Below are 141323 nucleotides of genomic sequence, written 5' to 3'. Positions count from 1 at the left end.
TTTATTTATATAGCCCTTCGTACATCAGCTGATATCTCAAAGTGCTGTACAGAAACCCAGCCTAAAACCCCAAACAGCAAGCAATACAGGTGTAGAAGCACGGTGGCTAGGAAAAACTCCCTAGAAAGGCCAAAACCTAGGAAGAAACCTAGAGAGGAACCAGGCTATGTGGGGTGGCCAGTCCTCTTCTGGCTGTGCCGGGTGGAGATTATAACAGAACATGGCCAAGATTTTCAAATGTTCATAAATGACCAGTATGGTCGAATAATAATAAGGCAGAACAGTTGAAACTGGAGCAGCAGCACGGCCAGGTGGACTGGGGACAGCAAGGAGTCATCATGTCAGGTAGTCCTGGGGCATGGTCCTAGGGCTCAGGTCCTCCGAGAGAGAGAAAGAAAGAGAGAAAGAGAGAATTAGAGAGAGCATACTTAAATTCACACAGGACACCGGATAAGACAGGAGAAGTACTCCAGATATAACAGACTGACCCTAGCCCCCGACACATAAACTACTGCAGCATAAATACTGGAGGCTGAGACAGGAGGGATCAGGAGACACTGTGGCCCCATCTGAAGATAACCCCGGACAGGGCCAAACAGGCAGGATATAACCCCACCCACTTTGCCAAAGCACAGCCCCCACACCACGAGAGGGATATCTTAAACCACCAACTTACCATCCTGAGACAAGGCCGAATATAGCCCACAAAGATCTCCGCCACGGCACAACCCAAGGGGGAGGGGTGCCAACCCAGACAGGAAGATCACGTCAGTGACTCAACCCACTCAAGTGAATCCAAATCAAAATCCCCAAAATAGAAGTTATATAAACAATTAAATTCAGAATAGTAAGCTAACGTTTGTGGTTGAGAATAGTTCACCTAAATTCACCACAAATGACCGCTATAATGCAGCTAGCTCGCCAACGGACAGAAAGATTGATTACACATTTGAACCATCAAGCCATAACGGACATAAGGAAAATACATCTAGGGAGGGCACAGCTAACTATTAGATTACTTACAATTTTTGGGGGGGAAAACAGAACATGGAATAGGCTATTAATTATAACAGTTTTAGATTGAAGGCTCACAGAGTCACTTGACTCCGAACTGATTCACGGGCTCCCGATGCAACATTTTCTCTCAAAATTCAACAAATTTCATGTATCCTACTGACCGCAATTGCAGATGTTCGCTTCCACCACGAGACTGCCTGGGCATGTGGAATGCTTGATGTACCCAAGTTGCCAATTTGTTACAATAGGCTGTGTGATTCTGTAGGCTATTTTACCCTGGGAGCCTTAAATTAGTGAGAAATCGTCTTCTCATTGTATGGCTGACGAATGTAAAATATGATTTAACCCGCATGATTGCTGCTTCAGTGTAGAGGAATTCACCCGAAAAGTCAGCACAATCCCATAATACAATGGGTCTAGGACTAACCGTAATTAGCTGTAAATCACCATGTCTATATTTTTGCCTTCTCTAGAAGGGCATCCAGTATCTGTGGTTTGCATCTACTTGGACTGTAGGAGAGCTGGGGCAAGGGCGTCACGTTCTTCGCTCATTGGGACATGTCTCATTAAACTGGGTCTGGACGGGCCCTCTCCTACAGACTTTACCTCTTGGGTACTGTTTTTGGGACATGTCTCATTAAACTGGGCCTGGTGTCTCTACGCCTTGATGGTGCATACCTCTGAGGCTGATGTTGACCCTGTTCTGCCCTGCCCTGGTCTGCCAGGATGCCCTGTCCTGGCCTGGCCTGCCCTGGCTTCAGAGATCATGTTTCCTGCGATACAGGAGTCAGCCATATCCCCACACGTGATACATTGAAGTAAGTATTGGAAAGAGAACTTCAGGTTACTTGCGTAACCCCGGTTCTCTGATATTATGAGTGAGATGTATCACCGCATTCCCCTACTCACGAGAGTGTGAGAATAACCAGAAGGGAGGAGAGTGGATCCATTTATGGAAGTGAGGTCCTCACCTCATTTGCTACTCTACTTATCTGTCTCCAACAGATGCTTTTGATTGGTTCTTATGAGAGTAGGCGGTCCTAGCTGTTCGCACATGTGATATATCTCACTCATATTACCAGAGAACTGGGGTTAGGGCTCCCGAGTGGCGCAGCATTCTAAGGCACTGCATTTCAGTGGAAGAGGCATCACTACATTCCCTGGTTCAAATCCAGGCTGTATCACATCTGGCCATGATTGGGAGTCCCATGGCGCACAATTGGCCCAGCGTAGTCCGGGGTTGGCCGTCCTTGTAAATATCAATTTGTTCTTAACTGAATTTCCAAGTTAAATAAAGGTTCAATTAAATAAAAATAAATGCAAGCAACCTTAAGTTTTGTAATTAAGAAATATTGAGTCATTACCCTAGCAAAAGTCCCCCTACTGCCCTTCGACTGCCGCTCCCACCCTGACCTGTATTCTACCCGCCCCAGGCCACCAGCACAACAACAGCACCGGGGAGACAGAGTAGCCTGTGCTCCATAACTATTGACAGGTTTGGTTTGATGAGCCCAGCCAGTGGAAAGTATGGGAAAATTGGAGTTTCTGGGCAGTCCACCCCTCAGGGCCTGGGTCTGTAATGGAAAGATTCAAACTCTCCCTCCTCCCTCTCACTCTCTCACAGCGATGCTAAAAAGCTTACAGAGGATTCACTGGTTTAAAGACACGGGGTGAAAGCTGTGTGGTTAATTTTTGTCTTAGCTGAGAATACCGAACTACACTGACGAGGGTTAGAGGACTGTTGGGATGGAAGTTGAGTAACTTTACCTCTGGTTTCTGGGACAATGTGTTGGGAGGTCTGAGGTCTCATCAGTGTGGTAGTCGATAGACGGGCAGTTTGGGAGCACATCGCACGGCGCAGTACAGTCTGAACTGAGAGACAGCCCAGATCAGTAGACTTTCAGTTTGGGACCACATCGCATGGCGCAGTACAGTCTGAACTAAGAGACAGCCCAGATCAGTAGACTTTCAGCTTGGGAGCACAAAGCACACAGCAGAGAGCAGCCTCAACCAGGAGCCTGACACAGCCCAGAGGCCAACACCGTCCAACCAGACCAGGAGCCTGACACGGCCCAGAGCACACCACCGTCCGACCAGACCAGGAGCCTGACACAGCCCAGAGCCCAGCACCGTCCGACCAGACCAGGAGCCTGACACAGCCCAGAGCCCAGAGCCCTGCACCGTCCAACCAGACCAGGAGCCTGACACAGCCCAGAGCCCAGAGCCCAGCACCATCCGACCAGACCAAGAGCTTGACACGGCCAAGAGCCCAGCACCGTCCGACCAGACCAGGAGCCTGACACAGCCCAGAGCCCAGAGCCCAGCACTGTCCAACCAGACCAGGAGCCTGACACGGCCCAGAGCACACCAACGTCCGACCAGACCAGGAGCCTGACACAGCCCAGAGCCCAGAGCCCAGCACCGTCTGACCAGACCAGGAGCCTGACACAGCCCAGCCCAGAGCCCAGAGCCCAGAGCCCAGAGCCCAGCACCATCCAACCAGACCAGGAGCCTGACACGGCCCAGAGCACACCACCGTCCGACCAGACCAGGAGCCTGACACAGCCCAGAGCCCAGCACCGTCTGACCAGACCAGGAGCCTTAGACAGCCCAGAGCCCAGAACCGTCCAACCAGACCAGGAGCCTGACACGGCCCAGAGCCCAGCACCATCCGACCAGACCAGGAGCTTGACACAGTCCAGAGCCCAGCACCGTCCGACCAGACCAGGAGCCTGACACAGCCCAGAGCCCAGAGCCCAGCACCGTCCAACCAGACCAGGAGCCTGACACAGCCCAGAGCCCAGAGCCCAGCACCGTCCAACCAGACCAGGAGCCTGACACGGCCCAGAGCCCAGAGCCCAGAGCCCAGAACTCAGAACCATCCGGCCAGACCAGGAACCTGTCACGGCCCAGAGCCCAGCACCGTCCGACCAGACCAGGAGCCTGACACAGCACAGAGCCCAGAGCCCAGAACCATCCGGCCAGACCAGGAGCAACTAAAAGAAGGATAACCTCTCTCTCTTTTCTTATTTTGCTCACCACCTGCCCGCTGCCTGCCACCATGGCTCTGAGGCTGCTCCCGGCCTTCTCCAACGAAGACGAGGATGATGATGGGAACTTCACCAACTGGATGAGCAGCTACTGGGGCCATGGAGCTAGAGAGGGAGGAAATAGAACTTCAGAGAGAAAACGCAGCTTCAGGAGACCAGCACGGCCGCAGACTGACCGCCGAGCCTCGCTCCCCTGTATGGTAAGGACCTGGGTCGGCACTATTTGGCTGCCTGTGGAGGGAGGGCTGGGGGTGAATAGCTGACTGTAGGTGGGAACTGTGTGGAGGGTTGGGGGTGACTAGCTGACTGTAGGTGGGAACTGTGTGGAGGGTTGGGGGTGACTAGCTGACAGTAGGTGGGAACTGTGTGGAGGGTTGGGGGTGACTAGCTGACTGTAGGTGGGAACTGTGTGGAGGGTTGGGGGTGACTAGCTGACTGTAGGTGGGAACTGTGTGGAGGGCTGGGGGTGACTAGCTAGCTGACTGTAGGTTGGAACTGTGTGGACTGCTGGGGGTGACTAGCTGACTGTAGGTTGGAACTGTGTGGACTGCTGGGGGTGACTAGCTGACTGTAGGTGGGAACTGTGTGGAGGGCTGGGGGTGACTAGCTGACTGTAGGTGAGAACTGTGTGGAGGGTTGGGGGTGACTAGCTGACTGTAGGTGGGAACTGTGTGGAGGGTTGGGGGTGACTAGCTGACTGTAGGTGGGAACTGTGTGGAGGGTTGGGGGTAACGAGCTGACTATAGGTGGGAACTGTGTGGAGGGCTGGGGGTGACTAGCTGGCTGTAGGTGGGAACTGTGTGGAGGGTTGGGGGTGACTAGCTGACTGTAGGTGGGAACTGTGTGGAGGGTTGGGGGTGACTAGCTGGCTGTAGGTGGGAACTGTGTGGAGGGCTGGGGGTGACTAGCTGACTGTAGGTGGGAACTGTGTGGAGGGTTGGGGGTGACTAGCTGACTGTAGGTGGGAACTGTGTGGAGGGTTGGGGGTAACGAGCTGACTATAGGTGGGAACTGTGTGGAGGGCTGGGGGTGACTAGCTGGCTGTAGGTGGGAACTGTGTGGAGGGTTGGGGGTGACTAGCTGACTGTAGGTGGGAACTGTGTGGAGGGTTGGGGGTGACTAGCTGGCTGTAGGTGGGAACTGTGTGGAGGGCTGGGGGTGACTAGCTGACTGTAGGTGGGAACTGTGTGGAGGGTTGGGGGTGACTAGCTGGCTGTAGGTGGGAACTGTGTGGAGGGTTGGGGGTGACTAGCTGACTGTAGGTGGGAACTACACCTACAGTGTAGGTGGGAACTGTGTGGAGGGCTGGGGTGACTAGCTGACTGTAGGTGGGAACTGTGTGGAGGGTTGGGGGTGACTAGCTGACAGTAGGTGGGAACTGTGTGGAGGGTTGGGGGTGACTAGCTGACTGTAGGTGGGAACTGTGTGGAGGGTTGGGGGTGACTAGCTGACTGTAGGTGGGAACTGTGTGGAGGGCTGGGGGTGACTAGCTAGCTGACTGTAGGTTGGAACTGTGTGGACTGCTGGGGGTGACTAGCTGACTGTAGGTTGGAACTGTGTGGACTGCTGGGGGTGACTAGCTGACTGTAGGTGGGAACTGTGTGGAGGGCTGGGGGTGACTAGCTGACTGTAGGTGAGAACTGTGTGGAGGGTTGGGGGTGACTAGCTGACTGTAGGTGGGAACTGTGTGGAGGGTTGGGGGTGACTAGCTGACTGTAGGTGGGAACTGTGTGGAGGGTTGGGGGTAACGAGCTGACTATAGGTGGGAACTGTGTGGAGGGCTGGGGGTGACTAGCTGGCTGTAGGTGGGAACTGTGTGGAGGGTTGGGGGTGACTAGCTGACTGTAGGTGGGAACTGTGTGGAGGGTTGGGGGTGACTAGCTGGCTGTAGGTGGGAACTGTGTGGAGGGCTGGGGGTGACTAGCTGACTGTAGGTGGGAACTGTGTGGAGGGTTGGGGGTGACTAGCTGACTGTAGGTGGGAACTGTGTGGAGGGTTGGGGGTAACGAGCTGACTATAGGTGGGAACTGTGTGGAGGGCTGGGGGTGACTAGCTGGCTGTAGGTGGGAACTGTGTGGAGGATTGGGGGTGACTAGCTGACTGTAGGTGGGAACTGTGTGGAGGGTTGGGGGTGACTAGCTGGCTGTAGGTGGGAACTGTGTGGAGGGCTGGGGGTGACTAGCTGACTGTAGGTGGGAACTGTGTGGAGGGTTGGGGGTGACTAGCTGGCTGTAGGTGGGAACTGTGTGGAGGGTTGGGGGTGACTAGCTGACTGTAGGTGGGAACTACACCTACAGTGTAGGTGGGAACTGTGTGGAGGGCTGGGGTGACTAGCTGACTGTAGGTGGGAACTGTGTGGAGGGCTGGGGGTGACTAGCTGGCTGTAGGTGGGAACTATGTGGAGGGTTGGGGGTGACTAGCTGACTGTAGGTGGGAACTGTGTGGAGAGCTGGGGGTGACTAGCTGACTGTAGGTGGGAACTGTGTGGAGGGCTGGGGGTGACTAGCTGACTGTAGGTGGGAACTGTGTGGAGGGCTGGGGGTGACTAGCTGACTGTAGGTGGGAACTGTGTGGAGGGCTGGGGGTGACTAGCTGACAGTAGGTGGGAACTGTGTGGAGGGCTGGGGGTAACGAGCTGACTGTAGGTGGGAACTGTGTGGAGGGCTGGGGGTGACTAGCTGACTGTAGGTGGGAACTGTGTGGAGGGTTGGGGGTGACTAGCTGACTGTAGGTGGGAACTGTGTGGAGGGCTGGGGGTGACTAGCTGACAGTAGGTGGGAACTGTGTGGAGGGCTGGGGGTAACGAGCTGACTGTAGGTGGGAACTGTGTGGAGGGCTGGGAGTGACTAGCTGACTGTAGGTTGGAACTATGTGGACTGATGAGGTTGACTAGGAGAGAGACACTGTTTGAAGGGATTGAAAGGAGACAGTGTTTCCCTGATGTTTTTCCGGGCTCCATTTCTAAATGGTACAGGATTGGTGCAACTATAATGTTCTGAGGATGAAGTGATTATTGGGTTGATTGTACTGTAGGTTTCATCTAATGGATAAAAGCCCCTGCTATGGACGATGACTGAAAAATGGAAGATGTACAGTAAATCTTTATCTTTACACCATAACCCCAGGCTTAATGGAAGTAGTGTATCTACCACATTATGAATATGTGTCAGTTTGTGCTCCAGAAAATGGTTACTGGATAGTGTGTATGTGTCCTAAAATCTATGCAGTGTGTAAACTGAAGGGGAAAGTAGATCACGTGACAAGCAGAATGACTGACATTAGAATGCTGTTATAGAGTGTTTGATTAGAGGTTATGACCGTTTATCAATTAGTGCCCTACTTCAACTCTGCATCACAAAAACACATACACACACGCAAACATGCACGCTTGATATCACCCATGCACGGCACACATATGTAACGGATGTGATCGTTACTCTCTCGTGTTGTTTATTAAAGAAAGTCAGCCAATGGTCCCAGTTGATTTGTAGTTTATTCTGACAAAGAATAGGACATTAGATGTGCAAGGCTCTATGATGTTGATGGCTGCCCGTTCAAACTCTTTTCTACATTGTAGAATAATAGTGAAGACATCAAACACAAACACATCAAACACAAAACTATCAAATAACACATGAAATCAGTTAGTAACCAAAAAATTGTTAAACAAATCAAAATATAGTTAATATTTGAGATTAGCCACCCTTTCCCTTGATGACAGCTTTGCACACTATTTGCATTCTCTCAACCAGCTTCATCAGGTATGCATTTCAATTAACAGGTGTGCCTTGTTAAAAGTTCATTTGTGGAATTTCTTTCCTTCTTAATTTGTTTGAGCCAATCAGTTGTGTTGTGACAAGGCAGGGGTGGTATACAGAAGACAGCCCTATTTGGTAAAAGACCAAGTCCATATTATGGTAAGAACAGCTCAAATAAGCAAAGGGAAACGATAGTCCATTGTTACTTTAAGACATGAAGGTCAGTCAATTTGGGAAATTTCAAGAACTTTGAAAGTTTCTTCAAGTGCAGTCGCAAAAACCATTAAGCGCTATGATGAAACTGGCTCTCATAACGACGGCCACAAGAAAGGAAGACCCAGAGTTACCTCTGCTGGAGAGGATAATTTCATTCGAGTTACCAGCCTCAGAAATTGCAGCTCAAATAAATGCTTCACAGAGTTCAAGTAACAGACACATCTCAACATCAACTGTTCAGAGGAGACTGTGTGAATCAGGCCTTCATGGTCGAATTGCTGCAAAGAAACCACTACCAAAGGACACCAATAATAAGAAGAGACATTCAAGGCACACAACCAGCATGGCTACCACAGCATTCTGCAGTGATACGCCATCCTATCTGGTTTGCACTTATTTAAAAAAATATATATATATTTCACCTTTATTTAACCAGGTAGGCCAGTTGAGATCAAGTTTCCATTTACAACTGCGATCTGGCCAAGATAAAGCAAAGTAGTGCGACACAAACAACAACACAGAGTTAAACATGGAATAAACAAACATACAGTCAATAACACAATAGAGAAAAAAGAAAGTGTGTGCAAATGGCCTGAAGAGGTAAGGCAATAAATAGGCCATAGTAGCAAAGTCATTACAATTTAGCAGATTAACACTGGAGGGATAGATGAGCAGATGGTGATGTGCAAGTAGTAATACTTGTGTGAAAAAGAGCAGAAAAGTAAATAAAAACAATATGGGGATGAGGTAGGTAGATTGGATGGGCTATTTACAGATGGACTATGTACAGCTGCAGCGATCGGTTAGCTGCTTAGATAGCTGATGTTTAAAGTTAGTGAGGGAAATATAAGTCTCCAGCTTCAGCGATTTTTGCGATTTGTTCCAGTCATTGGCAGCAGAGAACTGGAAGGAAAGGCGAGGTGTTGGCTTTGGGGATGACCAGTGAGATATACCTGCTGGAGCGCGTGCTACAGGTGGGTGTCGTTATCGTGACCAGGGAGCTGAGATAGCATAGATTTATAGATGACCTGGAGCCAGTGGGTCTGGCAACGAATATGTAGCGAGTGCCAGCCGACTAGAGCATACAGGTCGCAGTGGTGGGTGGTATAAGGGGCTTTGGTAACAAAACGGACGGGCACTGTGATAGACTGCATCCAGTTTGCTGAGTAGAATATTGGAAGCTATTTTGTAGATGACATTGCCGAAGTCAAGGATCGGTAGGATAGTCAGTTTTACTAGGGTAAGTTTGGTGGCGTGAGTGAAGGAGGCTTTGTGTCACGGCCGTTGTAAGAAAAGGACCAAGGTGCAGCGTTGTGAGCGTACATATTCCTTTATTTAAGTGAATACGCCGACAAAACAATAAACACTACAAAACAAACCGTGAAGCTAAAGACTATGTGCCCTAAACAAAGTAAACTTCCCCCAAAGACAGGTGAAAAAAAGGGCTACCTAAGTATGGTTCTCAGAGACAACGATAGAGAGCTGTCCCTGATTGAGAACCCTACCCGGCGAAGACATAGAAATACAAATAATAGAATATAGAATACCCACCCCAACTCACACCCTGACCAAACCTAAAAAGAGACATAAACAGGATCTCTAAGGTCAGGGCGTGACACTTTGTTGCAAAATAGGAAGCCGATTCTAGATTTGATTTTGGATTGGCGATGTTTAATGTGAGTCTGGAAGGAGAGTTTACTGTCGAGCCAGACACCTAGGTATTTGTAGTTGTCCACATATTCTAGGTCAGAACCGTCCAGGGTAGTGATGCTAGTTGGGCTGGCAGCGAACAGTTGAAGAGCATGCATTTGGTTTTACTAGCTATTAATAGCAGTTGGAGGCCACGGAAGGAGTGTTGTATGGCATTGAAGCTCGTTTGGAGGTTAGTTAACACAGTGTCCAAAGATGGGCCAGATGTATACAGAATGGTGTTGTCTGCGTAGAAGTGGATCAGGGAATCACCCGTAGCAAGAGCGACATCATTGATATATACAGAAAAAAGAGTCGGCCCAAGAATTGAACTCTGTGTTACCCCCTTAGAGACTGCCAGAGGTCCAGACAACAGGCCCTCCAATTTGACACACTGAACTCTGTCTGAGAAGTAGTTGGTGAACCAGGCGAGGCAGTCATTAGAGAAACCAAGGCTATGGAGTCTGCCGATAAGAATACGGTGATTGACAGAGTCAAAAGACTTGGCCAGGTCTATGAAGACAACTGTACAGTACTGTCTTTTATTGATGGCGGTTATGATATCATTTAGTACCTTGAGCTTGGCTGAGGTGCACCCGTGACCTGCTCGGAAACCGGATTGCACAGCGGAGAAGGTACGGTGGGATTCAAAATGGTCGGTGATCTGTTTATTAACTTGGCTTTCAAGGACTTTAGAAAGGCAGGGCAGGATGGATATAGGTCTATAACAGTTTGGGTCTAGAGTGTCACCCCCTTTGAAGAGGGGGATGACCGTGGCAGCTTTCCAATCTTAAGGGATCTTGGATGATACGAAAGAGAGGTTGAACAGACTGGTAATAGTTGCAACAATGGCGGCGGATAGTTTTAGAAAGAGAGGTCCAGATTGTCTAGCCCGGCTGATTTGTAGGTGTCCAGATTTTGCAGCTCTTTCAGAACATCAGCTATCTGGATATGGGTGAAGGAGAAATGGTGGGGGCTTGAGCGGGTAGCTGTGGAGGGTGCCGGGCAGTTGACCAGGGTAGGGGTAGCCAGGTGGAAAGCATGGCCAGCCGTAGAGAAATGCTTATTGAAATTCTCAATTATAGTGGATTTGTCGGTTGTAACAGTGTTTCCTAGCCTCAGAGCAGTGGGTAGCTGGGATGAGGTGCTCTTAATCTCCATGGACTTTACAGTGTCCCAGAACTTTTTTGAGTTTGTACTGCAGGATGCAAATTTCTGTTTAAAAAAGCTAGCCTTAGCTTTCCTAACTGTGTATATGTGTATATTGGTTCCGAACTTCCCTGAAAAGTTGCATATCACGGGGGTATTCGATGCTAATGCAGAACGCCACAGGATGTTTTTGTGCTGGTCATGGGCAGACAGGTCTGGAGTGAACCAAGGGCTATATCTATTCCTGGTTCTACATTTTTTGAACGGGGCATGCCTATTTAAGATGGTGAGGAAGGCACTTTTAAAGAATAACCTGGCATCCTCTATTGTCGGGATGAGGTCAATGTCGTTCCAGGATACCCCGGCCAGGTCGATTAGAAAGGCCTGCTCGCAGAAGTGTTTTAGGGAGCGTTTGACAGTGATGAGGGGTGGTCGTTTGCTCGCAGACCCATTACGGATGCAGGCAATGAGGCATTGATCGCTGAGATCTTAGTTGAAAACAGCAGAGGTGTATTTGGAGGGTGAGTTAGTTAGGATGATATCTATGAGGGTGCCAGTGTTTACGGATTTGGGGTTATATCTGGTAGGTTCATTGATAAATTGTGTGAGATTGAGGGCATCAAGCTTAGATTGTAGGATGACCGGGGTGTTAAGCATGTCCCAGTTTAGGTCACCTAGCAGCACGAGCTCAGAAGATAGATGGGGGGCAATCAAACCACATATGGTGTTGAGGGCACAGCTGGGAGCAGAGGGTGGTCTATAGCAAGCGGCAACGGTTGCTATAGAGAGAAACTTGTTTCTGGAAAAGTTAATTTAGTAGAAGCTCAAATTGTTTGGGTACAGACCTGGATAGTAAGACAGAACTCTGCAGGTTATCTTTGCAGTAAATTGCAACACCGCCCCCTTTGGCAGTTCTATCTTGTCGGAAAATGTTATAGCTAGGAATGGAAATTTCAAGGTTTTTGGTGGTCTTCCTAAGCCAGGATTCAGACACGGCTAGGGCATCCGGATTGGTGGAGTGTGCTAGGGCAGTGAATAAAACAAACTTAGGGAGGAGGCTTCTAATGTTAACATGCATGAAACCAAGGCTTTTACGGTTGCAGAAGTCAACAAATGAGAGAGCCTGGGGAATAGGAGTGGAGGTAGACACTGCAGGGCCTGGATTAACCTCTACATCACCAGAGGAACAGAGGAGGAGTAGGATAAGGGTACGGCTAAAGGCTAACAGAACTGGACGCCTAGTACGTTCAGAACAGAGAGTAAAAGGAGCAGATTTCTGGGCACGGTAGAATATATTCAAGGCATAATGTACAGACAAAGGTATAGTAGAATGTGAATACAGTGGGGGTAAACCTGTGCATAGAGTGATAATGGAAGAGATATTGTCTCTAGAAATAGTATTTAAACCAGGTGATTTCACCGCGTGTGTGGGGGGTGGAAATAAACTGTTAGCCGAGGCGTGATGAGCAGTGCTAGAGGCTCTACAGTGAAATAAAACAATAGTTACAAACCAGAACAGCAATCGACACGGCATGGTGACGTTAGGGAAAGGCATGCGTAGCCATGTGATCATACAAGTCCAGTGTGTGGCTTCAGGCAGCTAGCGGCATGGGGCTAGCAGGCTAACAGAAAGTCTTTAGAGGGATGACGCAACGGAGGGAAGTCTGTTGTGGCCCCCTCGTGCAGTTACATCAGGGGACGGATCAGCAGGGCTCCGTGTGGTAAACCAGGCCAATTGGCAAAATATGTATAGTGGCCGAAGAAATATTTCCGAAGGGCCTCTCTCTCTGCTAGCAGGCCGCAGATTAGCGGCTGTGCATTCAGGGGTCGTTAGCTGCTATAATTCCAGGTGGAAAAAAATACATAAAAATAATCATAATAAAAATGTTCATAAAAAAAAAAAATAGGTTCAGAGCTTATGGTAAGAATAAGTCCGACTAGCTCTGGTTTGAGTCACGCTGTACAGACTGGCGAGAGTTGTCCGGGATAAAGGTAGCTGATGACCGCTAGCAAAGGATAGCTGACTGCTAGCTAGTGGCTTCGGTATGTATTCGATGGGCCTCGTAAGCCAACAGTCCGTTGTGCTCTAGACAGCTAGCATTCAGGGGACGTTAGCTGCGAAGGTCGGAAGGTGATAAGGTTCAGAGCTTGCGATAGGAATCCGGGGATATGGAGAGAAAAATAGGTATGCTCTGGTTGAATCGTGTTGTACAAACTGGCGAGAGCTTTCCGAGCTAGAGGTTAGCTGATGATCGTTAGCTGGCTGGTTAGCTGGCTAGTTTATGTTGGAGAGATTCCAGTAAGAGGCAAAGAAAAATACGTTAGAGAAAAAGCAGTTCCACACCACATTGGGTGAGGCGGGTTGCAGGAGAGTATTTTGAAGTTGAGGTTTAGAAAAATATAAAAAGATATGCAAAGAAAAATATACAGTATAAAAATATATATATATACGTGGGACACGACAAGACAAAGGACAAATACGTCTGACTGCTACGCCATCTTGGATTTCCGCCAATAACAGTGTCCCTAAACCTTTTGGAGTTAGAGCTACAGGATGAACATTTCTGTTTGAAAAATCTAGCCTTTGCTTTCCTGACTGACTGCGTGTGTTGGTTCCTGACTTCCCTGAACAGTTGCATTTCGCAGGGACTATTCGATGCTATTGCAGTCCGCCAAGGATGTTTTTGTGCTGGTCAAGGGCAGTCAGGTCTGGGATGAACGACGGGCTCTATCTGTTCTTAGGTCTACATTTTTTGAAAGGGGAATGCTTATTTAAGATGGTGAGGAAATTACTTTTAAATTAAGACCAGGCATCCTCGACTGACGGGATGAGGTCGATATCCTTCCAGGATACCTGGGCCAGGTCGATTCGAAAGGCCTGCACACAGAAGTGTTTCAGGGAGCGTTTGAAAGTGATGAGGGGTGGTCGTTTGACCGCGGTCCCATAGCGGATGCAGGCAATGAGGCAGTGATTGCAGAGGTGTATTTGGAGGGCAAGTTGGTCAGGATAATATCTATAAGGGTGCCCACGTTTACAGATGTAGGGTTGTACCTGGAGGGTTCCTTGGTGATTTGTGTGAGATTGGGGGCATCTAGCTTAGATTTTAGGATTGTAGGACTGCCGGGGTGTTAAGCATATTCCAGTTTAGGTCGCCTAACAGAACAAACTCTGAAGATAGATGAGGGGCAATCAATTCACATATAGTGTCCAGGGCACAACTGGGAGCTGAGGGGGGTCTATAACAGGCTGCAACAGTGAGAGACTTACAGTGGGGCAAAAAAGTATTTAGTCAGCCACCAATTGTGCAAGTTCTCCAATTTAAAAAGATGAGAGAGGCCTGTAATTTTCATCATAGGTACACTTCAACTATGACAGACAAAATGAGAAAATAAAATCCAGAAAATCACATTGTAGGATTTTTAATGAATTTATTTGCAAATTTTGGTGGAAAATAAGTATTTGGTCAATAACAAAAGTTTATCTCAATGGCCTCCCGGGTGGTGCAGTGGTTAAGGGTGCTGTACTGCAGCGCCAGCTGTGCCACCAGAGACTCTGGGTTTAACTGGCCGTGACCGGGAGGTCCGTGGGGCGACGCACAATTGGCCTAGTGTCGTCCGGGTTAGGGAGGGGTTGGCCGGTAGGGATATCCTTGTCTCATCGCGCACCAGCGACTCCTGTGGCGAGCCGGGCGCAGTGCGCACTAACCAAGGTTGCCAGGTGCACGGTGTTTCCTCCGACACATTGGTGCGGCTGGCTTCCGGGTTGGATGCGCGCTGTGTTAAGAAGCAGTGCGGCTTGGTTGGGTTGTGTATCGGAGGACGCATGACTTTCAACCTTCGTCTCCCCCAAGCCCGTACGGGAGTTGTATCGATGAGACAAGATAGTAGCTACTAAACAATTGGATACCACGAAATTGGGGAGAAAACAGGGTAAAAAAAATAAAGTTTATCTCAATACTTTGTTATTTACCCTTTGTTGGCAATGACAGAGGTTAAACGTTTTCTGTAAGTCTTCACAAGGTTTTCACACACTGTTGCTGGTATTTTGGCCCATTCCTCCATGCAGATCTCCTCTAGAGCAGTGATGTTTTGGGGCTGTTGCTGGGCAACACAGACTTTCAACTCCCTCCAAAGATTTTCTATGGGGTTGAGATCTGGAGACTGGCTAAGCTACTCCAGGACCTTGAAATGCTTCTTACGAAGCCACTCCTTCGTTGCCCGGGCGGTGTGTTTGGGATCATTGTCATGCTGAAAGACCCAGCCACGTTTCATCTTCAATGCCCTTGCTGATGGAAGGAGGTTTTCACTCAAAAGCTCACGATACATGGCCCCATTCATTCTTTCCTTTACACGGATCAGTCATCCTGGTCCCTTTGCAGAAAAACAGCCCCAAAGCGTGATGTTTCCACGCCCATGCTTCACAGTAGGTATGGTGTACTTTGGATGCAACTCAGCATTCTTTGTCCTCCAAACACGACGAGTTGAGTTTTTACCAAAAAGTTATATTTTGGTTTCATCTGACCATATGACATTCTCCCAATCTTCTTCTGGATCATCCAAATGCTCTCTAGCAAACTTCAGACAGGCCTGGACATGTACTGGCTTAAGCAGGGGGACATGTCTGGCACTGCAGAATTTGAGTCCCTGGCGGCGTAGTGTTACTGATGGTAGGCTTTGTTACTTTGGTCCCAGCTCTCTGCAGGTCATTCACTATGTCCCCCCGTGTGGTTCTGGGATTTTTGCTCACCGTTCTTGTGATCATTTTGACCCCACGGGGTGAGATCTTGCGTGGAGCCCCAGATCGAGGGAGATTATCAGTGGTCTTGTATGTCTTCCATTTCCTAATAATTGCTCCCACAGTTGATTTATTCAAACCAAGCTGCTTACCTATTGCAGATTATGTCTTCCCAATCTGGTGCAGGTCTACAATTTTGTTTCTGGTGTCCTTTGACAGCTCTTTGGTCTTGGCCATAGTGGAGTTTGGAGTGTGACTGTTTGAGGTTGTGGACAGGTGTCTTTTTTCCACTGATAACAAGTTCATACAGGTGCCATTAATACAGGTAACAAGTGGAGGACAGAGGAGCCTCTTAAAGAAGAAGTTACAGTTCTGTGAGAGCCAGAAATCTTGCTTGTTTGTAGGTGACCAAATACTTATTTTCCACCATAATTTGCAAATAAATTCATTAAAAATCCTACAATGTGATTTTCTGGATGTTATTTTCTAATTTTGTCTTTCATAGTTTTCAGTGTACCTATGATGAAAATTAAAGGCCTCTCTCATCTTTTTAAGTGGGAGAACTTGCACAATTGGTGGCTGACTAAATACTTTTTTGCCCCACTGTATTTCTGGAGAGATTCATTTTTAAAAGCACTGGGGCAAAGCTGCCTGCCATCCAGGACCTCTACCCAGGCGGTGTCAGAGGTCCAGAGGTCCACCCTTCGTCTCTCCCAAGCCCGTACGGAAGTTGCAGCGATGAGACAAGATAGTAATTACTAACAATTGGATACCACAAAATTGGGGAGAAAAGGGGGCCCTCTAGCCACCCCAGTCATAGACTGTTCTCTCAACTACCGCATGGCAAGCGGTACCGGAGTGCCAAGTCTAGGACAAAAACGCTTCTCAACAGTTTTTACCCCCAAGCCATAAGACTCCTGAACAGGTAACCAAATGGCTACCCGGACTATTTGCATTGTGTTCCCCCCCCCAACCCCTATTTTACGCTGCTGCTACTCTCTTTTCATCATATATGCATAGTCACTTTAACGATATCTACATGTACATACTACCTCAATAAGACTGACTAACAGGTGTCTGTATATAGCCTTGCTACTATTTTTTCAAATGTATTTTTACTGTTGTTTTATTTCTCTACTTACCTACACACACACACATACCTTTCTGTAAGTAAGCATTTCACTGTAAGGTTTACACCTGTTGTATTCGGCTCACGTGACAAATAAACTTGGATTTGATTTGATTTGTTTGGACATACTGTAGACCTGGAAAGTATGACTGAACTCGATCACAGAGAAGGAGAGGTGGGCGCAGTCCTTGTTAGTGGACCGCGATGGTCTATGATGGCGCCGAAGAGGTTGGCTGACGTTTTTACATGCTCCTAACCAACTCTGCAATTTTTTATTTTTTTTTGCATTGTTTGTAACTTATTTTGTACATAATGTTGATGCTACCATCTCTTATGACCAAAAATAACTTCTGGACATCAGAACAACAATTACTCACCTCGATCTGGAAGAAGCTTTTTCCTTTAAGGAGTCCGACGAGAAGGATATGCTGCTTTCCCGGGAACAGGCCCAAATCCATGTCATTTGCATGAAGAAAAGACAGAGAAAAAGGGGAAGGAGGACGGGCTGAGTGAGTGAGTAAACTCCCATTGTCATCCGTTCTATTGGTTAACCTGCAAACATTGGAAAATAAAATTGATGACCTATGATTAAGATTGTCCTAACAACGGGACATTAAAAACGAATATCTTATGTTTCACAAAGTCGTGGCTGAACGACAACACGGATAATATAGAGCTGGCTGGATTTTCCAATGCACCGGCAGAACAGAGAAGCTATGTCTGGTAAGGCGAGGGGTGGTGGTGTGTCTATTTGTCAATAACAGCTGGTGCACGTCGTCTAATATTAATGTTGCGACTCTAGGGGCAGTATTTTCATTTTTGGAAAAAAAACTTTCCCGTTTTAAACAGGATATTTTTTCAGGACAAGATGCTAGAATATGCATATAATTGACAGCTTAGGATAGAAAACACTCTAACGTTTCCAAAACTGTAAAGATATTGTCTGTGAGTATAACAGAACTGATGTTGCAGGCGAAAGCCTGAGAAAAATCCAATCCGGAAGTGCCCCAGGTTTTGAAAGCGCTGCGTTCCAATGAGTCCCTATTGGGCTGTGAATGTGCTATCAACTAGCTTACGCTTCTACGTATTCCCCAAGGTGTCTACAGCATTGTGACGTAGTTTTACACATTTATGTTGAAGAATAGCCGTATGCGGCTACATTGCGTAAGTGGTCACCTGATGGCTCTCAGGGTGACTCTCGCGTAAAATACAGAGGTAGCCATTACTCCAATCGGTCCTACTGAAAAGCGAATTGTCCCGACGGATATATTATTGAATAGATATTTGAAAAACACCTTGAGGATTGATTATAAACAACGTTTGCCATGTTTCTGTCGATATTATGGAGCTAATTTGGAATATTTTTCGCAGTTTTCGTGACTGCAATTTCCGGGCGATTTCTCAGCCAAAGGTGAAGAACAAACGGAGCTATTTCGCCTACGAAAATAATATTTTGGGGAAAAAATGAACTTTGGCTATTTACCTGGGAGTCTCGTGAGTGAAAACATCCGAAGTTCATCAAAGGTAAACGATTTAATTTGATTGCTTTTCTGATTTTTGTGACAAGGTTGCCTGCTGCAAGCAAGGCATAATGCTATGCTAGGCTATCGATAAACTTACACAAATGCTTGTCTAGCTTTGGCTGTAAAGCATATTTTGAAAATCTGAGATGACAGGGTGATTAAAAAAAGGCTAAGCTGTGTCTCAATATATTTCATTTGTGATTTTCATGAATAGGAATATTTTCTAGGGATATTTATGTCCGTTGCGTTATGCTAATTAGTGTCAGGCGATGATTACGCTCCTGCATGCGGGATGGGGAGTCACTGGAGGATTTATTAAAGAAGTCTCGAGGTATTGCTCGCCTAAGGTAGAGTACCTTATGATAAGCTGCAGACTACACTATCTACCAAAAGAGTTCTCATCTATATTATTCGTAGCCGTCTATTTACCACCACAGACTGATGCTGGCACTGACACCGCACTCAACCAACTCTATAAGGCCAAACGCAAACAAGAAAATGCTCATCCGGAAGTGGCGCTCCTAGTGGCCAGGGACTTTAAAAATCCCGCTATACCCTCAGACAAACCATCAAACAAGCAAAGCATAAATAAAGGATTAAGATTGAATCCTACTACACCGGCTCTGATGCTCGTCGGAGGTGGCAGGGCTTGACAACTATTACGGACCTACTAGACGAGCTAAGTACCTTTTATAATTGCTTCAAGGCAAGCAACACTGAAGCATACATCAGAGCACCAGCTTTTCTGGATGACTGTGTGATAACGCTCTTGGTAGCCAATGTGAGCAAGACCTTTGAACAGGTCAACATTCACAAAGCCACGGGGCCAGACGGATTACCAGGACGTGTACTCAAAGCATGCGCAGACCAACTGGCAAGTGTTTTCACTGACATTTTTACCTAGTCTATAGTACTTACATGTTTAAAGCAGACCACCATAGTCCCTGTGCCCAAGGAAACAAAGGTAACCTGCCTAAATTATTACCGCCCCATAGCACTTACGTCGGTAGCCATGAAGTGCTTTGAAAGGCTGGTCATGGCTCACAACAGCATCCTCCCAAATACCCTAGACCCACTCCATTTCACATACCGCCCCAACAGATCCACAGATGACGCAATCTCAAGCGCACTCCACACTTCCCTTTCACACCTGGACAAAAGGAACACATACAGTATGTGAGAACGCTGTTCATTGACTACAGCTCAGTGTTCAACACCATAGCGCCCACGAAGCTCATCACTAAGCTAAGGACTCTGGGACTAAACACCTCCCTCTGCAACTGGATCCTGGACTTCCTGACGGGCCGCCCCCAGGTGGTAAGGGTAGGCAACAACATGGCTGCCACGCTGATCCTCAACACTGCGACCCCTCAGGGTGGTGTACTTAGTAGTCCCCTCCTGTACTCCGTGTTCACCCATGACTGCGTGGCCAAACACGACTCCAACATCTTCATTAAGTTTGCTGATGACACAAAAGTGGTAGGCCTGATCACCGACAACAATGATACAGCCTATAGGAAGGAGGTCAGAGCACTGGCAGTGTGGTGCCAGGCCAACAACCTCTCCCTTTAATGTGAGCAAGACCAAGGAGCTGATTGTGGACCACCTGAAAAGGCGGGCCAAACAGGCCCCCATTAACATCGACGGGGCTGTAGTGAAGCGGGTTGAGAGCTTCAAGTTCCTTGGTGTCCACATCACCAACAAACTAACATGGTCAAAGCACACCAAGACAGCCGTGAAGAGGGCACGACAACACCGTTTCCCCCTCGGGAGACTGAAAAGATTTTGCATGGGTCCTCAGATCCTCAAAAAGTTCTACAGCTGTTCCATCGAGAGCACTCTGACCTGTTGCATCACCGCCTGGTATGGCAACTGCTCGGCATCTGACAGTAAGGCGCTACAGAGGGTAGTGCGAACGGCCCAGTACATCTCCAAATTTCCTTCCATCCAGGACCTATATAATAGGCGGTGTCACGAACCGGCTCAGAGTTCGTAACAAAAAGGGAGACAACGTGGAGATAAGGAATAACAAAATATATTTATTAACTTAAGTAAACTAATTACAATTAACAATGATGTGTGTAGTCAGTAATCAGTAGTGTAAGTGAGTGTTTGCGTGCATAAATGTGATAATGAGGAATGTTGAAAGGTGCCAAAGTAAACAAACGGCCACAACCAAAATCTGTGTCTGCATGGAGAGTCTCCTCAATGAATGGGGAAGTGGTGCCTTTATCCTGGGACAGACCCGGGCCCAGGTGTGTCCCATGTCGCTGACGACCCTCCCGGCTCCGCCCACTGACATCCTATTAAGGAAAACAAGAGCAAAGAGAAAGAATACGGCAGACAGAGTGGGAGGGTCGTCACAGAGGAAAGCCCATAAAATTGTTAGGGACTCCGTCACCCAAATCATAGACTGTTTTGCATGGCAAGCGATACCGGAGCACCAAGTCTAGGACCAAAAGGCTCCTTAATAGATTCTACCTTCAAGCCATAGGACTGCTGAACAATTAATCAAATGGCTACCGGACTATTACATTGACCCCCCCCTCCATTTGTTTTGTACACTGCAGCTACTCTCTGTATATTATCTATGCATAGTCACTTCACCCCTACCTGTACAAATGACCTCTAACCTGTACCCTCGCACACTGACTTGGTACCGGTGCCCCCTGAATGTAGCCTCGTTATTGCTATGTTACTTTTATAATTTTTTATTTTCGTTTATTTGGTAAATATTTTCTTAACTCTTTTTGAACTGCACTGTTGGTTAAGGGATTGTCAGTCAGCATTTCACTGTAAGGTCTACACTTGTATTCGGCGCATGTGACAAATAAAGTTTGATTTGGAAGCGTTTTGCCCTGGTTACCACAGTTTCCCTGTGAGTTTGAGCCTCGGGTTGCTGTGGTTCATAACTCTGGTCGATGCTATGCAGTGCACGTGTGCGCTTCATCAAGTCACCTTGGTGTTTTGTTGTTTTGGACTTACAGTTCCAGTTCCCGTACGAGTTCTGACATTTCAGGCTAGCAAGGCAAGTATTATTCTTGGAACCGTGGGGTCTAAGGACTTGGGCAGTCAGTGCGCATAGCCAAGTTGCAGCAGGTTCTGGATATCTATATGGGTCTCTGACAGTTTGGAGCCGGTGGAACCTGTGTGTGCTTGGGTGCTGTGGGCCTCCTAGGAGTGTAATTGTATGTCCCCAAGGTATGTTATACTGAGTGACCGAGTGAAAGGGAACGTACAGTTATGAATATAACTACTGTTTCCCGAAGGAGGGAATGAGGTATAACTTATTTTGCCGCCACCACGCCCTCAGGTGGTTTAGCCTGAAGGGTGGTACTGAATTGAGGAAATATTAAATATTATATTATAACCAGTTGAATAGGATTGGTTGTTGACTCCCCATAGTATGTGATACCACGTTCCCTCCTTCAGGGAACAGTATATATATTCCTAACTGTACTTTACTCACACATGTTGTCAACACCCTGAGGTAATCAACTGGTTGACGGGAAATCAATATTACTTAACATGAATCCATTGTGAAATGCAATGGGAGGTCGTTTTATTGGAAGATCTTTTTTTAGACAGTGGACTAGATTAACAACAGTATTAGAGAATGAAGAGTCAATATTAATATTGACACGCGTTTTATATTCACCATGGGTATAAACAAACTGTGTACAAGAACTAACCCTAACCGTATCCCTGTGCACAATGACTGACCCAGGAAGCAAAGTGACATTGAACCAACTCTCTGACATAAGCAGCCAACCATGACCCTTCTCTGCTCTCCTCAGTCCCAACTAAACGTCATGCAGCTGAGTTGTCTCCATGCAGCAGCCGCCGACACTATGGCGCCTACGCCCGTCCACATGAAACCCCTGGAGGAAAAGGGGTCAGAGGTAAGGAACCACCCCCGAGCTCGCCGTGCGTCCTCCGACGGAAACAACAGGGTCAAATCGGCCCTCCAAGAGAAGCGCATCACCACCATCCCAGAGCTGGCCGAGTCCTTCAAAAGGAGACTGAGGCTCCACAACAAGAAGGTCATGTCCACGGTAGGTACAGAGACAGTAGAGGGATATAACTATAATGTATATGGATTAATATAGATGGACGGGTAGCAAATGGCCTGTTCCATCAATGACTGGGCACTGTTCCATCATTGACTTGGCACAGTTCCATCATTGACTGGGCACAGTTCCATCATTGACTGGGCACTGTTTCATCAATGATGCTGCTGCTGTTGTTTTATCAGTGATGATCAATAAAAAACACGTGAGATTGTTTGATAACTCATATCAAGCCCAGTGATACTTTCATACTAATTTGCAATAAGATGCAGTATTGAACGTTTTCAATAAGGAAAATTGCATTACTAATGTAACTGTAATCCATTCCAGAGGGAAGCGGACAGCCATGAAGACATAGGAAATGGAGGAGGAGGAGTCCAGGAGTTGCAATGCTCACACCGCTTCCACAAAGAGGTGAGGTCACAACACACTCCTACAGTGCCTTGCGAAAGTATTCGGCCCCCTTGAACTTTGCGACCTTTTGCCACATTTCAGGCTTCAAACATAAAGATATAAAACTGTATTTTTTTGTGAAGAATCAACAACAAGTGGGACACAATCATGAAGTGGAACGACATTTATTGGATATTTCAAACTTTTTTAACAAATCAAAAACTGAAAAATTGGGCGTGCAAAATGATTCAGCCCCTATACTTTCAGTGCAGCAAACTCTCTCCAGAAGTTCAGTGAGGATCTCTGAATGATCCAATGTTGACCTAAATGACTAATGATGATAAATACAATCCACCTGTGTGTAATCAAGTCTCCGTATAAATGCACCTGCACTGTGATAGTCTCAGAGGTCCGTTAAAAGCGCAGAGAGCATCATGAAGAACAAGGAACACACCAGGCAGGTCCGAGATACTGTTGTGAAGAAGTTTAAAGCCGGATTTGGATACAAAAAGATTTCCCAAGCTTTAAACATCCCAAGGAGCACTGTGCAAGTGATAATATTGAAATGGAAGGAGTATCAGACCACTGCAAATCTACCAAGACCTGGCCGTCCCTCTAAACTTTCAGCTCATACAAGGAGAAGACTGATCAGAGATGCAGCCAAGAGGCCCATGATCACTCTAAGTGAACTGCAGAGATCTACAGCTGAGGTGGGAGACTCTGTCCATAGGACAACAATCAGTCGTATATTGCACAAATCTGGCCTTTATGGAAGAGTGGCAAGAAGAAAGCCATCTCTTAAAGATATCCATAAAAAGTGTTGTTTAAAGTTTGCCACAAGCCACCTGGGAGACACACCAAACATGTGGAAGAAGGTGCTCTGGTCAGATGAAACCAAAATTGAACTTTTTGGCAACAATGCAAAACGTTATGTTTGGCGTAAAAGCAACACAGCTGAACACACCATCCCCAATGTCAAACATGGTGGTGGCAGCATCATGGTTTGGGCCTACTTTTCTTCAGCAGGGACATGGAAGATAGTTGAAATTGATGGGAAGATGGATAGAGCCAAATACAGGACCATTCTGGAAGAAAACCTGATGGAGTCTGCAAAAGACCTGATACTGGGACGGAGATTTGTCTTCCAACAAGACAATGATCCAAAACATAAAGCAACATCTACAATGGAATGGTTCAAAAATAAACATATCCAGGTGTTAGAATGGCCAGACCTGAATCCAATCGAGAATCTGTGGAAAGAACTGAAAACTGCTGTTCACAAATGCTCTCCATCCAACCTCACTGAGCTCGAGCTGTTTTGCAAGGAGGAATGGGAAAAAATCTCTCGTCTCTCGATGTGCAAAACTGATAGAGACATACCCCAAGCGACTTACAGCTGTAATCGCAGCAAAAGGTGGCGCTACAAAGTATTAACTTAAGGGGGCTGAATAATTTTGCACGCCCAATTTTTCAGTTTTTGATTTGTTAAAAAAGTTTGAAATATCCAATAAATGTTGTTCCACTTCATGATTGTGTCCCACTTGTTGTTGATTCTTCACAAAAAAATACAGTTTTATATCTTTATGTTTGAAGCCTGAAATGTGGCAAAAGGTTGCAAAGTTCAAGGGGGGCGAATACTTTCGCAAGGCACTGTATAACCCTGACCCTAACACTAACCTGCATGTCCCCTATATACCCTCTGTACTGGAGTTATTTGTTAGTTAACCTGTTTACAGTGTACCCCAGCAACCTGCATGTCCCCTATATACCCTCTGTACTATACAACACTGGAGGCTCCTCAGAGAAGGAGGTGGAGATCCATCCTCCTCAGTGAATTTAAAAAAACAAACATTTAAGAAGTAAAAAAAAAAAAAAACACCACACTGATGATGCTAATTCCCCACCACCTGATGATGCTAATACCACTCTGATGATGCTAATCCCCACCACTCACTCCCCACCACTCTGATGATGCTAATCCCCACCACTCTGGTGATGCTAATCCCCACCACTCTGATGATGCTAATCCCCACCACTCTGATGATGCTAATCCCCACCACTCTGATGATGCTAATTCCCACTACCACTCTGATGATGCTAATCCCCACCAACACTCTGATGATGCTAATCCCCACCACTCTGATGATGCTAATTCCCACTACCACTCTGATGATGCTAATTCCCACTACCACTCTGATGATGCTAATCCCCACCAACACTCTGATGATGCTAATCCCCACCACTCTGATGATGCTAATCCCCACCAACACTCTGATGATGCTAATCCCCACCACTCTGATGATGCTAATCCCCACTACCACTCTGATGATGCTAATCCCCACCACCACTCTGATGATGCTAATCACCACCAACACACTGATGACGCTAATTCCCACCACTCTGATGATGCTAATCCCCACCACTCTGATGATGCTAATCCCCACCACCACTCTGATGATGCTAATCCCCACTACCACTCTGATGATGCTAATCCCCACTACCACACTGATGACGCTAATTCCCACCACTCTGATGATGCTAATCCCCACCACTCTGATGATGCTAATCCCCACCACTCTGATGATGCTAATCCCCACCACTCTGATGATGCTAATCCCCACTACCACTCTGATGATGCTAATCCCCACCACTCTGATGATGCTAATCCCCACCACTCTGATGATGCTAATCCCCACCACTCTGATGATGCTAATCCCCACCACTCTGATGATGCTAATCCCCACCACTCTGATGATGCTAATCCCCACCACACTGATGATGCTAATCACCACCAACACTCTGATGATGCTAATCCCCACCACTCTGATGATGCTAATCACCACCAACACTCTGATGATGCTAATCCCCACCACTCTGATGATGCTAATCCCCACCACTCTGATGATGCTAATCCCCACCACTCTGATGATGCTAATCCCCACCACTCTGATGATGCTAATTCCCACTACCACTCTGATGATGCTAATCCCCACCACTCTGATGATGCTAATCCCCACCACTCTGATGATGCTAATTCCCACTACCACTCTGATGATGCTAATCCCCACCACTCTGATGATGCTAATCCCCACCACTCTGATGATGCTAATCACCACCAACACTCTGATGATGCTAATCCCCACCACTCTGATGATGCTAATCCCCACTACCACTCTGATGATGCTAATCCCCACCACTCTGATGATGCTAATTCCCACTACCACTCTGATGATGCTAATCCCCACCACTCCTAATCCCTACCACTCTGATGATGCTAATCCCCACTACCACTCTGGTGATGCTAATCCCCACCACTCTGGTGATGCTAATCCCTACCACTCTGATGATGCTAATCCCCACCACTCTGATGATGCTAATCCCCACCACTCTGATGATGCTAATCCCCACCACTCTGATGATGCTAATCCCCACCACTCTGATGATGCTAATTCCCACTACCACTCTGGTGATGCTAATCCCCACCACTCTGGTGATGCTAATCCCTACCACTCTGATGATGCTAATCCCCACCACTCTGATGATGCTAATCCCCACCACCCTAATCCCTACCACTCTGATGATGCTAATCCCTACCACCCACTACCACTCTGATGATGCTAATCCCCACCACTCTGATGATGCTAATCCCCACCACTCTGATGATGCTAATCACCACCACCACTCTGATGATGCTAATCCCCACCACTCTGATGATGCTAATTCCCACTACCACTCTGATGATGCTAATCCCCACTACCACTCTGGTGATGCTAATCCCCACCACTCTGATGATGCTAATTCCCACTACCACTCTGATGATGCTAATCCCCACCACTCTGATGATGCTAATCCCCACCACTCTGATGATGCTAATTCCCACTACCACTCTGATGATGCTAATCCCCACTACCACTCTGATGATGCTAATCCCCACCACTCTGATGATGCTAATCCCACTACCACTCTGATGATGCTAATCCCCACCACTCTGATGATGCTAATCCCCACCACTCTGATGATGCTAATCCCCACCACTCTGATGATGCTAATCCCCACCACTCTGATGATGCTAATCCCCACCACTCTGATGATGCTAATCCCCACCACTCTGATGATGCTAATCCCCACCACTCTGATGATGCTAATTCCCACTACCACTCTGATGATGCTAATCCCCACCACTCTGATGATGCTAATCCCCACCACTCTGATGATGCTAATCACCACTACCACTCTGATGATGCTAATCCCCACTACCACTCTGATGATGCTAATCACCACCAACACACTGATGGTGCTAATCACCATCAACACACTGATGACGCTAATTCCCACCACCACTCTGATGATGCTAATCCCCACTACCACTCTGATGATGCTAATCCCCACCACTCTGATGATGCTAATCCCCACTACCACTCTGATGATGCTAATCCCCACTACCACTCTGATGATGCTAATTCCCACTACCACTCTGATGATGCTAATCCCCACCACTCTGATGATGCTAATCCCCACCACTCTGATGATGCTAATCCCCACCACTCTGATGATGCTAATCCCCACCACTCTGATGATGCTAATCCCCACCACTCTGATGATGCTAATCCCCACCACTCTGATGATGCTAATCCCCACCACTCTGATGATGCTAATCCCCACTACCACTCTGATGATGCTAATTCCCACTACCACTCTGATGATGCTAATCCCCACCACTCTGATGATGCTAATCCCCACCACTCTGATGATGCTAATCCCCACCACTCTGGTGATGCTAATCCCCACTACCACTCTGATGATGCTAATCCCCACCACTCTGATGATGCTAATCCCCACTACCACTCTGATGATGCTAATCCCCACTACCACTCTGATGATGCTAATCCCCACTACCACTCTGATGATGCTAATCCCCACCACTCTGATGATGCTAATTCCCACTACCACTCTGATGATGCTAATCCCCACTACCACTCTGATGATGCTAATTCCCACTACCACTCTGATGATGCTAATTCCCACTACCACTCTGATGATGCTAATTCCCACTACCACTCTGGTGATGCTAATCCCCACCACTCTGATGATGCTAATTCCCACTACCACTCTGATGATGCTAATCCCCACCACTCTGATGATGCTAATCCCCACCACTCTGATGATGCTAATCCCCACTACCACTCTGATGATGCTAATCCCCACCACTCTGATGATGCTAATCCCCACCACTCTGATGATGCTAATCCCCACCACTCTGGTGATGCTAATCCCCACCACTCTGGTGATGCTAATCCCCACTACCACTCTGATGATGCTAATCCCCACCACTCTGGTGATGCTAATCCCCACCACTCTGGTGATGCTAATCCCCACTACCACTCTGATGATGCTAATCCCCACTACCACTCTGATGATGCTAATCACCACCAACACACTGATGACGCTAATTCCCACTACCACTCTGATGATGCTAATCCCCACTACCACTCTGATGATGCTAATCCCCACCACTCTGATGATGCTAATCCCCACCACTCTGATGATGCTAATCCCCACCACTCTGATGATGCTAATCCCCACCACTCTGGTGATGCTAATCCCCACCACTCTGGTGATGCTAATCCCCACCACTCTGATGATGCTAATCCCCACCACTCTGGTGATGCTAATCCCCACCACTCTGGTGATGCTAATCCCCACCACTCTGATGATGCTAATCCCACCACTCTGATGATGCTAATCCCCACTACCACTCTGGTGATGCTAATCCCCACCACTCTGATGATGCTAATCCCCACCACTCTGGTGATGCTAATCCCCACCACTCTGATGATGCTAATCACCACCAACACACTGATGACGCTAATTCCCACTACCACTCTGATGATGCTAATCCCCACTACCACTCTGATGATGCTAATCCCCACCACTCTGATGATGCTAATCCCCACCACTCTGATGATGCTAATCCCCACCACTCTGATGATGCTAATCCCCACCACTCTGGTGATGCTAATCCCCACCACTCTGGTGATGCTAATCCCCACCACTCTGATGATGCTAATCCCACCACTCTGATGATGCTAATCCCCACTACCACTCTGGTGATGCTAATCCCCACCACTCTGATGATGCTAATCCCCACCACTCTGGTGATGCTAATCCCCACCACTCTGATGATGCTAATCCCCACCACTCTGATGATGCTAATCCCCACTACCACTCTGATGATGCTAATCCCCACTACCACTCTGATGATGCTAATCCCCACTACCACTCTGATGATGCTAATCCCCACCACTCTGATGATGCTAATCCCCACCACTCTGGTGATGCTAATCCCCACCACTCTGATGATGCTAATCCCCACCACTCTGATGATGCTAATCCCCACTACTCTGATGATGCTAATCCCCACTACCACTCTGATGATGCTAATCCCCACTACCACTCTGATGATGCTAATCCCCACCACTCTGATGATGCTAATCCCCACCACTCTGATGATGCTAATCCCCACCACTCTGGTGATGCTAATCCCCACCACTCTGGTGATGCTAATCCCCACTACCACTCTGATGATGCTAATCCCCACCACTCTGGTGATGCTAATCCCCACCACTCTGGTGATGCTAATCCCCACTACCACTCTGATGATGCTAATCCCCACTACCACTCTGATGATGCTAATCACCACCAACACACTGATGACGCTAATTCCCACTACCACTCTGATGATGCTAATCCCCACTACCACTCTGATGATGCTAATCCCCACCACTCTGATGATGCTAATCCCCACCACTCTGATGATGCTAATCCCCACCACTCTGATGATGCTAATCCCCACCACTCTGGTGATGCTAATCCCCACCACTCTGGTGATGCTAATCCCCACCACTCTGATGATGCTAATCCCCACCACTCTGGTGATGCTAATCCCCACCACTCTGGTGATGCTAATCCCCACCACTCTGATGATGCTAATCCCACCACTCTGATGATGCTAATCACCACTACCACTCTGATGATGCTAATCCCCACCACTCTGATGATGCTAATCCCCACCACTCTGGTGATGCTAATCCCCACCACTCTGATGATGCTAATCACCACCAACACACTGATGACGCTAATTCCCACTACCACTCTGATGATGCTAATCCCCACTACCACTCTGATGATGCTAATCCCCACCACTCTGATGATGCTAATCCCCACCACTCTGATGATGCTAATCCCCACCACTCTGATGATGCTAATCCCCACCACTCTGGTGATGCTAATCCCCACCACTCTGGTGATGCTAATCCCCACCACTCTGATGATGCTAATCCCACCACTCTGATGATGCTAATCCCCACTACCACTCTGGTGATGCTAATCCCCACCACTCTGATGATGCTAATCCCCACCACTCTGGTGATGCTAATCCCCACCACTCTGATGATGCTAATCCCCACCACTCTGATGATGCTAATCCCCACTACCACTCTGATGATGCTAATCCCCACTACCACTCTGATGATGCTAATCCCCACTACCACTCTGATGATGCTAATCCCCACCACTCTGATGATGCTAATCCCCACCACTCTGGTGATGCTAATCCCCACCACTCTGATGATGCTAATCCCCACCACTCTGATGATGCTAATCCCCACTACCACTCTGATGATGCTAATCCCCACTACCACTCTGATGATGCTAATCCCCACTACCACTCTGATGATGCTAATCCCCACCACTCTGATGATGCTAATCCCCACCACTCTGGTGATGCTAATCCCCACTACCACTCTGATGATGCTAATCCCCACCACTCTGATGATGCTAATCCCCACCACTCTGATGATGCTAATCCCCACCACTCTGGTGATGCTAATCCCCACCACTCTGGTGATGCTAATCCCCACCACTCTGATGATGCTAATCCCACCACTCTGATGATGCTAATCCCCACTACCACTCTGGTGATGCTAATCCCCACCACTCTGATGATGCTAATCCCCACCACTCTGGTGATGCTAATCCCCACCACTCTGATGATGCTAATCCCCACCACTCTGATGATGCTAATCCCCACTACCACTCTGATGATGCTAATCCCCACTACCACTCTGATGATGCTAATCCCCACTACCACTCTGATGATGCTAATCCCCACCACTCTGATGATGCTAATCCCCACCACTCTGGTGATGCTAATCCCCACCACTCTGATGATGCTAATCCCCACCACTCTGATGATGCTAATCCCCACTACCACTCTGATGATGCTAATCCCCACTACCACTCTGATGATGCTAATCCCCACTACCACTCTGATGATGCTAATCCCCACCACTCTGATGATGCTAATCCCCACCACTCTGGTGATGCTAATCCCCACTACCACTCTGATGATGCTAATCCCCACCACTCTGGTGATGCTAATCCCCACCACTCTGATGATGCTAATCCCCACCACTCTGGTGATGCTAATCCCCACCACTCTGATGATGCTAATCCCCACCACTCTGGTGATGCTAATCCCCACCACTCTGATGATGCTAATCCCCACCACTCTGATGATGCTAATCCCCAGTACCACACTGATGATGCTAATCCCTACTACCACAGTGGTGATGCTAATCCCCACTACCACAGTGGTGATGCTAATCCCCACTACCACACTGATGATGCTAATCCCCACCACCACGCTGATGATGCTAATCCCCACTACCACAGTGGTGATGCTAATCCCCACTACCACACTGATGATGCTAATCCCCACCACCACGCTGATGATGCTAATCCCCACTACCACACTGATGATGCTAATCCCCACCACCACACTGATGATGCTAATCCCCTATACCACACTGGTGATGTTAATCCCCACTAATCACTCACTGACTTGTTCTCCTGATTTGAAACATGATCAATACGGGTCCGAAAGCATGATAACTGACCCCAACACCAGAAGCATGATACCTGACCCCAACACCAGAAGCATGATACCTGACCCCAACACCAGAAGCATGATACCTGACCCCAACACCAGAAGCATGACACCTGACCCCAACACCAGAAGCATGATACCTGACCCCAGTCTCCCAGCTGCCTTGTTGTCATCATAAAGCATTAAACTAATGCTGTTTTTTGATTGGCTGTTTGGAAGGTGGCCAGCAGACTGGATGCGGGGCGTCCCCGGAGCGGGAGCACAGCCGGAGTGTGTGATAGGAGGAAGTCTGTGACTGGAGGAGAGGAGAGGCGAAGCTCAGGCGAGGAGCCGTTCAGCAAGGTGCAGGAGGACTACTGTATCCCCCGACGCCAGCTCTCCCTCAGGAGACAACGCTGAGAAGGGACAAAAAAAGTTCTCAAAATTCCCAGGTTTTCCAGAAATCGTGGTTGCAGGTTTACGGATTTCCTTCTGTTGTTCTCCGAATTCCGGGGATCCTCTAACCAGGATTTCTGGAAAACCTGGGTATTTTGATAAAGTTACCTTCATTTTGGAAACACTAATGCCGAGACAACACTGAAATAACTAACACAGCAACGTCTAACATGCTGATCACACTGCTCGCGCACGTGCGTCCGCGTGCGTCATCGCGGGCATGTTGATTTTGTCCACCCACACCAGACGTGATCAGGACACACAGGTTGAAATATCAAAATGAACTCTAACTATATTAACTACATTAATTTGGGGACAGGTCAAAACACATGACACATTCATGGACATTTAGCTAGCTAGCTTTAAATCTTGGGATATAAACATTGGGTTGTTATTTTACCTGAAATGCACAAGATCCTCTACTCTGACAATTAATCCACAGATAAAAGGGTAAACCTAGTTAGTGTCTAGTAATCTCTCTTCCTTCGGGCTTCTTCTTCTTCTTTGGACTTTATGTGGCGGTTGGCAAACAACTTTAAGGTGCATTACCACCACCAACTGGACTGGAGTGTGGACCTCAGTTAATCTTTCAATCACCCACGTGGGTATATGCTCCTAAAAACCAATGAAGAGATGGGAGAGGCGGAACTTGCAACGCATCAAGCGCCACAAATAGAACTAGGTTCTATTTTAGCGCCTGGCTATGCAGATGCTTGCTGACGCGAGCATGCCATGTGGGTGCAATGATTGAATAACATGCATGTGTACATTTATTTTGCAATGCTTGCGCAAACGACGCACGCAGTGATGTGGTCAGCATGTAAGCCAAACACACATTCAACTCTCCTTGGACCAAATGGCAGGCTACTATTTGACCTTTCCAACCTAACAGACAGTGAACCAGAGGAACTCACTTTCCAAAAGGTATGGGCCCGTATTCACACAGTGTCTCAGATTAGGAGTGTACTCAGATCCCCTCTGTCTATATAACCTAGGCCTGGTCTGATCTTTTCAAAATGGTTGATGTGTCCCTTTCAACATAACTCTCTTCACTAGACTTACAATGGATCCCTAATGTTTAAAAAGAAGATACAGAACTGATACAACAGCACTGATACAACAGAGATGATACAACAGAGATGATACAACAGAGATGATACAACAGGACTGATACAACAGAACTGATACAACAGCACTGATACAACAGAGATGATACAACAGAGATGATACAACAGGACTGATACAACAGCACTGATACAACAGAGATGATACAACAGGACTGATACAACAGAACTGATACAACACAGATGATACAACAGAGATGATATAACAGGACTGATACAACAGCACTGATACAACAGAGATGATACAACAGAGATGATACAACAGGACTGATACAACAGCACTGATACAACAGAGATGATACAACAGAGATGATACAACAGGACTGATACAACAGCACTGATACAACAGAGATGATACAACAGGACTGATACAACAGAACTGATACAACACAGATGATACAACAGAGATGATACAACAGGACTGATACAACAGAGATGATACAACAGGACTGATACAACAGCACTGATACAACAGCACTGATACAACAGAGATGATACAACAGAACTGATACAACAGGACTGATACAACATAACTGATACAACAGAGATGATACAACAGGACTGATACAACAGAACTGATACAACAGTACTGATACAACAGTACTGATACAACAGAGATGATACAACAGAACTGATACAACAGGACTGATACAACAGAGATGATACAACAGAACTGATACAACAGGACTGATACAACAGGACTGATACAACAGGACTGATACAACAGGACTGATACAACAGAGATGATACAACAGGACTGATACAACAGAGATGATACAACAGAACTGATACAACAGGACTGATACAACAGAGATGATACAACAGGACTGATACAAGAGAGATGATACAACAGGACTGATACAACAGAGATGATACAACAGGACTGATACAACAGAGATGATACAACAGAACTGATACAACAGAGATGATACAACAGAACTGATACAACAGAGATGATACAACAGAACTGATACAACAGGACTGATACAACAGGACTGATACAACAGAGATGATACAACAGGACTGATACAAGAGAGATGATACAACAGAGATTATACAACAGGACTGATACAACAGGACTGATACAACAGGACTGATACAACAGAGATGATACAACAGGACTGATACAACAGGACTGATACAACAGGACTGATACAACAGAGATGATACAACAGGACTGATACAACAGGACTGATACAACAGGACTGATACAACAGAGATGATACAACAGGACTGATACAACAGAGATGATACAACAGAACTGATACAACAGAGATGATACAACAGAACTGATACAACAGGACTGATACAACAGGACTGATACAACAGAGATGATACAACAGGACTGTTGTATCAGTCCTGTTGTATCAGTCCTGGTGTATCAGTCCTGTTGTATCAGTACTATTGTATCAGTCCTGTTGTATCATCTCTGTTGTATCATCTCTGTTGTATCAGTCTTGTTGTATCAGTTATGTTGTATCAGTCCTGTTGTATCAGTCCTGTTGTATCAGTCCTGTTGTATCAGTCCTGTTGTATCAGTCCTGTTGTATCAGTCCTGTTGTAACAGTCCAGTTGTATCAGTCCTGTTGTATCAGTCCTGTTGTATCAGTCCTGTTGTATCAGTCCTGTTGTATCAGTCCTGTTGTAGTGTAATTCAATGTGCTTTACTATAGAATATTACTACGAGTTTGCCATTGTGTCATTTTACTTTTGACATTCTCACAGGTTGTATATAGGTTGTTTATACCATATTATAATAATAGTATATTTACTGTAGTTTAATATATGTTTAGAGATTGTTTGTTGAATACTTTGTTATTTCCCAGTAAACTCCAACCTTGTGTTTTACAGCCTATTCACTATATTGCATGCCATAGATGTTTATGATGCGGCTCTCATAAAGACCCATTGTTTTGTTGGTTAATAGTTCCCATTTCAATTTAGCCGTACGAGCCAGGAACACTTGAGTTGTGAATGCAATTTTTTATTTGTGTTTTCAGTAACGTGTTATGAATGGTTGGAAATTAATAAATAGTCTACAAGGGATGTAAAGTATCTGCTTTCATTTATCATATTTTTAGGGGTAGATCAGCTGTAATATTTAAGATAGATTTTGGCTTTACCAATGTAATTTTCTGCATTATTTCCACTCCCCCATATACCTTTTTTGGTAAATATATATTATACATATATTTGTTTCTTATATGTTCCTTTATTTTCCCCGTATCCTTACCACCCCTCCCTAATTGGAGTAAACTAATGGACAACACTTAGGCTTCTACTTCCACACTATATACATTTTATGGACACAGTATATTTTACAATTACAATAGTTATCTTTTGTTTGTTTTTAGTCCCATCCTTCATCTATCTCTGAAGCCCATATCGTTTTGATTTCCATTTGCCATATATTTTTCAACTGTGCTGTTTCACAAAAGTTTTGAACCTACATACATTTTACGGGTATATTTTACATTAGGTATCTTGTTATTTGCACGATATCTAAGGAAGCCTCAAGGCTTTGCTCGCCTGAGGTAGAGTGTCCCATGATAAGCTGTAGACCACACTATATACCTAGAGAGTTTTCGTAGCTGTCTACATACCATCACAGACTGAGGCTGGCACTAAGACCGCACTCAATGAGCTGTATTCCGTCATAAAAAAATAGGAAAACGTTCACCCTGATGCGGCGCTCCTTGTAGCCGGGAACTTTAATGCAGGGGAAGCTTAAATCCGTTTTACCAAATTTCTATCAGCATGTTAAATGTGCAACCAGAGGAGAAAAAACTCTGTAAAACCTTTACTCCACACACAGACTCATACAAAGCTCTCCCTCGCCCTCCATTTGACAAATCTGACCATAATGCTATCCTCCTGATTCCTCCTTACAAACAAAAATTAAAGAAGGAAGCACCAGTGACTCGATCAATAAAAAAGTGATCAGATGAAGAAGATGCTAAACTACATGACTGTTTTGCAGCACAGACTGGAATATGTTCCGGGAATCCTCTAATGGCATTGAGGAGTACACCACATCAGTCATTGGCTTCATCACTAAGTACATCGATGACTTCGGCCCCACAGTGACCGTACGTACATACCTCAACGAGAAAACATTTATTACAGGCAACATTCCCACTGAGCTAAAGGCTAGAGCTGCCGCTTTCAAGGAGCAGGACTCTAACTCTGAAGCTTTTAAGAAATCCTGCAATGCCCTCCGACAAAAAATCTAACAGGCAAAGCGTCAATACAGGACTAAGATCGAATCGTACTACACCGGCTCTGACGCACGTAGGATGTGGCCGGGCTTGCAAACCATTACAGATTACAAAGGGAAGCACAGCCGAGAGCTGCCCAATAACACAAGCCTATCAGACGAGCTAAACTACTTCTATGCTCGATTCGAGGCAAGTAACACTGAAACATGCAGAGAGCACCAGCTGTTCCTGAAGACTGTATGATCACGCTCTCCGCAGCCGATGGGAGTAAGACCTTTAAACAGCTCAACATTCGTAAGGCAGCAGGGCCAGACGGATTACCAGGACGTGTACTGCGAACATGCGCTGACCAACTGGCAAGTGTCTTCACTAACATTTTCAACCTCTCCCTGTCCGAGTCTGTAATACCAGCATGTTTTAAGCAGACCACCATAGTCCCTGTGCCAAAGACCACTAAGGTAATCTGCCTAAAAGACTACCGACCCGTAGCACTTACGTCTTTAGCCATGAAGTGCTTTGAAAGGCTGGTCATGGCTCACATCAAAACCATTATCCAAGAAACCCTAGACCCACTCCAATTTGCATACCGCCGTAACAGATCCACAGATGATACAATCTCTATTGCACTCCACACTGCCCTTTCCCACCTGGACAAAAGGAACACCTATGTGAGAATGCTATTCATTGACTACAGCTCAGTGTTCAACACCATATTGCCCATAAAGCTCATCATCAAGCTAAGGACACTGGGACGAAACACCTCCCTCTGCAACTGGACCCTGGACTTCCTGACGGGCCACCCTCAGGTGCTAAGGGTAGGTAACAACATATCCGTCACGCTGATCCTCAGTAAGTAAGCATTTAACGGAAAGGTCTACTACACCTGTGGTGTTCGGCGCATGTGACTAATACAATTTGATTTGATTTGACTAACTCTTGACAAAAATTGTATCTTCAATTTACAATCTCTAGAAACTGAGAATAGAAAGGTTCAGAACTTTTGTGAAACATCACAGCACAGTTGGAAAATATATGGCAAATATACATCAAACTGGATGGTGTTCAGAGAAGGGTTGAGGGGACCTGAAGGGTGGGACTAAAAATAAATCAAATCTATCTTGTTGCTAAAAGTATTATATTATTGATCGATTGACTATGACTTTTTAAATCACCCAGAAGTGCTATCTGCAGAGTTAGCTCTAGATAAATGTTGCAATTCTACAGCCATTCCTGAACCTGCGACCAAAACAAGCTACATATGAACAGTACCAAAATAAATGATCTAATAATTATGTTTCTGCAGAGGTGGGAGGTTGTTTCCCCCATATACCATTCTATTGGTTGCTGGAATTTTGTATAATAATATCAATAAAAAAAATCTATGTTTTGAATCCGGCGTCGTTTTGTGTATCAATCAATCAATCAATCAATTGTTTTTACAGTATAAAGCCCTTCTTACATCTGCCGATGTGACAAAGTGCTGTACCGAAACCCAGCTTAAAACCACAAACAGCAAGCAATGCAGATGTAGAAGCACGGTGGCTCGGAAAAACTCCCTAGAAAGGCCAAAACCCAGGAAGAAACCTAGAGAGGAACCAGGCTCTGAGGGGTGGCCAGTCCTCTTCTGGCTGTGCTGGGTTGAGATTATAATAGTACATGGCCATGATGTTCAAATGTTCATAAATGACCTGCAGGGTCAGATAATAATAATCACAGTGATTGCAGAGGGTGCAGGTCAACAACTCAGGAGTAAATGTCAGTTGACTTTTCATAGTCGATCATTCAGAGTTAAAGACAGCAGGTGTGGTTGAGAGAGGGTCCAAAACAATAGGTCCGGGACAAGGTAGCACATACAGTGAACAGGTCAGGGTAACAGTTGAAACTGGAGCAGCAGCATGACCAGGTGGACTGGGAACAGCAAGGAGTCATCATGCCAGGTAGTCCTGAGGCATGGTCCTAGGGTTCAGGTTCGAGAGAAGAGAGAGAGAAAGAGAGAGAGAGAGAAAAAAGAGAGAGAGAGAAAAAGAGAGAGAGAAAAAGAAAGGGAGAATTAGAGGGAGCATAGTTAAATTCACACAGGACACCAGATAAGACCGGAGAAGTACTCCAGATATAACAGACTGACCCTATCCCTCCGACAAAAACTATTGAAGCATAAATACTGGAGGCTGAGACAAGAGGGGTCGGGAGACACTGTGGCCCCATCCGATGATACACCTGGACAGGGCCAAACAGGCAGGATATAACCCCAACCACTTTGCCAAAGCCCCAACAACACCAGAGGGATATCTCCAACCACCAACCTACTACCCTGAGACAAGGCCGAGTATAGCCCACGAAAAGTGACTCACCCCTCCTAAGGACGGCATGGAAGAGCACCAGTAAGCCAGTGACTCGGTCCCCGTAATAGGGTTAGAGGCAGAGAATCCCAGTGGAGAGAGGGGAACCGGCCAGGCAGACACAGCAAGCTCCAGTGCCTTTCCGTTCACCTTCACACTCCTGGGCCAGACTACACTCAATCATAGGACCTACTGAAGAGATGAGTCTTCAATAAAGACTTAAAGGTCGAGACCGAGTCTGCGTCTCTCACATGGATAGGCAGACCATTCCATAAAAATGGAGCTCTATAGGAGAAAGCCCTGCCTCCAGCTGTTTGCTTAAAAATTCTAGGGACAATTAGGAGGCCTGCGTCTTGTGACCGTAGCGTACGTGTAGGTATGTACGGCAGGACCAAATCAGAGAGATAGGTAGGAGCAAGCCCATGTAATGCTTTGTAGGTTAGCAGTAAAACCAGCCCTGGCCTTAGCAGGAAGCCAGTGTAGAGAGGCTAGCACTGGAGTAATATGATACATGTTTTTGGTTCTAGTCAAGATTCTAGCAGCCGTGTTTAGCACCAACTGAAGTTTATTTAGTGTTTCATCCGGGTATCCGGAAAGTAGAGGTCAATTTTGGTCTTTAATACGACAGACAAGTTCCTTACTTTATCCCCCTTCCACTTGCCTCTTCCATTTTTACGGTAATGATGCAATTAGTTGGTTGTATTTTTGAGTAGAGCAGTCATTTCCATATAATAGTGTTAGCTGCATGTGTGACAACTTCACCAGTCCAATGTGAGATATAATTTACAAAGATTACACCATTTTTTATGTACTTTTATTTAATACATTTGTATATTTGAGTTTAACGAAAATATTTGTTGTATTGTGTGTTCTGTATTTTCTGGCAGATTAACCTGAAATTGCAAACAACTTTTTATGGCTTGTTTTCAAAATAACTATATTTTGGAGATTATTTAATTTTCAAATAATTGAAAGTGAGACGTTGTAATCTGAATAAAGGGACAAAGGCCATTCTTGAACATAGGGTGAGATGTTCTTACTAATCTGCAGAATCCAGTTTCTACATTTGAATATAAAAATTTATTTTATCAAACAAAACTATGCTACATTTTATCTCTGGGACCCTCAGGATGACAAATCAGATCAAGATTACTGAATGTAAGTACATTATTTACCTTCAGAGGTGAATGTATCAAACCAGTTGCCGTGATAAAAGTGTTTTGTTGTTGTGCACTCTCCTCAAACAATAGCATGATATTTCTTCACTGTAAATTGGACACCGCAGTTAGATTAACAAGAATTTAAGCTTTCTACCCATATAAGACATCTCCATGGAAAGTTGGCTGTTACTTACATTGTCATTCTAGTCACATTAGTGCACGTTAGCAACAACTGTCCCGGATTAGGGACACCGATCCTGTAGAGGTTTAAAAGGTATGAGGCCTTGGTTTAACCCCTTCAGAGGATATTGGAAATGTAATCAAACCCTATTGGATGACAACTTGTATTTAACCAGGCCAGAATAATTCATAACAGACTTTTTCCTTACATAACATAGGTTCAGAAGATCCCCTGATGGTATGGAACACTTTTACATGTGCACTTAGAGACCATGCAATTCACTACTCAGCTCTAAAACAAATAACATATTAAGAAAGGAAATAGAGGGACGAACAGTATAGATAGATAGCAATACAAACAATACCAAAGAGGCACAGAAAAAGTTGGAGGAAAAACAAAAATAAATGGAGGAACTTGTTCAGTGTAATATATTATAAAAAAATAAAGCAAACTGGATGGAATATGGGGAAGAATGCACCAAATTATTTTTGAATCTTCAACATATACATGAAAATGCTACCAAAAATAATTTACTGAAACTTGTTACAAATGACAGTCGCCAAACAATATTTAGAAAGAGGAAGTAAAGTACTTTAAGCATATGTTTACGTTTCAGTCTCCTCCATCTTCACTAACTGAAGTTAATTGTAAAGATTTGTTTTTTTACATTAATTATGTAAAATGAACAGCTGTACAGAAAGACTCATGTGAAGGCCAAATTACAGAGGAGGAACTTATTGATGCAATTAAGGCCCTGGGAAAACTCCAGGGCTTGATGGCATACCAGTGGAAGTATCAAATCAAATCCAAATCAAATCAAATTTTATTTGTCACATACACATGGTTAGCAGATGTTAATGCGAGTGTAGCGAAATTCTTGTGCTTCTAGTTCCGACAATGCAGTAATAACCAACGAGTAATCTAACCAACAATTCCAAAACTACTACCTTATACACACAAGTGTAAAGGGATAAAGAATATGTACATAAAGATATATGAACGAGTGATGGTACAGAGCGGCATAGGCAAGATGCAGTAGATGGAATTGAGTGCAGTATATACATATGAGATGAGTATGAAAACAAACTGGCATAGTTTAAAGTGGCTAGTGATACATGTATTACATAAAGATGCAGTAGATCATATAGAGTACAGTATATACGTATACATTTGAGATGAATCATGTAGGGTATGTAAACATTATATTAAGTAGCATTGTTTAAAGTGGCTAGTGATATATTTTACATCAATTCCCATTATTAAAGTGGCTGGAGTTGAGTCAGTGTGTTGGCAGCAGCCACTCAATGTTAGTGGTGGCTGTTTAACAGTCTGATGGTCTTGAGATAGAAGCTGTTTTTCAGTCTCTCGGTCCCAGCTTTGATGCACCTGTACTGACCTCGCCTTCTGGATGATAGCGGGGTGAACAGGCAGTGGCTCGGGTGGTTGTTGTCCTTGATGATCTTTATGGCCTTCCTGTGACATCGGGTGGTGTAGGTGTCCTGGAGGGCAGGTAGTTTGCCCCCGGTGATGCGTTGTGCGGAACTCACTACCCTCTGGAGAGCCTTACGGTTGTGGGCGGAGCAGTTGCCGTACCAGGCCGACAGGATGCTCTCGATTGTGCATCTGTAGAAGTTTGTGAGTGCTTTTGGTGACAAGCCGAATTTCTTCAGCCTCCTGAGGTTGAAGAGGCGCTGCTGCGCCTTCTTCACAATGCTGTCTGTGTGGGTGGACCAATTCAGTTTGTCTGTGATGTGTACGCCGAGGAACTTAAAACTTACTAACCTCTCCACTGCTGTTCCATCGATGTGGATAGGGGGGTGTTCCCTCTGCTGTTTCCTAAAGTCCACAATCATTCTCTTAGTTTTGTTGACGTTGAGTGTGAGGTTATTTTCCTGACACCACGCTCCGAGGGCCCTCACCTCCTCCCTGTAGGCCGTCTCGTCGTTGTTGGTAATCAAGTCTACCACTGTTGTATCGTCCGCAAACTTGATGATTGAGTTGGAGGCGTGCGTGGCCACGCAGTCGTGGGTGAACAGGGAGTACAGGAGAGGGCTCAGAACGCACCCTTGTGGGGCCCCAGTGTTGAGGATCAGCAGGGTGGAGATGTTGTTACCTACCCTCACCGCCTGGGGGCGGCCCGTCAGGAAGTCCAGTACCCAGTTGCACAGGGCGGGATCGAGACCCAGGGTCTCGAGCTTGATGATGAGTTTGGAGGGTACTATGGTGTTAAATGCTGAGCTGTAGTCGATGAACAGCATTCTCACATAGGTATTCCTCTTGTCCAGCTGGGTTAGGGCAGTGTGCAGTGTGGTTGAGATTGCATCGTCTGTGGACCTATTTGGGCGGTAAGCAAATTGGAGTGGGTCTAGGGTGTCAGGTAGGGTGGAGGTGATATGGTCCTTGACTAGTCTCTCAAAGCACTTCATGATGACGGAAGTGAGTGCTACGGGGCGGTAGTCGTTTAGCTCAGTTACCTTAGCTTTCTTGGGAACAGGAACAATGGTGGCCCTCTTGAAGCATGTGGGAACAGCAGACTGGGATAGGGATTGATTGAATATGTCTGTAAACACACCAGCCAGCTGGTCTGCGCATGCTCTGAGGGCGCGGCTGGGGATGCCGTCTGGGCCTGCAGCCTTGCGAGGGTTAACACGTTTAAATGTTTTACTCACCTCGGCTGCAGTGAAGGAGAGTCCGCATGTTTTGGTTGCGGGCCGTGTCAGTGGCACTGTATTGTCCTCAAAGCGGGCCAAAAAGTTATTTAGTCTGCCTGGGAGCAAGGCATCCTGGTCCGTGACTGGGCTGGTTTTCTTTTTGTAATCCGTGATTGACTGTAGACCCTGCCACATACCTCTTGTGTCTGAGCCGTTGCATTGCGATTCTACTTTGTCTCTATATTGACGCTTAGCTTGTTTGATTGCCTTGTGGAGAGAATAGCTACACTGTTTGTATTCGGTCATGTTTCCGGTCACTTTGCCCTGATTAAAAGCAGTGGTTTGCGCTTTCAGTTTCACGCGAATGCTGCCATCAATCCACGGTTTCTGGTTTGGGAATGTTTTAATCGTTGCTATGGGAACGACATCTTCAACGCACATTCTAATGAACTCGCTCACCGAATCAGCTTATTCGTAAATGTTGTTGTCTGACACAATACGAAACATATCCCAGTCCACGTGATGGAAGCAGTCTTGGAGTGTGGAATCAGATTGGTCGGACCAGCGTTGAACAGACCTTTTAGTTTCTGTTTGTAGGCAGGGAGCAACAAAATGGAGTCGTGGTCAGCTTTTCCGAAAGGAGAGCGGGAGAGGGCCTTATATGCGCCGCGGAAGTTAGAATAGCAATGATCCAAGGTTTTGCCTGCCCTGGTTGCGCAATCAATATGCTGATACAATTTAGGGAGTCTTGTTTTCAGATTAGCCTTGCTAAAATCCCCAGCTACAATGAATGCAGCCTCAGGATATGTGGATTCCAGTTTGCAAAGAGTCAAATAAAGTTCGTTCAGAGCCATCGATGTGTCTGCTTGGGGGGGAATATATACGGCTGTGATTATAATCGAAGAGAATTCCCTTGGTAGATAATGCGCTCGACATTTGATTGTGAGGAATTCTAAATCAGGTGAACAGAAGGACTTGAGTTCCTGTATGTTGTTGTGACCACACCACGTCTCGTTAACCATAAAGCATACGCCCCCGCCCCTCTTCTTACCAGAAAGATGTTTGTTTCTGTCGGCGCGATGCGTGGAGAAACCAGCTGGCTGCACCGACTCCGATAGCGTCTCTCCAGTGAGCCATGTTTCCGTGATGCAAAGAACGTTACAGTCTCTGATGTCCCTCTGATTTCATCAACCTTGTTGTCAAGAGACTGAACATTGGCGAGAAGTATGCTAGGGAGTGGTGCGTGATGTGCCCGTCTCCGGAGTCTGACCAGAAGACCGCTTCGTTTCCCTCTTTTACGAAGTCGTTTTTTTGGGTCGCCGGCTGGGATCCATTCCGTTGTCTTGGGTGAAAGGCAGAACACAGGATCCGCTTCGCGAAAGTCATATTCTTGGTCGTACTGATGGTGAGTTGACGCTGCTCTTATATTCAGTAGGTCTTCTCGACTGTATTTAATGAAACCTAAAATGACCTGGGGTACCAATGTAAGAAATAACACGTAAAAAAACAAAAAACTGCATAGTTTCCTAGGAACGCGAAGCGAGGCGGCCATCTCTGTCGGCCCTGGAAGTAACTCCGGCGCCGACAAACCTTTGTTGATGTACTGAGAGGACCGTTATTATTATGTTTTAAACACTCCTATATACATTTTAGATTATCAGATACTCAACAAGGTCTGATTTCATAATTACTGAAACAGGACCCAAGTGGTAAACATAAAGAACCAGTCCATTGAAAAAATTGGAGGCCCCTTACACTCCAGTGGTGTGATTAAAAAAATTCTAGCAAAATGCATATCGCTTACAATTACAAAGGTATTGTCGGATATTATGAATTTCAATCAGACAGTTTTTTTTTACATGGATGATACATTGGAGATAATATAAGACAAGTACTGGAAACAATAGAACACTATGAAATATCGGGGACCCCAGGCCTGGTATTCATAGCTGACTTTGAAAAGGCTTTTGATAAACCATGTAAAGTACAACTGGAATGTAAATATAAATGCCTGGAATATTTCCATTTTCAAATTTGGCGAAGCTCTTAAACAATGGGTTAAAGTTATGTATAGTAACCCATGTGTAAAATAGTAAATAATGACTACTTCTCACAACGTTTTAAGCTGTCAAGAGGAGTAAAACAAGGTTGTCCACTATCGGCATATCTATTTCTATTTTCATCGAAATGTTAGCTATTAAAACCAGATCCAACAATAATATCAAGGGGCTAAAAATCCAGGGCTGCTATTGTACACTAATGATTAATGTTTTCTTTTAAATCCACAATTTGGATCCCTCCACAGCCTTATAGAGGATCTAGATAAGTCTTCTAACCTCTCTGGATTACAACCAAATTTGTGACATGATGACACTAGGACTCAAAATCTACTCAGGAGACAAACGCACACGGCAAACAAATCACACTTCTGCAAGGGGTAACAGAAACACACCTCTCTTATAGTGAATAATAATTAGTCATAAAAAACACCTAAGTGTCATGAGGTCTCCTGGTGCCAGGTGGAACCATGACAAAATGGTGTTCTATATTATGTATTGGATCACAAAAAAAATACTACATTACCATGTAGTTTACCAATAAAATGGTCTGACGTTGAAGTGGACATACTCGGTATTCATATCCCGAAAGAAAGATATTATCTCATGAATAGAAAGTTGAAAAGAAAGTTAGCAAAAATAGATAAGATCATGCTACCATAGAAATTAAAATACTTGTCTATTTGAGGAAAATATTACACTGACTAACTCTTTAGTCATATCCCAGTTTACCTATTTGATTACGGCCTAGCCTACACCTAGCAACTTGTTTTTAAAGTTATGTGAGCAAAGTTTTATCTGGCAAGCTGGACAAAATTAAACGGGACTATTTATATAATGAATATGAATTCAGAGGGCAGAAAATATTAAAGCATTAGAACTCTCACTAAAGGCTTCAGAAGTCATACTTACAGTGCATTCGGAAAGTATTCAGGCCCCTTGACTTATCCCATATTTTGTTACATTACAGGCTTGTCCTAAAATGGATTCAATCATATTTCCTCCTCATAAATCTATACACAATACCCCATAATGACAAACAAAAACAGGTTTTTAGAATTTTTTTGAAAATTGTCCAAATTTATTAGAAATAAAAAACAGATATCACATTTACTTATGTATTCAGACCCTTTACTCAGTACTTTGTTGAAGCACTTTGGCAGCGATTACGGCCTTAAGTCTTCTTGGGTATGACGCTACAAGCTTAGCACACCTGTATTTGGGGAGTTTCTCCCATTCTCCTCTGCCAATCCTCTCAAGCTCTGTCAGATTGGATAGGGAGCGTCGCTGCACAGGTATATTCATGTCTCTCCAGAGATCGTGTTCAAGTCCGGGCTTTGGCTAGGCAACTCAAGGACATCAGAGACTTGTGCCAAAGCCACACCTTCGTTGTCTTGGCTGTATGCTTAGGGTTGCTGTCCTGGTGGAAGGTGAACCTTCACCCCAGTCTGAGGTCCTGAGTGCTGGAGCAGGTTTTCATCAAGGATCTCTTATCTTATTTTTCTTTGCTCCATTCATCTTTGCCTCGATCCTGACTCCCAGTCCCTTCCGCTGCAAAACATCCACACAGCGTGACGCTGCCACCACCATGCTTCACTGTAGGGATGTTGCCAGGTTTCCTCCAGACGTGATGCTTGGCATTCAGGCAAAAGAGATCAATCTTGGTTTCATCAGACCAGAGTCTTGTTTCTCATGGTCTGAGTCTTTTAGGTGCCTTTTGACAAACTCCAAGCAAGCTGTCATGTGCCTTTTACTGAGGAGTGACTTCCGTCTGACCACTCTACCATAAAGGCCTGATTGGTGGAGTGCTGCAAAGATGGTTGTCCTTCTGGAAGGTTCTCCCATCGTCACAGAGGAACTCTGGAGCTCTGTCAGAGTGACCATCGGGTTCTTGGTCACCTGCCTGACCAAGGCCCTTCTCCCCCGATTGCTCAGTTTGGCTGGGCGACCAGCTCTGGTAAGAGTCTTGGTGGTTCCAAACTTCTTCTATTTAAGAATGATATAGGCCACGTTGTTCTTGGGGACCTTCAATGCTGCATAAATCATTTGTTACTCTTCCCAAGATCGGTGACTCGACACAATGCTGCCTCGGAGCTCTACGGACAATTCCTTCGACCTCATGGCTTGGTTTTTTCTCTGACATGCACTGTCAAGTGTGGGACCTTGTATAGACAAATCATGTCCAATCAGTTGAATTTAATAAATTGTGTTATGATAAACTGTGTTAACACATGTTTTGAGTGTTGTGCCCTTCGGACACCATCAGAAGGCGGAAACCGCCTACGCTCAGACTCCTCCTGTCTGGGCCCCACTGTGGCTATCTGAGGTTCTGACAATACGACTGGTCTTCTGACAACACAAGGCTGCCGCAGGCCTGATGACAACAGCCACCTGTCAGACGATGCTTAGACTTGTTCACCTTGTTAGGACCCTATACTTGTGATGAAAGATCAAGTTTCGGTCAAACCCACTTCGGAGCTTTTAATTGCTGACAAGATGGTTGCTGCTGTCATAGGGAGGTTAGAATTATTTAAATGTTGTTGCCAGGGAAAGTCACGTAAGGAGGACTGGGGAGGCTATATGAGTTACAGGATGTCTTATACACTTTGCAGAACTTGGGGAGAGCTATTATGTACTGTTATACTGTATTCTGTACCAACTTCTGCCATACAATTGTATTACTAAAAGAGAATCCCAATACTTAAACAAAGAGTCTGTGTTTCCTTTCTACTACCAATATATACGTTTGATAATTATATAGACCTGATCATCTGTTGAAGAAATTGACCAACACTTCTATCATGTGGATATTCTGTAAGAGTAATGTATATGCCAATTATGTGATGGTCTGACCACATTCTGTCCCCAATCAACACTTTTTAAAGCTTTGGTGCCAGCGAGAATGACATAAGAAAGTAGTCAAGACGACTAACTTAATTAAGCCTCCGCCACGTATATCTCACTAGGTCACTATATTTAAGCCTCCATATATCCACTAGTTCTAATATATCCATGATATTTGTGATCTCCTTAAGTGCCGGAGGGTGATAGTTTGTAATGTGATTTCCTTCACGGTCCATAGAGGTATTTAAAACCGTAGTATAGTCTAGTGTTGCCCCCCAGTCCTTTTGCCACACAACTTCATCTAAAATTGCTGAATGTTTTCTGTAAACAATATATATTATATTCCTTCTCTTTTAGCCAGGGAAATACTGATTGTCATTTCTTATTTTCTGTTAAGCCATTACAATTATAACTGGCTATACTTATTTAACCATCAATTTATCATAATATATGTTTGTAAACTTGCCATTAGCAAGTACCATGATGAGGCTGGTTTGACAAGCATTTCGCTACACCCGCAATAACATCATATGTGACCAATAACATTTGATTTGATGATTAAATGTCCATATAGTATACCATGGTATTTGCACAGCTACTGAGTAAACCTCCAATTGTTCTCCACTATTCCACCCGCTATAACGTCCCCTCCATCCAAAATTGGATTGTCGTCCCAGTGACTGGCAGACCACCCCTGTCCACCTGTATCCCAGGGCCTCTGAGAGATTGGATCCTATAAAAAGTTAAAAAGTGCCCACAGTGGCCTCCCGGGTGGCGCAGTGGTTAAGGGCGCTGTACTGCAGCGCCAGCTGTGCCATCAGAGTCCTGGGTTCGCGCCCAGGCTCTGTCGTAACCGGCCGCAACCGGGAGGTCCGTGGGGCGACGCACAATTGGCCTAGCGTCGCCCGGGTTAGGGAGGGCTTGGTCGGTAGGGGTGTCCTTGTCTCATCGCGCACCAGCGACTCCTGTGGCGGGCTGGGCGCAGTGTACGCTAGCCAAGGTGGCCAGGTGCACGGTGTTTCCTCCGGCGCATTGGTGCGGCTGGCTTCCGGGTTGGATGTGCGCTGTGTTAAAGAAGCAGCGGCTTGGTTGGTTGTGTATCGGAGGACGCATGACTTTCAACCTTCGTCTCTCCCGAGCCCGTACGGGAGTTGTAGCGATGAGACAAGATAGTAGCTACTAAACAATTGGATACTACGAAATTGGGGAGAAAAAGGGGTAAAATTCAAAAAAAAAAAATAATAAAAAAAAAAAGGGCCCACAGTGCCACCTACAGAACAGAAGCAGATTAACTGCCAACAGCATTTCCAACGCCCTCACCTCGATTGTACTGTATAAAAATACATACAGTATCTACAGTATATATTACATTACCAGTCAAAAGTTTGGACACACTTATTTTATTTATTTGTCTTTATTTTTTACAATTTTCTATGTTGTGGAATAATAGTGAAGACACCAAAACTATGAAATAACAAAAGTTTTAAACACGTCAAAATGTATTTTATATTTGAGATTCTTCAAAGTAGCCACCCTTTGCCTTGATGACTGCATTGCACACACTTGACATTCTCTCAACCAGCTTCATGAAGTAGTCACCTGGAATGCATTTCAATTAACTGGTGTGCCTTGTTAAAAGTTAATTTGTGAGTTTGAGCCAATCAGTTGTGTTGTGACAAGATAGGGGTGGTATACAGAAGATAGCCCTATTTGGTAAAACACCAAGTCCATATTATGGCAAGAACAGCTCAAATTAGCGAAGAGAACTGACAGTCCATCATTACTTTAAGACATGAAGGTCAGCCAATTCAGAACATTTCAAGAACTTTTAAAGTTTCTTCAAGTGCAGTCGCAAAAATCATCAAGTGCTATGATGAAACTGACTCTCATGAGGACCACCACAGGAAAGGAAGACCCAGAGTTACCTCTGCTGCAGAGGATAAGTTCATTAGAGTTACCAGCCTCAGGAACTGCAGCCCAAATAAAGGATTCACAGAGTTCAAGTAACAGACACATCTCAACATCAACTGTTCAGAGGAGACTGTGTGAATCAGGTCTTCATGGTCGAATTCCTAAAGGACACCAATAAGAAGAAGAGACTTACTTGGGCAATGGACATTAGACCGGTGGAAATCTGTCCTTTGGTCTGATGAGTCCAAATTTGAGATGTTTGGTTCCAACTGTTGTGTTTTTGTAAGACGCAGAGTAGGTGAACGGATGATCTCCGCATGTGTGGTTCCCACCATGAAGCATGGAGGAGGAGGTGTGAGGAGGTGTGAGGAGGTGTGAGGAGGAGGCCAGATGACCTGGCCTCCACAATCACCCAACCTCAACCCAATTGAGATGGTTTGTGATGAGTTGGACCGCAGAGTGATGCGAAAAGCAGCCAACAAGTGCTCAGCATATGTGGGAATTCCTTCAAGATTGTTGGAAAGCGTTCCAGGTGAAGCTGGTTGAGATGAGTTAGCCATGAGTGAGCTGTCATCAAGGCAAAGGGTGGCTACTTTGAAGAATCTGCAATATTAAATATATTTTGATTTGTTAAAACTTTTTTGTTATTTCATAATTTTGATGAATTAGTAAAAATAAAGAAAACCCCTTGAAGGAGTAGGTGTGTCCAAACTTATGACTTGTACTGTATATATAAAAAAAATCTTGCATATCTTAATTTATTTCCACAATTATTCAAATAATATGAGTAATAATGTTCATATGAAGGATTGTTACCTATAACCAGGATTGGTACCTATAACCTTGGTATCTATAACCAGGATTGGTACCTACTGTATATCCAGGATTGTTACCTATAACCAGGATTGTTACCTATAACCAGGATTGTTACCTATATCCAGGATTGGTACCTAGAACCAGGATTGGCAACAGAAATTACATTTTTGGCAAGCAATTATTATTTTGGCAAAGAATGATTGTGATTCATCCCTAAAATCATTACCCTATAGCAACAGATGTGGGATACATATATACACTCAAACACACTCTCCACCCTTCCCCCCACAAACAACCACAAGCTCAAATGTTCAACAGTTGTTCCATCCCCGAGCCCAACTCAAGAGAAGATGTGTGAATACAGATACAATCGTAGCTGTTTGAGAAGGCATGCAACATTGAGCAAGAATGGGGAGATTTGCTTAACCAATGTCAAGTCCTAGCTGATGGCACTCAGATGCACCACCTTACCCTGAAACACACACACACTGGTCCCCAGTTGTGACCATTTTCCCAAAGCATCTCTGAGCAATCAGACCTTTTGATTATTTTGTTCCACCAGGGCCACAATAGTATGCCCCCTCTCTGAATGTCCGAGTGTGACCCCCTCCCCATGGGTTACCGCAGTTATTGTGCCTGGGTGGGGACACCCCACCAGAATCCACACCGGCTAGGTACTAGGTCTTTAAGGTTCTCATTAGCAGCTTTGAGGATTTACTTGTATATTATGCTCTCCCATCCGGGGCTTTGGCTTTGTTGGACCAAGCCTGCCAGACAGGCTCAGAATCTTGAGGGGGTGGTGCATCATTTTAAAATACTCACTTGTCTCAATATATAGGATTGTGTTGACTATAGTCTCAGGCTACTGTCGATGAGACCAATGACCTGAGACTGAAGGTCAGGGGTAAGAGGTCAGGGCTGTTGTAACTCTATTCTGTGGTCAGTGACAACGCAGGCTGGAATCTATCTACCGGCTTGATAATGAAACTATCTACCAGATTGATAATGGAACTAGCTACCAGATTGATAATGGAACTACCTACCAGATTGATAATGGAACTAGCTACCAGATTGATAATGGAACTAGCTACCAGATTGATAATGGAACTAGCTACCAGATTGATAATGGAACTAGCTACCAGATTGATAATGGAACTAGCTACCAGATTGATAATGGAACTACCTACCAGATTGATAATGGAACTACCTACCAGATTGATAATGGAACTAGCTACCAGCTTGATAATGAAACTTTAGATCAGCTTGATAATGGAAATCAATGGTAATAGCGCAGGCAGGGATATAGTGACCCAAAACACTGGGTGGGCTGGGTTCTACACCCAGTTACTGTTACTGGACTACATACTGCTCTCTAGGGCCATGTGTCATTAGTCTGCATCTCAAAAGGCACCCTTTTCCATATTTAGTAAACTACATTTTAAAAGGGCCCGTAGGGCTCAGGTAAAAAGTAGTGCACTATGTCCAGAGCCTTCAGAAAATGTTCACAGCCCTTGACTATACACAATACCACATAATGACAAAGTAAAACTCGTTTTTAGAATTGTATTCAAATCTATCAGCCCTGAGTCAATACTTTTTAAAAGCACCTTTGGCAGAGATTTACAGCTGTGAGTGTTTCTGGTTAAGTCTCTAAGAGCTGTGAGTGTTTCTGGTTAAGTCTCTAAGAGTTGTGAGTGTTTCTGGTTAAGTCTCTAAGAGTTGTGAGTGTTTCTGGTTAAGTCTCTAAGAGCTGTGAGTGTTTCTGGTTAAGTCTCTAAGAGTTGTGAGTGTTTCTGGTTAAGTCTCTAAGAGTTGTGAGTGTTTCTGGTTAAGTCTCTAAGAGTTGTGAGTGTTTCTGGTTAAGTCTCTAAGAGTTGTGAGTGTTTCTGGTTAAGTCTCTAAGAGTTGTGAGTGTTTCTGGTTAAGTCTCTAAGAGTTGTCAGTGTTTCTGGTTAAGTCTCTAAGAGTTGTGAGTGAACTCCTCGTGCTTACCGTGGGGAGCGTGTGACTGGTCAGATACCGTGTTACGAAGTGATGCGCTAGAATGGGCATCCAGCCAGGACGGATGGTGCCGGCTCAGCGCTCCTGGTCTCCAGTACACCTCCTTGGACCAGGATATCCTGCGCCGGCTCTGCGTACTGTGTCTCCGGTGCGTCTGCACAGCCCAGTGCGTCCTGTGCTAGCGCCCCGCACTTGCCAGGCTCAAGTGAGCATCCAGCCAGGACACATTGTACCAGCTCTACGCTCCAGATCTCCAGTGCGTATCCACAGTCCAGTAAGTCCTGTGCCTCCTCTCCACACTCACCCTGAGGTGCGTGTCATCAGCCCGGTGCCACCTGTACCGGTCCCACGCATCAGGCCTCCAGTGCTCATCCACAGTCCAGTACGTCCTGTGCCTCCTCTCCACACTCACCCTGAGGTGCGTGTCATCAGCCCGGTGCCACCTGTACCGGTCCCACGCATCAGGCCTCCAGTGCTCATCCACAGTCCAGTACGTCCTGTGCCTCCTCTCCGCACTCGCCCTGAGGTGCGTGCCATTAGCCCGGTACCACCAGTGCTGGTCCCACACATCAGGCCTCCAGTGCGCCTCCACAGTCCAGAGCTTCCGGCGACAGTTCCCTCTCCAACGACGGGCCACAGTCTGGAACCTCCAACGACAGGCCACAGTCCGGAACCTCCAGCGACGGTCCCCAGTCCGGGCCCTACCGCGATGATCCACGGTCCGGTTCTACAAAGGTGGAGGGATCAGCTTAAAGAGGGGGAGCTGTGTCCAGAACCAGAGCAGCCACCGAGGGTAGATGCCCACCCGGACCCTCCCCTATAGGTTCAGGTTTGCGGCCGGGAGTCCGCACCTTTGGGGGGGGGGTACTGTCACGCCCTGACCTGAGATATCTGTTTTTTTAATATTTTGGTTAGGTCAGGGTGTGACTAGGATGGGTACGCTAGTTTTGTATTGTCTAGGGTTTTTGTATGTCTAGGGTTTTGTAGGTCTAGGGGTTTTTGTAATTCTATGTTGGCCTGACATGGTTCCCAATCAGAGACAGCTCTTTATCGTCGTCTCTGATTGGGGATCATATTTAGGTAGCTATTTCCCGTTGGTGTTTGTGGGATCTTGTTCTATGTTTAGTTGCCTGTCTGCACTATTCGTATAGCGTCACGTTTCGTTTGTGCTTGTTTGTTTTGTTTTGCTGAGTTCCGGTTTTATTAAAAACATGTGGAACTCGACTCACTTGGTCTCATCTTTATAACGAACGTGACACTGTCTTGTGAATTCTATGGTTTTTACTAGATTACTTGTAGTTTTTCATGTCTGTAATAATTTTTGTAATGACTTGGTGCTGCCTATCTTGGCCGGGACGCTCTTGAAAAATAGATTTTAAATCTCAATGAGCCCTTCCTGGTTAAATAAAGGTTAAATTATATAAAAATAAATAAATGTGTTTGTTTCAGTGGGTAGAGGTCTAACTCTCTCTGTGTGTTTCAGTGTGTAGAGATCTTTCTCTCTCTGTCTGTTTCAGTGCCTAGAGGTCTAACTCTCTCTTTCTGTGTTTCAGTGGCTAGAGGTCTAACTCTCTCTCTCTGTGTGTTTCAGTGGCTAGAGGTCTAACTCTCTCTCTGTGTTTCAGTGGCTAGAGGTCTAACTCTCTCTCTCTGTGTTTCAGTGGCTAGAGGTCTAACTCTCTCTCTCTGTGTTTCAGTGGGTAGAGGTCTAACTCTCTCTGTGTGTGTTTCAGTGGGTAGAGATCTTTCTCCCTCTGTCTGTGTTTCAGTGGCTAGAGGTCTAACTCTCTCTCTGTGTTTCAGTGGCTAGAGGTCTAACTCTCTCTCTGTGTTTCAGTGGCTAGAGGTCTAACTCTCTCTCTCTGTGTTTCAGTGGCTAGAGGTCTAACTCTCTCTCTCTGTGTTTCAGTGGCTAGAGGTCTAACTCTCTCTCTCTGTGTTTCAGTGGCTAGAGGTCTAACTCTCTCTCTGTGTGTTTCAGTGGCTAGAGGTCTAACTCTCTCTCTCTGTGTTTCAGTGGCTAGAGGTCTAACTCTCTCTCTCTCTGTGTTTCAGTGGCTAGAGGTCTAACTCTCTCTCTCTGTGTTTCAGTGGCTAGAGGTCTAACTCTCTCTCTCTGTGTTTCAGTGGCTAGAGGTCTAACTCTCTCTCTCTGTGTTTCAGTGGCTAGAGGTCTAACTCTCTCTCTCTGTGTTTCAGTGGCTAGAGGTCTAACTCTCTCTCTCTGTGTTTCAGTGGGTAGAGGTCTAACTCTCTCTGTGTGTGTTTCAGTGGGTAGAGATCTTTCTCCCTCTGTCTGTGTTTCAGTGGCTAGAGGTCTAACTCTCTCTCTGTGTTTCAGTGGCTAGAGGTCTAACTCTCTCTCTGTGTTTCAGTGGCTAGAGGTCTAACTCTCTCTCTCTGTGTTTCAGTGGCTAGAGGTCTAACTCTCTCTCTCTGTGTTTCAGTGGCTAGAGGTCTAACTCTCTCTCTCTGTGTTTCAGTGGCTAGAGGTCTAACTCTCTCTCTCTCTGTGTGTTTCAGTGGCTAGAGGTCTAACTCTCTCTCTCTGTGTTTCAGTGGCTAGAGGTCTAACTCTCTCTCTCTCTGTGTTTCAGTGGCTAGAGGTCAAACTCTCTCTCTCTGTGTTTCAGTGGCTAGAGGTCTAACTCTCTCTCTCTGTGTTTCAGTGGCTAGAGGTCTAACTCTCTCTCTCTGTGTTTCAGTGGCTAGAGGTCTATCTCTCTCTCTCTGTGTTTCAGTGGCTAGAGGTCTAACATTTCCAGGTCTATCATGTTGTGACCACATCCCCATCCTTGCACTGTTCTTCTGCTCACATCAGAGTGCCCTGACTAACCTGCACCTCCTCCGGCACCTTTAAACGTATGTAAGTCTCTCCTTGAGATATTGTAGTCTTGTTTTGTTTGGACCCCAGGATGAGTAATGGGGATCCTGATAAAATACCAAAACCTCTGAGCCCCCTTCTTTACATCACTGAAGATCCATGCATCTCTCCTGATTCTCGGCATGCAACTCCTCTCCCTGATTCACAGCTATAATATCCATGCATCTCTAATAAATCTCTGCATGTAACTCCTCTCCCTGATTATATAGACTACCCTGATGATTCACTATAGGGGATAGACCATAGAATTAGGAATTAGAATTTAGGATAGACTATCCTGGATAGCTGCAAGAAGACAGACTTCCTCCTGGTTCTTGACAGCTGTACATGGAGACAGGCTTCCTCCTGGTTCTTGACAGCTGTACATGGAGACAGGCTTCCTCCTGGTTCTTGACAGCAGTTCATGGAGACAGACTTTCTCCTGGTTCTTGAATTCTTTATTTTCTGTTAGTCCAATTAGTTCTAGAATTCCATACCGTATATCACTATGTTCTACTAGTCCAATTAGTTCTAGAATTTCATACTCTATATCATTATGTTCTAGAATTCCATACTGTATATCACACTATGTTCTACTAGTCGGGTGCTGTAGGTGTCCTGGAGGGCAGGTAGTTTTCCCCGGGTGATGCGTTGTACAGACCGCCCTGCGGTTGCGGGTGGTGCAGTTGCCGTCCTAGCCGGTTATACAGCTCTACAGTGAGGGTTTTAGGAGCAAAGCCAAATTTCTTCTGCTTCCTGAGGTTGAAGGGGTGCTGTTGCGCTTTCTTCACCACACTGTCTGTGTGGGTGGACCATTTCAGATCGTCAGGGATGTGTACGCCGAGGAACTTGAAGCTTTCCACCTTCTCCCATCTATGTGGATAGGGGTGTGCTCCCTCTGCTGTTTCCTGAAGTCCACGATCAGCTCCTTTGATTTGTTGGCGTTGAGTGGGAGGCTATTTTCCTGGCAGCACTCTCCCATGGTATTGACGTCCTCCCTGTAGGCTGTCTCGTCATTTTTGGTAATCAGGTCTACTACTGTTGTGTCGTCTGCAAACTTTATGATTGATATGGAGGTGTGCGTGGCCACGCAGTCATGGACAGAGAGTACAGGAGGGGGCTGAGCACACACCCCTGAGGGGCCCGTGTGTTGAGGATCAGCATGGCTTATGTGTTGTTACCTACCCTTAGCACCTGGGGTAGGCCCGTCAGGAATTCCAGGATCCAGTAGCAGAGGGAGGTGTTTACTCCTGGGGTCAATGAATAGCATTCTCCCATAGGTGTTCCTTTTGTCCAGGTGGGAAAGGGCAGTGTGTAGTGCAATAGAGATTGCATCATCTGTGGATCTGTTGGTGCGGTATGCAAGTTGGAGTGGGTCTAAGGTTTCTGGGATAATGCTTTTGATGTGAGCCATGACCAGCCTTTCAAAGCACTTCATGGCTACAGACGTGAGTGCTATGGGTCGGTATTCATTTAGGCAGGTTACCTTAGTGTTCTTGGGCACAGGGACTATGTTGGTATTACAGACTCAATCAGGGAGAGGTTGAAAATGCCAGTGAAGACCCTTGCCAGTTGGTCAGCGCATGCTCGCAGTACACGTCATGGTAATCCGTCTGACCCTGTGGCCTGGTGAATGTTGACCTGTTAATTAAAGGTCTTACTCACAATGGCTGCGGAGAGCGTGATCACACAGTCGTCTGGAAGAGCTGGTGCTCTCATGCATGTTTCAGTGTTATTTGCCTTGAAGAGAGCATAGAAGTAGTTTAGCTCATCTGGTAGTCTCGTGTTACTGGGCAGCTCTCGGCTGTGCTTCCCTTTGTAGTCTGTAATGGTTTGCAAGCCCTGCCATATCCAACAAGCGTCGGAGCCGGTGTAGTACGATTCGATCTTAGTCCCGTATTGATGCTTTGCCTATTTGATGGTTCATCGGAGGGCATAGCGCGATTTCTTATAAGCTTCCGGGTTAGAGTCCTGCTCCTTGAAGCGGCAGCTCTAGCCTTTAGCTCAGTGTGGAAGAATCCCGGAACATATTCCAGTCTGTGGTAGCAAAACAGTTCTGTAGCTTAGCATCCGCTTCATCTGACCACTTTTTTAATGACCGAGTCACTGGTGCTTCCTGCTTTAATTTTTGCTTTTAAGCAGGAATCAGAAGGATAGAATTATGGTCAGATTTGCCAAATGGAGGGCGAGGGAGGGCTTTGTAAGTGTCTCTGTGTGTAGAGTAAAGGTAGTCTATAGCTTTCCCCCTCTGGTTGCACACAAACAATGCAAAAAACCGAACAAAAATAAATTATTTTAAGGAGCATGTAAATTGTCAGCCATCTTCTCCTTGGCCAGTTCAATGCTGTGATTTGTGCTTTCAGTTTTGCCCGAATGCTGCCATCTATCCACGGTTTCTGGTTTGGGTAGGTTTTAATAGTCACACTAGTATCACTATGTTCTACTAGTCCAATTAGTAGTATCCAGACTTGTGCAGAGCTGCTGCTGTGCTAGTCCTTTTGAATACATATCTCTCAATCATTTAGCAAAACTAAACAGCAGAGCCACATGCCCCTTCCTCCCTCCCTCCCTCCTCTCACCTTGCCTTACCCACCAAGTGATCCCAGCTACACCTTTATTTATTCTGTTCACCTCCATTCTTCTCTTTATTTAACCAGCTGTCAAACATTACATTGTGCATAATGTGAAATGATATTAAATTATTTGTTATTGTTATTTATTATTGTAAAAAGAAAGATTTACATTATGACAGTTTTCTATCATTGAAGATTTAGGCACCATTATGACAGGTGAGCATGTTAACATTGTTTTTGACAAGTTTCTATTGTTTAATTGTTTTCAATGAAAATTACCTTTGTAATCGCTGGGAATATAATGTTAAATGTCATTTGAATTGTGTGTGCATTTGAAGAAAACATGTGGAATTGAGTGTGTGACAGCAGGTCAGGAGTTATTTTAGATAGTTCGTTTTTCCTCCAGTCATATAAAAAATATGGTATAAAGATAAACGCAAAGACGAATAAGCGCAGCGTGACTTTCTGCACGTAGCCTTCAGAGAACTCTTGTGTCCTGCCTGTCAGCGTTCGTCTCCTAACCGCATCCAGAGTGAAGCGCAGACACGACGATCATCATGTGAATTAAAGTTTTATATTAAAACCCATTCTGTTAATTTTCACACTATAGTCTAAAATCAAAAGGTTCTTTAATTTGGGGATAATCTTTCACAAAGTAGTGAATTAATTAATAATACAAAAAAATGAAAATGTGAGGAATATAATATTCGAACACACCATAAAGCCAAATTAAAAACTGGAGACAAACGAAAAATCCTAGTAGGCTACTGTATCATTGTGGATAGAATATGTATGGCGCACTACATAAGTCCATCAATTGACTCAATCAACAAGTAGCGGATTTGATTTGTCTCTCTGGAGTGGGACTCCAAGCAGCCGGGGTAAAAGTGCACACGTGGAATCTCGCTCACTACAGACTGACAAGGTGTTCAGCCAATCAATGTCAGTAAGAGTGACGTCATTTGACAACGCTCAGCCAATGGTATACAGTTGAGAATGTTTCCCAAAAATGCATAAAACATCATTTCCAATCATCAGAAAAGTGGTTGTGAATGTAGCTAGTTGGGAGATGGGACGACTGGTATAATAATAACCGACTCACCTCTTTGGAAGATACTGTATGTAGGCTAATTTTCTTTTTGGAAGATGGTTAAACTGTGCACATTGGATTAATATAAAATGTGAATGTTTCGACATACGGAACCGTTTTAGGAACTTTGGCGAACGGATATTTTTTTTGTGTGGAAACAATCTAACTACGGTAAGAAAAGTTCAGTGACTTAATGGACTTAAACTGACATTTAAGAAACAGCTGTCTACAGGCTATATTAGTTAATCGACAGTTATCCTTTTAGTTTATTATCAATACATATTTGGTGTATAGTATCTCCTATTCTGCTTACGGTCTTATTCGGGATAAACTCTTTACATGGACCTTTGATATCCTGCTCACGAGTATCCCTGTATTCATGAATAAACATAATATTCCTCATTTAAATTCATACGGATTAAATTGAGTAGTAACTGAAATATGGACACTGGCTGTAGGTCTATAACCTCTCAAATGTAGCGTTATATAATATTAACTCCTGCAGAATTATGCATTTCTTGCAGTAAAAATGATAAAATAACATTTGTTCTGTCTCGGGAACAGGGGTGGAGAAATATTTCTTTCTTTCAGCATCTCTTGAGAAAATGGGAATGCGCTGTAATGTGTTGTCTTTGACACTGTTATGCAAGCCACCATTATTTCAACCACATCAAATATGCACACAAGACCAACTGTCCTATCAGAAATGTGTTTAACCATTTTCTCAGCTTTTCTTTTCCTTAAAACCAGTCATTGGACGTTTTGAACAGGACCAATCTTTCCACTGTTGGAGTTAATGCGTTTTCTACCCGGTCCCTAAACGAAACAGACAATTTTACCGGTGTTAACTAGATTACTAATACATTCATTCTATCGATGTAAGACATTATTCTGGTGAGTACTATACGTTATTTAGTCTCATAGGGCAACAATTTATGACAGAAGAGAAGCTGCATGTATCTAACTATATAGTTGACGAACAAATGGCCTACCAAATGTCCCGAAATTCTAAACAGAATCGTGTCTAAATAAGGGGTGAAAGTAGCCAGTAGACTATCCCGTCCAGTATGGAGTACCGTCCAAATAAATTATTATGGTGTATTGAAATGTGTAGGTAGCCTACTTTTGGAAGTGATTTGTTGGACAATCAGATGACTTCATCACTCAAAATTTATGCGAAACTGAGCATGCGCAGACAGTATAGGGGATAAGATGTTGACATGCCACAGTAACCTGTCTAAGATCACCATATCCCAGGTATCTTATCAGGGTTTCTCATAACCGGAATACAAACCTTTTTGGGTTATTGTAAACGGGATATGTGTAAACTCAAAAACAGAATACAACAATATCCCGAAACTATACTATACTATACTATACTATGTAAATGAGATATATGTTCGCATGTAAACGTGGCCAGTGATAGCAGAGTTTTACCCAGAAGAGTAAAATGATATGCTTTTTGAAAGCAGAGGTTTACCATGAAGAGGGGATTCCATGGGGAATAAGGAAGGGTCGATAATGTATGCTTAAGATAGTGTGAAATTCCAATGCCTTAGTCAAAAAATGGTATTTAGGTTACAAGCATTTCGCTACACCCAAAATAACATCTGTTAAACACGTATGTGACCATTTGAGGTTACTACCACACAATATGAATGGTATTTACAGTGCATTCAGAAAGTATTCAGACCCCTTCACCTTTTCCACATTTTGTTACGCTACAGCCTCATTCTAAAAATCCTTATCAATCTACACACAATACCCAATAATGACAAAGCGAAAACAGGTTTTTAGAAATTGGTGCAAAACAGAAATACCTTATTTAAATAAGAATTCAGACCCTTTGCTATGAGACTCATAGCAGCAGGGTAGCCTAGTGGTTAGAGTGTTGGACTAGTAACTGGAAAGTTGCAAGTTCAAACCCCCGTGCTGACAAGGTACAAATCTGTCATTCTGCCCCTCAACAGAGCTCCAAGGTTCATCTTTCTTTCTGGAAGTTTCTCCCATCTCTGCAGCACTGCACCAATCAGGCCTTTATGGTAGTGGCCAGACGGAAGCCACTCCTCAGTAAAAGGCACTTGGAGTTTGCCGAAAGCCACCTAAAGGACTCTCAGATTCTCTGGTCTGATGAAGCCAAGATTGAACTCTTTGGCCTGAACGCCAAGCATCACGTCTGGAGGAAACCTGGCACCATCCCTACGATGAAGCATGGTGGTGGCAGCATCATGCTGTGGGGATGTTTTTTCAGGGCAGGGACTGGGAGACTAGTCAGGATCGAGGGAAAGATGAACGGAGCAAAGTACAGAGAGATCCTTGATGAAAACCTGCTCCAGAGCGCTCAGGACCTCAGACTGGGGTGAAGGTTCACCTTCCAACAGGACAACGATCCTAAGCACACAGCCAAGACAACGCAGGAGTGGCTTCGGGACAAGTCTCTGAATGTCCTTGAGTGGCCCAGCCGGAGCCCGGACTTGAACCCTGAACTTCTGTAAATGTGATATTTCAATCTTTTATTTTGTTTAAATGTGCTAACATGGAAAATGTGGAAAAAGTCATTGGGTCTGAATACTTTCTGAATGCACTGTATGTTACTACCACACAATATGAATGGTATTTAGGTTACTACCACACAATATAGTGGATCAACCTTGATACCCAGTAGCCTGGCAGACTGGCTCGGTAGCAACAGTGTATATTGGATCAACCTTGATACCCAGTAGCCTGGCAGACTGTCTGGGTAGCAACAGTGTTGCTGTGTGTCTTTATGGTCATGTTGCTCTGTATGACTCCTGCTTTAAACAGACTCAGACTCTGGTACAGGCTCTATTGGTGGGGATCTCGCTCACTCTAAATAATTGGTAGGTCAATCAACCAAACAATCATTATATAAATCATAGGTGATGTTGTATCAGCCTCGTTCAGGATTCTGGTATGGTCCTGAGGTTATTTATTCTAACCCGGTTTACGAGTTCATTATCCTCATGATATACTGTAGACACACCCTTGTCAGAATGAGCATCCTGTTGTTGTTGTGTGGGTGTGACACAAACACCAAATACCTTGTCAACCAATCACAGTCACCCCTCTAAAGTGGTGTGGAGGAGTGATTGGGCTCATCATCACCATGGAGACGGTGTGTTAGAGGATGATTAGCAGAGGATCAGGGATAACACAGCTGTGCCTCACAGACACTCAGCTCATATACTGACGTGTTTGGAGGAAAGCCTGTCTGAACGTATTGAAAACAGACTAAACAAAGCCTGTCTGAACGTATTGATAACAGACCAAACAAAGCCTGTCTGAATGTATTGAAAACAGACTAAACAAATTATATTTGAATCAAATCAAATGTATTTATATATCCCTTCTTACATCAGTGGCCAGTCCTCTTCTGGCTGTGCCGGGTGGAGATTATAACAAAACATGGCCAAGATGTTCAAATTAGAGGTTGACCGATTATGATTTTTCAACGCCTATACCGATACCCATTATTGGAGGACCAAAAAAGCCTAAACCGATTTATCGGACAATTTTTTAAAATCTATTTGTAATAATGACAATTACAACAATACTGAATGAACACTTATTTTAACTTAATATAATACATCAATAAAATCAATTTAGCCTCAAATAAATAATGAAACATGTTCAATTTGGTTTAAATAATGCAAAAATAGTGTTGGAGAAGAAAGTAAAAGTGCAATATGTTCCATGTAAGAAAGCTAACGTTTCAGTTCCTTGTTCAGAACATGAGAACATATGAAAGCTGGTGGTTCCTTTTAACATGAATCTTCAATATTCCCAGGTAAGAAGTTTTAGGTTGTAGTTATTATAGGAATTATATGGCTATTTCCCTCTCTACCATTTGTATTTCATTTACCTTTGACTATTGGATGTTCTTATATGCACTTTAGTATTGCCAGTGTAACAGTATAGCTTCCGTCCCTCTCCTCGCTCCTCCCTGGGCTCGAACCAGCAACACAACGACAACAACCACCATCAAAGCAGCGTTACCCATGCAGAGCAAGGGAAACAACCACCCCAAGGCTCAGAGCGAGTGACGTTTGAAACACTATTAGCGCGCGCTAACTAGCCAGCCATTTCACTTCGGTTACACCAGCCTCATCTCGGGAGTTGATAGGCTTGAAGTCAAACAGTGCAATGCTTGATGTACAACGAAGAGCTGCTGGCAAAACGCACGAAAGTGCTGTTTGAATGAATGTTTACGCACCTGCTTCTGCCTACCACCGCTCAGTCAGATACTTAGATACTTGTATGCTTGTATGCTCAGTCAGATTATACAGGACACGCTAGATAATATATAGTAATATTATCAACCATGTGTAGTTAACTAGTGATTATGATTGATTGTTTTTTATAAGATAAGTTTAATGCTAGCTAGCAACTTACCTTGTTTTACTGCATTCGCGTAACAGGCAGTCAGTCTCCTTGTGGAGTGCAACGGTCGTTATTGCGTTGGACTAGTTAACTGTAAGGTTGCAAGATTGGATCCCCCGAGCTGACAAGGTGAAAATCTGTCGTTCTGCCTCTGAACGAGGCAGTTAACCCACTGTTCCTAGGCCATCATTGAAAATAAGAATGTGTTCTTAACTGACTTGCCTAGTTAAATAAAGATTAAATAATGGTGTAAATTTTGTAAAAAAAATTATCGGCTAAATCGGTGTCCAAAAATCGGCCATTCCGATTAATCGGTCGACCTCTAGTTCAAATGTTCATAAATGACCAGCATGGTCAACTAATAATAATCACAGTAGTTGTCGAGGGTGCAACAAGTCAGCATCTCAGGAGTAAATGTCAGTTGGCTTTTCATAGCCGATCATTAAGAGTATCTCTACCGCTCCTGCTGTCTCCAGAGAGTTGAAAACAGCAAGTCTGGGACAGGTAGCACGTCCGGTGAACAGGTCAGGGTTCCATTGGCAGAACAGTTGGAACTGGAGCAGCAGCACGGCCAGGTGGACTGGGGACAGCAAGGAGTCATCAGGCCAGGTAGTCCTGAGGCATGGTCCTAGGTCTCAGGTCCTCCGAGAGAGAGAAAGAGAGAGAGAAAGAGAGAATTAGAGAGAGCATACTTAAATTCACAAAGGACACCGGATAAGACAGGAGAAGTACTCCAGGTATAACAGACTGACCCTAGCCCCCCCGACACATAAGCTACCGCAGCATAAATACTTTATTGTATTAAATGTATTGAAAACATTTTGAAAACAGACTAAACCAAGCTGCTCCTGCAAGAGCCAAAGGGCAGCTCATGTAGTAATTCAACAGGTTCATAAATCCTTATAACTCACCCTGGCATGTCATACTCACAGTCAATCTTTAAAACCATGCTAATATTTACGATGTTGTTACAGTAGTACTTTATTTATCTGTACAGGGAGCAACGATGGATGTTTGAATGCTGGAAAACATTGCGACAGCAGAGCTGAACAACTGTGGTACCAAGCACCTGACAGACTACAGGTTAATCATCTGAACAGGGGAGGAACAACAAGGATAATGGTGGACAGAAGAGTTTAATTCCAAAATGCCATATATATCTATTTTCAGAAATTAATTAAAAACACATCTTGTGAAAGAGATCTATTTTTGTTTCATCTAACCATGATATGGGCTAGTGAAAAGACTGACAGGATTAATCTGACCATGATATGGGCTAGTGAAAAGACTGCCAGGATTAATATGACCATGATATGCGTTAGTGAAAAGACTGACAGGATTAATCTGACCATGATATGGGCTAGTGAAAAGACTGACAGGATTAATCTGACCATGATATGGGCTAGTGAAAAGACTGACAGGATTAATCTGACCATGATTAAGAACTCAATAGAAACGGTATCCTGGTTGGGTTTTAACCAAAATAACTAAAAAGAAACTGTATCCTGGTTGGGTTATAACCAACAGAACTCAATGGAAACGGTATCCTGGTTGGGTTATAACCAACAGAACTCAACAGAAACGGTATCCTGGTTGGGTTGTAACCAACAGAACTCAACAGAAACGGTATCCTGGTTGGGTTGTAACCAACAGAACTCAATAGAAACGGTATCCTGGTTGGGTTATAACCAACAGAACTCAATGGAAACGGTATCCTGGTTGGGTTATAACCAACAGAACTCAACAGAAACGGTATCCTGGTTGGGTTGTAACCAACAGAACTCAACAGAAACGGCATCCTGGTTGGGTTATAACCAACAGAACTCAAACGGTATCTTGGTTGGGTTGTAACCAACAGAACTCAATAGAAACGGTATCCTGGTTGGGTTATAACCAACAGAACTCAATGGAAACGGTATCCTGGTTGGGTTTTAACCAACAGAACTCAATAGAAACGGTATCCTGGTTGGGTTGTAACCAACAGAACTCAATAGAAAAGGTATCCTGGTTGGGTTATAACCAACAGAACTCAAACAGTATCCTGGTTGGGTTATAACCAACAGAACTCAATAGAAACGGTATCCTGGTTGGGTTTTAACCAACAGAACTCAAAAGAAACGGTATCCTGGTTGGGTTATAACCAACAGAACTCAAACAGTATCCTGGTTGGGTTATAACCAACAGAACTCAATAGAAACGGTATCCTGGTTGGGTTTTAACCAACAGAACTCAATAGAAACGGTATCCTGGTTGGGTTTTAACCAACAGAACTCAAACGGTATCCTGGTTGGGTTATAACCAACAGAACTCAATAGAAACGGCATCCTGGTTGGGTTATAACCAACAGAACTCAATAGAAACGGTATCCTGGTTGGGTTTTAACCAACAGAACTCAAACGGTATCCTGGTTGGGTTATAACCAACAGAACTCAATAGAAACGGCATCCTGGTTGGGTTATAACCAACAGAACTCAATAGAAACGGTATCCTGGTTGGGTTTTAACCAACAGAACTCAAACGGTATCCTGGTTGGGTTTTAACCAACAGAACTCAAACGGTATCCTGGTTGGGTTATAACCAACAGAACTCAATAGAAACGGTATCCTGGTTGGGTTTTAACCAACAGAACTCAAACGGTATCCTGGTTGGGTTTTAACCAACAGAACTCAATAGAAACGGCATCCTGGTTGGGTTATAACCAACAGAACTCAATAGAAACGGTATCCTGGTTGGGTTTTAACCAACAGAACTCAAACGGTATCCTGGTTGGGTTTTAACCAACAGAACTCAATAGAAACGGTATCCTGGTTGGGTTTTAACCAACAGAACTCAATAGAAACGGTATCCTGGTTGGGTTTTAACCAACAGAACTCAAACGGTATCCTGGTTGGGTTATAACCAACAGAACTCAAACGGTATCCTGGTTGGGTTATAACCAACAGAACTCAATAGAAACGGCATCCTGGTTGGGTTATAACCAACAGAACTCAAACGGTATCCTGGTTGGGTTTTAACCAACAGAACTCAATAGAAACGGTATCCTGGTTGGGTTTTAACCAACAGAACTCAATAGAAACGGCATCCTGGTTGGGTTATAACCAACAGAACTCAAACGGTATCCTGGTTGGGTTAAACAGTTAGGCTACATATAATAAAATATCAATACATAAATAAATATTAAAATAATACATTTGTTGAAAGTATTTTGTGCAAATTTCACATAGCCGATTTATTGTATCCAGAGGGTGAACATCATATAAAATGTCTCTTTCCTTTTTGGACATTTAAGTACACTACATGACCAAAAGTATGTGGACACCTGCTCGTCGAAACATCTAATTTCAAAATCTTGAGCATTAATATGGACTTGGTGTTCCCTTTGTTGCTATAACAGCCTCCACTCTTCTGTGAAGGCTTTCCACTAGATGTTGGAACATTGCTGAGGGGACTTCCTTCAATTCAGCCACAAGAGCATTAATGAAGTCGGGTACTGATGTTGGACGATTAGGTCTGGTTCGCAGTCTGCGTTTCAATTAATCTCAAAGATGTTCGATGGGGTTTAGGTCAGGGCTCTGTGCAGGCCAGTCAAGTTCTTCCACACCGATCTCGACAAACCATTTACGTATGGACCTTACTTTGTGCACAGGGGCTTTGTCATGCTGAAATAGGAAAGGGCCTTCCCCAATCTGTTGCCACAAAATTGGAAGCACAGAATCGTCTAGAATGCCATTGTATGCTGTAGCGTTACGATTTCGCTTCACTGGAACTAAGAGGCCCGAACCTTGAAAAACAGCCCCAGACCATTATTCCTACTCCACCAAACTGTTGGCACTATGCAGGTGGGCAGGTAGCACTCTCCTGGCATCTGCCAAACCCAGATTTGTCCTTCGGACTGCCAGATGGTGAAGCGTGATTCATCATTCCAGAGAACGCATTCCCACTGCTCCAGAGTCCAATGGCGGCGAGATTTACAGCACTCCAGCCAAAGGTCGGCATTGAACATGGTGATCTTAGGCTTGTGTAGTGTATAACGTTTTGAATTTTTTTATCTTGTTTAATTAAAAAAAAAAAAAAAAAATGCTGTTTACATTTTTTTTTAAATTTCACCTTTATTTAACTAGGTAGGCTAGTTGAGAACAAGTTCTCATTTGCAACTGCGACCTGGCCAAGATAAAGCGTAGCAATTCGACACATACAACAACACAGAGTTACACATCGAATAAACAAAACATACAGTCAATAATACTCCATCAGGAACAGATATCACAGGCTCCATCAGGAACAGATATCACAGGCTCCATCAGGAACAGATATCACAGTCTCCATCAGGAACAGATATCACAGGCTCCAACAGGAACAGATATCACAGTCTCCATCAGGAACAGATATCACAGGCTCCATCAGGAACAGATATCACAGGCTCCATCAGGAACAGATATCACAGGCTCCATCAGGAACAGATATCACAGGCTCCATCAGGAACAGATATCACAGGCTCCATCAGGAACAGATATCACAGGCTCCATCAGGAACAGATATCACAGGCTCCAACAGGAACAGATATCACAGGCTCCATCAGGAACATATATCACAGGCTCCATCAGGAACAGATATCACAGGCTCCAACAGGAACAGATATCACAGGCTCCATCAGGAACATATATCACAGGCTCCAACAGGAACAGATATCACAGGCTCCAACAGGAACAGATATCACAGGCTCCATCAGGAACATATATCACAGGCTCCATCAGGAACAGATATCACAGGCTCCATCAGGAACAGATATCACAGGCTCCAACAGGAACAGATATCACAGGCTCCATCAGGAACAGATATCACAGGCTCCAACAGGAACAGATATCACAGGCTCCAACAGGAACATATATCACAGGCTCCAACAGGAACAGATATCACAGGCTCCATCAGGAACAGATATCACAGGCTCCAACAGGAACAGATATCACAGTCTCCAACAGGAACAGATATCACAGGCTCCAACAGGAACAGATATCACAGGCTCCATCAGGAACAGATATCACAGGCTCCATCAGGAACAGATATCACAGGCTCCATCAGGAACAGATATCACAGGCTCCATCAGGAACAGATATCACAGGCTCCAACAGGAACAGATATCACAGGCTCCAACAGGAACAGATATCACAGGCTCCAACAGGAACAGATATCACAGGCTCCAACAGGAACAGATATCACAGGCTCCATCAGGAACAGATATCACAGGCTCCAACAGGAACAGATATCACAGGCTCCATCAGGAACAGATATCACAGGCTCCATCAGGAACATATATCACAGGCTCCAACAGGAACAGATATCACAGGCTCCAACAGGAACAGATATCACAGGCTCCATCAGGAACATATATCACAGGCTCCAACAGGAACAGATATCACAGGCTCCAACAGGAACAGATATCACAGGCTCCATCAGGAACATATATCACAGGCTCCATCAGGAACAGATATCACAGGCTCCATCAGGAACAGATATCACAGGCTCCAACAGGAACAGATATCACAGGCTCCATCAGGAACAGATATCACAGGCTCCAACAGGAACAGATATCACAGGCTCCAACAGGAACATATATCACAGGCTCCATCAGGAACAGATATCACAGGCTCCAACAGGAACAGATATCACAGGCTCCATCAGGAACATATATCACAGGCTCCAACAGGAACAGATATCACAGGCTCCAACAGGAACAGATATCACAGTCTCCAACAGGAACAGATATCCCAGGCTCCAACAGGAACAGATATCACAGGCTCCAACAGGAACAGATATCACAGGCTCCATCAGGAACAGGCTCCAATAAACTGTCCATAAGCAAAAGCTCCACGCCACTAAAGAGATCAAAGCCTAATGCTAGGTAGTCAGCACATGAACAGCTGAAAATAATAGCTGTTTATCACCACATCTGGCTGACTAAGTCAGGGGTTAGCCTAAATCAATAAGATAAGGTTTTTTACTTTTAATAAAAATGTAAATCAAAACTCTGCATTTAACAGAATTTACCAACGTCTTAGTTTTGTAGTCATGAAATCTATGCAGCCTACTCAATCACTTTTTATAGCTACTGTTTACGGGGCTCCTGGGCCATATACAGCGATCCTCACTGAGTTCCCTGAATTCCTATTGGACCTTGTAGTCATAGCAGATAGCATTTATAATGTTTGGGGACTTCAATATTCACATGGAAAAGTCCACAGACCCACTCCAAAAGGCTTTCGGAGCCATCATCAACTCAGTGGGTTTTGTTCAACATGGCTCCGGACCTACGTGTGGGCACAGTCATATCCTGGATCAGTCATACCCTGTATCTAGTTTTGTCTCGTGGAATAAATATTGTGGATCTAAATGTTTTTCCTCATAATCCTGGACTATCAGACCACCATTTTATTAAGTTTGCAATCGCAATAAATAATCTGCTCCGACACCAACCAAGGATTATCAAAAGCCATGCTAAATATTCTCAGACAACCCAAAGATTCCTAGATGCCCTTCCTGACTCCCTCCACCTACCCAAGGACGTCTGAGTACAAAAATTTGTTTACCACCCATTTGGGGATCTAAATTTAACCGTGCGTAATACCCTAGATACAGTCACACACCCTAAAAATGTAATTACATTTGCTCCCTGGTATACAGAAAATACCAGAGCTATGAAGCACGCTTCGAGAAACTTGGAATGGAAATGGCATCTGACTAGCTTGGAAAGACAGTACCAATATCGAAGAACTCTCGCTGCTCCTCCATCATCCTACTTTTCCAACATAATTGAGGAGAATAAGAACAATCCAAAATGTAGTTAGATACTGTCGTAAAGCTAACTAAAAAAGCAGCATTCCCCAAGAGAGGATACCCTTCACTTCAGGAGTGATAAATTCATCAACTTCTTTGACGAAAAGATCATGATCATTAGACTCCTCTTTAAATCTGCTTATTTCTCCACAACTCAGTTGTCCTGAGTCTGCACAACACTGCCAGGACCTGGGATCAAGGGAGACACTCAAGTTTTGTAATACTATATCTCTTGACAGATTGATAAAGAAAAAGTAATGGCCTCTAAACCTTCCAGTTGCCTACTGGTCCCTATTCCGAATAATAAACTGAAAGAGCTACTTCCTGTGCATGGCCCTCCTATGTTGAACATAATTAATGGAATAGTTTTAGAGTGTGGAGTCTAGTCCATGAGTAGTTTTACTGTGTAGAGAGTCTAGTCCATGAGTAGTTTTACTGTGTAGAGAGTCTAGTCCATCAGTAGTTTTACTGTGTAGAGAGTCTAGTCCATCAGTAGTTTTACTGTGTAGAGAGTCTAGTCCATCAGTAGTTTTACTGTGTACAGAGTCTAGTCCATGAGTTTGTTTTTCCTCTTGTTTATCAGCTTCTGCTAAATCTGTCTGTCTCTCAACTAATTATATTCATTCAAGGGAACAAAGGATGAAAGACTCAGGCTGTTTGAGATGTAAATCGACCAATTAATAGATATGCTGCGGTTGAATGACTGGGATCTCTTTATCCAGAGACATACAGTGCATTCGGAAAGTATTCAGCCCCTTTAGTTATTCCACATTTTGTTACATTACACTTATTCTTAAATGTATTAAATTGTTTTCCCCCTCATTAATCTACAAACAATACTCCATATAATGACTATGCAAAAACAGATTTTGGTCAAAATCATTTTGGACCCTTTTTCTCAGTACTTTGTTGAAGCACCTTTGGCAGCGATTATAGCCTGGAGTCTTCTTGGGTGGGTGGAGCCACCCAGTAGCCTCCACCCAACCAGAAGTGAGCCAGCTTCGAAGTTCCTCTGTTTTTTCACCTGCCCAGGTGTAGATGAGTGATTTGGGGGCTTAACAGAGCTGTTTGGTTCTGGTCTCCTTTAACAGAGCTGTTTGGTTCTGGTCTCCTGACTATTTGGTATTTCCCATTATCGACATGCTTAGATGCTCAGGAGAAGCATGCTTGAATGTCATTCTTCTACAACACAAACAATTCTCAACAGTTACTGAATGAGTGGCCGTACTGCTAATACCAATGTCTATCTATAGCAGCTATTCTCAAACTGGGGTACACACAATGCCTTTGGGGGTACACCAAATAAAAATGTGATTAAATCCCATTTTCAAACAGTCCGTTTAGATTTTCCAACGGGGCAATACATTTGGGAGAGGTTTTTTTCTCGCCTGAGTAGCCTCGTTTCACTGGCAAAAATCTAATTAAACCATCTAGTGTTCAGCGAAATAACAACACAATGTCAAATACAGGTAGCCTAGTCAAATAATGAACATCCAATCACATTAACCATTACTCTCTTGCGGGAATTCCACTAACGGTCCGTTTGTAGCCGAACGTAGCTGTTGCTCATTCCGTTTGCTCGAAAATGGATGAATGGTTAAAAAATGTAAGGCCCGCATCCATAGAGACACATACCAGCTCTACTGGTAGTACTTCTACTATCAGCAGTCCTACACCTGCACCTGTCGATGACACAAGTTGTTCTGCTTCCACGAGCACATCCAATGCTAGCCACAAATTACTATTTGACTTTCGAGTAGTAAGACATGTATAAAAGCAACAGATACCATTAATAAGAAGGGGCTAGAAGTGTCTTATATGGTGAGCTACCGAATGGCTAGGACAGGCAAGCCCCATACTATTGTGGAGGACTTCATTCATCCTGCTGCCACGGATATAGCTGGGACAATGCTGGGGGAAAATACCAAAAAGACTATACAGACAATGCCTTCTTCAAACAACACTGTTTCACGACGCATCAGTGAAATGGCAGGAAATGTTTTGAAACAATTACTGCTTCACATACAAGCCAGTGAATTCTATACGTTACAGCTGGATGAGTCAACAGACGTGGCGGGCTTGGCACAGCTCCTGGTATATGTTCGTTACGTTTACGGGAGGTCAATTAAGGAAGGCATCCTCTTCTGCAAACCACTGGAAACCAGGACAACAGGAGATGATATTTTTTAAAGTACTAGACAGTTTTGTGACATCAAATGGACTTTGATGGTCAAGATGTGTTGGTATCTGTACTGATGGCGCAAAAGCGACAGGGAGACATAGTGGTAACACGCGTGCAAGCAGTTGCTCCCAACGCCACTTGGGTACACTGCAGCATCCACCGAGAGGCTCTTGCTGCCAAGGGAATGCCTGACAGCTTGAAAGACGTTTTGGACACTACAGTGAAAATGGTTAACTTTGTTAAAGCAAGGCCCCTGAACTCTCGTGTATTTTCTGCACTATGCAATGATATGATTAAGAAGTTGGAGTTCTTCTCTGTCTGCATTAACAAGGACAACACACAGGTATTTCCATCATTGTATGATTTTTTGTGTGCAAATAAACTCAAGCTTACGGACAATGTCAAATGTGATAAAGCGAAGCACCTGAGTTGGGTGCGCAATTACGCAGGTGCTTTCCCGAAACGGATGACACAAACAACTGTATTCGTTATCTCTTTCATGCCCTGCCTCCAGTCCACTTACCGATATCTGAACAAGAGAGCCTCATCGAAATTGCAACAAGCAGTTCTGTGAAAATTGAATTTATTCAGAAGCCACTGCCAGATTTCTGGATTGGACTGCCTTGGCAAATCGCGATGTTAAGACACTGATGCCCTTTGCAACCATGTACCTATGTGAGAGTGGATTCTCAGCCCTCACTGGCATAAAAACTAAATACAGGCACAGACTGTGTGTGGAAAATTATTTAAGACTGAGACTCTCTCCAATACAACCCAACATTGCAGAATTATGTGCATCCTTTCAAGCACACCCTTCTCATTAACCTGTGGTGAGTTATTCACAATTTTTTGATGAACAACTAATGTTTTATATGTAAGATGGTTAAATGAAGAGCAACATTATTGTCATGCCCTGAGTGTAGATTGCTTTGTATGTTTCTATTTTTTGTTTGGTGTGATGTGGGTGGGCATTCTATGTTTGTATGTCTAGGTTTTGTATTTCTATGTTTTGGCCGGGTATGGTTGTCAATCAGGAACAGCTGTCTTTCGTTGTCTCTGATTGAGAACCATACTTAAGTAGCCTGTTTTCCCACTGTTAGTTGTGGGTGGTTATTTTCTGTTTAGTGTTTGTTGCACCTTTCAGAACTGTTTAGGCTATTATTTTTGTTAGTTTGAATTCAGTGTTCCGTCAGAATAAATAATATGAACACGTACCACGCTGCACCTTGGTCTTCACCTTCTTCTAATGAAAGTTGTTACAATTCTTGATTATTATTATTTGTGCCCTGGTCCTATAAGAGCTCTTTGTCACTTCCTACAAGCCGGGTTGTGACAAAAACTCACACTCATTCTTATGTTTAATACATGTATCGTATAGTGTGTGTGTGGCAGGCTTACAATGATGGCAAAAAAACAACATTTGAGAGTGTAATGACCCTGGTGCTAGAGGGGGTACGCAGCTGGAGTTTGAATGTTTGAAGGGGTACGGGATTATAAAAAGTTTGAACCACTTTAACACCACATTTCTTGTTACCCAATCTAAGAATAAGATACTTTTCTCATCACCAGATGACCGTCCGTCCCCTCTCTCTGTGTTCCAGGTATTCCAGTGAAGGATTATGGGTAGTTTTAAGGGCCATGCATTGCCGGGTAGTTTCTTCCTGATCGCGGGTCTGTGGTGGGCAGGAAAGTACTCTCTATGGTACGCCACCCTCAGGAACAAGAGTCTGGGCTCCACCTCCACCCGCCTGGCCAGCCGATCCACACAGCGCCGCCTGGAAGTCATCGAGGGATCAGTCACCCTCTTCTTCTCCGTGGTTGGTGAGCATCAACACCCTGAGCATCCACGTTATATGGTTTTTTTAATCACTTTGATGCAATTTTCACAACACTTAGTACAAAACTCAAAACAGATCATCAAAAAGGCACATTTTTTCCCCCCTTTTTTCGGGATATCCAATTGGTAGTTCTGATCTTGTCTCATCTCTGCAATTCCCCTGCGGACTCAGGAGAGGTGAAAGTCGAGGGCCATGCATCCTCCGAAACACGACCCTGCCTAGCCACACTGCTTCTTGACACACTGTTCGCTTAACACGGAAGCCAGCCGCACCAATGTGTCGGAGGAAACACCGTCCGACTGACGACCGAATCAGCTTGCAGGTTCCCGGCCCGCCACAGCACAATGAGACCCCGGCCAAACCCTCCCCTATCCCAGACGACGCTGGGCCAATTGTGTGCCACCCCATGTGTCTCCCAGTCACGGCCGGCCGTGACACAGCCTGGGATCGAACCTGTGGCTGTAGTGGCGCCTCAACACTGCGATGCAGTGCCTTAGACCGCTGCACCACTCGGGAGGCCCAACATTTCCAATTGACTACGTGCAACACACAAAATTATACAGTTACTTTTTCATTCAACTTAGTCAGTATTTAATCTTGAAATACATGTTTCACATTGCAATACGTGTTCATATAAACACAATGAGATGCTCACTTTTGATATGATTCTCTTTTGTTAAAAATATTTTACTATTACTTAAACGTTTGGTAAACTTATATATTTTACATGTAAACTGGTTTGTCCACTACAGATTATGATAGCTACTACTACTAATGAAAATATATGTCTGTAAAGTAGAAACATAACAAGTATGATATACAGTGGTAAGAAAAAATATGTGAACCCTTTGGAATTACCTGGATTTCTGCATAAATTGGTCATCAAATTTCATCTGTTCTTCAAGTCACAACAATAGACAAACATAGTATGCTTAAGCTAATAACACACAAATTATTGTATTTTTCTTTTCTATATTGAATACATAATTTAAACATTCACAGTGTAGGTTGGAAAAAGTGTGTGAACCCCTAGGCTAATGACTCCAAAAGCTAATTGGAGTCAGGAGTCAGCTAACTTGGAGTCCAATCAATGAGATTGGAGATGTTGGTTAGAGTGGCCTTGCCCTACAAAAAACACTCACAAAATGTGAGTTTCCTAGTCACAAGAAGTATTGCCTGATGTGTACCATGCCTTGAACAAAAGAGATATCAGAAGCCGTAAGATTAAGAATTGTTGACTTGCATAAAGCTGGAAAGGGTTACAAAAGTATCTCTAAAAGCCTTGATGTTCATCAGTCCACGGTAAGATAAATTGTCTATAAATGGAGAAAGTTCAGCACTGTTGCTACTCTCCCTATGAGTGGCCGTCCTGCAAAGATGACTGCAAGAGCACAGCGCAGAATGCTCAATGAGGTTAAGAAGAATCGTAGAGTGCCAGCTAAAGACTTGTCAACAGAGATGGTAACATCTCTGTTGACAAGTCTACGATGCATAAAACACTAAACAAGCATGGTGTTCATGGGAGGACACCATGGAAGAAGCCACGGCTGTCCAAAAAAAATAATTTCTGCACGTCTGAAGTTTGCAAAAGTGCACCTGGATATTCTACAGCGCTACTGATAAAATATTATGTAGACAGATGAAACAACAGTTGAGTTGTTTGGAAGGAACACACAACAGTATGTGTGGAGAGCACACCAATTTCAAAACCTCATCCCAACTGTAAAGTATGGTGGAGGGGGCATCGTGGTTTGGGTCTGATTTGCTGCCTCAGGATAGCTTGCTTTCATCGATGGAAAAATGAATTCCCAAGTTTATCAACAACTGTTGGCGCAATTATTAGAAAATGGAAGAAGTTCAAGATGACGGTCAATCACCCTCGGTCTGGGGCTCCATGCAAGATCACAACTCGTGGGGCATCAATGATCATGAGGAAGGTGAGGGATCAGCCCAGAACTACACGGCAGGACCTGGTCAATGACCTGAAGAGAGCTGGGACCACAGTCTCAAAGAAAACCATTAGTAACACACTACTCCGTCATGGATTAAAATCCTGCAGCGCACGCAAGGTCCCCCTGCTCAAGCCAGCGCATGTCCAGGCCCGTCTGAAGTTTGCCAAAGACCATCTGGGTGATCCAGAGGAGGAATGGGAGAAGGTCATGTGGTCTGATGAGACAAAAATAGAGCTTTATGGTCTAAACTCCACTCGCCGTGTTTGGAGGAAGAAGAAAGATGAGTACAACCCCAAGAACACCATCCCAACCGTGAAGCATGGAGGTGGAAACATGATTCTTTGGGGATGCTTTTCTGCAAAGGGGACAGGACGACTGCACCGTATTGAGGGGAGGATGGATGGGGCCATGTATCGCGAGATCTTGGCCAAAAACCTCCTTCCCTCAGTAAGAGCATTGAAGATGGGTCGTGGCTGGGTCTTCCACACAACACACAGCCAGGGCAACTAAGGAGTGGGTAAGAAGCATCTCAAGGTCCTGGAGTGGCCTAGCCAGTCTCCAGACCTGAACCCAATAGAAAATCTTTGGAGGGAGCTGAAATTCCGTATTGCCCAGCGACAGCCCCGAAACCTGAAGGATCTGGAGAAGGTCTGTATGGAGGAGTGGGCCAAAATCCCTGCTGCAGTATGTGCAAACCTGGTCAAGAACTACAGGAAACATATGATCTCTGTAATTGCAAACAAAGGTTACTGTACCAAATATTAAGTTCTGCTTTTCTGATGTATCAAATACTTATGTCATGCAACAAAATGCAAATTAATTGCTTAAAAATCATCATTTTTGTTTTAGATTCTGTCTCTCACAGTTGAAGTGTACCTATGATAACAATTACAGACCTCTACATGCTTTGTAAGTAGGAAACACTGCCGACTTTGCAGGTTATCAAATACTTGTTCTCCCCACTGTATATGGCGTCAAATCAAATTGTATTGGTCGCATACACAAACTCCCTGTCTTTCAAAGATAATTTGTAAAAATCCAAATAACTTCACAGATCTTCATTGTAAAGGGTTTAAACACTGTTTCCCATGCTTGTTCAATGAACCATAAACAATTAATGAACATGCACCTGTGGAACTGTTGTTAAGACACTAGCAGCTTCCAGACGGTAGGTATTTAAGATCAGTTATGAAAACCTGGGACACTAAAGAGGCATTTCTACTGACTCTGAAAAACACCAATAGAAAAATGTCCAGGGTCCCTGCTCATCTGTGTGACCGTGCCTTAGGCTGCAAGGAGGCATGAGGACTGCAGATGTAGCCAGGGCAATAAATTGCAATGTCCGCACTGTGAGACGCCTAAGACAGCGCTACAGGGAGACAGGATGGACAGCTGATCATCCTCGCAGTGGCAGACCACGTGTAACAACATCTGCACAGGATCGGTACATCCGAACATCATACCTGCGGGACAGGTACAGGATGGCAACAACAACTACCGAGTTACACCAGGAATCCCTCCATCTGTGCTCAGACTGTACGCAATAGGCTGAGAGAGGCTGGACTGAGAGCTTGTAGACCTGTTGTAAGGTCACCGGCAACAGCGTCGTCTATGGGCACAAACCCACCATCGGTGGCCCAAACAGGACTGGCAAAATGTGCTCTTCACTCCAGGGTTGATGGTCGGATTCACATTTATCGTCGAAGGAATGAGCGTTACACCAAGGTGTCTGGTTAGACCGTAAACTCTCCTTCCAGCCTCACATTAAGCATCTCCCATTCAAAATTAAATCTAGAATCGGCTTCCTATTTCGCAAAAAAGAATCCTTCACTCATGCTGCCAAACATACCCTCGTAAAACTGACTATCCTACCGATCCTTGACTTCGGCGATGTCATTTATAAAATAGCCTCCAACACTACTCAGCAAATTGGATGCAGTCTATTACAGTGCCATCCGTTTTGTCACCAAAGCCCCATATACTACCCACCACTGCAACCTGTATGCTCTCGTTGGCTGGCCCTCACTTCATATTCGTCGCCAAACCCACTGGCTCCAGGTCATCTTACAAGTCTCTGCTGGGTAAAGCACCGCCTTATCTCAGCTCACTGGTCACCATAGCAGCACCCACCCGTAGCACGCGCTCCAGCAGGTATATTTCACTGGTCACCCCCAAAGCCTATTCCTTCATTGGCCGCCTCTCCTTCCAGTTCTCTGCTGCCAATGACTGGAACGAATTGCAAAAATCACTGAAGTTGGAGACTCCATCACTAACTTTAAGCATCAACTGAGAGCAGCTCACATATCAATGCACCTGTACATAGCCCATCTGTAAATAGCCCATCCAACTACCTCATCCCCATATTGTTATTTATTTTTTTGCTCCTTTGCACCCCAGTATCTCTACTTGCACATTCATCTTCTGCACATCTATCACTCCAGTGTTTAATTGCTAAATTGTAATTACTTCACCACTACGGCATATGTATTGCCTTACCTCCCTAATCTTACCTCATCTGCACACACTGTATATAGATTTTTTTCTATTGTGTTATTGACTGTATGTTTGTTTATTCCATGTGTAACTCTGTGTTGTTGTTTGTGTCGCACTACTTTGCTTTATCTTGGCCAGGTCACAGTTGTAAAGGAGAACTTGTTCTCAACCTGGTTAAATAAAAAGAACAAAATGGCCTACATGTGATGTGAATTGAGGGCCACCGTCGGAGACGATATCCTCTGGAAGGCCATAGTGCCGGAAGACCAGCTGGAACATTGCCTCAGTGATCTGGAAAGCGGTAGGGAGACCAGAGAGAGGGATAAAATGGGAGGATTTAAAGAATATGTCCACAACAACCATAATAGTGGTGAAACCATCAGACGGCGGGAGATCAGTACCAAAATCCATGGACAGATGGGACCAAGGCCGCTGAGGCACGGGAAGGGGATGAGTTTTCCTGCTGGAGCATGCCGGGGATATTTTTTTGTGCACATACGGAGCATGAATTGACATAGCAGGCGACATCCTGTGCCAAGGTGGGCCACCAGTACTTAGCGGAGATTAATTGAATGGTGCGGGTGATACCTGTGTGTCCAGCGGCGAGGGATGTGTGTGCCCAGGTCAACAGCCGATCCCTCACTCCCGTGGGGACGTAGATGCGCTCAGGAGGGCAGGTAGCAGGTGCGGGTTCCCGCTCCAGAAGCTGGCCAATATCCTCATCTACGTCCCAAAACATGGGGCCAATGATACTGTAGGACGGAATGATGAGCTGGAGGGTACCTACAGGACTCTCAGCCGACGTGGAACCACAAGGTAAGGGAAAGCAGGTCTTCCAGCATCCTGGTGCCCAGGCTGTGATTTTCATCCTCGACCAGGGTATTGGTGGGGTTATGACGTTGGAGCCATGGGAGGCAGAGGATGACTTTGTGAACGGGTGTAGTGATGATGAGGAAGGGAAGGCTTTCTTGGTGCAAGGGCCCCATGGTGAGAGTGAGGGTGAGTTGGGCTGTGATGTGCGTGATAGTGCTGGATTCCATTGGTCGATTATCCAGGGCTTGGACTGGAAAAGGAGTGGAAAGCTGGTATGAAGTGATGTTCAGGGAGGAGACGGGGGTCAATGAAATTCCCTGTGGCACTGGAGTCCACTAGAGCTGTAGAGATAACAGACGAGGGACAGCCAGCCAGTGAAGGGAACCAGGAAGGGTTTGTCGGAAAACGATGATGAAGGAATATTCACGACTATCCTGGGAGACGGATGATCACGGGGCAATCCCATTGCCCCAGACGACACAGGACACAGCTGGAGCTGGTGCCGCATCTGACCGCAATAGGAACACAGCCCCAGCCGTCTCTGGTGACGATGCTCTGCCGCAGAGAAGTGTATGACCCCTATCTCCATGGGTTCAGGCTCTGCCTTGAGACGGCCAAAGGTGGAGGACGAGGGACGAAGGAGTTGCCGGCGCTCCTAAAGTAGGTTGCCCAGACGGGTGGCCATTGCGATGAGTGCCAAGGAAAGGTTGCTGTCCCTGTATGCCAACTCTGTCTGGACCTCCACACGCAGTCCTCTATGAAATAGGGTGCAGAGCACCGGTTGGTTCCATCTGTTGGAGGCTGCCACGGTCCGGAAGGTCAGGGTGTACTCCGCAGCAGTCTGGGCACACTGCCAGAGTTGGAATATTCGCTGACCTGCTACTCTGCTGGGACGACTCGAGGTAAAAGGCCCTCCACTTGTTGTAGGTGAATCCTCTCGGGTGGTGTCAAGGCGGTGGAGGACGCAGAGTACTATCCATAGCCGCACCCAGTTGCGCCAGCTGATCGGGATGTTGACAGAGTAGGTGTCCCTGTTCACCGACCGTCTGGGAGATGTCTTTATCTTCTGCTGCTTCCATAATTCGTGAGGCAGTATTCTGTCACGTATACGCCATGAGTCAGGAAGCAGATGCAGAAGGTGAGTTTAATAATGAAGAATGCAGATTAAAAAACATGAGAAGAGTACAGAACGTGAATGAAAACAAACCATTAATGCCTGATGACTGAGGCTACTGAAGGCTAATAAAGGGAAGGTAATCAAGGTGATGATGAAGTCCAGGTGTGTGTAATGATGGACCGACCGACCGGTGGTTAGTAGACCAGTGACATTGAGTGCTGGAGAGGGGGAGCGGCGTGACAGTATCTTACATTTTTTGCTATTGGATTAACTGGTTGTTAAAATAACTACATTGAGAAGATATCATTATGTTGTGTTTTGGTGATTAAACCCAATGTTTCACAGTAAAGATTTTGGATCAATGGTTGTGTGGTGAAAGATATCTACAAAACAAAATGAATGCACAATGAAAGGTTTTGAATGTGCTGTCTGGGTGCTTTACGAGTGTTACCAGTTTGGAGCTTTGTACTAAGAGTTTTGAAAATTCACCATATACTAGCTGGTACTGTCTGTAGTTAATCAACACTGGGGATGAGCAGACAAACTGGGAGTGTTAGGATGTTTTGAAATGATCATTTTAGGATGAGACATTGTTGCTGGACTGTTGATGGTAGAGGGAGACTATGATTAGAAGTTTCCCTCTGCCATATATGAGATGTTTCTAAAAGACCAAGGATCTTTTCTCTGAGACGTTTAAGAGAATCCTGACATTCTGTTTTTCAGGGATGCTGGCGGAGCAGTTTGTAGCAGACGGACCACGGCTGCACCTGTATGACTACAGCGAGCATCACTGGGACAGACTCCATAACTGGCAGCACTCCACCATGTACCTCTTCTTTGGCTTGGCTGGAGCCATGTCTCTGATTGTACACACCACCGACGCTGCTCCACTGGCCCTCGACAGACTAATGCTGGCCATCGCCTTCTTCATAGAAGGTAATAGGTCTGGGCAGGCGGGGGAGATGGAGATGTCCTGAGGTAATAGGCTTTGGTAATTAGTTAGCTAGCTCACATGCAGTGTTACATCCATAGAAATCGAATCACCACTAGAAATGGACATCTCTATTCAAGTTAATAGGGCTGTAATGCGTGGACCGGCGCTCCATCGCACTACTGATGTTTATTCTGTGTTTCCCAGGGTTCCTTTTCCTGTACCACCTCCACGGCAGAGCCATGCTAGATGTCCATGTTCACCAGCTGCTGCTGTTCTGTGTGTTTGGAGAGGCCATGGTGTCCTTTCTGGAGGTGTTCCACAGAGGAAACATGCTGCTGGAGCTTCTGAGAGCATCACTCACCATCCTGCAGGGGAGCTGGTTCTGGCAGGTCAGTCATTGAGTCATTGTCTGTCTCTCTAGGGAGGGGGGGGGGGGGTTAGGGAGCTGGTTCTGGCAGGTCAGTCATTGAGTCATTGTCTGTCTCTCTAGGGAGGGGGGGGGGGGGGGTTAGGGAGCTAGATATTTTTTGTTGTTGTTGATAGATTTCACCTTTATTTAACCAGGTAGGCAAGTTGAGAACAAGTTCTCATTTACAACTGCGACCTGCTCAAGATAACGCAAAGCAGTTCGACACATACAACAACAGAGTTACACATGGAGTAAAACAAACATACAGTCAATAATACAGTAGAAAAATAAGTATATATACAATGTGAGCAAATGAGGTGAGATAAGGGAGGTAAAGGCAATAAAAGGCCATGGTGGCAAAGTAAATACAATATAGCAAGTAAAACACTGGAATGGTAGATTTGCAGCGAAATAATTTGCAAAGTAGAAATAGACATAATGGTCTGCAAAGGAGCAAAATAAATAAATAAAATAAATACAGTAGGGGAGGAGGTAGTTGTTTGGGCTAAATTATAGGTGGGCTATGTACAGGTGCAGTAATCTGTGAGCTGCTCTGACAGCTGGTGCTTAAAGCTAGTGAGGGAGATAAGTGTTTCCAGTTTCAGAGATTTTTGTTGTTCGTTCCAGTCATTGGCAGCAGAGAACTGGAAGGAGATGCGGCCAAAGGAAGAATTGGTTTTGGGGTGACCAGAGAGATATACCTGCTCGAACGCGTGCTTCAGGTGGGTGCTGCTGTGGTGACCAGCGAGCTGAGATAAGGGGGGACTTTACCTAGCAGGGTGTTGTAGATGACCTGGAGCCAGTAGGTTTGGCGACGAGTATGAAGCGAGGGCCAGCCAACGAGAACGTACAGGTCGCAGTGGTGGGTAGTGTATGGGGCTTTGGTGACAAAACGGATGGCGTTGTGATAGACTGCATCCAATTTATTAAGTAGGGTATTGGAGGCTATTTTGTAAATGACATCGCCGAAGTCGAGGATCGGTAGGATGGTCAGTTTTACGAGGGTATGTTTGGCAGCATGAGTGAAGGATGCTTCGTTGCGAAATAGGACGCCGATTCTAGATTTAACTTTGGATTGGAGATGTTTGATATGAGTCTGGAAGGAGAGTTTACAGTCTAACCAGACACCTACGTATTTGTAGTTGTCCACATATTCTAAGTCAGAACCGTCCAGAGTAGTGATGCTGGATGGGCGGGCAGGTGCAGGCAGCGATCGGTTGAAGAAAATATACAAAAATATATATAAGGAAGAGGATGCCAATTGGGATGCACAGACTATTTCTCTCTCGTGTGTGTGTGTGTTTGTGTATGTATTTGATACAGAGTTGTAGAGTAGAGGACTAGTTGATAAAGGACCATAAGCTCTAATCAAACACTCTATAACAGCATTCTGATGTTAAAGTCCCTAATTCATTGTGTTTGTCACAGCTAGCATCATCTCATCTCCCCTTCAGGTTATGGACACTGTTCTGTATATGTTGTGGGGACACATGATTCCAATGTCTATTTAGTAGAGCGCAAATTGATCTCCTGAACACTAAATCATGGTAGATAGGTCTACTTCCACTAAACCTGGGTAGATAGCCCTACTTCCACTAAACCTGGGTAGACAGCCCTACTTCCACTAAACCTGGGTAGACAGCCCTACTTCCACTAAACCTGGGTAGATAGCCCTACTTCCACTAAACCTGGGTAGATAGCCCTACTTCCACTAAACCTGGGTAGACAGGCCTACTTCCACTAAACCTGGGTAGACAGCCCTACTTCCAATAAACCTGGGTAGACAGCCCTAATTCCACTAAACCTGGGTAGACAGCCCTACTTCCAATAAACCAATGTAGATAGCCCTACTTCCACTAAACCTGGGTAGATATTCCTACTTCCACTAAACCTGGGTAGATAGGCCTACTTCCACTAAACCTGGGTAGATATTCCTACTTCCACTAAACCTGGGTAGATAGGCCTACTTCCACTAAACCTGGGTAGATAGCCCTACTTCCAATAAACCTGGGTAGACAGCCCTACTTCCACTAAACCTGGGTAGACAGCCCTACTTCCAATAAACCAATGTAGATATCCCTACTTCCACTAAACCTGGGTAGATAGCCCTACTTCCACTAAACCTGGGTAGATATTCCTACTTCCACTAAACCTGGGTAGATAGGCCTACTTCCACTAAACCTGGGTAGATAGGCCTACTTCCACTAAACCTGGGTAGATAGGCCTACTTCCACTAAACCTGGGTAGATAGGCCTACTTCCACTAAACCTGGGTAGACAACCCTACTTCCACTAAAGCTGGGTAGATATTCCTACTTCCACTAAACCTGGGTAGATAGGCCTACTTCCACTAAACCTGGCTAGATAGGCCTACTTCCACTAAACCTGGCTAGATAGGCCTACTTCCACTAAACCTGGGTAGACAGGCCTACTTCCACTAAACCTGGGTAAACAGCCCTACTTCCACTAAACCTGGGTAGACAGCCCTACTTCCACTAAACCTGGGTATATAGCCCTACTTCCACTAAACCTGGGTAGATAGGCCTACTTCCACTAAACCTGGGTAGACAGCCCTACTTCCACTAAACCTGGGTATATAGGCCTACTTCCACTAAACCTGGGTAGATAGGCCTACTTCCACTAAACCTGGGCAGATAGGCCTACTTCCACTAAACCTGGGTAGACAGCCCTACTTCCACTAAACCTGGGTAGACAGCCCTACTTTCACTAAACTGGGTAGATAGCCCTACTTCCACTAAACCTGGGTAGATATTCCTACTTCCACTAAACCTGGGTAGATACAGTGCCTTGCGAAAGTATTCGGCCCCCTTGAACTTTGCGACCTTTTGCCACATTTCAGGCTTCAAAAACATAAAGATATAAAACTGTATTTTTTTGTGAAGAATCAACAACAAGTGGGACACAATCATGAAGTGGAATGACATTTATTGGATATTTCAAACTTTTTTAACAAATCAAAAACTGAAAAATTGGGCGTGCAAAATGATAGCCCTACTTCCACTAAACCTGGGTAGATATTCCTACTTCCACTAAACCTGGGTAGATAGGCCTACTTCCACTAAACCTGGGTAGATATTCCTACTTCCACTAAACCTGGGTAGATAGGCCTACTTCCACTAAACCTGGGTAGATAGCCCTACTTCCAATAAACCTGGGTAGACAGCCCTACTTCCACTAAACCTGGGTAGACAGCCCTACTTCCAATAAACCAATGTAGATATCCCTACTTCCACTAAACCTGGGTAGATAGCCCTACTTCCACTAAACCTGGGAAGATATTCCTACTTCCACTAAACCTGGGTAGATAGGCCTACTTCCACTAAACCTGGGTAGATAGGCCTACTTCCACTAAACCTGGGTAGATAGGCCTACTTCCACTAAACCTGGGTAGATAGGCCTACTTCCACTAAACCTGGGTAGACAACCCTACTTCCACTAAAGCTGGGTAGATATTCCTACTTCCACTAAACCTGGGTAGATAGGCCTACTTCCACTAAACCTGGCTAGATAGGCCTACTTCCACTAAACCTGGCTAGATAGGCCTACTTCCACTAAACCTGGGTAGACAGGCCTACTTCCACTAAACCTGGGTAAACAGCCCTACTTCCACTAAACCTGGGTAGACAGCCCTACTTCCACTAAACCTGGGTATATAGCCCTACTTCCACTAAACCTGGGTAGATAGGCCTACTTCCACTAAACCTGGGTAGACAGCCCTACTTCCACTAAACCTGGGTATATAGGCCTACTTCCACTAAACCTGGGTAGATAGGCCTACTTCCACTAAACCTGGGCAGATAGGCCTACTTCCACTAAACCTGGGTAGACAGCCCTACTTCCACTAAACCTGGGTAGACAGCCCTACTTTCACTAAACTGGGTAGATAGCCCTACTTCCACTAAACCTGGGTAGATATTCCTACTTCCACTAAACCTGGGTAGATACAGTGCCTTGCGAAAGTATTCGGCCCCCTTGAACTTTGCGACCTTTTGCCACATTTCAGGCTTCAAAAACATAAAGATATAAAACTGTATTTTTTTGTGAAGAATCAACAACAAGTGGGACACAATCATGAAGTGGAATGACATTTATTGGATATTTCAAACTTTTTTAACAAATCAAAAACTGAAAAATTGGGCGTGCAAAATGATTCAGCCCCCTTAAGTTAATACTTTGTAGCGCCACCTTTTGCTGCGATTACAGCTGTAAGTCGCTTGGGGTATGTCTCTATCAGTTTTGCACATCGAGAGACTGACATTTTTTCCCATTCCTCCTTGCAAAACAGCTCGAGCTCAGTGAGGTTGGATGGAGAGCATTTGTGAACACCTGGATATGTTTATTTTTGAACCATTCCATTGTAGATTTTGCTTTATGTTTTGGATCATTGTCTTGTTGGAAGACAAATCTCCGTCCCAGTCTCAGGTCTTTTGCAGACTCCATCAGGTTTTCTTCCAGAATGGTCCTGTATTTGGCTCCATCCATCTTCCCATCAATTTTAACCATCTTCCCTGTCCCTGCTGAAGAAAAGCAGGCCCAAACCATGATGCTGCCACCACCATGTTTGACAGTGGGGATGGTGTGTTCAGGGTGATGAGCTGTGTTGCTTTTACGCCAAACATAACGTTTTGCATTGTTGCCAAAAAGTTCAATTTTGGTTTCATCTGACCAGAGCACCTTCTTCCACATGTTTGGTGTGTCTCCCAGGTGGCTTGTGGCAAACTTTAAACGACACTTTTTATGGATATCTTTAAGAAATGGCTTTCTTCTTGCCACTCTTCCATAAAGGCCAGATTTGTGCAATATACTACTGATTGTTGTCCTATGGACAGAGTCTCCCACCTCAGCTGTAGATCTCTGCAGTTCATCCAGAGTGATCATGGGCCTCTTGGCTGCATCTCTGATCAGTCTTCTCCTTGTATGAGCTGAAAGTTTAGAGGGACGGCCAGGTCTTGGTAGATTTGCAGTGGTCTGATACTCCTTCCATTTCAATATTATCGCTTGCACAGTGCTCCTTGGGATGTTTAAAGCTTGGGAAATATTTTTGTATCCAAATCCGGCTTTAAATTTCTTCACAACAGTATCTCGGACCTGCCTGGTGTGTTCCTTGTTCTTCATGATGCTCTCTGCGCTTTTAACGGACCTCTGAGACTATCACAGTGCAGGTGCATTTATACGGAGACTTGATTACACACAGGTGGATTGTATTTATCATCATTAGTCATTCAGAGATCCTCACTGAACTTCTGGAGAGAGTTTGCTGCACTGAAAGTAAAGGGGCTGAATAATTTTGCACGCCCAATTTTTCAGTTTTTGATTTGTTAAAAAAGTTTAAAATATCCAATAAATGTCGTTCCACTTCATGATTGTGTCCCACTTGTTGTTGATTCTTCACAAAAAAATACAGTTTTATATCTTTATCTTTGAAGCCTGAAATGTGGCAAAAGGTCGCAAAGTTCAAGGGGGCCCGAATACTTTCGCAAGGCACTGTAGGCCTACTTCCACTAAACCTTGGTAGATAGGCCTACTTCCACTAACCCTACAGTGGCTTGCGAAACTATTCACCCCCTTGGCATTTTTCCTATTTGTTGCCTTACAACCTGGAATCAAAATGTGTTTTTGGGGGGTTTGTATCATTTGATTTACATAACATGCCTACCACTTTGAAGTGGCAAAATATTTGTCAATACTTTGTAGAGCCACCTTTTGCAGCAATTACAGCTGCAAGTCTCTTGGGGTACGTCTCTATAAGCTTGGCATATCTAGCCACTGGGATGTTTGCCCATTCTTCAAGGTAAAACTGCTCCAGGTTCTTGTTGGATGGGTTCCGCTGGTGTACAGCAATCTTAAAGTCATACCACAGATTCTCAATTGGATTGAGGTCTGGGCTTTGACTAGGCCATTACAAGACATTTAAATGTTTCCCCTTAAACCACTTGAGTGTTGCTTTAGCAGTATGGTTAGGGTCATTGTCCTGCTGGAAGATTAACCTCCATCTCAGTCTCAAATCTCTAGAAAAATGAAACAGGTTTCCCCTCAAGAATTTCCCTGCATTTAGTGCCATCTATCATTCCTTCAATTCTGACCAGTTTCCCAGTCCCTGCCGATGAAAACATCCCCACAGCATGATGCTGCCACCACCATGCTCCACTTTGCAGCTCCTTCAGGGTTATCTTTGGTCTCTTTGTTGTCTCTCTGATTAATGCCCTCCTTGCCTGGTCTGTGAGTCCCCTCCGACACAAAGTTGTCTGATTCAAATCTTGAGAAGAAAACATTCAGTTCATTAGCCATGTTCTGGCCCTCATATCCCCCAAGGTCAGCACTGGTTTTTCCCCTGCCTATGTGGGGGGGTACTAGCCATGGATTTAATCCCTTGCCAGGTCACCCTTGCGTTTCAGGTAGAGAGGGTCCTCTCCACCCTTTTCTTGTATGCCTCCTTGTCCAGCCGGATCTGTCTTTTGATCTCACGCTGTACATCTCTTAAAGCCTGTCTATAATCATCTGTGAGTTCATCAAGATCAGAGCTGCTGTCCTCAAATACCTCCCACATAGTACAGTCAAAACACCCCTGGAGACCAAATACCTCCCACATAGTAGTCAAAACACCCCTGGAGACCAAATACCTCCCACATAGTACAGCCAAAACACCCTGGAGACCAAATACCTCCCACATAATACAGTCAAAAACACCCCTGGAGACTAAATTCCTCCCACATAGTACAGTCAAAACACCCCTGGAGACCAAATACCTCCAACATAGTAGTCAAAACACCCCCCGGAGACCCAATACCTCCCACATAGTACAGTCCAAACACCCCTGGAGACCAAATACCTCCCACATAGTACAGTCAAAACAACCCTGGAGACCAAATACCTCCCACATAGTACAGTCAAAACACCACTGGAGACCCAATACCTCCCACATAGTACAGTCAAAACACCCCTGGCCTGAGGTAGACAACGTTTTACTGTGAACACCAAGGCTGTACCCGCTTTTAGTAACCGTTTTACTGTGAACACTGAGGCTGTACCCGCTTTTAGTTACAGGGTTACTGTGAACACTGAGGCTGTACCTGCTTTAAGTTACAGTTTTACTGTAAACACTGAGGCTGTACCCGCTTTCAGTTACAGGTTTACTGTGAACACTGAGGCTGTACCTGCTTTAAGTTACATTTTTACTGTGAACACTGAGGCTGTACCTGCTTTAAGTTACATTTTTACTGTGAACACTGAGGCTGTATCCACTTTTAGTTACAGTTTCAGACAGTGGTCAAGTAGGCTACTGTTGCTATTTGATCATAATGTAGCCCTACCAGAGTGGCCTACAATCATAAATAATGGATAAAATGCATCCCATAATATTTTAACATGGAGATAGCTGTTCTATCGTTCAGACTACAGTAGCAGCCAATGTTTGGTGTTAAATGTAGGCCTACATTCCATGAGACTTTTGAAAAAAAACATACAGGGCTTGACATTAACCTGTTAATCCACTTGTCCTTCAGACAAGGAGGTGACTGACAATGTGGTTGTGTTGAAAGAGAAACCACTTTACAAAATAAAATTGATTATTATTCCCATACCGTTATTACAGACAATCAGACAAATTATGCGAACCTCAGCCTATTGGCTACTTAGTTTCTTCAACCTTGTCTCAAAATACAACACTGCTCCTTTAAGACAAAAAAAAGCTCTTTACCTGACTGGCTTTTCAAAGGTGGCTAGAAATGTACACGTTTTGTGCTCTAGTAGGAAGTAATCACTCCCCCATTGTTGACATCAAATGATCTATAACTGGGCTAATAACTTACTAACTAGCAAAGGATATGAACAAATGTACAAACACGGCTACATGCAGCTCTGGCTTTGAACTCAAAACAAGCACATCTACTCATGACCACTCATGCTGTAAACACAGTCCAGTTCACAATGAATGGCACAGAGCCATATATGGCAATGGTCGATTTGCATATAGACCTACTGCAGCTCTGATTTGTTATGCCGCACCGGTCTGTGTAGAGTACGGGCCTGAGTCGTGACTGTCAATGCAATGGAATCCTACTCCGATGCACTCTGCCAGCAACAAAATCTCTTGCATAGTTCATTTTGTTTCGGTATGTTTTATTGAATGTGGCTGATATTGAGTTGATTCGATCACAATACCCACAGTAAAGGGAAACATTGATAGTGTTAACTAAGGGGGAAAACTCTAGAAAGTTGAGTGAAGTTCAATCTCGTGATTTTCTGTGCGAGCTGATATTTCTCCTGCACGGTAGTCCTGGGGGAGCTTAGAGGGAACATTGGTTAGAACCCCATCAGTCAAACTAATACGTCTTAATACGTCTTCAGGTCTCAGGCAAGATTGCTCATCACGTGCATGGATCCTTCTGCTTCTGGTTGCCACAGAAAGTGTTGTTGTTGTGCAGTAAGCCTAGTCAGTTATATTGGTGCCCTGATCTCTGAGTATGAGGTCAAAGGGGGGTGAAATGTAACTGAGGTGATTCGATGAACCACACTCTTTTGATGAGCAACGTTGCTGGAGACTTGAAGACTTGTGTTATCTTCCTGAACTCATCCCTAGGTGCTTTAGCTAAGTGGGCTAACAGTCTTGTGACATGCAGGAGACTTGGTTTGAACCCAGTCAGTCACAAGAGCAAGACTAAATAGGGAGTGTAATGCTATCCTTAGAAGGGCTATGACAAGGCTTTTCAACTATATTCTTAGAGGGGCCTAATTGCCTTTTTTTTGTGACACTCCCTTCTAACGCAACCTGTGATCATCATAGAGGGGAACAGAAGGCACATCCACATTCCAGAGAGTCTTAGCTTTCAGGAATGGGGTCATAATAGTTTACATCCAAAATGGTTCAAATGCTAGAATTTATTTCCTGAATTTGGCTCATCATGCCACATTAGCTTCTGTGTACTGTATACATACTGTATACATACTTTCCAGCCTGATTTTCCAGTTTTCGTCCATAGCAGCGGCTTGTGTCCATCTAGTTGAGCCTATTACAGCATAATAAACCCTGGAACAGTCTCTATCCTCTAACCCTCTCTTATCTCTGCCCCCCTCCAGATTGGGTTTGTCCTGTATTCCCCCAGTGGTGCAGAGTGGGACCAGAAGGACCATAACAACATGATGTTTATCACTATGTGTTACTGCTGGCACCTGGTCTTCAGCCTGCTTATTGTGTCAGTGCTGTACTGCACCATCATCTGGTGAGACACCCTTTCCACTCCTATCCTGTGTTCTTATTGGTTAATGTAGCATGTCCTGTGTTCTTATTGGTTAATTGAACATGTTTGTGCTGGCATCTAGCCTTCAGCCTGCTCACTGTATTGGTGCTGTACTGCAACCATCAGCCAGTGAGACAACACTTTCCCTGAGGTCTTATGGGTTAACACCTCCTACATATTTACAGTCACAATGATGTACATCAGCATTCCATTCCTTCATCATCATCACCAGAGTCTAGTTGATTTGGGGGCAGTTTCCCCAGACACATTAAAGGTCATGAACAGTCAAAATCATGTTTTTCATAAAATGAAATGATATTTGGATTATACCAGATCAGAGTATGATGGCTAAAGTATGAACATGTTGCTTCTACATTGATCAAGTTTGATCCCATGTCCAACGCTTAGATTCAGGAGGCGGGATTATTAAGGAATAATCTCCCCATTTCTTGTTTTTTTGTTTGAATTTTACCCATTTTTCTCCCCAATTTTGTGGTATCCAATTGTTTTAGTAGCTACTATCTTGTCTCATCGCTACAACTCCCGTACGGTCTCGGGAGAGACGAAGGTTGAAAGTCATGCGTCCTCCGATACACAACCCAACCAAGCCGCACTGCTTCTTAACACAGCACGCATCCAACCCGGAAGCCAGCCGCACCAATGTGTCGGTGGAAACACCGTGCACCTGGAAACCTTGGTTAGCGCGCACTGCGCCCGGCCCGCCACAGGAGTCGCTGGTGCACGATGAGACAAGTATATCCCTACCGGCCAAGCCCTCTGTAACGGTTTTGACTTGAGGTTATTATTTATAGGGGTGCCAGGTAGGTTGTGCCTACCAGAGAAAACATTGGTTTCTCCTTTTGGTTTGGGAGGGAAGGAGTCCCATCTGGTCCGTCAAGTCTACACCAATACACAGGACTTATGTAAAAGTCAGGATGGAAATAAACTTTTCATAAACCCTTAAAACATTGGAAAGAACTTCAAAAACAACTATATTCTTTTGCGTGGGTTGTATTAACAACATCAATGATTACACACACATAATAATATAACACAATGAGTTCTGGTTCCTCCAGAAATGTCCTGTACCTCGGGCCTAAAAAGCGTCCAGCCCGGTAAAGGAGTTCAGGGAACTCCCGTGACCTTAGTCACGCAATGTTTGTCCGTTCATTCAAGTGTAGCGTAAACCCAGTATTAATCATACAATCAATATAACAATTATTTTACCACAGAACTTTAAAGCGTATCAACTCTTACTAAGTCCTCAACTACAACTAACTACATAAATCATCACAGTATACATCACATCAAAACAAATGAAATACCGTATACAAAAAGGTTGTAGTCAGTCGGTCAGTCAGACAATCCAATCCGCCAACAGATCTCCAGCGGAGAAAGGCCACGAAGAACGGAGAGGTGTAGTCCACGGACGCAAAGAGTGGATCCGATCCTGGGTAAACTCTTATTAGGCTACAAAACACACGGAATAGAGAAGCTTTGGAACTGAGGGTTGAACACATCCTCATTCACGTCTCCATCACAACCCCCCTTTTGCGCAGCTGATGCTGGCTATTTAATTGGGAATTAAAGGGAAAGCGCCCTATTGGAAGGAGAAGCACTGAGACGGTTCAGAAAAATTCAGGGCCGTCACACAACCCCTCCCCTGGAAAAAGCCGACCATTGCCCTGGAAGGCACATCTTGGTCGGGGAAACCGAGAAAGGTCTCCTCATCACTTTCCTCTACAAAAATATTCATGACTTTTTGGAGCTCACGCATCTCAGCTGAAGGGTCACAGGCCTTAAGGTGTGAGACTTCTGGGTCTGGGAATCTGAGAAAAGTCTCCTCACTTTCCTCTTCAAAGATATCCAGGACCTTGCGGCGCTCAATCGCCTCCAATTCCTCAGCCGACGGGTAACAGGGCTTAAGGCGTGAGACATGAACAACCCGCATATCTTCACCTGTGTCCTCTTTCACCACTCGGTAGTTCAAAGGGCCCATCTGCTCCACAATCCTATATGGTCCTTGCCATTTAGGAGCGAGCTTGGCCGAGAAGAATTGTTCAGCTTTCGAGTAAGGATGAGAGCGAAGCCACACCCGATCACGAAGCTGGAACTGCATGTCTCGTCTGTTCTCATCATAATGTCTCTTCTGCTTGAGTCGAGCCTGGATCATGTTCTTTGAGACAAGAGCTCTCAAGTCATGGAGATGGACTACCTGGTCATAGCAAGCAGCGTCTGGAGTAAGCTGCTGGGGCTGTAGCAACATATCCAAGGGTCCTCGGAGGGGCCGACTTTGGTTCAGCTCTGCAGGTGTGACTCCAGTGGACTCTTGCACAGCAGAATTCAGGGCAAATCGAAACTCGTGAAGGTGCTTGTCCCAGTGTTTGTGCTGGGTCCCTACATAGGAAGCAATCATTGTCTTCAAGGTTCGATTTACCCTCTCAGTGAGGTTGGTCTGTGGGTGATAGACCCTGGTAAACTTCTGTCTCAGGTTCCATCTTTGGCAGGTCTCCTCAAAGAGATCAGAGACAAATTGGGAACCTCGATCAGATAGGATGTAATCAGGCACTCCCCAGCGAGTCAGGATCTCTTTCGTAAGGATGTTAGAGATGGTCCTTGCTGTGGCCTGACGCAGGGAAAAGAGCTCCACCCACTTTGAATAGTAATCTACAAAATCAAGCATGTACACATTCTGATTGGAGCTTCTAGGAAATGGACCCATCAAATCCACTCCTAACATTTCCCAAAGTCGGGTAACCACCGTTTGCTGCAACTTGCCAGCAGGCTTTCTACCTTCTGGTTTGTACATTTGACAAACCTGACAGTTTCGGATGTGTGACTTCACATCCATGCTCCGATGTGGCCAGTACAGTAACGCTTGCAACCGCTTGTAGGTTTTGAACCTGCCCAAATGACCAGCTAATGGGTCTTCATGGAAATGTTTCAGCAGTAGAAGGTGTAGAGTTTTAGGTATGTACATTTGGTAGAGTGTTCTGTGAGGTAGTTGTACAACTCGGTAGACTTTGTCTTCAATGATGGTCAGCTTTGTGGTAGGATTGACCATATTTTCTCCATCTTCCAGGATAGTCTGGTACAAAGCCTGTACTTCTAGAACATCCTGTTGGGCTTTCCATATGGCCTCATCAGAGATGGGAAAGTCAGTTTTGGGTGAGTCTCGACTGCTTGACAGGACAGTAGCACATGTAAGATGAGGGCCACCGTTATCACAAGCAGGAGCTCTGGACAAGGCATCTGGAACAGTGTTGTATTTTCCTTTCCTGTATTCTACTGCAAAGGTGAACTCTTGCAACCGTAGAGCCCATCTGCTGAGTCTGGTACTTGGTTTGTTGGTCTTGAACACCCACACAAGGGAGGAATGGTCAGTGACCACAGTGAAGTGTCTTCCCTCCAGGTAGTACCTCCACTTCTCCAAAGCCCAGACAACTGCAAGGCACTCTTGCTCGGTTGTGGAGTAGTTCCGTTCTGCTCCATTCAATGTCCGACTGGCGAATGCTAGCACTTCTTCAGTGCCAAGTCCAGTCTGTTGGACTAGGACAGCACCAAGTCCAAAATCACTTGCATCAGTGTAAACAACAAAAGGGCAATCAAAGTTGGGATGACCTAAAATGGGAGGTGTGACGAGGTGTCGTTTCAGGGTTTCAAAGGAGGTCTGGCACTGCATTGAGGGGTTCTGCCACCTGAGAGAAGTTCGACACAAACCGATGGTACCATCCAGCCATACCAAGGAACCGTTGAAGGGCCTTGAGTGTGGTTGGCACAGGGAAGTCTTGTACAGCCTTTGTCTTTTCAGGATCCACATGAATGCCGTCGAAAGACACAATATGGCCAAGGAACTTCAGGGAGGTTTGGCAGAAGTTGCTCTTCTTCATATTCAAGGTCAGACCAGCTTCTCTTAGCTTGTCCAACACTGCTTGAAGTCTTGAAAGTGTCTTTCTCTGTTCTGAGAGTAGATAATTATATCGTCCAGGTAGACGAAACAGATCTTCCCTTTGAGCTCACCTAACGCAATCTCCATGAGTCTTTGGAAAGTGGCAGGTGCATTCTTTAATCCAAAAGGCATCACCTTAAAGGAAAACAAGCCCTCAGCACAGACAAAAGCAGTCTTGTCCTTGCTTTCCTGGTCCATCTCAACCTGCCAATAACCACTTGAGGTCAAGGGTAGTGAACACAACAGCGCCAGACAATGACTCCAGGATCTCGTTGATGGTAGGAAGAGGATAGGCATCAGTCTGGGAAACATTGTTGGTCTTCCTATAGTCCACACAAAATCTAAGACCACCAGTCTTTTTTGAGATGAGGAAAACAGGAGCAGCCCAGGGAGAGGAGGAACGTTCTATTATATCTTGTGTTAACATGTCATTAATGAGTCCCTTTTGGATGATTAGCGTCGCTGGGGACAAACGATATGGCTTTTGCTTGATCGGCATTTCCTGTGTAAGGAATATTTTGTGCTTCAGGAGCCCGGTGCGTCCCAGCTTTGAAGTACATACATCAGCATTATTCTGCAGCTGTTCCAACAGCCTTAACTCCTCTGGCTGTTCCAGCTGAGCTCTTCTCACAGCCTGTAAAAGGAGATCATCAGAAGGATTATCAAGGGTTAGTGGTACCGGAGCAACGGCAGAGAAGACTGCCCCATTTGAACCCCAATCATGTAACTTCATAGCTTCTGATTGGAAGAAATGCTTCTTGCTCGGATTGTATGGAAACCAGTAGCAATTGTGTGCGATATCAATCTGGACACCACTGAAGTACATGAAATCAATTCCCAACACTACAGGAAAAGCAAGGTTCTTGGTTTGTAGGATAACCGAAGGAATCATATAGGAGCGGTTACACAGGTGGAACTCTACCTCACTCCATCCAAGTGGTCGTCTAGCCTCACCATCAGCCAGATAGAGTGGACCTTCTGTCCACGGCTTCAAGTTGTATTGTGGACCTTTAACCTCCTTCCACAGTTTCTCATTGAGCAGTGTGTAGGATGACCCGGTGTCCAGGATGGCTCTTCCTGTCCATGGGCCTATGGACAGGGGTAACACCAGTTGGTGCGGTATTAACTGAAAGGAAGGGGATGTCGATGGGGGGGCGTAGGCAGTGACTCTTTGGGTTCCAGCTCTGGTTAAAGCACCCAGAGTAGGATGGTCATTCCTGCGAAGAGAGTTAGGTGTGTTGGCCTGTTGTGATTTGTGGTTTCTGGAAGGGTTTACTTGATACGGTCTTGGACATGTAGCTGAAGAATGTCCCTTTTGGCTACATCTCCAACAGAACATGAGAGGGGTCATGGCTGGAGACTCTGGCTGTTGTTGATGTCTGTCTTGGGTAACTGTTTGGGGGTCTGTTTCTTTCTTTGGTCATATTGCTGTTGGCATTCTCTGTCCTTCTCAAACTGCTGTCCCAAGCGAACCAGTCCATCGACAGTGGTGACTCTTTCTCGGAGTTGACTGGCTAGTAGTGGGTTGATGTTCTTCAAGATCAATTTAATGACCTCTTCCTCCTCAATGCCAGGTTTCCACCTTCTGCACAGGGAGTGGTAACCGTATGCAAAGTCACGGACACTCTCTTTCTCGCTTTGCACTCGATTCCTGACTCTGTCTGCCAGCTCATCTGTGTAGTCCTCAGACAGAAATGCAGAGGAAAACTTGGCCTCAAAGTCAGCCCAGGAGGTAGTGGTGAGACGTGCCACATCCCACCAGTCTCGAGCTGTCTCATGCAACACATTCCTCAATGTGGCAAGGAGTTCTTCGTCAGCCAGGGGATTGAGGGCAAGAAAGTCACAACATCTTTCTAGATACATTAGCGGATCAGGACTGTCATCTTTTTTCGCAAAGGTGGGAAATTGCAATTTAATGGGCATCGCCCCCACATGACGTCTACTCAAATCACCATGAACAAACGAGATAGGAGGGATTGAGGAAGTAGAGGGGGAGGGAGTTATGGGACCATGAAAATGAACACCAGGATGCATGGTGGATTGCATCCTGCAAGGGGTGGCTGCAGCATGGCCTTGTCTTGGCTGTTCAGAGGTCTGAACAGAAGTGGACACCAGAGAAACTCTGTGCAAGGAGTTGTGCCTAATGGAGGCCATGTCCACAGACACGTCATCCAACATTTTAACACAATTAGAGAGCTCTGTCTGCAAGTGGTCTACAGTGTTAACCATGGGAGAAAAAACAGAATTAACGTCCTTGAGGACCTCAGTGTGGTGATGTTGCAGGCGCCATTGGAGAGTGGCAGTGAGTTGGTTTCGTTGGTAGTCAAACTGCCTGTCCATGGCACCAGTAATTTCCCGTCTTCCACTCTCACTGAGCTCTGTCAGCATGTGGGTTAGAGTCCTCAGTGAGTTTCTGAATTCCATGGCACTCTGTTGTTGCTCTTCACTCAGACATTTTAATTTATGGTGGATAAGAGTTTGGAGATGTTGTTGAGTCTGACGAATATCAAGGATGCCACCTTGAAGTTGTAAGACTACAACCTCTGGAGATAAACCAGACAATGGAGGAAGGTTGGGTGTCAGAGGGAGGGCTAGCTCAGTACTTCCACACAGATCCATGTCAATAAGTGAGTAACTGGTTAGACCTGTGGCCTGTGGTCCAGACCGAGCATTCAGATTCCCAGGGCTCTGGCCCAGATCAACTCCCTTATCTCTATTCACATTATGATTTGTCTTGTCAGCTTGATGATCAGAATGGCCCTGTATATTCCCATTGACAGGTATGACATGGATGAGCACATTATCTTGGGGTGAATCCATTGTTTTAATTCCACACAAAAGATTTGCTTTGGTTAGTTCTCAATGGTGAGCGGTCCCATCTGGGGTGCCATTTTTTATGTAACGGTTTTGACTTGAGGTTATTATTTATAGGGGTGCCAGGTACGTTGTGCCTACCAGAGAAAACATTTGTTTCTCCTTTTGGTTTGGGAGGGAAGGAGTCCCATCTGGTCCGTAAAGTCTACACCAATACAAAGGACTTATGTAAAAGTCAGGATGGAAATAAACTTTTCATAAACCCTTAAAACATTGGAAAGAACTTCAAAAACAACTATATTATTTTGCGTGGGTTGTATTAGCAACATCAATGATTACACACACATAATAATATAACACAATGAGTTCTGGTTCCTCCAGAAATGTCCTGTACCTCGGGCCTAAAAAGCGTCCAGCCCGGTAAAGGAGTTCAGGGAACTCCCGTGACCTTAGTCACGCAATGTTTGTCCGTTCATTCAAGTATAGCGTAAACCCAGTATTAATCATACAATCAATATAACAATTATTTTACCACAGAACTTTAAAGCGTATCAACTCTTACTAAGTCCTCAACTACAACTAACTACATAAATCATCACAGTATACATCAAAACAAATGAAATACCGTATACAAAAAGGTTGTAGTCAGTCGGTCAGTCAGACAATCCAATCCGCCAACAGATCTCCAGCGGCGAAAGGCCACGAAGAACGGAGAGGTGTAGTCCACGGACGCAAAGGGTGGATCCGATCCTGGGTAAACTCTATTAGGCTACAAAACACACGGAATAGAGAAGCTTTGGAACTGAGGGTTGAACACATCCTCATTCACGTCTCCATCACAACCCCACTTTTGCGCAGCTGAAGCTGGTTATTTAATTGGGAATTAAAGGGAAAGCGCCCTATTGGAAGGAGAAGCACTGAGACGGTTCAGAAAAATTCAGGGCCGTCACACCTCCCTAACCCGGACGACGCTAGGCCAATTGTGCGTCGCCCCACGGACCTCCCGGTTGCGGCCGGTTACGACAGAGCCTGGGCACAAACCCAGAGTCTCTGATGGCACAGCTGACGCTGCAGTACAGCACCCTTATCCACTGCGCCACCCGGGAGGCCCTCCTCTCATTTTAATACACCAATGGTAACATGATATTCTCTTACCTAATTTAAATAAGTGCCTCCTTGAAACCAACATCGGAGAAGGCGTATTTGCAGAGGGGCGTGGTTTATATAGATAGATAGCTACTCTACTGGTGCCAAATTTTGACTGTAGGGTGTCAGAAAATATAATTAAAGTTGACCCTATTCATCTATGGCAAAGATACTTTTATTTGTCCCCTTTTATCTGTGTCTGGTGTTAGACAGATTATATCACTGTATCACAATTCCAGTGGGTCAGAAGTTTACATACACTAAGTTGACTGTGCTTTTAAACAGCTTGGAAAATTTCAGAAAATTATGTCAAGGCTTTAGAAGCTTCTGATAGGCCAATTGACATCATTTGAGTAAATTGGAGGTGTACCTGTGGATGTATTTCAAGGCCTACCTTCAAACTCATTGCCTCTTTGCTTGACATCATGGGAAAATCAAAAGAAATCAGCCAAGACCTCAGGAAAAAAACATTGTAGACCTCCAAAAGTCTGGTTTATCCTTGGGAGCAATTTCCAAACTCCTGAAGGTACCACGTTCATCTGTACAAACAATAGTACGCAAGTATAAACACCATGGGACCACGCAGCCGTCATGCCGCTCAGGAAGGAGATGCGTTCTGTCTCCTAGAGATGAAAGTACTTTGGTGCAAAAAGTGCAAATCAATCCCAGAACAACAGCAGAAGGACCTTGTTAAGATGCTGGAGGAAACAGGTACAGAATTATCTACAGTGGGGAGAACAAGTATTTGATACACTGCCGATTTTGCAGGTTTTCCTACTTACAAAGCATGTAGAGGTCTGTCATTTTTATCATATCATCCAGAAAATCACATTGTATGATTTTTAAGTAATTAATTTGCATTTTGTTGCATGACATAAGTATTTGATACATCAGAAAAGCAGAACTTAATATTTGGTACAGAAACCTTTGTTTGCAATTACAGAGATCATAAGTTTCCTGTAGTTCTTGACCAGGTTGCACACACTGCAGCAGGGATTTTGGCTCACTCCTCCATACAGACCTTCTCCAGATCCTTCCTTTCGGGGCTGTCGCTGGGCAATACGGACTTTCAGCTCCCTCCAAAGATGTTCTATTGGGTTCAGGTCTGGAGACTGGCTAGGCCACTCCAGGACCTTGAGATGCTTCTTACGGAGCCACTGCTTAGTTGCCCTGGCTGTGTGTTTCGAGTCGTTGTCTTGCTGGAAGACCCAGCCACGACCCATCTTCAATGCTCTTACTGAGGGAAGGAGGTTTTTGGCCAAGATCTCGCGATACATGGCCCCATCCATCCTCCCCTCAATACGGTGCAGTCATCCTGTCCCCTTTGCAGAAAAGCATCCCAAAAGCATCCCCATGCTTCACGGTTGGGATGGTGTTCTTGGGGTTGTACTCATCCTTCTTCTTCCTCCAAACACGGCGAGTGGAGTTTAGACCAAAAAGCTATATTTTTGTCTCATCAGACCACATGACCTTCTCCCATTCCTCCTCTGGATCATCCAGATGGTCATTGGCAAACTTCAGACGGGCCTGGACATGCGCTGGCTTGAGCAGGGGGACCTTGCATGCGCTGCAGGATTTTAATCCATGACGGAGTAGTGTGTTACTAATGGTTTTCTTTGAGACTGTGGTCCCAGCTCTCTTCAGGTCATTGACCAGGTCCTGCCGTGTAGTTCTGGGCTGATCCCTTACCTTCCTCATGATCATTGATGCCCCACGAGGTGAGATCTTGCATGGAGCCCCAGACCGAGGGTGATTGACCGTCATCTTGAACTTCTTCCAATTTCTAATAATTGCGCCAACAGTTGTTGCCTTCTCACCAAGCTGCTTGCCTATTGGTCTGTAGCCCATCCCAACCTTGTGCAGATCTACAATTGTATCCCTGATGTCCTTACACAGCTCTCTGGTCTTGGCCATTGTGGATAGGTTGGAGTCTGTTTGATTGAGTGTGTGGACAGGTGTCTTTTATACAGGTAACGAGTTCAAACAGGTGCAGTTAAAACAGGTAATGAGTGGAGAACAGGAGGGCTTCTTAAAGAAATACTAACAGGTCTGTGAGAGCCGGAATTCTTACTGGGACTTTCTGGATTTTTGTTTTAGATTCCGTCTCTCACAGTTAAAGTGTACCTATGATAAAAAAAATTACAGACCGCTACGTGCTTTGTAAGTAGGAAACCTGCAAAATCGGCAGTGTATCAAATACTTGTTCTCCCCACTGTATATCCACAGTAAAACGAGTACTTGAACGACCACTCAGCAAGGAAGAAGCCACTGCTCCAAAACCGCCATAAAAGAGCCAGACTAAGGTTTGCAACTGCACATGGGGACAAAAATTGTAATTTTTGGAGAAATGTCCTCGTCTAACGAAACAAAAATAGAACTGTTTGGCCATAATGACCATTGTTATGTTTGGAGGAAAAAGGGGGAGGCTTGCAAGCCGAAGAACACCATCCCAACCGTGAAGCACGGGGGTGGCAGCATCGTGTTGTGGGGGTGCTTTGCTGCAGGAGGGACTGGTGCACTTCACAAAATAGATGGCATCATTAGGCAGGAAAATTAGGTGGATATATTGAAACAACATCACAAGACATCAGTCAGGAAGTTAAAGCTAGGTCGCAAATGGGTCTTCCAAAGTTGTAGCAAAATGGCTTAAGGACAACAAAGTCAAGGGCAGAGCTGAAAAAGCAAGGAGGCCTACAAACCTGACTCAGTTACACCAGCTCTGTCAGGAGGAATGGGCCAAAATTCACTCAACTTATTGTGGGAAGCTTGTGGAAGGCTACCCAACACGTTTGACCCAAGTTAAACCATTTAAAGGCAATGCTATCAAATACTAATTAAGTGTATGTAAACTTCTGACCCACTGGGAATGTGATGAAATAAATAAAAGCTGAAATAAATCATTCTCTCTACTATTATTCGGACATTTCACATTGTTACAATAAAGTGGTGATCCTAACTGACCTAAGACAGGGAATTTTTACTAGGATTAAATGTCAGAAATAGTGAAAAACTTAGTTCAAATGTATTTGGCTAAGGTGTATGTAAACATCCAACTTCAACTGTATATAATTGATGCAATTTCAATGTTGTTTGAGTTGCTTTGTGTTTCACCACATTTCCTTGAGATGATTTGACTGCAACACTGCTCCCTGCATCCAAGTTTCAAAAAGCTGTCCGTCAATGTGAGCTCATGAATATACAGTAAGCTCTCTGCCCACTCATTCTGTCTTTTCAAATTTCCTAGTAAGTTAGCCGTAAGAGAGAAAGTGCTTTTGAGCATTTTGATATGGGTGATATTTTAGTCAAAAGGCTATTTTACATGGGAATCAGAAAGACTGTTCAGGACCTTTAAGCCTAGTTATGGACTAAAAAGCACGTTCAATAAAGAGATTCTCCATTGAGTTTGTAATCTGGTAAATCTAATTCTACAGTACGCTCATCATGCCTCACCCCCTATCCCCTCTGCAGTGTGGTACGATCCAGATTTAAGAGAACCCCCCCAATGGAGATGGGACTGCTGAAACCCAGAGAGAGACAGCAGGAGTCAGAGGACGAGATCCTATAAGGACAACAACAACTTCCTGTTTAGCAGTCAATCAATCAATCAAATGTATTTATAAAGCCCTTTTTACATCAGCAGATGTCACAAAGTGCTATACAGAAACCCAGCCTAAAACCCCAAACAGCAAGCAATGCAGATGTAGAAGCACGGTGGCAAGGAAAAACTGGTGCAACAGGTCAGCACCTCAGGAATAAATGTCAGTTGGATTTTCATAGCCGATCATTCAGAGTTAAGAGACAGCAGGTGCAGCAGAGAGAGTCGAAACAGCAGGTCTGGGACAGGTAGCACATCCAGTGAACAGGTCAGGGTTCCATAGCCACAGGCAGAACAGTTGAAACTGGAGCAGCAGCACGACCAGGTGGACTGGGGTCCTAGGGCTCAGGTCCTCCGAGAGAAGAGAGAATTAGAGGGAGCATACGGACACCAGATAAGACAGGAGAAGTACTCCAGATATAAGACTGACCCTAACCCCTCGACACAAACTATTTCAGCATAAATACTGGAGGCTGAGACAGGAGCCTCCAGTATTTATGAAATGTAAATTTGTCAGTTAGCTTACTAGCTAGTTTCAACTGTTTTTACGGTAGTAACCATAGCAACATGGCTACTGAGGCAACCCACCCAATCCTTACGTTACCTATTAACGTCCCATGCTGACCCTAGACCAATTGGTTATCTGATCAGGGTTTGACTTCAGGAAGCCCATCAACCCAGTTCTGCAAGGTCCCAGTCTCTCTCCCTATCCACAGTAGCTGCCTCTCCTCCCCAGCCACTGCAGAGGAAGAGATGCTGACATTGTTTTAATAATAAAGAAGTCACACAGCAGTAGCTATAGGACAGTTTCTCTCCTTACTTTATAAGATGTCATCACTCAACCTCTGCCCAATATCCGCATGAAGACATTATTACCATCTTTATCTTGTACACTGCTGCTACTCACTGTTTATTTGTTACCTGTGCAGAGTCACTTCGCCCCCACCGACATGTACAGATTACCTCAACTAGCCTGTACCCCCACACACTGACTCGGTACCGGTGCCCGCTGTATATAGCCTCGTTATTCTTAGTGTTACTTTTTATTTTAGTCTACTTGGTAAATCTTTTCTTCTTCTTGAACTGCACTGTTGGTTGAGGGCTTGTCAGTCAGCATTTCACGGTAAAGTCTACACTTGTTGTATTCGGCACATGTGGCAAATAAAGTTTGATTTGATGTAGCTAGCTTTGTTTATGTCGCTATTTATTACACCTAACGGATCAACTCTGAACATCTTAACATTCAAATATTGTATTTGTTTAATGGAACAGACAAATGCACACACATCAAATGAAGAATGATAACATAAGAATAACAGGGTTTGGGTGTAATATGCCATGTTATCTGAAGAGTAAAATTATATGACCAACCCATGTGGACCAGACAAACAAGGAGCTTTTGCCAAACAGTCTGTAAATCTCTGTGTAGCAACGCCATCCTGTGGTCAGATTGCGCAACAACATGCATTGTACTGAATAATCATGAATACATAATTCACATAGATTAGTTTAGGAAACATACTTGAAACAAAAGTTCAGGTTAAGGAATGTTTTGGCAATATTTTGCCTTGAATCAGGTGTAATAGAATTTGTACTCTTGATAACACTTCATGGTGATGATCGTAGCCTCAGCTGTCAGGACCTAAATATATGAATAGTAATGCATCTCAGACAGCACAAGCCAACATCCCATCAGATGATCCCACTGCCTTAGTGTTTCCTCTGATCGTTCTGTACCTTCACCTTCAGTCTAGAGTTAGGCTGGATTGTGAACACGATAAACCAAATTGTCACTGAGAAAATAGGAAAAGGAAATCTGGAGCAAATGTGGAATCATCGTCTGTCATCTGCTCTGTGGGATTTAATTAGAATTTTTAGCAGTATTAAATTCAATATATTTATGAAATATACTGTATATTACTTTGAGAGTTTTTGATTTCCATTTGCAGTTGAATCGAATACTGTTTTGTGAAACAGAATGTTGCATATGCATGTTTTTAAATTCAAATTTACATTAAATAAGCATTTTTAAAACACCTGTCTTATTGCCTGTCTCATTTCCAATGGTCACACACTTGATTCCAGTAGGCGTCACTATGGTGAGCGTTGTGGCTATACCTGTCCACAGCCAATTGACAGGTGTACCCCATTTCATATCAGCCTAATTGTGCTCGGTTTTGGTTGCCTGTCTCTTTGGGCTAGGCTGAGATTTCTCTTTAGGTGTCATTCCATTGGTCATACATACACCTCCGCCCTCCTGGCATGCGGAGTGAGTTAAATCAAATGATAGGAATCCTGGTGACGTGTATACACGTCCTCACAGATTGCGTCCTCACAGTCCTCACAGATTGACGGAAATTGCCAAATTCGTTAGGTAGTAAAATTCGTTAGGTAGTAGTAGTATTTATTAGGATCCCCAATTAGCTGCTGCCGAGGCTACTCTTCCTGTGGTCCAAACAAGAAACAAAACAACTAAAATACTTAATATACATATAGTACCAGTCAAAAGTTTGGACACCTCCTCATTCCAGGGTTGTTCTTTATTTTTACTATTTTTGACATTGTAGAATCATAGTGAAGACATCAAAAATATGAAATAGCACACATGGAATCATAAAACAAAATATATTTTATATTTGAGATTCTTCAAAGCAGCCACCCTTTGCTTTGATGACAGCTTTGCACACTCTTGACATTCTCTCAAACAGCTTCACCAGGAATGCTTTTCCAACAATCTTGAAGAAGTTCCCACATATGCTGAGCACTTGTTGGCTGTTTTTCCTTCATGGTCGAATTGCTGCAAAGAAACCACTACTAAAGGACACCCATAATAAGAAGAGACTTCACTTTAATAATGCCACTTTAATAATGTTTACATATCTTGCATTATTCATCTCATATGTATATACTGTATTTTATACCATCTATTGTATCTTGCCTATGCCGCTCTGTCATTGTTCATCCATATATTTATATATTCTTATTCCATTCCTTTTCTTAGATTTGTGCATATTAGGTAGTTGTTGTGGGATTGTTAGATTACTTGTAAAATAATGCTGCACTGTCGGAACTAGAAGCACAAGCATTTCGCAACACTCGCAATGACATCTGACCCAACACACCTCCAGGCTGTGTAAGGGCTATTTGACCAAGGAGAGTGATGGAGTGCTGCATCAGATGACATGGCCTCCAAAATCACCTGACCTCAACCCCATTGAGATGGTTTGGGATGAGTTAGACCACAGAGTGAAGGGAAATCAGCCAACAAGTGCTCAGCATACGTGGAAACTCCTTCAAGACCATTAGAAAAGCATTCCTAATGAAGCTGGTTGAGGCAATGCCAAGAGTGTACAAAGCTGTCAAGGCAAACGGTAGCTACTTTGAATAATATATTTTAATTTGTTTAACCCTTTTTTGGTTACTACATGATTCCATGTGTTATTTCATATTTTTGATGCCTTTACTATTATTCTACAGTGTAGACATTTTTGACTGGTACTTTATATGCACGAATTGAATGTGAGATAGTGTTGTGTGTTTCTTGGCCCAAGCAAGTCTCTTCTTATTTATGTCCTTCCGTAGTGTTTTCTTTGCAGCAATTCGACCATGAAGGCCTGATTCACACAGTCTCCTCTGAACAGTTGATATTGAGATGTGTCTGTTACTTTAACTCTGGGAAACATTTATTTGGGCTGCCATCTGGTGCAGGTAACTCTAGGTCTTCCTTTCCTGTGGCGGTCCTCATGAGAGCCAGTTTCATTATAGCGTTTTATTGTTTTTGCGACTGCACTTGAAGAAACGTTCAAAGTTCTTGAAATGTTCTGGATTGACTGACCTTCATGTCTTAAAGTCATGATGGACTGTCATTTCTCTTTGCTTATTGGAGCTGTTCTTGCCATAATATGGACATGGTCTTTTACCAAATAGGGCTGTCTTCTGTATACCACCCCTACCTTTTCACAACACAACTGATTGGCGCAAACGCATTAAGAAGGAAAGAAATTCCACAAATCAACTTTGAAGAAGGCACACCTGTTAATTGAAATGCATTCCAGGTGACGACCTCAGGAAGCTGGTTGAGAGAATGCCAAGAGCAGTGGCATTCACTGAACAATACATTAATTGCATTATAACGGTGACAAACGGTGCCGACAAACTGTTAAAGCCTACATAAAGCTGTCCCAACAGCAGAGGCCCAACAGTAGTTCCAACACCTGACCACTGCTACACCTGGCTATCATCAGAGCCTTGTCTGGCAGAGAAACAGTTCATTCAGCCTCGTTTACTTCCTTTGAAAAAACATAGCTTATATGGCTGACTTGCTTAAACAAATGTGGTTTCCACTGACAATTGAGATGTACAAACTATGGCGTAAGGGAATGACAAGAGGATAAGAGGCAATCCGTAATTTTGATTAAGACATGAATGACCGAGCTAGGACGGACGTGGTCAATATAACTATTTGTTCAGCACTTTTAAAATGTACAGCGAAATAATTCAGAACATGGGCTGTTCTTACAGTTAACCAGGTCAGAACCGTAGGATAAATAAAGGGGGCATATACAGTAAGCAGAAAATGAAAGATCTTACAATATTCAATGATTACATTTCTCTAAAACAGGTTATAGGCTACATGTGCACCACCAAGTCAGAACAGTAGGTGAAATTAAGAGGGGAAAATATACCAAATTATTAGGGTGAGGCACATGGGCTGATAACAGCTTACTACACAACATCAAATCAAATGTTATTTGTCACATGCGCCTTAAAGTGAAATGCTTACTTACAAGGCATAACCAACAATGCAGTATAAAAACATATATATAATTACAATAAAATACCTTAAAAAAATAAGAATAAGAAATAAAAATAAATAATTAAAGAGCAGCAGTAAAATAACAATAGTGAGGCTGTATACAGGGGGTAACGGTAAAGAGTCATTGTGCAGGGCACCGGTTAGTCGAGGTAATTGAGGTAATATGTACATTTAGGTTGAGTTATTAAAGTGACTGTGCGTAGATAATAAACAGAGTAGCAGCAGTGTAAAAGGGGGGGGGGGATTCAAATAGTCTGGGTAGCCATTTAGATATTCTTATGGCTTGGGGGTAGAAGCTGTTTATAGAAGCCTCTTGGACCTAGACTTGGTGCTCCAGTGCCGCTTGCCTTGCGGTAGCAGAGAGAACAGTCTATGAGTAGGGTGGCTGGAGTCTTTGACAATTGTAGAACCTTTTGAGGATCTGAGTACCCATGCCAAATCTTTTCAGTCTCCTGAGGGGGAATAGGTTTTGTCGTGAACTCTTCACGACTGTCTTGGTGTGCTTGGACCATGTTAGATTGTTAGTGATGTGGACACCAAGGAACTTGAAGCAATCAACCTGCTCCACTACAGCCCCGTCGATGAGAATGGGGGTGTGCTCGGTCCTCCTTTTCCTGTAGTCCACAATCATCTCCTTTGTCTTGATCACGTTGAGGGAGAGGTTGTTGTCCTGGCACCACACAGCCAGGTCTCTGACCTCCTCCCTATAGCCTGTCTCAACGTTGTCGGTGATCAGGCCTACCACTGTTGTGTCATCGGCTAACTTAATGATGGTGTTGGAGTCGTGCCTGGGCGTGCAGTCATGAGTGAACATGGAGTACAGGAGGAGACTGAGCACGCAGCCATGAGGGGCCCCTGTGTTGAGGATCAGCGTGGCAGATGTGTTGCTACCTACCCTGACCACCTGGGGGCCTGTCAGGAAGTCCAGGATCCAGATGCAGAGGGAGGTGTTTAGTCACAGGGTCCTTAGCTTATGATGAGCTTTGAGGGCAGTATGGTGTTGAACGCTGAGCTGTAGTCAATGAATAGCATTCTCACATAGGTGTTCCTTTTGTCCAGGTGGGAAAGGGCAGCGTGGAGTGCAATGGATATTGCATCATCTGTGGATCTGTTGGGGTGGTATGCATATTGGAGTGGGTATAGGGTTTCTGGGATAATGGTGTTGATGTGAGCCATGACCAGCCTTTCAAAGCACTTCATGGCTACATACGTGAGTGCTATGGGTCGGTAGTCATTGAGGCAGGATACCTTAGTGTTCTTGGAAAGAGGGACTATGGTAGTCTGCTTGAAACATGTTGGTATTACAGACACTATTACAGACTTTCAAACAGGGAGAGTTTGAAAATGTCATTGAAGACAGTTGCCAGTTTTTCAGGGCATGCTTGCAGTACACGTCCTGTTTATCCGTCTAGCCCTGCGGCCTTGTGAATGTTGACCTGTTTAAAGGTCTTACTCACATCGGCTACGGAGAGCGTGATCACACAGTCGTCCAGAACAGCTGGTGCTCTCATGCATGTTTCAGTGTTACTTGACTTGAAGCGAGCATAGAAGTAATTTAGCTTGTCGGGTAGGCTCGTGTCACTGGGCAGCTCTCGGCTGTGCTTCCCTTTGCAGTCTAATGGTTTGTAAGCCCTGCCACATCCGACGAGCGTCAGAGCCGGAGTATAACGATTTGATCTTAGTCCTTTATTGACGCTTTGCCTGTTTGATGGTTCGTCAGAGGGCATAGAGGGATTTCTTATAAGCTTCTGGGTTAGAGTCCCACTCCTTGAAAGCGGCTTGTAATCCATGGCTTCAGGTTGGGGTATGTACATACGGTCACTGTGGGGATGACATCATCGATGCACTTATTGATGAAGCCAGTCTCTGATGTGGTGTACTCCTCAATGCCATAGGAAGAATTCCAGAACATATTCCAGTCTGTGTTAGCAAAACAGCCCTGTAGTTTAGCATCTGCTTTGTCTGACCACTTTTTTAAAGACAGAGTCACTGGTGCTTCCTGCTTTAATTTTTGCTTGTAAACTGGAATCAGGAGGATATAATTATGGTCAGATATGCCAAATGGAGGGCGAGGGAGATCTCTGTATGCATCTCTGTGAGGGGGGTAAATAGTTTAGAGTTTTTTCCCTCTGGTTGCACATTTAACATGCTGGTGAAAATTTGGTAAAACGGATTTAAGTTTGCCTGCATTAAAGTCCCCGGCCACTAGGAGCGCCGCCTCTGGATGAGCAGTTTATTGTTTGCTTATGATGGTATACAGCTCATTAAGTGCGTTCTTAGTGCCAGCATCGGTCTGTGGTCGTATGTAGACAGCTATGAAAAATACAGATGAGGCTGCTGTTCTATCCTGCCGATACAGTGTAAAACCCATCAGCTGTATGATGTTCATATCATCGTTCAGCCACGACTCAGTGAAACATAAGATATTACAGTTTTTTATGTCCTGTTGGTAGTTTAATCTTGCTCGTAGCTCATTAATTATATTTATTTTTGGTCATAAGAGACGGTAGCAGCAACATTATGTACAAAATAAGTCAAAAATAAGTTACAAACAACAACAAAAAACCGAACAAACACTTATTATTACTTTCTTAGCTCAAACTTTTTTAACAAATCAAAAACTGAAAAATTGGGCGTGCAAAATTATTCAGCCCCTTTAATTTCAGTGCAGCAAACTCTCTCCAGAAGTTCAGTGAGGATCTCTGAATGATCCAATGTTGACCTAAATGACTAATGATGATAAGTACAATCCACCTGTGTGTAATCAAGTCTCCGTATAAATGCACCTGCACTGTGATAGTCTCAGAGGTCCGTCAAAAGCGCAGAGAGCATCATGAAGAACAAGGAACACACCAGGCAGGTCCGAGATACTGTTGTGAAGAAGTTTAAAGCCGGATTTTGATACAAAAAGATTTCCCAAGCTTTAAACATCCCAAGGAGCACTGTGCAAGCGATAATATTGAAATGGAAGGAGTATCAGACCACTGCAAATCTACCAAGACCTGGCCGTCCCTCTAAACTTTCAGCTCATACAAGGAGAAGACTGATCAGAGATGCAGCCAAGAGGCCCATGATCACTCTGGATGAACTGCAGAGATCTACAGCTGAGGTGGGAGACTCTGTCCATAGGACAACAATCAGTTGTATATTGCACAAATCTGGCCTTTATGGAAGAGTGGCAAGAAGAAAGCCATTTCTTAAAGATATCCATAAAAAGTGTAATTTAAAGTTTGCCACAAGCCACCTGGGAGACACACCAAACATGTGGAAGAAGGTGCTCTGGTCAGATGAAACCAAAATTGAACTTTTTGGCAACAATGCAAAACGTTATGTTTGGCGTAAAAGCAACACAGCTCATCACCCTGAACACACCATCCCCACTGTCAAACATGGTGGTGGCAGCATCATGGTTTGGGCCTGCTTTTCTTCAGCAGGGACAGGGAAGATGGTTAAAATTGATGGGAAGATGGATGGAGCCAAATACAGGACCATTCTGGAAGAAAACCTGATGGAGTCTGCAAAAGACCTGAGACTGGGACGGAGATTTGTCTTCCAACAAGACAATGATCCAAAACATAAAGCAAAATCTACAATGGAATGGTTCAAAAATAAACATATCCAGGTGTTAGAATCGCCAAGTCAAAGTCCAGACCTGAATCCAATCGAGAATCTGTGGAAAGAACTGAAAACTGCTGTTCACAAATGCTCTCCATCCAGCCTCACTGAGCTCGAGCTGTTTTGCAAGGAGGAATGGGAAAAAATGTCAGTCTCTCGATGTGCAAAACTGATAGAGACATACCCAAGCGACTTACAGCTGTAATCGCAGCAAAAGGTGGCGCTACAAAGTATTAACTTAAGGGGGCTGAATAATTTTGCACGCCCAATTTTTCAGTTTTTGATTTGTTAAAAAAGTTTGAAATATCCAATAAATGTCGTTCCACTTCATGATTGTGTCCCACTTGTTGTTGATTCTTCACAAAAAAATACAGTTTTATATCTTTATGTTTGAAGCTTGAAATGTGGCAAAAGGTCGCAAAGTTCAAGGGGGCCGAATACTTTCGCAAGGCACTGTATCTCCCTGGCATATTACATCACTTATGCAGCAGCATACAAGACATTTTTGGGCTCACCTTGTCGTGCTGTACCCACTTGGACAGAAAGATGGCGCGGCGGCCCTTCCTGGGCACATTTTGTCATCAAAGTCTGGCAATCTCTTGATTTTGGTTGCATCTGTAAACAGCCCATCTATCTACCTACCTCATCCCCATACTGGTATTTATTTATCTATTTTGCTCCTTTGCACCCCAGTATCTCTTCTCGCACATTCATCTTCTGCCGATCTACCATTCCAGTGTTTAATTGCTATATTGTAATTACTTCGCCACCATGGCCTATTTATTTCCTTAACTTACCTCATTTGCGCTCACTGTATATAGACTTTCTGTTTTCTTTTGTTCTACTGTATTATTGACTGTATGTTTTGTTTATTCGATGTGTAACTCTGTGTTGTTGTATGTGTCGAATTGCTACGCTTTATCTTGGCCAGGTCGCAGTTGTGAATGAGAACTTGTTCTCAACTAGCCTACCTGGTTAAATAAAAGGTGAAATAAAAAATGTATTTAAAAAACTCACAGATTTCCCGGTTCGGAGTTAACAGTTGTTTTGAGCAGAAAGCATGATGGATTGTTGAATGTTTATCATTTTAAGCTTGGAAAGAGACCCTTAAACCCAGACTTGGGACCACACAGCCACACCACTGAATAACAGGATAGTGATTGCTTTGCAATGCTTGCAGTTAGCCACTATTTCCTTCCAAACCACTCATTGTTGAATTTGAGATTTCCCACTTGTTGTGTAATGTTTATATCCAATGGCCGATACATTTAATCTACAATTTCTCTTCATATGACAAGGATTAAAAAGCATTTCCCAGTAGATTGTCGACTTGATTCATGATGATGACTGTTAGCTTGCTAGCTAAGATTTTGAAAGTATGATGTTGACATGGTAAGTCCAATCAAAGCTACTGTAGATATAACGTGATTTGACAATTTTATCTGTGGCCAATGACCTTGAACCTTCTTAGATGAGCACTGTAACTCTATGGCAGCACCCAAGGGGCTTGAATTTTCAAGCTTAGATTTGGTGGTGAAGTAGTGTCCCCATGAGTGACAGACAGTGGTGTAAAGTACCTAAGTAAAACTACTTTAAAGTACTACTTATGTAGTTTTTGTGGGTGTCTGTACTTTACTTTACAATTTATATTTGTCCAACTTTTACTTTCACTTCACTACATTCCTAAAGAAAATAATGTACTTTTTACTCCATACATTTTCCCTGACACCCAAAAGTACTCGTTACATTTTGACAGGAAAATGGTACAATTCACTAAACAGAGAACATCCCTGGTCATCCCTACTGCCTCTGATCTGGCAGACTCACTAAACAGAGAACATCCCTGGTCATCCCTACTGCCTCTGATCTGGCGGACTCACTAAACAGAGAACATCCCTGGTCATCCCTACTGCCTCTGATCTGGAAGACTCACTAAACAGAGAACTTCCCTGGTCATCCCTACTGCCTCTGATCTGGCGGACTCACTAAACACAAATGCTTCATTTGTAAATTATGTCTGAGTGTGCCCCTGGCTATCCATAAAAAATATATGTATGTCACACCCTGACCATAGTTTGCTTTGTATGTTTCTATGTTTTGTTTGGTCAGGGTGTGATCTGAGTGGGCATTCTATGCTGTGTGTCTAGTTTGTCTGTTTCTGTGTTTGGCCTGATATGGTTCTCAATCAGAGGCAGGTGTTAGTCATTGTCTCTGATTATATTTAGGTAGCTTGTTTGGTGTTGGGTTTTGTGGGTGATTGTTCCTGTCTCTGTGTTTGCACCAGATAGGGCTGTTTTGGTTTTTCACATTTTCTGGTTTTGTTAGTCTATTCATGTATAGTTTCTTTATTAAAGAACCATGAATAATAACCACGCTGCGTTTTGGTCCGCCTCTACTTCGACACAAGAAAACCGTTACAATGTAATTGTCCCGTCTAGTTTGCTTAATATAAGGAATTTGAAATGGCTTATACTTTTGATACTTAAGTACATTTTAGCAATTCCATTGACTTTTGATACTTAAGTATATTTAAAGGAAAAATAGTTTCTGATTTTTACTCAAGTAGTATTTTACTAGGTGACTTTACTTTTTTTTTTTTTTACTTGAGTCATTTTCTATTAACTTAAGGTTGTGTAACGACCCTAGGTTTATAAGCGCGGAAATCAACTCTGCCGCATGAGCATGCTTTTGCGGCACAGTCGATGTATGTAATAGCAGGGAGCAGGTCTCGAACCCTCGACTTTGGAGCCCGAGGTCCGGCGCGCTATCGGCAAAAGAATGCTCGTGCGGCAGAGCCGATTTCCGCACTAATAAACCCAGGGTCGTTACACTATCTTAAATTTGAGTATGAAAATGTAGTACTTTTCCCACCACTTTTATGTAAGCATTCCACGGTAAAGTCTACCCCGTAGTATTCGGCGCATGTGACAAATACAATTTGATTTGGTGACAGAACACTGACCCAATCACGGCGCAACAAGAGAACAATACCAACCCCTACGCTCCATATTTTCCGCTGGCTGCCCCACCACCAGAGAAAGCACTGAGCTAGGCTGAAACACTTGCGAAAGCGATCAAATCAGTCGAATGAAGCACAGCAACTGGACGCAAACCATAGTTTGCAGTGCATCAGTACCACTGTCATGAAGGACGTCAACTCAAGCACCGAAGTAACAACTGAGGTGGAACCAACAACAGGAGTGGAACTCACCCAGCCTCCCAGACCTGCAGTCGAGAGGAGACTACCAGGGCACAGACCGTATGTGAAGTGGCCTGGCACCAGTGACAAGAAGTTGTGGGAAACAGTGAATACTGACCTTACCTTGACACTCGAGAAACTTCGAGGCACAGTGGAGAAGAAGTTGGAGAGGATGGGGGACATCATCTATGAGTACGCGGCAGAAAGCTTTGGAGTGCAAGAGGCAAAAGGCAGGAGAAAGGTTCCAACCCCATCAGTTTCCAGGAGGCAACAAGAAATCAAGCGCCTCGTTCAAGAAAGGCGACAGCTTAAGAAACAGTGGAAGAAGGCCTCGGAAGGGGAAAAGGAGGGCATAGAGGCACTTCAGGCTGACATCAAAACCCGGTTGGCATCCCTCCGTAGAGCAAAGAACCTACGTAAACGCAGAAGGAAGAAAGAACAAACTAGAACTTGATTCTATAAAGATCCCTTCAAGTTCCTTAAAAGTCTCTTCACAAAGGAAAAAAGTGGAGCTCTAAAACAACAAAGAAAGACCTAGAGGAGCACCTGAGAACAACAAACTTTGACTCAAAGCGACATGAACATCTGGCCATCCCATCAGATATCCCACCCATTGAACCCCCGGAACATCATATTGAGACCAGCCCTCCGACATGGAAAGAGGTGGAAAACACAGTTCGACGGGCAAGAACAGCATCAGCCCCGGGGCCAAATGGAGTCCCGTACAAAGTGTATAAGAACGCACCAGACATCCTGAGGTTCCTCTGGAGGCTTATGAGAACAGCTTGGCAAACGAAGATAATACCCAAAGTGTGGCGTAGGGCAGGCGGGGTCCTGATCCCTAAGGAGAAGGATGCAGTGAACATCAGCCAATTCCGCCCAATCTCCTTACTGAATGTCGAGGGTAAAATCTTCTTTAGGGTCATTGCCCAGAGGATGGTCGAGTACCTGCAAAGGAATGCGTACGTCGATACATCTGTACAGAAGGCAGGAATATCAGGGTTCTCAGGCTGCTTGGAACATTCCAGCATGATCTGGCATCAGATCCAAATGGCCAAGGTGGAGAAAAGGGACCTCCATGTAGTCTTCCTCGACCTCGCCAATGCATTTGGCTCTGTGCCCCATGAACTCCTGTGGTCTGCCTTCAGATTTTTCCACATACCGGACACCATCACAACCCTGGTGAAGTCGTACTTCCAGGATCTGCAGTTCTGCTTCACCACCTCAGAGTTCACCACCTCATGGCAGTGCCTGAATGTAGGTATAATGTCGGGTGTACCATTTCTCCGTTGGCATTCATAATGGCAATGGAGGTTATCATCAGATCCTCAAAATGGGTTGCTGGTGGACAGCGAGTCGACTCTGGTTTCCGCCTCCCTCCACTCAGAGCCTACATGTACGATATTACAACATTGACCACCACTGTCCCATGCACCAGGAGACTGCTCAGAAAACTCGAGGAGAACATCAGCTGGGCCCGTATGAAGATTAAACCATCCAAGTCACGCAGCATCTCGATTGTGAAGGGAGTACTCTCTGACCTGAAGTTCTTCATTGGAGATGACCAAATCCCAACAGTATCTGAGCAGTCGGTAAACGCCTTGGAAGGTGGTATGATGCAAGCCTGAATGACAAAGACCAGGTGCAACAGCTGCGTAAAGACATCAGTAGTAGCCTACAGTCCATCGACAACACCCAGCTACCTGGAAAGTTAAAGGCCTGGTGTCTGCAGTTTGGTCTCCTACCCCGGGTGTTGTGGCCCCTAGCAGTGTATGAGGTTCCAATCTCAACAGTGGAGAAGATGGAAAGAGGAGTCACAGGCTACTTAAAGAAGTGGCTCGGAGTTCCACGATGCCTTACCACCATAGGCCTCTATGGAGATGGTGTCCTCAAGCTGCCCCTCACCAGTCTAACAGAGGAATTCAAGTGTGCAAAAACCAGGCTCCAGATGACACTGAATGAATCTCGAGACCCAGTGGTGAGCAAAAACGCGCCGACCTTGGCAACTGGGCGCAAATGGAGGCCAGGAAAAGCAGTCCAGGAGGCAACAGCAGCCCTCAGACATGCTGACATTGTGGGTCATGTTCAGCAAGGGAGAGGAGGCCTTGGGCTAACTAGCCGTGCTGCTTGGAATAAGGCCACTGCACCAGAGCGGCGGAAGATGGTAGTGCAGGAAGTACGCCATCAGGAGGAGGCTGCAAGTTGGGCCAAGGCAGTCTCTCTTGCCAAACAGGGAAAGTGGACTCAATGGGACAGTGTGGAGAAGAGGAAGATCAGCTGGAAGGATCTGTGGGCCATGGAAGCGAGGCGGTTGAGCTTTTCCATCAGAGCAACATATGACGTCCTTCCAACACCAGTTAATCTTCCCCAATGGTATGGTGAAGATCCGGACTGTGCCCTCTGTTCCATGCCAGCCAACCTCAGGCACATTCTCACAGGGTGTAAAACAAGCCTCACCCAAGGACGCTACAGTTGGTGTCACAACCAAGTCCTTAAAAACCTTGCGTCCGCCCTGGAGGACAAGCGAGTTGCCACCAACTCCCTACCACCCCCAGCAGCATCACACCCCTTACGGACGACCTTTGTCCGCGAAGGGGCTAAACCATAGAAGAGCGGCTCGACACCATTAGAGCGAGACCAGCTGTGCTTGGCCCGCGACTGGAAAATGCTAGCTGACATTGGCCGGCAACTTGTGTTACCTCCGGAGATCGCAACCACCACCCTAACACCTGACATGGTGCTCTGGTCCCGTTCGCTCAAGAAGGTCTTCTTCATTGAGCTCACAGTACCCTGGGAGGACTCAGTAGATGAGGCTTATGAGCGAAAACATCTGCGCTATGCCGATCTAGCTGCAGAAGCACGGCATCATGGCTGGAACACAGAAGTCTGACCAGTGGAGGTGGGCTGCAGAGGTTTTGTGGCAACATCTACAACCAGACAGCTTAGAGACCTGGGAATTAAGGGCCAGAGCCAGCGTTCGGCAATCAAAGCTGTATCGGAGGCGGCAGAAGGCAGCAGTCAATGGCTCTGGATGAAGAGGAAAGACCCCAGCTGGGCCCCGAAGTTAGAGGGCCAGGAGGTATGCGGTCAACAATGCTTGACTCAGGGAGGAGGACGCCCCTGCCATGCATTGTCCCATGGGATGTTGGCTATCGACAACAAGGCAACTCCTATGACTAATTGGGAATGGGACGCAAGCGTAGGATTGATCACCCTGTCGCTGGCCGCCTTTGGGGTGGGTGTATAGTGTGAAAGGCCGAAACACCCTAGGAACCAAAGGTACACTACTGAAGATGCGCTCCCCAAATTTCACCAGGCTGTTCATGAACTCTTGGAAGTGCTTGCACAAAGGATAGTAACATCTCATCCTGTGTTCTTGGAATCTCACAGAATTAGCTATTCAAGTTAGCTAGTTAAGAGTCGATAGCTAGCTAGTTAGATACTGGCAAGCTAACTAGAGATGTTACAGCAACCCACAATCAGATTTATTTTCCTGTTGCACAAAATTTGCTTTTTGGTTGACATAACCAGCTTTTAACAGAATAGACAGCTTTTAAATTTAGCTAGGCCTTCAGACACTGTGGAAAACAGATAGCAAACTAGTTATCAGATTAGCTGGACAACACATTCACATTGCCTAAAGTGAAATGTAGCCAGACCTTCATAGCAGTGATCCATGCAAGTTGTCCTGTTTCAACAAACCCTAACAAAACAGCAGTTGATCCTTAGCTTCCCCTAGTAGCTAAACATCTTCTTGCAGCATTCCAGCAGACTAGAAGCTTAGTGGTTTGCAAAAATGAGCAGGTCCCAGATGAGAGCGCGTGAGTGATTTCCATTGACACAAGCTCGTCCATGTAACAGCATGAATATAAAATGTTAAGCACTTAGGCTGTGAGTGCTGGGGGAAAAAAATCAGCCTCGAAGACAATTCATGGAAAAATCTATGTTTTTGGCACAAAGGTGATAACGAGGGTGTATTTTTAGCAAATAATATGGACAACTCTACAGAGCCAGATCTTGCCCATTCAGATGTGTCAGGACACCATATTTAGTACGCTCCAAACCCATTAAATTGTTCCATGGTATATATACAAACACCCACACAGGACCTATTGAAGGTCAGAGCTGTCCATGTCTGAATTGAAAACAAAAAAGTAAAGGTGTATTATAATTGTTAATACTGTATGACTATTATTGTTGTTGTTCCACTTATAATAATGCATTTGTGCCTTAACCCCGATAGAGAATTCAATTTTCCAAATGTGCTACAAAGACACTATTGGAATTGTCTTTCTGGGCTCGGCATCAGTTAAACTGCAGTACTGCAAGTCTCCTCTCGGTACATGGGATGGCGTGAAAACCGGAACCCTGGACCCTTGAAAGAATTCCTCAACTTCAAAACTTTGTTCTCTCCATAGCAAAGCTAGCTTAGTTTCTATGCTGTACTCACTACTGGCCTCGTTTGCTGTGATTGAACGGTAAAGACACACCCAATAAACACCCGCATCAAACCACACCCCCAAGACAACTCACTGTTTGCGTGGCTTTCGCTCTTTGAAATATGCTATCGAAACGTATTGTTTCTGCTTCGTGATTAAAATCATCACACCGGGAAGCAACATAAATCAAACATCCGATCATCACTCCTGACTTACTGCGCTCAGCCAACGCGTTAAAAGTTATGGACAAACTTAAATCAGTTTTGAGCGGAACGGATGGACCCAATGAAAACGGCAACATCTTGCAGGTAAAAAAACGATTTGATCAAATGTAGTATAAATTGATATTATAGACTCATACTTAAACATTTAATCCACTGTCATTATTATATAAACATAATAATAATTTGATTTACCCAGTGTAAAATATGTGAAAGTAAACGAATCTAATTTAATGTAAGGTATATTCCTAAATCAATGCATCTTCTCTCTCATCATGTGAACCTGTGGATCCTCACTGAATGGCTTTACTTGGTTCAGGCAGCGAATGAAGCATCTACTTTGGGTTGGGGTACACGAGTGAAGGGATTTATTATCTGTTTTGTGATTGGGGTCACCTGCTCAATCTTGGTAAGTGGATTTGAATATGTTGCTTTCCTATATACAATTATTTACAGCATTACAATGTGTGTTTGTGCTTATTTGCGCACCACCCATTTCTGATCAGGAGACACCTGATCCAGAGAGATGTGGTGCTACAGGTTTAGCCTGAGCTCAGGAATGCGCAACATCTCTTTTGTTTAATTGAGAGGCATTGTGTGCTTTTTTTTTCCAGGTGAAACTGGTCTCCTAGTGTGTCTGCCCCACATGACTTAAAGGGATACTTTTGCTTTTGGCAATGAAGCCCTTTATCTACTCCCCCCCCCCCCCCCCAGAGTCAGATGAACTCGTGAATACCATTTGTATGTCTCTGCATGCAGTTTGAAGGAAGTTGCTAACTAGTGTTAGCGCAATTGCTAACTAGTGTTAGCACAATTACTGGCAGTCTATGGGAACAGCTAGCATGCTAGTTGTTCCTGTAAACTTCCAGTCATTGTGCTTTCAGTTAGCTTTGGCTCAGGAAGCTACCTCTAACTTTCTTCATACTGGACACAGCGACATACAAATGGTATCCACAAGTTCATCTGACTCTGGGGAAGTAGGTAAAGGGCTTCGTTGCCAAAATCCCTTTAAAGGAAATGGTTCACTTGCAGCTTGTTTTACTGGGTACACCTGACAAACTGGCATTAGTCACTAATTTATGGTCTGGCATGAAATCTGGCATGGTTCTATAGGAGTCCTGTAGGAACTTGTCATGGCTCGTAGACCTTACAGCCCCCATGCATCATCACTGTACGTCTAGATACCTTACAGCCCCCATGCATCATCACTGTACGTCTAGATACCTTACCATGCATCATCACTGTACGTCTAATAAATCACTGTTTATTTCATAAAAATAACTCAACATATTTTTTATCATTTATTTCCCTGAGCTTCCTTTTGCCATTGAAATTCTCAATCTGGGCGTGTTGATACAAATTAAAATATATTTACATACACAGCCCTGCTTGGCAGATAGAATTAACTAGACCAGAGGTATTCAACCCTTACCCTTCGAGGTCCGGTGCCTGTTGGTTTTCTGTTCTACCAGATAATGAATTCTACACACCTGGTGTCCCAGGTCTAAATCAGTCCCTGATTAGAGGGGAACAATGAAAAATGCAGTGGAACTGGCTTCGAGGTCCAGCGTTGAGTTTGAAGGGTCTAGACCCGCTAGAGCTTACTCTGCTTACCCCTTCATAGTAGGAGGATGCATGTGCAAATTAAACATGACTGGTCATTGGTCAGAATAATCTGATCAGATTGTGATGTCATGCTCTGAGACAAAAACCCCATTCCACATGAACAGGCTGAAATTCCTTGCACTGTTTTCAAAATGCTCTTAAAAGGGCATTCTCATAATTTTCACAATTTCAGAGTGTTATTTCGACATCATAGTGTGGAAATATCATAAAAACAGCAGGAAATCACATTTTTGACTGCACTGACCCTTTAAATTTTGTTATATTAATGACATCTTCAGTTTTGAGGTTGAAACTGATAAATTATCTGTCTTGCCTTTACAGGGAGTCTGCATGCTCTTCATCCCCAAAGTAGGAATCCTCCTCTTCATCATCTTTTATACCTTTGGAAACATCTGTTCACTCTGCAGGTGAGATTCAGCAGAATGCCCTCAACACCTGACGACTCAGGACCTTTTCAGTATGGCATTTCCTTCATGACAAATATGATTCAGTTAACTGTCAATGCCCTGATATGTGATTCTGTCCTTAGAAACATGTCAACAATTTATAACAGAGGTTGATTGTGTCCTATGTGAGTGTTTCCTTAGCTGTCTCTAACTAAACCTAACCTGTCCTCAGCACCGTAGATAATAACAGTTCTGTCCTATCAGCACCATGTTCCTGATGGGACCAGTCAAACAGCTGAAGAGAATGTGTGACAAGACCAGAGCTCTGGCCACTACTATCATGTTGGTGAGTACCAGCTACTAATGTTAGGTTTAGAAAGGACTGCATTCCAATTGATGTCATTTTGTAGCACTATGTGAATATGAAAAGAATGAGAATCCTAGAAAGAAACCAAAGGTACATCAAGTTTGAATTAACTTATTTTCTGTTCTCTTTTCTAGACATGTCTTGTGTTGACTCTCTGTGCAGCCTTCTGGGTAAGCCTATATTTTGATGAATTTTGTGATGTCTTCAGCAAGTTTTTATTTGGCTGTTCGTGCGTACAAAAAAATATTTGGTAGCCGAAGCCTACACCCGCTAGTTAGTGATTGGTCAACAGTACTACTCCTAGTAGGAGCAGGAACTATGGACAGGATTTCTTCAATTAAGTGTTTGTCATTCAATGAGAGATGACTAGTTTTAATGCAATTTTTTTTACTTCAGAAATACTGCGCAAAACATCTTAGCAAGACGTCTAAATTAATGATTTCTTGATTTATCTTAGATTAAATCTGATTTATTTTGAGGAAGTGTTATGGCAATGTTGCTACGGTGGATCACGAGGGACAAACAACAGTAATATTGCCTGGTCTTTAGGGAGTATGTGAGCATAGACCTTCACTTCGCCTAGCTGAGTTGTGCTAAGAGCAAATTGAACGTGTGCTGCTAGGAGCAAATTGAACATATACACTACATGGCCAAAAGTACCTGCTCGTCGAACATCTCATTCCAAAAAACATGGGCATTAATATGGTGTTGATTTCGTACCCCTTTGCTGCTATAACAGCCTCCACTCTTCTGGGAAGGCTTTCCAATAGACGTTGAAACTCTGCTGCAGGGACTTGCTTCCATTCAGGCACAAGAGCATTAGTGACGTTATTTTTTTTATTTATTTGACCTTTATTTAACTAGGCAAGTCAGTTAAGAACAAATTCTTATTTTCAATGATGGCCTAGGAACAGTGGGTTAACTACCTGTTCAGCGGCAGAATGACAGGCTACCCTGCCGCCCCAGGGCATTGATGTTGGGCGATTAGGCCAAGCTCGCAATCAGCATTCCAATTCATGCCAAAGGTGTTTGATGGTTGAGTTTAGGGCACTGTGCAGGCCAGTCAAGTTCTTCCACAGCGATCTCAACAAAATATTTCTGTATGGACCTCGCTTTGTGCACGGGGACATTGTCATGCTGAAACAGGAAAGGGCCTTCCCCATGCTGTTGCTATAAAGTTGGAAACACAGAATCATCTAGAATGTCATTGTATGCTGTAGTGTTAAGATTTCCCTTCACTGGAACTAAGGGGCCTAGCCCGAACCATGAAAAATAGCCCCAGACCATTATTCCTCCTCCACCAAACTTTACAGTTGTCACTATGCATTAGGGCAGGTAGCGTTCTCCTGGCATTCGCCAAACCGAGATTTGTCTGTCGGACTGCCTGATGGTGAAATGTGATTCATCACTCCAGAGAACATGTTTCCAATGCTCCAGAGTCCAATGGTGGGGAGCTTTGCACCACTCCAGCCAACGCTTGGCATTACGCATGGTGATCTTAGGCTTGTGTGCGGCTGCTCTGCCATGGAAACCCATTTCATGAAGCTCCCGAGGAACAGTTATTGTTCTGACATTGCTTCTGTAACAGTATAACTTTAGACCGTCCCCTCGCCCATACCCGAGCGCGAACCAGGGACCCTCTGCACACATCAACAACAGTCACCCACGAAGCATCGTTACCCATCGCTCCACAAAAGCCATGGCCCTTGCAGAGCAAGGGGAACTACTACTTCAAGGTCTCAGAGCAAGTGACGTCACCGATTGAAACGCTATTTAGCGCGCACCGCTAACTAAGCTAGCCGTTTCACATCCGTTACACTTTCAGAGGCAGTTTGGAACTCGGTAGTGAGTGTTGCACCTGTAGTCAAAGATCAGCTCCTTTGTCTTGATCATGTTGAGGGAGAGGTTGTTGTTCTGGCACCACACTGTCAGGTCTCTGACCTCTTCCCTATAGGCTGTCTCATCGTTGTTGGTGATCAGGCCTACCACCGTTGTTGTCGGAAACTTAATTTTGGAGTAGTTTGGCCATGCAGTCGTGGGTGAACAGAGTACAGCAGGAGACGAAGCACCCCTGACGGGCCCCCGTGTTGAGGATCAGTGTGCCAGATGTGTTGTTGCCTACCCCATACCACCTGAGGTCGTCCCGTCTGGACGTCCAGGATCCAGTTGCAGAAGGTGTTTAGTCCCCGGGTCCTTAGCTTAGTGATGAGCTTTGAGGGCACTATGGGGTGGGAAAGGGCAGTGTTGAGTGCAATAGATTGCATCATCTGTGGATCTGTTGGTGCAGTATGCAAATTGGAGTTTGAGTGGGTCTAGGGTTTCTGGGATTATGGTGTTTGTGAGCCATGACCAGCCTTTCAAAGCACTTCATGGCTACTGGCGTAAATGCTATGGGTTGGTAGTCATTTAGGCAGGTTGCCTTGGTGTTCTTGGGCACTTATGCAGCTCGTTGAGTTAAGTCTTAGTGCCAGCATCTGTTTGTGGTGGTAAAATAGACAGCTACGAAAAATATAGATTTTATTTTTCCTTTATTTAACTAGGCAAGTCAGTTAAGAACAAATTCTTATTTTCAATGATGGCCTTGTGGCCTGTTAAGGGGCAGAATGACAGATTTGTACCTTGTCAGTTCGGGGATTTGAACTTGCAACCTTCTGGTTACTAGTCCAACGCTCTAACCACTAGGCTACCCTGCCGCCCCAAAATAAACTATCTTGGTAAATATTGTGGTAAATGGTGTGGTCTACAGCTTCATATGAGATACTCTACCTCAGGCGAGCAAAACCTTTAGTCTTTAATATTAGATTTTGTTATATTAGATCACCAGCTGTTATTGACAAATCGACAAATCCACTAATTTGAAGGGATGTCCACATACTTGTGTATATATAGTGTATGTTCTGATAGGAGCAAACTGAACATACAGTGCATTTGGAAAGTATTCAGACCCTTTTTCCACATTTTGTGTTACAGCCTTATTCTAAAATTAATAAAATAAAATCCCTTCAATCTACACACAATACCCCATATGATAAATTTGATGATACATTTGATTTATTAACTGTGTTTTTTTCTAGTGGGTGAACTTTGGTCTCGCTTTGTTGTTTTGCATTTTGCAAGTCCTAGCATTTGCCTGGTGAGTTAGGAACAAAAACTATTATAATATGTGTTTTATATCTATGATAACAGTTTCAGGCTTTAATGGATGTGGAATGTGTTTAATGGAATGATCTGTCTTCTCTTTTCTGCAGGTATGGCTTGTCATATATCCCTTTTATCAGGTTTGTTATCTTATCATTCATTTTCTGTTTTAAAGACTACAGTTTTGGATCTATGTTGGAATTTATCAGAACTGAACAGATATGTATTTTGACATTATACAGTAACACCTGGTTGTTCCCTTGTTGTTTTTACCCCAGAGATGCCATCCTGAAGATTATTACGATGTGTGTAAAGTGAAGACCCCAGACTGGCCTGTCAGCTTGAAGGAACAACTGTGCCTCGGTTACAAAGGATATCTTTCCGGTCTGAGCTTCATGGATATATGTTTGAAACGGAACGTTGTATTGTCCATAACTTTGACGCGCTGCTTGAGAAGGGGCCAACCAACTCCTTACAGTAAAATTGTACTACCTCTATACCCTTCCATTTAAAAAATGTTAATGGTATTTTTTTATCCTTTGTATTTCCACTATTAGGGAAGTATTGTGCTTTGGGTTTATTTAGATGTTTTGACCATTTCTAGTGGAAACATTTGTCTTTTTTACTATGTATATCTGTTTACTACTGTGGGGGAAATTGTTGGTGATGAGAAGTAAGAATATGTAATTATTTGATCCAATTGTTGAATTGTTTTTCATAAGGTCTCTGCATATGCTGTGAATGTATTATAAAGGTTTATAAATGAAGGACTTTATTCATTGCTAAATGGTTGTGATTCAGAAACCTTGATGTTTTGGTTTTGATTTATTCTTAGTATCTCCAGAGGTGGGTATACTTTAGCATAATGCTTTCCCATATCAAGCCAAAAACAGTAGAGGGAAGTCTACAAGGAAAGATGTTAGAAACACATTCACCACACCTAGGAAAGACATTTTCCTAATGGAATGAAACCTGCGAGGAACCCACATTAGGGATGGAAGAGGAAGCGAGACATCCCACTCCCAAATGTTTCTGTTTGAATAGGCTGGCTAGCTGAGAATGTCACACATGCTTCAATGACAAGGAAGTTGTGTGCTGTGGTTTTGGATGGCCAGATAGCAACAATGACAAGAAACTGTCGCGGGGAATATTTTCAATTAGTTTCATATTGTTCTTGATACTGTGTTGTTTTGACTGTCATTGCTAATATGCCAATAATTCGCTAGCTAGCTAACCAACAACGGTAACAATGTTTTTGAAAGACAAGTGCTCATTGTGCAAATGTATGTTTTCAATAACCATTGTAGACAAAATCTAGTTTACATGTCAACAATCTAAACCAAGCCCGTCTGCTTTGCCACGTCGTTGCACATGCGTCGGTTTTGTTGCTAAACAACCATCTATGGCCGTGTTCGAGAGCATCAACACGACTGCAGGCGGCTGCCAACGGACAGATCTACAAATCACCTTGCATCATAAATAACGACTCATTATTATGTGTAGATCACTTTGCCCATGATACTTTGCGGGTTTGATCCTCTCGCACACGGCCAAAGAACAAAGAAGTCTCGTATCGCATGGAATAATGAGGAGGAGGAGCTCTGGACCCTTCGTGTCCGAAAATAATTTAGTCATTCATTGAAGTCATGGCGCTTTGTAGAGTTGCTATTTTCTCATAATTTGTTGTCATTTAACTCGTTTCTGGATTCCTCATGATATTAGTAAAGTCTAATTTAACCAACAAATATGATAGTCAGTATAAAAAAAAGGTTAAGTGTACAAGACTACATCACAGGAGGCTGCTGAGGGGAGGACGGCTCATAATAATGACCGGAACGTTGCTAATGGAATGGCTTCAAACACATGGAAACCATGTGTTGGATGTACACTATTTGATACCATTCCACCTATTCTGCTCCTGCCTTTCCTTTACCAAGAGCCCATTCTCCCCAAGGAAGGTGACACCAACAACCTGTTGTACACATATCTGGCTGTGTTGGTAAAATCACTACATATCCCATGGAGCCAAGCTGGGAGAGGATGCCCATTGGCTGTGTTGGTAAAATCACTACTATCCCATGGAGCCAAGCTGGGAGAGGATGCCCATTGGCTGTGTTGGTAAAATCACTACTATCCCATGGAGCCAAGCTGGGAGAGGATGCCCATTGGCTGTGTTGGTAAAATCACTACATATCCCATGGAGCCAAGCTGGGAGAGGATGCCCATTGGCTGTGTTGGTAAAATCACTACTATCCCATGGAGCCAAGCTGGGAGAGGATGCCCATTGGCTGTGTTGGTAAAATCACTACTATCCCATGGAGCCAAGCTGGGAGAGGCTTCCCGTTGGCACAGTTCCAAGACCAGTCACAAATGACACTGGTGGTTCTCAAAACTGAACTTGGATCCGTGTTAAGTAGCAATGATAACCTTCCCCACTGTAGTCTTACACACACACACAACATGCACATACATTCCTACTGATGCCACACTTTTAACATTCACCACATACGCTGCTGCTACTGTTTATCTATCCTGTTGCCTAGTCACTTTACCCCTACCTGCTCTCTGTGTACATAGCTACCTCATACCTGCAGTATTTATGAAGTTTGGCAATGAGGATGAAAACTAGCATAGTTCAGCTAGCCAGCTAGTTTAGCCAGGGAAAACGAGCTCGGACTTAGGCTAATTCAAATCAAATCAAATTGTATTTGTCACATGCGCCGAACACAACCTTATTGTGAAATGCTTAGTTACAAGCTCTTAACCAGCAATGCAGTTCAAGAAATAGATTTAAAAAGTTGTCGTTTTTAGGCCCTGATATCAGGAGGCTGTCAATAGTAAAACAAAGCTTAAAACAATGTTTGAGTGAGCCCTGAATCCACAAAATGCTTCCGAAAACACGGTAGACTCCTCCTCACCACTGGAGAGTACCAGTCTGTTCAGCTAACATTCCCCCTAACCTGAGTACCAGTCTGTTCAGCTAACATTCCCCCTAACCTGAGTACCAGTCTGTTCAGCTAACATTCCCCCTAACCTGAGTACCAGTCTGTTCAGCTAACATTCCCCCTAACCTGAGTACCAGTCTGTTCAGCTAACATTCCCCCTAACCTGAGTACCAGTCTGTTCAGCTAACATTCCCCCTAACCTGAGTACCAGTCTGTTCAGCTAACATTCCACCTAGAGAGTACCAGTCTGTTCAGCTAACATTCCACCTAGAGAGTACCAGTCTGTTCAGCTAACATTCCACCTAGAGAGTACCAGTCTGTTCAGCTAACATTCCACCTAGAGAGTACCAGTCTGTTCAGCTAACATTCCACCTAGAGAGTACCAGTCTGTTCAGCTAACATTCCACCTAGAGAGTACCAGTCTGTTCAGCTAACATTCCACCTAGAGAGTACCAGTCTGTTCAGCTAACATTCCACCTAGAGAATACCAGTCTGTTCAGCTAACATTCCACCTAGAGAGTACCAGTCTGTTCAGCTAACATTCCACCTAGAGAGTACCAGTCTGTTCAGCTAACATTCCACCTGGGGTGCGCGCAAATTTGGCGCAATATAGAATTAGAATGTTAAGAACGAAAACAAATAATACCGTTCCGACCTGCTGCGGTCATTCCTTTGTAAGAAAGCATTGTCAATGCAAGATCATATTGTTCAAAGTAATGAGAGACAAAATTGATAGGAACATTTTTAGCCTGCAATATTTAATTGAGCTAATTTTGCTTCAGTTGCAACCCATTAATGAGAGGAAAGAAATGCAAAACTGGCACTTGTGGTCATTCCTCGCACATATGCTGATCATCAGACTAGCTTCCATTTTCACAATGTTGGTATGCCTATTCCATTTCTATTATTTGTCCCTCCTCTCTTATTAAGAGATGGAGTCTAGACGGGCTACTTCAGGAAACCTGAATGGACATAGAGAGAATTAGTGAACTCACACGCACGCACGCACGCACGCACACACGCACACACACACACACACACACACACACACACACACACACCCTAAAAGGACCCATCAGTCAAAGCCACCAGCGCACCTTAGACACAAACAAATCATATTTATTCTTTCCTAAAACCGTAAGCTATTGAAAACCTTGGTTTACCTTCAATTATTGGCTGTAGTCCATCGGAAAGTAGGCCTAAGCTAAATTATAGCATAATTCTAAAATAATGTTGCCTATAAAATTAATTGACAAGGAAAGTTTGAAGTGGGGAGAGAAAATTCATTTTTAACATATTTAAGTTATTTGTAAAATGTTTCCAACCAGACCATAACATTATCCTACCATAATTCTTATCATAACTGATATTTTAATAGCTTTAACATGTAAATACATTTTCAAACACACATACCTAAAGTATTGAAGTATTTATTGGTGATTCTGTAAAAGCATATTGCATAACTCTGCCTTCTTAACAACACTATCAACAAGGCAGGTCCTACAGGCCCTAGTTTCTACCTTTTTAACAACACTATCAACAAGGCGGGTCCTACAGGCCCTAGTTTCTACCTTCTTAACAACACTATCAACAAGGCAGGTCCTACAGGCCCTAGTTTCTACCTTCTTAACAACACTATCAACAAGGCAGGTCCTACAGGCCCTGGTTTCTACCTTCTTAATAACACTATCAACAAGGCGGGTCCTACAGGCCCTGGTTTTGTCACACCTGGACTACTGTTCAGCCGGGTGGTCAGGTGCCACAAAGAGGGCCTTAGGAAAATTACAATTGACTCAGAACAGTGCAGCACGGCTGGCCCATAAAAGTACACTGAAAGCTAACATTAATAATATGTATGTCAATCTCTCCTGGCTCAAAGTGGAAGAGAGATTGACTACTTGTTTTTTAAGAAGTGTTTACATGCTGAATGCGCCGAGGTGTCTGTTTAAACTACTAGCACACAGCTCAGACACTCAGTCTTTTCACAGTCCCCAAGTCCAGAACAGACTATGGGAGGCGCACAGTACTACATAGAGCCATGACTACATGGAACTCTATTCCACATCAAGTAACTGATGCAAGCAGTAGAATCAGATTTTAAAAGCAGGTAAAACCTCACCTTATGGAACAACGGGGACTGTGAAGAGACACACACACACCGGTACAGACACACATACGCACACAAACACACATTGTAATATTGTTGTATGTGCAACAGTATAACTTTAGACCGTCCCCTCGCCCATACCCGGGCGCGAACCAGGGACCCTCTGCACACATCAACAACAGTCACCCTCGAAGCATCGTTACCCATCGCTCCACAAAAGCCGCGGCCCTTGCAGAGCAAGAGGAACTACTACTTCAAAGTCTCAGAGCAAGTGACGTCACCGATTGAAACGCTATTTAGCGCGCACCGCTAACTAAGCTAGCCGTTTCACATCCGTTACACTCACCCCCCTTTTGATCTTCCTCCTTTTCTGCAGCAACCAGTGATCCGGGTCACGGCACCAATGTAACAGTATAACTTTAGACCGTCCCCTCGCCCATACCCGGGCGCGAACCAGGGACCCTCTGCACACATCAACAACAGTCACCCTCGAAGCATCGTTACCCATTGCTCCACAAAAGCCGCGGCCCTTGCAGAGCAAGGGGATCTACTACTTCAAGGTCTCAGAGCAAGTGACGTCACCGATTGAAACGCTATTTAGCGCGCACCGCTAACTAAGCTAGCCGTTTCACATCCGTTACATATGGTGGTATTATACATTTTGTATTGTTGATATGTAGTGGTATAATAATATTATATGATGTACTCTTTTATCTTTTTTTATGTTTGATGTAAGTGCCTTAATGTGTTTGGATCCCAGGAAGAGTAGCTGCTGCTGTAACAGTATAACTTTAGACCGTCCCCTCGCCCATACCCGGGCGCAAACCAGGGACCCTCTGCACACATCAACAACAGTCACCCACAAAGCACCGTTACCCATCGCTCCACAAAAGCCTCGGCCCTTGCAGAGCAAGGGGAACCACTACTTCAAGGTCTCAGAGCAAGTGACGTCACCGATTGAAACGCTATTTAGCGCGCACCACCGCTAACTAAGCTAGCTATTTCACATCCGTTGGAGCACTTAGGAAAGGCCAAGTTCATCACTACCCTGGATTTGACAAAGGGATATTGGCAAGTGCCGGTGGCTCCGGAGGATCGCCCAAAGACTGCCTTCGCCACCCCAGAGGGGCTTTTCCAGTATGTGAGGATGCCCTTCGGACTGCACGGTGCCGCTGCAACTTTCCAACGCCTCATGGATGCCATTCTACGGCCCCATCAAGAGTATGCAGCGGCGTACATAGACGATGTGGTCATCCACAGCGAGGACTGGGATAGTCACCTCTTGCGATTACAGGCGGTGCTCGTGAGTTTGGAAGCCACAGGGTTGACAGCCAATCCAAATAAATGCTGCCTGGGCCTGTCCGAAGCGGAATACCTGGGGTACACCGTGGGGAATGGGAAAATACGCCCACAGGCAGAGAAGACAAGGGCAATTCGTGACTGGCCTCGACCCCGGACCAAGCGAGACGTTCGGGCCTTCTTAGGGATAACAGGATATTATTGCCGTTTTATCCCGGGATATGCAACCATTGCCAACCCCCTCACAAACCTCATCAGGAAAAACCTGCCAAACCAGGTAGAGTGGAAAGACGAGACGGAAGAGGCCTTTCAATTGCTAAAAGATGGCCTGTGTTCTGATCCCGTTCTACAGGCTCCGGACTTCTCACAAGAGTTCATTGTGCAGGTCGACGCCTCAGATACAGGGCTTGGGTAAAGGTGAAGAAGAGAAGCCGATTCTCTTCATTAGTAGGAAGCTCAGCGATCGGGAACAGAGGTATGCGACCGTAGAGAAAGAGGCCTTAGCCATCAAGTGGGCCCTCGATTATCTCCGGTACTGCCTACTGGGTCGGAGGTTTGCATTAGTTACTGACCATGCGCCCCTCACGTGGATGGCTGGTAAGAGAAACAATAACAACAGAATAGCCAGATGGTTTTTGTCTTTACAACCGTTCTCTTTCCATGTCATCCACAGGGCCGGATCGAGGAACGGGAATGCAGACGCGCTGTCCCGACGAGACCAAGACGGTGCGTCTGGCGCCCGACCCTCCGGTTCGGTCCTGGGGGAGAAGGTATGTGGAAGGACCACCAGAGGGCAGGCTGGGCTCATGGATAGTAGCCCAACAAGGCATGGGAGACAAGGTAACTACAGTCTGGGGTGGTGAACGTTAGCTAACACCTCTACAGTCTGGGATGGTGAACGTTAGCTAAACCCTCTACAGTCTGGGGTGGTGAACGTTAGCTAACCCCTCTACAGTCTGGGGTGGTGAACGTTAGCTAACACCTCTACAGTCTGGGGTGGTGAACGTTAGCTAAACCCTCTACAGTCTGGGGTGGTGAACGTTAGCTAACACCTCTACAGTCTGGGATGGTGAACGTTAGCTAAACCCTCTACAGTCTGGGGTGGTGAACGTTAGCTAACCCCTCTACAGTCTGGGGTGGTGAACGTTAGCGAACACCTCTACAGTCTGGGGTGGTGAACGTTAGCTAACACCTCTACAGTCTGGGGTGGTGAACGTTAGCTAACACCTCTACAGTCTGGGATGGTGAACGTTAGTTAACACCTCTACAGTCTGGGGTGGTGAACGTTAGCTAACACCTCTACAGTCTGGGGGGGTGAACTTTAGCTAACACCTCTATAGTCTGGGATGGTGAACGTTAGCTAACACCTCTACAGTCTGGGGTGGTGAACGTTAGCTAACACTTCTACAGTCTGGGGTGGTGAACGTTAGCTAACACCTCTACAGTCTGGGGGGGTGATCGTTAGCTAAACCCTCTACAGTCTGGGGTGGTGAACGTTAGCTAACACCTCTACAGTCTGGGATGGTGAACGTTAGCTAAACCCTCTACAGTCTGGGATAGTGAACGTTAGCTAACACCTCTACAGTCTGGGATGGTGAACGTTAGCTAACACCTCTACAGTCTGGGATGGTGAACGTTAGCTAACACCTCTACAGTCTGGGATGTTGAACGTTAGCTAACACCTCTACAGTCTGGGGTGGTGAACGTTAGCTAACACCTCTACTGTCTGGGGTGGTGAATGTTAGCTAACACCTCTACAGTCTGGGATGGTGAACGTTAGCTAACACCTCTACAGTCTGGGGTGGTGAACGTTAGCTAACACCTCTACAGTCTGGGGTGGTGAACGTTAGCTAACACCTCTACAGTCTGGGGTGGTGAACGTTAGCTAACATCTCTACAGTCTGGGGTGGTGAACGTTAGCTAACACCTCTACAGTCTGGGGTGGTGAACGTTAGCTAACACCTCTACAGTCTGGGATGGTGAACGTTAGCTAACACCTCTACAGTCTGGGGTGGTGAACAATAGTCAAAAGATGTCATTAAATGATCCCAATTCTAGTAGGAGCAGCTTGTGACTAGTTCATGTTGAAGAAGAACGTGGATCCTTAGGCTAGGTTAGATCTACTAGCTGTATGTTATTTTACATTATCTCAGACCTGGCTGATCTCAGACCTGGCTGATCTTATTGTCTTCTGTGGAAGTCAGAACATTGTTGGACAGGTTTAAAGGCTCCTTGTTCTTATATTATTTTTTTTTATTTTTATTTCACCTTTATTTAACCAGGTAGGCTAGTTGAGAACAAGTTCTCATTTGCAACTGCGACCTGGCCAAGATAAGGCATAGCAGTGTGAACAGACAACACAGAGTTACACATGGAGTAAACAATTAACAAGTCAATAACACAGTAGAAAAAAGGGGAGTCTATATATACATTGTGTGCGAAAGGCATGAGAAGGTAGGCAAATAATTACAATTATGCAGATGTAAAGGTAGAGATATTGGTGTGCAAAAGAGCAGAAAAATAAATAAATAAAAACAGTATGGGGATGAGGTAGGTGAAAATGGGTGGGCTATTTACCAATAGACTATGTACAGCTGCAGCGATCGGTTAGCTGCTCAGATAGCAGATGTTTGAAGTTGGTGAGGGAGATAAAAGTCTCCAACTTCAGTGATTTTTGCAATTCGTTCCAATCACAGGCAGCAGAGAACTGGAACGAAAGGCGGCCAAATGAGGTGTTGGCTTTAGGGATGATCAGTGAGATACACCTGCTGGAGCGCGTGCTACGGATGGGTGTTGCCATCGTAACCAGTGAACTGAGATAAGGCGGAGCTTTACCTAGCATGGACTTGTAGATGAGCTGGAGCCAGTGGGTCTGGCGACGAATATGTAGCGAGGGCCAGCCGATTAGAGCATACAAGTCGCAGTGGTGGGTGGTATAAGGTGCTTTAGTGACAAAACGGATGGCACTGTGATAAACTGCATCCAGTTTGCTGAGTAGAGTGTTGGAAGCAATTTTGTAGATGACATCGCCGAAGTCGAGGATCGGTAGGATAGTCAGTTTTACTAGGGTAAGTTTGGCGGCGTGAGTGAAGGAGGCTTTGTTGCGGAATAGAAAGCCGACTCTTGATTTGATTTTCGATTGGAGATGTTTGATATGGGTCTGGAAGGAGAGTTTAGAGTCTAGCCAGACACCTAGGTACTTATAGATGTCCACATATTCAAGGTCGGAACCATCCAGGGTGGTGATGCTGGTCAGGCGTGCGGGTGCAGGCAGCGAACGGTTGAAAAGCATGCATTTGGTTTTACTAGCGTTTAAGAGCAGTTGGAGGCCACGGAAGGAGTGCTGTATGGCATTGAAGCTCGTTTGGAGGTTAGATAGCACAGTGTCCAAGGACGGGCCGGAAGTATATAGAATGGTGTCGTCTGCGTAGAGGTGGATCAGGGAATCGCCCGCAGCATGAGAAACATCATTGATATATACAGAGAAAAGAGTCGGCCCGAGAATTGAACCCTGTGGCACCCCCATAGAGACTGCCAGAGGACCGGACAGCATGCCCTCCGATTTGACACACTGAACTCTGTCTGCAAAGTAATTGGTGAACCAGGCAAGGCAGTCATCCGAAAAACCGAGGCTACTGAGTCTGCCAATAAGAATACGGTGATTGACAGAGTCGAAAGCCTTGGCAAGGTCTATGAAGACGGCTGCACAGTACTGTCTTTTATCGATGGCGGTTATGATATCGTTTAGCACCTTGAGCGTGGCTGAGGTACACCCGTGACCAGCTCGGAAACCAGATTGCACAGCGGAGAAGGTACGGTGGGATTCAAGATGGTCAGTGATCTGTTTGTTGACTTGGCTTTCGAAGACCTTAGATAGGCAGGGCAGGATGGATATTGGTCTGTAACAGTTTGGGTCCAGGGTGTCGCCCCCTTTGAAGAGGGGGATGACTGCGGCAGCTTTCCAATCCTTGGGGATCTCAGACGATATGAAAGAGAGGTTGAACAGGCTGGTAATAGGGGTTGCGACAATGGCGGCGGATAGTTTCAGGAATAGAGGGTCCAGATTGTCAAGCCCAGCTGATTTGTACGGGTCCAGGTTTTGCAGCTCTTTCAGAACATCTGCTATCTGGATGTGGGTAAAGGAGAACCTGGAGAGGCTTGGGCGAGTAGCTGCGGGGGGGGGGGAGCTGTTGGACGAGGTTGGAGTAGCCAGGCGGAAGGCATGGCCAGCCGTTGAGAAATGCTTGTTGAAGTTTTCGATAATCATGGATTTATCGGTGGTGACCGTGTTACCTAGCCTCAGTGCAGTGGGCAGCTGGGAGGAGGTGCTCTTGTTCTCCATGGACTTCACAGTGTCCCAGAACTTTTTGGAGTTGGAGCTACAGGATGCAAACTTCTGCCTGAAGAAGTTGGCTTTAGCTTTCCTGACTGACTGTGTGTATTGGTTCCTGACTTCCCTGAACAGTTGCATATCGCGGGGACTGTTCGATGTTAGTGCAGTCCGCCACAGGATGTTTTTGTGCTGGTCGAGGGCAGTCAGGTCTGGAGTGAACCAGGGGCTATATCTGTTCTTAGTTCTGCATTTTTTGAACGGAGCATGCTTATCTAAAATGGTGAGGAAGTTACTTTTAAAGAAAGACCAGGCATCCTCAACTGACGGGATGAGGTCAATGTCCTTCCAGGATACCCGGGCCAGGTCGATTAGAAAGGCCTGCTCACAGAAGTGTTTTAGGGAGCGTTTGACAGTGATGAGGGGTGGTCGTTTGACTGCGGCTCCGTAGCGGATACAGGCAATGAGGCAGTGATCGCTGAGATCCTGGTTGAAGACAGCGGAGGTGTATTTGGAGGGCCAGTTGGTCAGGATGACGTCAATGAGGGTGCCCTTGTTTACAGAGTTAGGGTTGTACCTGGTGGGTTCCTTGATGATTTGAGTGAGATTGAGGGCATCTAGCTTAGATTGTAGGACTGCCGGGGTGTTAAGCATATCCCAGTTTAGGTCACCTAACAGAACAAACTCTGAAGCTAGATGGGGGGCGATCAATTCACAAATGGTGTCCAGGGCACAGCTGGGAGCTGAGGGGGGTCGGTAGCAGGCGGCAACAGTGAGAGACTTATTTCTGGAGAGAGTAATTTTCAAAATTAGTAGTTCGAACTGTTTGGGTATGGACCTGGAAAGTATGACATTACTTTGCAGGCTCTCTCTGCAGTAGACTGCGACTCCTCCTCCTTTGGCAGTTCTATCTTGACGGAAGATGTTATAGTTGGGTATGGAAATCTCAGAATTTTTGGTGGCCTTCCTGAGCCAGGATTCAGACACGGCAAGGACATCAGGGTTAGCAGAGTGTGCTAGAGCAGTGAGTAAGACAAACTTAGGGAGGAGGCTTCTGATGTTGACATGCATGAAACCAAGGCTTTTTCGATCACAGAAGTCAACAAATGAGGGTGCCTGGGGACATGCAGGGCCTGGGTTTACCTCCACATCACCCGCGGAACAGAGAAGGAGTAGTATGAGGGTGCGGCTGAAGGCTATCAAAACTGGTCGCCTAGGGCGTTGGGGACAGAGAATAAGAGGAGCAGGTTTCTGGGCATGGTAGAATATATTCAGGGCATAATGCACAAACAGGGGTATGGTGGGGTGCGGGTACAGCGGAGGTAAGCCCAGGCACTGGGTGATGATGAGAGAGGTTGTATCCATAGAGACAGTTATTTTTTCTTGAAGTAAACCGTCCAATTAGAAATTGTGAGAACACTCATTTAGAAAGCCTGTAGCTTTAACAATATGTGTGTGTGTGTGCGTGTGTGTGTGTGTGTGTGTGTGTGTGTGTGTGTGTGTGTGTGTGTGTGTGTGTGTGTGTGTGTGTGTGTGTGTGTGTGTGTGTGTGTGTGTGTGTGTGTATATGTGTGTATGTGTGCTCGTGCGCGTGCGTGGGTGTGTGCGCGCGCAAGCAGGCAAGTATTTAACTTCCAGAACATTGATTAGAGGGAGTAGGCCTACTTAAACATTGAGAGCATTAATAGTTACAGTGAACATTGTGTTGATTATGGTGAAAATGCTATTAAAACATTTTTTGCTAGAGATTTTTTTACAATCAAATCATAGAACCTATAACTCTATGCACTGCTTTTTAACTGTTTTTTTTTAAGTGGGGCGAAATTTAAGCAGAAATTGCGATTAATCACAATGAACTAATTCCATTAATTCGATTAATTATTTTAATTGTTTGACAGCCCTAAAATTAACACTTTATTAGAGTTGATGCTGTTACACTTTTTTAGTGTTAGGGAATAACATGTTGCAGGCTGACTACACCGCTCGCGTTGCAAATCTATGTTATTCATTTATTGCACCCACACTGCTCGTTCGCGCCAATGAGCGTATGCATTGCCAAGGGCTAAAATAGACCGTCAGTTCTATTTGTGACGCAGATCCCGCTGCAAGTCCTACCTCTCCCATCTCCTCATTGGTTTATAGAAGCAGGTACCCACGTGCAAACTCTTCATTGGTTATTCCCACGTGGGTGATTGAAAGACGAACAAGGTCGGTGGCGGTAGGGCACCTAATTTATGAAAGTTGCCAATCGCAATATAAAGTCAAGAGAAGATAAATCCTAAGAGGAAAGATGACTAGAAACGATTCAGTTGACAATTTTATGTGTGGATTATTTGTAGAGGACCTTGTTCATTTCAGGTAAAATAACAACTCAATGTTTATATCCCAGGACAAATTAGCTTTTGTATTTGTTGGGTGACACTCAAAGGGGGTGACACTCTTGACCCAAACTGCTACAGACCTATATCTATCCTACCCTGCCTTTCTAAGGTCTTCGAAAGCCAAGTCAACAAACAGATTACCGACTATTTCGAATCTCACCATACCCTCTCTGCTATGCAATCTGGTTTCAGAGCTGGTCATGGGTGCACCTCAGCCACGCTCAAGGTCCTAAACGATATCTTAACCGCCATCGATAAGAAACATTACTGTGCAGCCGTATTCATTGATCTGGCCAAGGCTTTCGACTGTCAATCACCACATCCTCATCGGCAGACTCGACAGCCTTGGTTTCTCAAATGATTGCCTCGCCTGGTTCACCAACTACTTCTCTGATAGATTTCAGTGTGTCAAATCGGAGGGTCTGTTGTCCGGACCTCTGGCAGTCTCTATGGGGGTGCCACAAGGTTCAATTCTTGGACCGACTCTCTTCTCTGTATACATCAATGATGTCGCTCTTGCTGCTGGTGAGTCTCTGATCCACTTCTACACAGACGACACCATTTTGTATACTTCTGGCCCTTCTTTGGACACTGTGTTAACAACCCTCCAGGCAAGCTTCAATGCCATACAACTCTCCTTCCGTGGCCTCCAATTGCTCTTAAATACAAGTAAAACTAAATGCATGCTCTTCAACCGATCGCTGCCTGCACCTGCCCGCCTGTCCAACATTACTACTCTGGACGGCTCTGACTTAGAATACGTGGACAACTACAAATACCTAGGTGTCTGGTTAGACTGTAAACTCTCCTTCCAGACCCACATCAAACATCTCCAATCCAAAGTTAATTCTAGAATTGGCTTCCTATTTCGCAACAAAGCCTCCTTCACTCATGCTGCCAAACATACCCTTGTAAAACTGACCATCCTACCAATCCTCGACTTCGGCCATGTCATTTATAAAATAGCCTCCAATACCCTACTCAACAAATTGGATGCAGTCTATCACAGTGCCATCTGTTTTGTCACCAAAGCCCCATATACTACCCACCATTGCGACCTGTACGCTCTCGTTGGCTGGCCCTCGCTTCATACTCCTCGCCAAACCCACTGGCTTCATGTTATCTACAAGACCCTGCTAGGTAAAGTCCCCCCTTATCTCAGCTCGCTGGTCACCATAGCATCACCCACCTGTAGCACGTGCTCCAGCAGGTATATCTCTCTGGTCACCCCCAAAACCAATTCTTTGGTTGCCTCTCCTTCCAGTTCTCTGCTGGAACGACCTACAAAAATCTCTGAAACTGGAAACACTTATCTCCCTCACTAGCTTTAAGCACCAGCTGTCAGAGCAGCTCACAGATCAATGCACCTGTACATAGCCCACCTATAATTTAGCCCAAACAACTACCTCTTCCCCTACTGTATTTATTGTATTTATTTATTTTGCTCCTTTGCACGCCATTATTTTTATTTCTACTTTGCACATTCTTCCACTGCAAATCTATCATTCCAGTGTTTTACTTGCTATATTGTATTTACTTTGCCACCATGGCCTTTTTTTTGTCTTTACCTCCCTTATCTCACCTCATTTGCTCACATCGTATATAGACTTGTTTCTACTGTATTATTGACTGTATGTTTGTTTTACTCCATGTGTAACTCTGTGTTGTTGTATGTGTCGAACTGCTTTGCTTTATCTTGGCCAGGTCGCAATTGTAAATGAGAACTTGTTCTCAACTTGCCTACCTGGTTAAATAAAGGTGAAATAAACATATAAATAAAAAATTGCCTGTGGCAAAAATGAGGGGACACGAACAGGTATAGGCCAATCAAAAAGGTTCTTTATTATAAACCAGACTATTAACTTTAAACAAAGAAAAAGGAATGAGGTGTGAAAGTATCATAATGTAGGGTGTATGTAAAGTGCAGGGATGCATGAATCTGTGTGTGTGAATGACTGAGTGAAAACTATGCAAAACTACAAAGGAACAAACAAAACCGGATCATACCTGGAGGAGCAGAGAGAGTGATTAGTGAAGCAGTTTAAATACCCTGAGCCCAGGTGACTCCAATCACTAACGACCCTTTACCTGCAGGAGGAACCGCCCCTGCACTGCAGAGGAGGGGCCGTGACAACTGGAACAACCATCTCAGTAATAAGTCCAACCCTTATTTTTGTAAATAACTTAAAAGCTAATGGGGATCCAAATAAACAGGATAACTTAAATTAATCAAGCAATGTGCATGCAGGAACATAGATATTAAAACAAACTATTATCAGCCTGGAACAAAGTATTTTGGAAAGAATGATAATGAGGCTCCCATGTCTTTTTTACTCTGAGAGGTAAGGGAACCGAACACAGTGGAGTAACACCATGCAGTGTTGATTCCACTGTGATTAAAATAACATTTCATTTATTCACCGCATCAATTTCAATCTTACTGCCTTTAACCCCATTAGAATCAACACTCAGATATACAGTAACACTAGTGTTAACCCCTTTTGAATCAACACTCAGATTGTCAAGATCGTTATAAGGAGTGGACCAAGATGCAGCGTGGTATGTTTCCATCCTCTTTATTAGGAAAAGGAACTCAAAGAAAAAAACAAATAAAGCGTAAATGAAACGTGAGGCTCAATGAAGCGCTCTCAGGCAACTATACCTAGACAGGATCCCACAAAGCACAAAGGGGAAATGGCTGCCTAAATATGATCTCCAATCAGAGACAACGATAAACAGCTGCCTCTGATTGGGAACCATACCAGGCCCACATAGAAATATAATCACCTAGATGACCCACCCTAGTCACACCCCGACCTAACCAACATAGAGAATAAAAAGCTCTCTATGGTCAGGGCGTGACAGTGCACTAGGCTGTGAAGGCGCACTGGGGATACAGCATGTAGAGCCGGCGCAGGATATCCTAGAACGAGGAGGCACACTGGAGACCAGGCGCGCTGAGTCGGCACAACCCATCCTGGACAGATACCCACTTTAGCACAACAAGTGTGAGGAGTTGGCACAGAACGCATTGGGCTGTGAATGCGCACTGGAGACACAGTGCGTATCACCGCAAAACATGGTGCCTGGCCGGGCACACGCTCCCCATGCTCCCCCAAAAACATTTTTGAGGCTGCCTCTCGGGCTTCCGTAGTGTCCGCGAACCCCGGTGTTGTCGTTGTTGTTCTCTTGCTGCCTCCGTCTGCTCCCATGGAAGGCGATCCTTTCCGGCCTGGATCTCCTCTCCTCTCCTCAACATAGAGAATAAAAAGCTCTCTATGGTCAGGGCGTGACACAGATATAACCCTGGTTTTAATCCCACTGGAATCAACACTCAAATATAACACTGGTGTTAACCCCTCTAGAATCAACACTCAGAATAACACTGGTGTTAACCCCTCTAGAATCAACACTCAGAATAACACTGGTGTTAACCCCACTAGAATCAACACTCAGATATATCATTCACTACACTTTTTACCCCTAACACCGAGATTTTAACACTTACCAATTGGATGTGCAGTTTTGCGTCTGACTTGCAGTGGTTCTCTCTTTTCTTTTCACATGTACAGGAAGAAAGGAGGAGGCGAACAGGCGGAGGAGGCTACAGGAGGACAAGGGGAGGAGACTACATGAGGACAGGAGGAGGAGACTGAAGGAGGACAAGAGGAGGAGACTACAAGAGGACTGGAGGAGACTACAGGAGAACAGGAGGAGACTAACCCTAACTGTCTAACCCTAACTGTCTGTCTGTCTGTCTGTCTGTCTGTCTGTCTAACCCTAAC

General features: G+C 44.7%; 3 protein-coding genes across 4 annotated transcripts; all 3 read left to right on the top strand.

Annotated features, from left to right (window-relative positions):
• Window positions 1–3493: 3493 nt before the first annotated feature.
• LOC139414538 (leukemia NUP98 fusion partner 1) lies at window positions 3494–33113 on the top strand. The gene is made up of 4 exons (XM_071162420.1): window positions 3494–4267; window positions 22064–22321; window positions 22667–22750; window positions 31896–33113. Exons 1-4 carry the CDS (start codon window positions 4079–4081, stop codon window positions 32073–32075), a joined length of 711 nt encoding a protein of 236 aa, XP_071018521.1. The 5' UTR covers window positions 3494–4078; the 3' UTR covers window positions 32076–33113.
• Window positions 33114–58838: 25725 nt separating this feature from the next.
• Window positions 58839–104703, top strand: LOC139414522 (transmembrane protein 45a). The gene is made up of 6 exons (XM_071162419.1): window positions 58839–59110; window positions 73955–74174; window positions 81290–81502; window positions 81705–81889; window positions 91005–91147; window positions 102543–104703. The coding sequence occupies exons 2-6, from the start codon at window positions 73973–73975 to the stop codon at window positions 102637–102639; spliced, it is 840 nt and encodes a 279-aa protein (XP_071018520.1). The 5' UTR covers window positions 58839–59110; window positions 73955–73972; the 3' UTR covers window positions 102640–104703.
• A 14150-nt stretch (window positions 104704–118853) lies between these two features.
• Window positions 118854–125235, top strand: LOC139414499 (SFT2 domain containing 2a). 2 transcript variants are annotated; one of them, XM_071162417.1, is made up of 8 exons: window positions 118854–119046; window positions 119279–119368; window positions 120907–120992; window positions 121236–121317; window positions 121473–121508; window positions 124413–124471; window positions 124587–124616; window positions 124755–124924. In XM_071162417.1, exons 1-8 carry the CDS (start codon window positions 118981–118983, stop codon window positions 124792–124794), a joined length of 489 nt encoding a protein of 162 aa, XP_071018518.1. In that variant the 5' UTR covers window positions 118854–118980; the 3' UTR covers window positions 124795–124924. The 2 variants fall into 2 exon arrangements, with proteins under 2 accessions (XP_071018518.1, XP_071018514.1); XM_071162413.1 differs by lacking the exon at window positions 124413–124471 and having other exon boundaries at window positions 124755–125235.
• Window positions 125236–141323: the final 16088 nt, after the last annotated feature.

The sequence above is a fragment of the Oncorhynchus clarkii genome, chromosome 1, assembly GCF_045791955.1.
Source record: "Oncorhynchus clarkii lewisi isolate Uvic-CL-2024 chromosome 1, UVic_Ocla_1.0, whole genome shotgun sequence".
Lineage (NCBI taxonomy): Eukaryota > Metazoa > Chordata > Actinopteri > Salmoniformes > Salmonidae > Oncorhynchus > Oncorhynchus clarkii.
The sequence above is the reverse complement of the archived record's forward strand: the minus strand, read 5'-3'. Positions and strand labels throughout refer to the sequence as shown.

What these genes read in the sequence shown, in the direction of transcription:
- LOC139414538 (XM_071162420.1), top strand. Translation starts at nt 4,079, where the DNA reads ATGGCTCTGAGGCTGCTCCCGGCCTTCTCCAACGAAGACGAGGATGAT. An exon ending in ACAAGAAGGTCATGTCCACG is followed by an intron (nt 22,322 to 22,666) that starts GTAGGTACAGAG and finishes AATCCATTCCAG; the next exon opens with AGGGAAGCGGACAGCCATGA. An exon ending in CACACCGCTTCCACAAAGAG is followed by an intron (nt 22,751 to 31,895) that starts GTGAGGTCACAA and finishes GCTGTTTGGAAG; the next exon opens with GTGGCCAGCAGACTGGATGC.
- LOC139414522 (XM_071162419.1), top strand. Translation starts at nt 73,973, where the DNA reads ATGGGTAGTTTTAAGGGCCATGCATTGCCGGGTAGTTTCTTCCTGATC. An exon ending in AGGGGAGCTGGTTCTGGCAG is followed by an intron (nt 81,890 to 91,004) that starts GTCAGTCATTGA and finishes GCCCCCCTCCAG; the next exon opens with ATTGGGTTTGTCCTGTATTC. An exon ending in CTGTACTGCACCATCATCTG is followed by an intron (nt 91,148 to 102,542) that starts GTGAGACACCCT and finishes TCCCCTCTGCAG; the next exon opens with TGTGGTACGATCCAGATTTA.
- LOC139414499 (XM_071162413.1), top strand. Translation starts at nt 118,981, where the DNA reads ATGGACAAACTTAAATCAGTTTTGAGCGGAACGGATGGACCCAATGAA. An exon ending in TGGCCACTACTATCATGTTG is followed by an intron (nt 121,318 to 121,472) that starts GTGAGTACCAGC and finishes TCTCTTTTCTAG; the next exon opens with ACATGTCTTGTGTTGACTCT. An exon ending in TCATATATCCCTTTTATCAG is followed by an intron (nt 124,617 to 124,754) that starts GTTTGTTATCTT and finishes TTTTTACCCCAG; the next exon opens with AGATGCCATCCTGAAGATTA.